Source organism: Schistosoma haematobium, chromosome ZW (genome assembly GCF_000699445.3).
Source record: "Schistosoma haematobium chromosome ZW, whole genome shotgun sequence".
NCBI lineage: Eukaryota > Metazoa > Platyhelminthes > Trematoda > Strigeidida > Schistosomatidae > Schistosoma > Schistosoma haematobium.
The window spans coordinates 80,487,913-80,632,091 of record NC_067195.1 but is presented as its reverse complement, the minus strand read 5'-3'; the positions used below and the strand labels follow the sequence as shown (position 1 = coordinate 80,632,091).

At 34.5% G+C, this 144,179-nt stretch overlaps 3 protein-coding genes across 5 annotated transcripts; 1 reads left to right on the top strand and 2 right to left on the bottom strand.

Annotated features, from left to right (window-relative positions):
- Positions 1–66,774: 66,774 nt before the first annotated feature.
- MS3_00004508 (uncharacterized protein) lies at positions 66,775–74,117 on the bottom strand. Its single transcript, XM_051212431.1, has 3 exons — positions 73,537–74,117; positions 72,580–73,497; positions 66,775–68,352 (listed from the first exon to the last, which is right to left on the bottom strand). The coding sequence occupies exons 2-3, from the start codon at positions 73,418–73,420 to the stop codon at positions 67,607–67,609; spliced, it is 1,587 nt and encodes a 528-aa protein (XP_051072615.1). The 5' UTR covers positions 73,421–73,497; positions 73,537–74,117; the 3' UTR covers positions 66,775–67,606.
- Positions 74,118–74,972: 855 nt separating this feature from the next.
- Positions 74,973–98,508, bottom strand: MS3_00004506 (uncharacterized protein; the record flags this gene model as incomplete). 2 transcript variants are annotated; one of them, XM_051212428.1, is made up of 2 exons in its annotated part: positions 74,973–78,349; positions 98,467–98,508. In XM_051212428.1, coding segments are annotated over 2 exons (561 nt in total), but the record flags the coding sequence as incomplete, so codon positions are not given. The 2 variants fall into 2 exon arrangements, with proteins under 2 accessions (XP_051072614.1, XP_012792160.2); XM_012936706.3 differs by lacking the exon at positions 98,467–98,508 and adding an exon at positions 97,525–98,175.
- A 10,491-nt stretch (positions 98,509–108,999) lies between these two features.
- Positions 109,000–129,212, top strand: FUCA1_1 (Tissue alpha-L-fucosidase; the record flags this gene model as incomplete). 2 transcript variants are annotated; one of them, XM_051212427.1, is made up of 6 exons in its annotated part: positions 109,000–109,034; positions 113,092–113,176; positions 120,209–120,611; positions 123,766–124,107; positions 126,092–126,294; positions 127,850–129,212. In XM_051212427.1, the coding sequence occupies exons 3-6, from the start codon at positions 120,228–120,230 to the stop codon at positions 128,268–128,270; spliced, it is 1,350 nt and encodes a 449-aa protein (XP_051072613.1). In that variant the 5' UTR covers positions 109,000–109,034; positions 113,092–113,176; positions 120,209–120,227. The 2 variants fall into 2 exon arrangements, with proteins under 2 accessions (XP_051072613.1, XP_012792144.2); XM_012936690.3 differs by lacking the exon at positions 109,000–109,034 and having other exon boundaries at positions 112,075–113,176; positions 127,850–128,270.
- Between the last annotated feature and the right edge of the window lie 14,967 nt (positions 129,213–144,179).

Genomic DNA, 144,179 nt, shown 5'->3' with positions numbered 1-144,179 from the left:
AGTTCATCTTAGCTTTTTATACTGGCTATAGGTTAAACCGAAATGATGAGTTTCGTCCTATTTGAGATTCCTCAGCCGAAACTAAATTTATTAAAAGTTGAATTTTGAAAATCAAGATGAAATGCAGTTGCTTTCATCAGCCACTTCTAAGACAATTAGAGTAACTGTCAAAAAATATATTACATTTTTCTAGAAATATGATTTTTTTCAATGTTTATTCAAGTATGAACGTTGGGTTGTGGAGATTGTTGAAGTTTAACTGAGATCATGAGCCGATAAATATTAGAACCGCAGTAAAAACCTGGAAGCACTGGACAGCTGTTTCGTCCTGGTTTGGCACTTTTCAGCAGTCCAAATCCACTATCCAGCTAATAGGACTCGAATCCATGGTCGTGTAATATCGGGGATTGATTGAAGTTAGACATTAACACCGTTGGATCCTGGTCTACAGTAGAAGAGTGCTCACGAGAGCCGGGAGGTCCTGGGTTCCAGTCCCGTATGCGTGACTATGCGTGTGCGCTGTCGAGGAGTCCCACACCAGAACATTGTGTAAACAATACTATTAAACAATACTTGTTCAGTATATATAGATGTTTGAGCATGAAAATAAAACCACATTTATTTTGAGGATAACTCGAACCTGATTGCTGGTGAAATAGCTTTAAACATGAGCGAGGAGACTTTTACAACCCTATGGTATATCAATTCAAATGATCAAATGACAGCTGGTATGTTTTTACTTAAACAAATAAGAATTATTTTAACGTGGCTTCGTTGAAATAAACTACTTGACAGAGAATATTTTGATTGTACAACTCAATTATTCTACTTTCGATAGAATAAACAGCTTTCGCCATTTTCTTAGTTGCAATCACCAACTAATCTTAACCAGACCACCAATGAAAAACTGAAAGAACCAAACAACTGTTTCGCCCTGATGTGGAACGTCTCTGTTCTAAGTCTCCATCTAAATGAGTATTATGTGCTAAGTTTTTATTCCCCTTTTTCATCTGATTATTTTTATGTATTTCCTATGCTTAATGGTTATTTGTTTCAGTTAATTTTTAGCTCTTCTGATATAATTTTTGGTCATTTACTGTTTTACTGGAACACTGAAAGTACGATAGACAATGGAAAATGTTTCATTTGATTTCACACTATATTGAGACCGAATGGTTCATATTTCCATCTTCATTCACTTCAAGAGTTAGGACATTCGTCAAGCAACTCCATCGATGATATGTGTTTCATTCGATTTCAACCAACACTAAAAATTGGATACTTACAAATATTATGCTGATGTAGTCAATATTTTACCTAGTCATTACACTACGTACTCTAAATCATTATGTCAAATAGTTATGCACCTAAACATTTATGCCAACTAACATTTCTGTTGAGGATTGTTTACACAAATAATAAAAAATATTGAATGTAAATAACTGAGAAACAACTGAACAGTAACCGTGTTATCCAGGACACTCGTTTCGTCCTATTTAAAACTTGTCAGCTGAATACACCTGAATCCCAGAGTTGATGTTCACTAAGCAGCTCGAACCCATTATTGTTCTCTCCAATGGTTATCACTTTATTCTTCCACTTTCCGAGTTCAGATAGCCTCTATTTTGTGCAATAATTGACTGATCAGTTACAGTCCTTAACATTAAAGAGAACATCCAAACAACTATTACAAAATGAATTCATCTGAACTATAGGTTGCATTATACTAACAAAACGAATCACACAAATAAACTCAACCGAACACACACTTACATACTTACTTACTTACTTACGCCTGTTACTCCTAATGGAGCATAGGCCGACGACCAGCATTCTCCACCCCACTCTGTCCTGGGCCTTCTTTTCTAATTCCATTCAATTCTTGTTCATTTTTCACTCGTCTGTCTCCATTTCCCGGCGTAATGTGTTCTTTAGTCTTCCTCTCCTCCTATATTTAGCCTTGAGGATCCATATGAAGGCTTGTCTTGTGATGCAGTTGGGTGATTTCTTCAATATGTGTCCTATCTACTTCCAGCGCTTCTTCCTGATTTCTTCCTCCACTGGAATCTGGTTTGTTCTCTCCCACAGTACGTTGTTGCTAATAGTGTCCGGCCAACGGATCCGAAGTATTTTGTGTAGACAACTGTTAATAAACACCTGTATATTCTGGATGATGGCTTTCGTAGTTCTTCAGGTTTCCGTCCCATACAGTAGACCTGTGTTGACATTTGTATTGAAAATCCTGACCTTAGTGTTGTTTGACAGACAGTTGTTTTGAGTTCCAGATGTCCTTCAATTGTAAATATGCTGCTCTTGCTTTGCCGATCCGCACCTTCATATTTGCATCAGATCCACCGTGTTCATCAATGATGCTGCCCAGATATGTAAAGGTTTTCACATCTTCCAAAGCCTCCCCGTCAATTGTGATTGGATTGGTGAATGCTGTGTTGTATCGGAGAACCTTGCTTTTCCCTTTGTATATTGAGACCTACTGATGCTGCTGAGGCTGCTTCTACACTGGTCGTTTTCTCCTGCATTTGTTGTTGCGATTGCGATAGAACCGAACACACACACACAAAGTAATTATTATCGAATAATGATACTCAGTATTTACACATTATTTGTTGTTCTTGTTATTATCAGGTAATATTACTGAACTGATCATTTACAAGGATCAGGGTGGCATTGAAAGTATTCAACGTTTTCGAATATCTACAACAATCTTCATCATTGACTATTTTTCCCTTTATAACTCAATGTAATATACATCCTAAATTAAATATTTCCTTCTGAAAAAAAAGATAATAATTAAATACATGGACAATAATGAACAAACAAATAAACAAGCAAACAATCAGTATTTACTTAAGCATAATTCATTGACAGTTGTAAATGTTTATTTTTTTGGTTTTTTCATCATTATTGACTGATGTATCACTGTTCCATAAATCAAAAAGACATACTCAACCATGATTAAACTTTCTCATGGATATAAATGAAAAAAAACAACAAAGAAATAGAAAAAAAAGTGATTTCTTACTTACTTACTTACGCTTGTTACTCCTCGTGGCCGCCCACCAGCACACTCCACCCAACGTTGTCCTGGGCATTCCTTTTCATCTGTTTCCAGTTGTTATTCATCCTTTTCATAGTTACTTCTCTTTCCATTCCTAATTATGGAACAAATGAATTATTGAAATACAATGGAAAAAAACGAGACTTATATTTAAAAAAGTGGTATGCATGAAGTGTGAAAACAGTTTTTTTTCAAAATCATTTGTAAATAGATTGATGATGTTAAAACATTTAGTTGTGTTGTGTTTTTTTGTTTGTTTGTTACTGTTCTAAAGCTAAACTTTTAAAAGAAAAAGGAAATGAGAAAAAATTGAAGTGTGAGAAAAATTATTCAAATAACCATGGTAATTATATGTAACCAACCAAGAGAGTTACTAATAATTCTATTTATTTATTAATTTTTATTTTTTATTTTTTTTGGGACGTACACAATATTTATAAATATTGTACGCATCAATAACTTAATCAGAGAGTTTGTTTTTTAAATGTGAAATACTGGGATTGTCATAAAATTGGTACTTTTCATAAACTTAAATAAAGCATGAATAAAATTGAATTCAGAATACAGTCATTTCGGTTTCTCTTCACAGTTATATACAAATTATGAATCAAACGAATTAGCTTGTAGATAACTAGAAAAAAACTTCGCCTAGAGCCCTTCTTGAGCTACTGCCGGTTCCAAGCCCGGTTAAAGGTGGAGGGTTGGGTATGGGGTTAGTGACCCCCTCTAGTAGAAAACGAACTCGCTAAAAGAAGTGCTAACCAGAAAAAAACAACTAAAAGGAAACTAATGGATTATTATAAATTCATTGTATTGTGGAAATAATATTATACTTACCTTACTAAGAAAAAAAAGCTAGAATATCTTTAAAAAGAACTATTATATAACAGTCTATGACCTAAAAACAAGGATTGGCAAGAAAAGGACCGCGTTCCTACAGTTGAACAACATATGGAACTTAAAACAACTGTCTGTCAATCAATATCAAAGTTATGTTCTTTCATACGAACGTCAACACAGTTCTTCTGTATGGAGCTAAAACTTGAAGAGCTACTACAATCCTCACTAAAAATGTACAAGTATTTCTAAACAATTTACTACATAAGATACTGAATATCTGTTGATCGGATACCATCATCAAGAGACTACTGTGATAGAAAACAAATCAGCTTCCAGTTGAAGAGGAAATTAGGAAAAGATGTTGGAAGTGGATAAGACACACATTTAGGAAATTATCAAACTGTATCACGATGAAGGTGTTCACTTGGAAAGGAATTGAAAAAGAGAAAGGCTAAAGAACACACTGAGTTGAGAATCGAAAGTACATAAGAAAAGGATGAAAGAATTGGCAAAGTATTGTCCAGGGCAGAGATGGATGGAGAATGCTGATGAGAGGTCTATGCTCCTCCATGAAGTTTAACAGACGTAATTAAGTAAATAAGTAAGTATAAATAAAGTATATCAAAGATAATCTAAAAATAATACTTGAGTAAAAATAATAACGATATGACAAGAAGATATTTCTCTACTTTACTACACAAATACTTCAAATCGTTATGAAATAGCTTTCAAATGAATCGCGTAATAATAGGTGGCAACAAGCTCTTTAAGCAAAGATTGATAGTAGCTAGCAGTGGAATCCAAGACGCGCGTTTCGTCCTATTTGAGACTCGTCGGCTGGACGTGCCTGCATCTCAGAGTTGATATTCACTGTGGTACGCGAACCCAGTATCGTTCATTTCAAATATCATCACGTTATCCACTTAGCTGCTGAGTTCTGATCACCACCCACAATGGGGAGATACAAATAAAACAACACTAAGTGAATTTAAAAAGATGGAAACACTTAGAAATCAATGAAGAGACTCTTCTTTATGAACGAGTTAATCAGAAGCGTTTGAGAGATTTCAATGTCACGGCGCCATCTTCAGTGCTTAATACTAACGTACGATCAGTTCACAGGGAATTTTGTACAAAACATGATAACTGAGAGGCTATAGCAAATAAAACAGCGAGAATACAATTTATGGACGAATCAATCAGGTATAAGATAACAGATATCGGATTTGGGCAGGAAAGCCTTTCATCCATTTGGCTAAGTAGATTTCTGGCATCATAGCTGTTGTGACTTTAACTTGGGTCGATTTTTACCCCGTGTCAATTGTTGCGTCCTTGGCTGAAAGATTAGAGAGCAGCGTACTTATCGATCGATTCGGTGACACGTAAAACACGTACGAACGGCCTAGAGTCCCGATTGGTTCCGCCTCCCTGTCTATCCCAGCCAGCTGAGTCCAGAACACAAGTCACAACCTCTGAGATATGAATCGTTGTATTTCAGACATACTCTATTTATATACTAACCAAACAGACCACATCGTACCATAAAAATAGAAAACAACATTTGTACAATATTTAACGAATGAAATAAATAATGGCCAATAGGAAATGTCCATTTAACGTCCAAGGACATCATTAGACTTAACATGATAATGATTGGCACATTATTCTGCATCCATAACAATAGCTGATGTCAGTTCCTGATGAAAACCCCATGTATAATTATTAACTAAGTCAAATTATGACAATTGTTGCGAACTGGATAATAAAAGCACCAGTAACACTGGCTGCAGCCAGGTGCTTTAATATATAAGGATGATTGGAGAGCGAACAGACTCCTACTTAGGCTTGTTAATGTGCATCGTGTCGTTAACCTGTTAGGTTCGTTAAGCTTGAATGCTACTACTGATTCGACTTATTCGGAACAGAACGAAGGATCAGGATTCAGAGACTCAATAGGCTATTCTGGTCCGCTGTCCCCGACTCAGCTAACTCGATCAAGAAGTCTTGGTAAGGCGTAGAAAGTGTATTCTACAGGCAAACAGCAGATTCCAAGTCAGGTCAGGTCAAGCACACAAATCAAGCGTATTTATACAAATATTTACAATCGATATTGTCATGGAAAATTTTTAAACATTAATCAATAAGTTCGTCAATTGACCGCTATTTAACATTTAATCGATATTTCATCAATTGACCTATTTGCACATTTATTCGATAAGTTCATCAATTGACCCCCATACAGATATTTAAACAGTTAATCGATAAGTTAATCGATAAGATAAAATTTAAAAATATGAGTTTGGGGGATCTATCGTCCCCAACATGTCCACAAGTAGCATTTTGCGTACTCAACAACTGGAGTGCACACAAACAATATTGAAGCTATGTGGTCGATGCTGAAAGGGTTTTTAGAACTTTATTATGGCTCCAGAAGCCGACTATTCTGTAGCCATATGGATGGTTTCCTCTACTGCATGCATTACGATTTTAGAACCTCTGAATCTCTTTCTAACCTTGACAAGTTTTTGAACCACATATAAGAAGTGTATCCACTTTATTTCCTTGGTTTTGTATAACATCTTTCTACTCTATACTGACTGTTTGCTGATTGGCTGATATTTCCGAAGATCACTTGAGATTCGTTCAAAGGTTGTCCATAAATTATAGTCTCGCCGAAATCCAATGGACCAGTGCTCCCTCGATTCTACTGCAGGCTGAAAATACACAAACCAAACATCCCACTACGTCCAACTGTAGCACTCACCGGAACTTACTTACTTACTTACGCCTGTTACTCCTCGTGAAGGAGCATAGGCCGCTCACCAGTATTCTCCATCCAACCCTGTCCTGGGCAATCATTTCCAGCTACTTTCAGTTCTTATTCATCCTTTTCATATCTGATTCTATTTCACGACGTAATGTGTTCTTTGGCCTTCCTCTTTTCCGCCTTCCTTCAGGATTCCAAGATAGGGCTTGCCTCGTGATGCAGTTTGACGATTTGCCTAATGTATGTCCTATCCATTTCCATCGTCTTTTCCTAATTTCTTCTTCAGCTGGAAGTTGGTTAGTTCTCTCCCACAGAAGGCTATTGCTGATGGTATCCGGCCAATGGATGTTGAGTATCTTGCGTAGATAGCTATTTATAAATACTTGTACTTTCTTGATTGTGGTTGTTGTAGTTCTCCAAGCTTCAGCTCCATACAGTAGAACTGCCTTGACGTTCGTATTGAAGATTCTCACTTTGATATTGGTTGAAAGTTGTTTTGAGTTCCATATGTTCTTCAATTGTAGGAATGCGGCCCTTGCTTTGCCGATCCTCGCCTTTACGTCTGCATCGGATCCTCCTTGTTCATCGATGATGCTTCCCAGGTATGTGAAGGACTCTACATCTTCCAGAGTTTCGCTATCAAGTGTGATTGGATTGCTGTTCTCCGCTTTGAATTTGAGGACCTTAGTTTTCCCCTTGTGTATGTTGAGGCCTACTGATGCAGAGACTGCTGCTACACTGGCTGTCTTTATCTGCATCTGTTCGTGTGTATGCGATAGGAGGGCTAGGTCATCTGCGAAGTCCAAATCGTCTAATTGGTTCTGAGCTGTCCATTGTATGCCGTGTTTTCCTTCAGATGTCGAGGTCTTCATAATCCAGTCGACCACCAGAAGAAAGAGGAAGGGAGAGAGTAGACAGCCTTGTCTGACTCCGGTCCTTACTTGGAATGCATCTGTCAGCTGTCCTCCATGCACTACTTTGCACTGTAGTCCGTCGTATGAGTTCCGGATAATATTGACAATCTTCTCAGGAACTCCGTAGTGTCAAAGAAGTTTCCATAATGTCCTCCTATCTACACTGTCGAATGCCTTTTCATAATCAATGAAGTTGATGTATAGTGATGAGTTCCACTCAACTGATTGTTCGACGATGATCCGTAGTGTTGCAATTTGATCTGTGCACGATCGATCTTTACGGAATCCAGCTTGTTGATCTCGAAGTTGGACGTCTACTGCATCCTTCATCCGGTTCAGCAACAATCTGTTGAAGACTTTCCCTGGTATTGACAGTAGTATTATGCCTCTGTAGTTTTCACATTTGCTCAGATCTCCTTTCTTTGGAATCTTGACGAGGTGTCCTTCTTTCCAGTCCATCAGCACTTGTTCCTCCTCCCAAATCTTTTGGAGTAGAAGGTGTAGCATGTTTGTGGTTGTTTCGATGTCTGATTTCAGTGCTTCAGCTGGTATGTTGTCGGGTCCTGCTGCTTTCCCGTTCTTGATTTGTCTGACGGCCATTCTAATTTCTTCCGTAGTTGGTGGATTGACATCTATAGGAAGATCTGTGTGTGCTGCTTCGATGTCCGGTGGACTCATTGGAGCCGGCCTATTCAGGAGTGCCTCGATGTATTCTACCCATCTGTTACGCTGTTGTTCAATTTCGGTGATTGGCTTGCCTTCTTTGTCTTTGACCGGCCTCTCTGGTTTACTGTATTTCCCTGATAGTTTCTTCGTTGTATCGTAAAGCTGTTTCATATTTCCTTCTCTAGCAGCTTTTTCTGCCGTCGTTGCTAGTTCTTCCACGTATTTCTTCTTGTCGGCTCTAATGCTCCTCTTCACTTGTTTGTTTGCTTCTATGTATTCAGCTTGTGCTTGGAATTTCTCTGCTCGTGTTCGGCTGTTGTTTATTGCTGCCTTCTTGTTCTTCCTTTCTTTGATCTTGTCCAGTGTTTCTGTAGAGATCCATTCCTTATGATGGTATTTCTTTAGGCCGAGAACCTCTTGACACGTTGAAGTTAATGCTTCCTTGATGCCTTTCCAGTTGTCCTCCATAGTAGTTTCTTCTTCTTTCAGTAGATCCTGTAAGGCATGGAACCTGTTGTTGAGAGCTATCTTGAATTCATTGAGTTTGACAGTATCTCGAAGGAAGGCTGTATTGAACCTTTGTATTGCTGTTTGTCCACTTGTCCAGTTCTTTTTTAGCTTCAGTTTCAAATTGGCTACAACTAGGTGGTGATCCGAAGCTACGTCAGCACCTCTCCTGGTTCTCACATCTTCCATTGTCCTTCGGAATTTTTTGTTGATGCAAATATGATCTATTTGGTTCTCTGTAGTGTGGTCCGGTGAGATCCATGTAGCCTTGTGTATACGCTTGTGTGGAAATATTGTGCCTCCTATGACCAATTTGTTGAATGCACACAAATTTTCAAATCTTTCTCACCGGAACGCCAACATACAATTTGTTAAGAGAAGTTTTATGAATAATGAAACATTTAGAGGATTCATCCAACCATTCCATCAAATCCCTTACACAATTCCTTGATCAGATTAAGAACATTCAATAAATGATTTCCATCACACAACATTATTTGTGTTAGATAGTTAAATCAGTAGTTAGGCTTGAAACCGTTTAGAGTATAAAAAATGAAATTGATTAAACTCACTTGGAAAAATGATGAGTTTATTACTTATGTTATATCCTGATAAAAATTATGAATGGTAACTCTTGAGAACTATTTATGGACCAATACGATAAATATATTTTTATTACACAATCGTTAAGTAGCTAAACTATGTATATTCATGTTCTACTTATTATAAGCTTTATTTTGACACACAGACTATTATTATACGATTTACCATTCTTGAGTTATGCCCAGTCTATTAATTACGGTCTCCCACATTCACAGCCACTGTCGACTAGATCTTGTACAAATAGTGTTTTCTATCTTATGGTACGATGTAGTCTGTTTGTTTTGTATAAAACTCCAGTATGTTTGAAATACATGATTCATATCGTAGAGGCTGAGATTGGTGTTCTGAACTCAACAGGCAAGGCTAGACAGTAAGAAGGACCGATAAGGACTCTAGACTGCTCGTACGTGTTTATGTGTCATTGGTTTGGTCGATAAATCAATGTCCTCTAATTGGTGGTATCATTGCGTTATATATTAATAGAACACTAGTTCACAAGTTATAACATTTTACTTCTGAACAAATTATTTATTTATAACACAAACTCTTGTGTTGACTGATAGCTGTAAACATTATTTGGAAAGATATATCCTGGATTATTATCCAGCGGAAATAAACAGTCCGTTAGACTATTTCCTTAATAAATTAGGTTAATTAACTGAATACTGGACAAAGATAGAGAGAATTTTGTAAGATGTTAAACAATATTTTGTTTACGTTCTGGTTATTCTGCATGCTACTTACCTAATAACTTATCCATGTTACCCCTCGAGGAGAACAGGTAGTCGACTAGAATTATCCAGCCAAATCTGTTATGAGATCTCCTTTACAATTGTTAACAATTATAACTACCCTTCCGATGTCTAACTCAATATGTTCTGTTATCCAACTCTTTCACTTTTACATTAAGTATTCCAAATCAGACCCTGCTTGTGTTGCATATTGATAATTTCGATAGAATGACCTATACATCTAAAGTTTCTTTCCCTTAGTCCCTATTGATTTGAAGACTGTCCCGTCCTCTCGCAAAGTAGGTTGTTGGTCATGGTATCTGCAAAACGGATATGTAGTATCATGCGTAGATAATTGTTTATGAATACTAGTAACTTTTGGATAATGGTTGTAATAGTTCTCCAAGTTTCAGCTCCATATATGAGAAGTGTCTTCACGTGTGTATTGAAAATTTTGACTTTGGTGTTGGTTGATAGTTGTTTTGAGTGTTATATGTTACTCAGCTGTAGGAATCCTGTTCTCGCTTTGCTGATTCCAGCATTCACATCTGAATCAGATTCTTCGCTTTTTTAACGATATTGTCTATGTACGTGACAGCTTTCAGGTCACCGAAATCTTCTCCATCAAGTATGATTTGGTTGGTACTCTTTTTATTGAATTTTAAGACCTTATATGTTGAGTCCTACCGATGCATAGACTTTTGCTTCACTATCTGCCTTCAACTGCACATAAAATCTGTTCGACTATGGTAGTTATGATGTGATCTGTTAAGCTAGATTGTTGGACGTATTCGTCAAGATATATTGAACTAATGTTTTTTACAGAATATAGAACGTAGGGTGCCCTGACAACAAACTTAAACCATCAAATACCAAAATATTGTGGATGCGTTGACATTCAAACTAGCGGATATGATACAGTATGATCAACACATTTGATCATCATTAAGGTATAGGCAAACATGATTCTGGTTACTGTCTAGTGATGATCAATTTTTTTTTCGACAAGTGATGTTCTATCTAATCATGTGTTATTTATATTTGTGTAGTAATACAATAGAAAAGTATATCAATAATAATGATATATATATTTAGCGGAATTTTAAAAGCTATGAATGGTTGATTTTCAAATGATAATTGTTTTCACTACACTCCTTTGAAATAATTCAATACGTGGAAGCACTGAACGGCCGTTACGTTCTAGTATCACAATTGATTGATCACTGGGTGGCGATAAATGTCATGCGTGTCTAGTCCTTATTAGTGCAGATCGAATGCTATCGATCATGTTGCAATGTGGCCACCAATCTAGGTGACTCGACACTGCGGGCACTATATATTGAGATTAGATGGTGGTTGGAGGACTAGACACGCATGACATTAACCACCAACCAGTGATCAATCAATTGTGATTACATCTCAGTCCTACAGGAGGTCAGTCGCGGCTCGGATAGCTCAGTGGTAACGTCCCTGACTGTGAAGCTGGGTAACACGAGTTCGAATCCGCCAGGGAGCACCAGTTCCCTCAAGATTACAGGTACACCTTGCTGACGATTGCCAAATAGCACGAAACCCGGGTCCAGGGCATCCTGTCGGCTTCCTCCAACCATTATCTAATACTGATTTATTTAATAACAATCTACCTAATGCTCAGTTTATTCAAAATTATCAAGTCAAACCTTGATAATGATACCTACATTTGTCATAAAGAAGTTAATAATGTGAATTAATAACTGAGAACTACTATTTGCTCAATAAAAAGAATAAAACATAATTTTTAAAGGTGAAAAAATTTATACAAATGGACTATCTCAGTACTATTAAAGTATATCTGTGATAATTTTTAACTGCGAAAATAATGAAGACAATAACAGATCGAATGTAATAATCATTATCAGTCACTGTGATTGAACTGTTGCCATGTATGTGCTTAATTGTTTTTTAGATCTACTGAAATAGGCAGACTTTATGTAGACTAATTAATTGTTTTTTAAACATCCTTACAATAAAAAGACAATGAATGATATAGTGAAGATGAAATTTAAGATTAGTCAGAAACAGTGTAAGCTGTTTAATAAATATACTCAATAGTCAATTTCTAATACCGGTATAATTTCACAGGTAAAGTGAACGACAACCGTTAGTGTGGAAATTTATTAATGACATTATTATAGAAGAGGTTATTATCAAAATGACGTCTAAACAATGATTGTGGTTTTGTCGTGAACGAGAACACAATTGGGAATATTCGAATGTATTTGAACATATAACTACAGAATACCTTAGTGAAATCTGAAAACCATATAGTAAACAATAGATTTGCATAATGTTAATCAATCGTCTCAGTTTTTATTGTTCTACCGATTCCACATCATTCATTCTTTTTCATAGATCTTCTTAACCTTACAGCCTCCAGGCATTTCACTTTCGATTGATGATACATACTACCATATATCTGTCGAGATCAGTAGCACATATCGTAGTTTCATTTCAAATAGAGTTTATGGTAAATTATTGCCAAATAATTGAAATAATATATTCTATTTAAAATTGAACTGGATAAGAACACTTTCATTTCGATACTGTAATAAGAAGACAGTGAGACCTACTGCAGCGTTGGTAGAAAAATGGCCTGTCTACATCACCTTACCATTTAGAGTTGATTCAAATAGCCTTTTATTGAAACAAAGGCTTAAATCCGTCATCAACAAAACGTATTGCGCAGCAAAGGTCATCATCAAAGAAAGAACAAGGTGCATGCTCCATCCAAAACCTAAAAGACATGAAAACGATTGTGTCACATCCCACCGTATTTACCAATTTAAATGTGTGTGTGGTCACACATACATAGGGAGGAGCAATCGTGATCTCAAAATTAGGGTATGTGAACATGTACCGAAATGGTTGCAGATACAAATAAAATCATGTGACCCACTAAGATAACAGGATAAACATTCAGCATCCTCTATTGCTAAACATATATAACCATCCTTCCTCTTTAATGTCTCACATTAATTGGCGCCCAAATACTGTGAAACTATTCGATCAAATTTAGACGAAAGTTCTTACATATTATCACATGGTTCTGATAGTCTTCGTCCTCTTATTACGCTATTGAAATTTATCAAAGGGACTAATTGCTTTAAACACACAGCGGCGAACAACAGTTAAGATGCAAGTCGACCCCAGGAAAGTACGCTATTAAAAATGGGAGGTGTGTTGGGGACGTTAGATCCCCAGAATTCACTTGGAAAAGGTCCTAATTTTGTAATTTTATTTTTGAAAATTTGAATTTCTTTATTTTTGCACCAAAACCTCTCTTTTCACCTTCATGTCATATTTCCCACTTGAGAGAATCTGAAACGCTATTGGTTCGTTGTGTCATTTAGTATGCTATTTTGTAACGCTTCCCAAGGACGGTTTTGTGTTGTATGTATATATATATTAGTTTTGATTTGTGTCTGTTGTTATCGCTTGTGCTTCTGGCTTTTGTGGAATATACTTCTCTGTTCGAACTTCGACATTTCTCTCTAGTTAGCGGATGTGAGACGAAACAGAATAGTTAGTATATTTATCATTGGTCACAAGTCATTGTTCCGTTCGCAGACTAAATGAACTCGTAATCGTTTCAAACCTAACAAGATTTTATTTTTAATCTTAAACGTTAACTATATGTAATTTCGGTACTTTTCATTCAAGATGTCGGGTGGTGTTACAATGAACCTATTCATGACAAACGGTTCCAGATAATTTAAACTTTAAAATATATTAGTCATTTTAGTTTCTACGTTTACTATGAAATGAAATATCTTGATAGTTAGTTACATTGTTTCAAATAGATGATTGTTTTAATTTGAATAGATAATAAGTATTTTAGGTTTAATCTTTTATGATAAGAATTTTTTTTTCTTTCCGTCTTTTCTTAGTATCCGGTTTTAGTCATTTGATAAATGATATAAATTTGCCAGTGAAAATAATTAAGTATTAAACATTCCATTCAATTGGTTAACCACTTTTTTTGTTTCTATATAGTAGATTAAACCATGGAAGTGTTCTTATCTACTTCCATTTTAAGTAGAATATATTATTTGACTTACTTACTTACTTACGCCTGTTACTCCTAATGGAGCATAGGCCGACGACCAGCATTCTCCATCCCACTCTGTCCTGGGCCTTCTTTTCTAATTCCATTCAATTCTTGTTCATTTTTCACTCGTCTGTCTCCATTTCCCGGCGTAATGTGTTCTTTAGTCTTCCTCTCCTCCTATATTTAGCCTTGAGGATCCATATGAAGGCTTGTCTTGTGATGCAGTTGGGTGATTTCTTCAATATGTGTCCTATCTACTTCCAGCGCTTCTTCCTGATTTCTTCCTCCACTGGAATCTGGTTTGTTCTCTCCCACAGTACGTTGTTGCTAATAGTGTCCGGCCAACGGATCCGAAGTATTTTGTGTAGACAACTGTTAATAAACACCTGTATATTCTGGATGATGGCTTTCGTAGTTCTTCAGGTTTCCGTCCCATACAGTAGACCTGTGTTGACATTTGTATTGAAAATCCTGACCTTAGTGTTGTTTGACAGACAGTTGTTTTGAGTTCCAGATGTCCTTTAATTGTAAATATGCTGCTCTTGCTTTGCCGATCCGCACCTTCATATTTGCATCAGATCCACCGTGTTCATCAATGATGCTGCCCAGATATGTAAAGGTTTTCACATCTTCCAAAGCCTCCCCGTCAATTGTGATTGGATTGGTGCATGCTGTGTTGTATCGGAGAACCTTGCTTTTCCCTTTGTATATTGAGACCTACTGCTGCTGAGGCTGCTGCTACACTGTTCGTCTTCTCCTGCATTTGCTGTTGCGTTTGGGATAGAAGGGCCAGATCATCTGCGAAGTCTAGATATTATTTGACTTTATTTGAAACGAAACTATGGTGTGTTCTACTGATCTTGACAGATATATGATAGTATGTATCTGCTAGGTTTGAAGGGATTACGAGTTCATTTAGTCTGCGAACGGAACAAAGACCTGTGATCAATGACTAATATCCTAGCTATTCTGTTGCGACTCAGACACGCTAAATAGAGAGAGAGAAGTCGAAGTTCGAACAGAGAAGTATATTCCACAAAAAGCCAGAAACACGAGAGATAACAACAGACACAAATCAAAACTTATATATACAGCACAAAACCGTCCTCGGGAATTATTACAAAACAACATATTAAAAGGCACAATGGACCAATAGCGTTCAAGATTCTCCTAAGTGGGAAATACGACATGAAGGTGAAGAGAGCGCTTTTGGTGCGAAAACAAAGACATTCAAATTTTCAAAAATAAAATTACAAAATTAGGACCTTTTTCACTCAATTAAATTATCCCTCGTCATATCAACGTTACATATAAACTTACTTGGAAGAAAAACGGAAATAATGATAATTACTTATCTGAATAATCCTTGTCTCACCTTAAAGTACACAAAAGTACACAAGAGTGTCTCAGGAAAATCATCATGACTGGAGTGACATGACATTGAGTTAATCAGACTTGTTTTTCAATTATGCATTTTCAGTTAGACATTAACACCGTTGGATGCCGGCCAGTTCAGTGGTCCACTAGGTTAAACGTTCGCGTGGGAGACTGACAGGTTCTGAGTTCGAATTCCGCGGGCGGGATCGTGAGTGAGCACTGATAAGTAATCCTATACTAGGACGAAACGGCCATCCAATGCTTCGAGGTTTTCCATGGTGGTCTAGCTTCAATTGACTCATGATTTCAATCTGTGAAAACAATAAGACTCAAAATCGGTATCTTTCACTTCAAGCACTAACAATTTATCCAATCGGCCACTTAGTTCCGTTATTCATTGACTTGTTCAGCGGGTATGATGTGACATACTATCGGTAAGGATTTATATTCTTCCGTTGCCAATATCAAGAATTCCGTTCTTAAACATGGTCAGATTTTACCATAACCTGTAAATAAGTTGTTATGTAGAGGTAATTCGCTTAGAATTCACATCTACCATTAAACATTGATTAACTGCACTCACTAGCGTTAACAAAAATAATAAAAATCCTGTTAAACTATGTCTATTCGATGGCAAATTTTCAAAAAAGTTGTCCAATCAAACAAATTCTACTATTCTATTTCATGAAGCAATGTAGAAATTTATCAATGACTGAGAATGATATCAGGAACAACTTTTTTTTTAAACTGTTACTTTTGTATACAAAATGAATATTTTTTAATAGTTAAATTCATTAGTCAATTACAGTTAGACCACCATGGAAAACCTGGAAGCACTGGACGTCTGTTTCATCCTAATATAGGACTCCTCAACAGTGCAGTTCTACGATCCCACTTGCGGGATATAAGTATTTCTTCAAGCAAATAAATGTCGTAGATTACAAATTCTAATCAAACATTTATATAAGTCAGTTTAGGGGTTGTGGAGATTGTTAAGTTTTTGATTGAGATCATGAACCGATTAATGTTAGACCACCATTGAAAACCTGGAGGCACTGGACGGCCGTTTCGTCTTATTGTGGGACTCCTCAGCTGTGCGCATCCACGATCCTGCTTGCGCGATTTGAACCCAAGGCCTTCGGTCTCACGCGCGAACGTTTAACCTACCGGACCACTGAGCCAGCATCCAATGGTGTTAATGTCTAGCCTCAATCAATCCACGAAATTGTGCGACCATCTTCCATTGTACTGAGGTATATACCTGTCTCTATCCGACACGGATTAGCTCCACTGGTCATGGCTTCGTGGAAATAACAGACAAATCTACAGTAGATAACTTCATTGACCAAATATTTAGATAATAGCCGTTTAAGTTTAAACATACCTAATATTTTGTAACCTTGGTCATTCAAATTAATTTACCTAAATTGTAACTAGTTTTCTTGTTAGAGTTTCAAGAAACTCTAGAGTTTTTTTCCTATTATAGAAATAATTACACACTACTTAATGATATAATTGTGACAAAAAAAAACACAGTAGAATATGAATAGATACCTTCATTTCTCTCCTTTATATCAATATTCAATTTACAATCAAAGCGCCGAAAGTTTCATCATTAATATATTCACTTCCATTTATTCACATGCACATTTACAGAATACTAATTCAATGAATGAGCGCAGAAAGAGAGTTTATTTTGTACATTTTCTTCTAGAAAATAAAAGTGTTAATTGCCATTATCATTATTATTATTATTATTACTAATATTACTTAAATTGATATACCTTCAATACAACATTTACATTACATAAGTATTATTAGGACTAGAAATATATGTGTGTATAAGTGTGTGTGTGTGTGTACGTGCGTACTCTGTTTTCAAGCAAAAAAGCGCACACACACAAAGAAAACTCCTTATTACTGTCTCAAAAAGATGAAGATAGAGATGGAAAGGAATAATTTATTTTAATAATTATGATAAAATTCCTTATTTATGTATATAGTGAGTTTCTTTTTATGGAATAAAATGAAGGATTCAGTCGATGTAAGCTGGACCACTGTTGAAAACCTGGAAGCACTGGACAGTCGTTTTGTCATAAGATGGTACTACTCAGAAGTGCACACTCATGATCCTAGTGAGAAGCGGTGATCAGTGAAGTCCAATCCGTGTTGAGTAGAGACAGGTATCTACCTCACACCATGGATGAATGGTTGTGCGAGATCATAGGTCAATTGAAGTTAGACACTAACACCGTTGGATCATGGCTCAGTGGTTTAGAGGTTAATCGTCCACCCACCAAACTGAAAGTTCTGGGTTGGAGTCCAATATTAGGACGACTCGGCCGTCCAGTGATTCCAGGTTTTAAATAGCGGTCTAGCTTACACTAACTCATGAGTTCAACTATTAAAATCACTACAATTTCCATAAACCTCCACTCTAATGAAATTGTAATTATCTAAAATAAAATTGAGCCGTACTTATTACGTATAGTTGATATTTTATATATTGGATTCTTTCTATAATATTTATGGAAAGTAAGAATAGTAAAATTAACGCACGAATAATTCGTTTTACAGTATTCGATCAGAACTAAGATTTAAATAGACATGACATTGATTACTACCCATTGATTAGTCAGTTGTAAATATCTGGATCCTACAAAAGGTTAACCCTTGCCAATATAATTCAGTGATAATATCTAAGACTGTAAAGCTGGATGACCAGTGTTCCAATCTTACAGGGATCATCGCTTCTCTGAAGATTTCAGGTATACTTTGTTGATGAAATTTAAGTTAATCTGGTAAGTTAGTCAACTACTTAACATAAGTGATTTTATTTCAACGCCAATGATTAACTAAAAGAGGTTTGATATACTGTTCTTAAGAAATCTGTGATAGATGTTCGAAAAGACTAAATAAAACTTGAAATATGATATTCACCATGGAAGTTAAAATCGATCAGTATTTATGTGGTGAAAATGAGACTTCACCAACTGGAGGGTCAGGCTACAGTGCTTAATACTTGTAAAGTGTCATAGCTGAAAAAAACAAACAAATAGATAATTATATAAATAAGTATCATAAATAATATAAAACAAGCAAAGATGTATGTTGGCTAGCAGTGGAATCCAGGATGTGCGTTTTGTCCTATTTAGAATTCTTCAATTCGATGTGCCTGCATCCCAGAGTTGATGTTCACTCCAGGAATCGAACCCAGTGCCGTTCTCTTCAACTCTGGGATGCATGTACATCCAATTGATGGATCTCAAATAGGACGAAATGCATGTCCTGTATTTTATTACTAATCACCATCCATCTTTGACTATAGTGCTTGTGAATTAAGGTAATATCAACGTATTCCGCATAGTATACACATATGCTAATGAGAGACTGATCAATTGCAATTCTTAACATCAATGGGAATATTTAAGCAAACAATACTAAGTGAATTTAAGACAAAATTGGCTTAAAAACTGAGCATTAGTGATGAGGTCGATTCATCTAATTATCAACCAATTTGTCATCTTTACATAATAATAGATGGTATTACTTTAAGAGAATAAACTTAACCTTTATGCTTCAGCGATAACGTTCGGACGAAATGAAAAGTCGAGATCATGTTTCAGCTCAACGTGAATTATTTTTTTCAAAATTAACTCTGTTTTTCAAATCAGTATGAAAATTATTCAAAGTAATATTAATTGTGATATTTTCTTTGGTAAAACATCGATTTTATTTCACTGTGACGTTTGTTCAGCATAATGTTTGATTTGGATTAATGTAGTGTGAACCTCATTTAATAGCATAGGTTTCTTTTTTAACGATTCTGTGTATTAAAAGGGGTTTTGTAGAGATTTTAGTAATTTCAGTAGTTGAGATCATGAGTCAATTGAAGCTAGAACACCATGGGAAACCTGAAAGCACTGGACGGTCGGTTCGTCATATTGTGTGACTCCTCAGCAGTGCGCATCCACAACTCCGGCTCAGTGGTCTAGTGATTCTGGGCCCGAATCACCAATCTAACCACTATATCTATTTAACCATTAGTGGTACAATCCAGCTATCGAAATAAAAATTAATTAATTGATTGATGCTTGAACTGAAGAACTAGTGATTGAACTAGAAATAGTGTTCAAAACACTTTATCTAGTGGGTAAGTAGATAGAAAACATAGTCTTATTGTGATGTGAATAATGAACAGATATTCATTTCATTCTGTATATCATTTTTATCACAGACTATCACTGATTGAAGGAAGATTTTCTTTCTAAATATAGGGATAACTGGACATTTTGGATTCTTTAGAATATAAACAGATAGAAGCATAATCTAGTCACTCTTGAAATTTTGTAATCGATTTTTCAAGTGATATCAGTACGAAAATAATAACAATGAAATTCCAGTCAGTAACTAGCTTATTAAATCTGCAGGTCATAGAAGCAGATATGAAAAGGATGAACAACATCTGGAAGGAGCTAGAAAGGATTGCCCAGGACAGGGTTGGATGGAGAATGCTGGTGAGCGGCCTATTCTCCTCCACGAGGAGTAACAGGAGTAAGTAAGTAAGTTATCGATTTCAGTAGATTGATATTATTACAAAAGCCAATGGTTCTAGATTTAATCTCATGTGATTTTGTGAATGAAAATTGTTGAATTATCTTGATTTAGAATAAAACTGTTATGTAATTGAGATTAATTTCAATTGATTCTATATTTAAAGGCCCATGAAATATATAACTTGGTAAAATAAACTAGTGTGGTGTATGCTATTGATTTCGACAGGTATAAGTAGTATATATCATCAATCGAAAATGAAATACCTGCTGGTAGAAAGTTGAAAAGATTGATGAAAAGTGAAACAGAAGAAAGAATGATTGATGTGAAAATGAAAGAACAATGAAGTCTGAGACAATTGATTGACATTTCACGAATGAAATATTTACTGTATGATTCTCAGATTTTACCAACATGTTCTGTAAATTTGTGTTCAAATACATTCGATTATCCCCAATTGTATTCTCATTCACTACACTAATATTATGAATAGTGTTATGTCCCGACAAGAATAATGAATGGTAACTTTTGGGATCCATTTATAGACCAATACTAAACGTATATTTCTATTGTATAATTATTATGTAACTAAACTATGCACATTCATATTTCTCTTATTATAAGCTTTATTTTTACCCATAAACTATTATTATACGTTTTACCATTCTTGAGTTATACCCAGTATATTAATTACTACCTCCCTCATTCACAGCCACATCTGGCTAATTCTTGTACAAATGTTATTTCATATTTTATTAATACGTAGTGGTCTGTTTGATTGGTATATAAACTCAGTATGTTTGAATTATAGTGATTCATATCACAGATTCATATCGCTGAGACTTGTGTTCTAGACTTAACTGGCTGGACTAGTCGAAAAGCAGGGTCAATCAATACGCTAGACTGTTCGCACGTGTTTGACGCGTCTTTGATCCAATCGATAATTCGCTGCCCTCTAATCGGCGGTTACAAGTTATAACAAATAGTGTGAACAATGTTGCATTACTCTTTCCTATAAATAGATGAGTTATTATAAGCAAAGATGGATAGTGGCTAGCAGTGGAATCCAGGACGCGCGTCTCGTCCTGTTTGGGACTCGTCAGCTGGATGTACCTGCATCTCAGAGTTGATGTTCACTCCGGGACTCGAGCTCAGTACCGTTCGCTTCAAACGCCATAGCGTTATCCACTTAGCTACTGAGTCCTGATAGTTATATTTAAGGCTGCAAATAAAGCAAACCCATACCGATATATATATATATATAGGAATAACATTTTTCATATTCACCTTTTTAATTAATCGATGTAGTTTTAATGCCCATTATGACAAATAGTACCTAAATTATACAAAATGTGACATTTATGATTAATAAATTATGATTTGGAACACCAAAAAAAAGAGAAAGGGAACCAAAAAGGACTTTTTTCGGTCAGAACATGAGAAATGAGAAATGAGAATCATCGATATGATGATAAATTTTAATCACGAGTTTATCTGTCAAATTAGTTTTGAGTCAGTTGCTATGTATCTTTTGTTTTCTTTTTCTCTACAAAAAAGAACAAAATAAAGTAAAATAACATTTATATCATTTAATATCTAATGGTTCACTAAGTATTGTCATACTTGTATCTTTTAATAAACGGAATACACCCATTAAAAATGTGTAGCCCCGAGGTTGTAGATGAAGAATTGGGCCTTTTAAAGGAGATACATATCAAAAACGGGTATCCTTCGATATTCATTGATAAGAATATCAAGCCAAAAACGTCAAAAACACAATTAATCACAGTAGAGAAGAAAACTCTATACATGAACATTGACTTCAAAGGTGATAGAGCCACATATGTCTTAAAGAGGAGAATTTCTGATTCCTTAAAAAGAAAATTCTTTGCAGCAACATTACGAATATTATTTTCCAGCCGATCATTGTTCACCAATAATCTGAAAGATAAATTATTGCATCTGACCAACTCAATGTGCATTTACCAATTTACCTGCTCATTTGGAGCTAAGTATATAGGTCATTTGATGCGTACTTTATCCAAAAGAATTCAAGAATATTGTCCGGTGTGGCTAAAAAAGGAGGCGACGGCTCAATAAGAAATTCAATAATCGAACATCTTGTGGATATGGGTCACTCAATCAAGACAGACTCTAAGTTCAGAATCATCTACAATCTAAGTAGAAGTCTTTCTAAGACAATTAGACTGCATCTTCTCTGCATTGTCGAAGCAATAGCCATACATCTGGAAAAACCAGAATTGTGTGTGCAAAAGAGACTGGTACAACCTCTTCTTCTACAATAGTTTTAATGTATTAAAATTTTTCTCTCTTTTTCATACTCCTGTTCCTTTACAGCTATCTGCTTCACTTTCCATCTTCCTTTTAAATCTTCTACCCCCAACTGGTTTATTTTGTTTCCACGATCATTCTGATTTCATTTATTCTCAATTTCAACATCTTATCATGCTGAGCCATCCTTTCCCAATGATAATTTCCCTATCTATCTTTTGATGAATACTTAAGCCAATAACAATCAAACGATTATTAAACTTTCCTCGTTTTAAATTTTTTTAAAATTTTTTTAATACCTTTACTGTCACGATGTCTAACAGAAGTTTATCATCAGTATTATTATCATCCTGTGAAATAAGTATATATATTTGCGATTGTACAGCTTTGAAAATGATTTCACCGGAAAGGGAAGAACTCTTAGCTGAACTAATCTTTCTTAATTTCACAGGTTGAAATCATGAGTCAGTTGAAGCTAGACCACCATTGAAAACCCGGAAGCACTGGACGGCCGTTTCGTCCTGGTATGGGACTCCTCAGCAGTGAGCATCCACCATCCCGCACCACGCGGGGCTCGAACCCAGGACCTACTGGCTCCGCGCCTGGGTTCGAGCCCCGCGTGGTGCGGGATGGTGGATGCTCACTGCTGAGGAGTCCCATACCAGGACGAAACGGCCGTCCAGTGCTTCCGGGTTTTCAATGGTGGTCTAGCTTCAACTGACTCATGATTTCAACCTGTGAAATTTTAAAAAACTCTCCACAAAACCCATTCTGATAATCTTTCTTATTTAATACTTGTATCTCTCCATTGTTATTTAGGACTGTAATTGATCAGTCTCATGTTGGCATATGTGTATCCTGTGCTCATTGCCTTGATATAGCAATAAGTCAAAAGCTTTTTTAAGTAGAGATGAATAGTGGTTAGCAGTTGAATGCATACACACAGCAGGATGCACATACGCCAACATTAGACTGATCAATTGAAGTCCTAAATAACAATGGGAAAATACAAGTAAAACAACACCTAGTGAATTTAAACTTCACCCCATCGCACAGACAAGTGACTATCAGGACTCAGTAGCTTAGTGAATAACGCAATGGCGTTTAAAAAGAATGGTACTGGGTTCGAGTCCTGGAGCGAACATCAACTCTGAGATGCAGGTACATCCAGCTGACAAGTCCCAAATAGGACGAAACACGCGTCCTGGATTCCATTGCTAGACAGTACCTATCTTTACTTAGTATCTAATGAGTTTAGAAAAATAAACAGAATTCAATAATTCTCAAGTGGATTAAAGCTTTAGCTGTTCGTAAATTTAAACCCCTCTTATGTGTACAAAAAACAATTTGTCGTAACCTTGAATTTACCTTGGTAATCCTTAAGTCATTCTATGGCCTAGAACAACGCGACAATTACTCATTCTTTCTATACGATGTAGAATTGTTTCTCTCTTCTTTGTTACCTTTTTTACTTGAACTTTCATTCAATTAATCTTTACTAATTTTCATATAAAATGCTCTGACATGTATATATGTGACCAGATTGTTCGAAATGTATAGAGCAAATACATCAGATTCTTCAGATCAACTCCGTCTTCTCATTGTTCCATTGAAATTTATCAAAGGGACTAATCGCTTTAAATTTAATTATGATAAAATAAAGAGGTGTTTAACTGTGATTAATCTTGAGTGATGATTTGAGAAGTTTCTAGTGAGAAGATGTGACTAGTGACCAGTTTATTCAACCAACCCATCTCATGGAAAACTGATTGTGCAATGTCACAAACTGATCATAATTAGACATATAAACTATTGGATGTCAATACAGTGTTCTATGGGTGAAACATTGTTTATGAGACCTGTAATTCCCCATTACTATCCTTGATAGTGTCGTATATTGTTAATAACTAAGTGGTTATATACGAGAATGAAACAGCTGTTCAGGACTTCTTAGTTTACAATAGTCGTCTGGCTACAATCATTTGATGATGCAAACGAAGTAATCCTTATGTCCAATTATTAAATAAGGAACTAAAGAGGATTAGTTCCTAATTACATAAAGCATATCTTATAATTTTGTCACTCTTCAGCAATAATTGATTAACTGAGGGCTCGGTTAGTTTCAAACTTATCATGTATTGATTTCGTAAAGCTAAAAAAAATTGAAATTGCCTTGACCAGACATTCTTTTGTCATATGTAGAGAAGCATCATAGAAATATGAATTAGAGATCGCTCTGAGGACCAAACACAGGAGGATTATGCATTATAACACAATGGTTCAAAAATACCACACTAGCCAAGAGATTTGAATGTTTTTATTTTGATAACTAATAATTTATAGCATACATTCTGAAAATAATTACAATCCTCATTCCAAATGATTTGGTCATGGTGGACCACAGTTGATGCGTTTTAAGCTTGAAGTAAATAATTCCGCAATTTACTATGATTTTCAATAGTTGACCATCTGAAGTCACTCTGTAATGTAACTCATTTTCAATTGAACAGATTTCCACAAAATTTCATTTTCCTAAATGTATCTGAATAGAGTATAATCCGATTTTCCAAATTGTTTGTTCCGAACACTTTTGTGACTGAAAATATCAAGAGTGTAATGAATTATAGAATATTTATTCGGTTAGCATCTGCTAGGATAGGATATAAGATACATGTTGATTATGAATTTAGCAAAGGGTTTTATCTAGTACTTGATGTTTATAAAAGTTATGTCACACATGATTGAGAAGATCACCAATATAGAATCACTAACTCCATCTGGAGCCCCTCTGGGGCAACTTCCAGACCCTAACCCGGATAAAAGAGGAGGGTTGGGCATGGGGCTAGAGACCAAATCGCTAAAAAAACCACAAAAAATAATTCAAACTATTTAAACTCTGTCCTGGCAGTTGAAAAGGTTTTATTTAAAAGAGTTATGATGCCTCATGGTGAAAGCTGAGTTCCTTCGGAAGTCACGAGGCTGATGCCCCTTCTGACAACCAGAGCAACCATTAATTTAGGTAAATGAAATGGTCGTACAATGTGAGAGACCGGGAGAGTCGTCCAAATTGATACAGTTAGAATAACTAAATTCTAGACAATCTAGAAACAACTTTTAACTTACATATTATTCACCTTCAAATACAATAGATCAGACATTTAAACCATAAAACTAACTGTTCCTTGTCTTTAAGTCTTACGGAGTTTGTTTGTTTAGTTTCAATTTTGTTACACAATAATTGACAACCAAATCTCATCTTTTCATTCATAATCCATTCATTATTTCAAAATTATACTTCACATTATTTAGACAATAAAAAAAACAAACGAAAAAGCAATCTCAAAGCATTTGATTAAACAAATAAATGAATAACTAACAAAAATGTTTCACTAAAGACTATTCAGAGAAGATTATAATCTATTCAAATAAAAACAAAGACAGATTAAACAATAGAAGTTCACTGTCATTCAGTCATTTATATGTTTATATATATGCAACTTATGACCAGGTACATATATGCATCGGTCCAAGTTGCCATACCTGATTAGCACAATAAGATGAACACCGGATTCATAAAAGTAGTTAATTCAGAGGTGGTAATATATAAAAGAAAGATTGCATATAAGTAAATAGTACAGGAAGAAAGAATTAGTTCGTAGAAAGAAAGATATGAAGCGAGTGTATACACCTACGCCATTGTGATCTATTCTGAGCCATGCCAACAAGAGTCTCCAACCATTGGTTACGATAGTCACTCGGACCTCAACCAAGTAGTCTGCATCTACCAACATGGTTTGGACTACAAGTTAGTGACCTCGAGCACTGATTCCATGTTTTGGTTAGGCTACCCCTAACCTTCTTCTAACCGTCTCCAACAATAGTCAGCATTACGCGTTGTGTTATTCGGTGTTCAGGTATATACAACACGTGGCCCAAACATCTCAGTCGATGAAAATTCATAACCTTATCAACTGATTTACCATCATTCCCTAATACCCTGCGTCTAACCTCACTATTAATTACCCGGTGATCCTAGCAGATGCGAGCAATATTTCTAACACATCTGTGACCAAATACTAGTAACTTACGAGTCTCTTCAACTCTTAGTGGCCACGTTTCGAAGCCGTATAGTATATACTGCAAATTTTTGGTTTCACCTCTTACCAATAATAAAGAAATTTATAAATTATTTATTGTATATTATGGACAGCGAAACTATAATAAGATAACGAGTTTTGAATTTTGACGCAAAATTCATTCAGGCATTTGACATTATAACTGATATCAATTCGTGATGAAAACCTTGAAATCGAATTTCTGACCCTAACTATCAACTGTGTAAATCACAATTCTAATTGCTCACATTGGTTTATAAGCTCTCATTTAGCCTTAATTTGTAGGTGGACATTCTCATGGTTACTTAAGCATCGCCCAAAAGTTGTCCATAAATTATAGTCTCACTCATAATACCATATCTATTATACAGGTTAATATGTCGAACAGAATGAAGCTACAATTATCCTTTTTTTAAAACAAACAAACTGATAAGTTAATAACTGAATTATTCTTTTAATTCTTTTTGGTTATCTGATATTGAAATAAATTGAATCGATGGATTTAGAGTAGGTTTCAATCAATAATGAGTTACAATGTACAAATCAAACAGATTAGCATAGTTACAAAATTAAATATAGTTTGCATTGATATGATCAATTTGTTATAGCTAATGTTATGCTTGTTATATTCTAACAATTAATCGATCAAGTTGAAATGTAGCATCTAGTCAGTTAGTAACTCAGCATCGTGTGTATTATATTTTGACATATGACAATTAATATAAATTGACAGAAAATCTTAGAGCTAAAGATTATGCTGATTGACAGTCATCACTCGGGATTTATTTAATCATGACATTAAATGATCCAGATATTGTTTTATGAGTTGAATAGCTTAATCGTAAAGCTTTCAGTGTATTTCTCAACTCTGTCAGTACACATCTCAGTAAGAATCGTGTTTTTAAAAAAGATAATGAAATCTTTACAATTAAACAATGAAAGCCAAAGGATAAAATATCCTAACATTTTAACAAGCCACAACTATTCCCCAATATGATCTAGGTTTAAAATCTAAAGATTTGAGCTAAAGTGTCTAAACCCTAATTGTCAGTTACCATATGTTGTGAGGGTATATATACCATTTTGAGACAGCTAATAGACACTATGAAATATGAACTTGTGTCATCCAGAATCCCAATTAGAGATATTTTTTATTCGACTGTTTACAGAACGATTTATCCTCGAAGAATTCCATTTTCACACTGATTGATTTATCAAAAATAATTAACTTTGTACTAATTAAATTCATAGAGCTATTTGAATTCTGTTAATCAAGTTACAACCTAGTCACCTAGGTTATTAATGAAAACTACACATTTAAGTGAATAAATGTCTTATAAATAGTAAAGCCTCTTAAACAACTCATAATAAACATCATTATGATTGTACACACAGTTAAATCTATTGTAGTGAATGAGAATACAAATGTAGACAAGCAAAGGGATTTGAATAAAGAATTACAGAATCTCTTAGTAAAATCTAAGAATCATACAGTAAATATTTCATTTGCAAAATAACAATCAATCGTTTCAAACTTCATTGTTCTTTCGTCTCCACACCAAACTTTCTTTGTTCTTGTTCACTTTTCATCGATCTTGTTAAACTTCTGCCACCAGGCATTTCATTTTCGATTGATGATATATACTACTTATATCTATCGAGATCAGTAGCACACACCACACTATGATCAAATTGTTCAGATAACACATTTATGAAGTTAGAAATGCTTATTTTAAGGATCTAAAAAGAAACAATTATGACGATTCATTTAAAATTCTTAAAAATAAGAAATTCTAATATGAATAGTGATTGCATCACAAGCAATTGGTAAATTCAACTTGATTGTATTTTTATATATTATTCAGAATATTAAATTCATTTGGTATTGTTTGCTTGAATCATTCCTATGATGTTTGGGACTGCGATTGATCAATCTTTCATTGGCATATGTACACACTATGCGAATTACTTAGATATTACCTTAATTCACAAGTATTACAAGCAATGATGGATAGTGGCTAGTAGTGGAATCCAGGACGTGCATTTCGTCTTATTTGGGACACATTAGCTGGATGTCTCAACATCCTACTACTCAAACTCAATACCTTTCGCTCCAAACGCCATCGTGTTAGCCACTAAATCACTAGGTTCGAATCCTGGAATGAACATCAAATCTAGGATGCAGATACATTCAACTGACGAGTCCCGAATAGAACGAAACGCACGTCCTGGGTTCTACAGCTCACCACCAACCACCTTTGCTTATAATTCAGAATAGTGTTAGATGTATGAATGTATTACAGATCTTTGTTTGTACAAAATACATACTCATTTATCAATAATTACATCATTTCGAATAGTAACATTTCCTTGCAGTATATGTAACAGAATAATTATGATAGTAACTAGGTGACGTAAAACTTTCATATTGTTGTAGTTAATTGTTTATAAAGTTTATTTAGAATATGAACGAAAACTCCATTATTGAGAAATGAATCAATAATTGTTAATATAACAATTTTTAGAAAACTGGACGACCTTATGATTGTAATCTGTTTAACCGATCGGGAAGCAGAGAACATTGATACGTGGATTATTAGGTTACATTTAGAATTCTTGTATTATACCACATGTTAATAAGTGATGTTAACCTAAATCATAACTGTTAATACTAATTTCTAACATCAGTTTCTAACTTTATTTTAATAAATGAGCCGTGACCTTAAAGCATTTTGCATGTTCCCTGTCAGCTCGATGGTATAGTACAATTTTATCACATTTTTGTTATGAAATGTTGAAAGTTATTTGATAATAACCATAATAATAATAATGATAATCATTACTATTATTATTACTGTATCAGCAATTATTACATCTTAACGAAAAATAAGGGAATGGTAACTGCTAGGATCTACTTATGGACTGATATATATATATATATATATATATATATATATATATATACATTGGATAACTATTAAGTAACCATGTTATATGTATATTCTATTATATGTATATTTTATTATGAACTCCCATTTGACCCATTGACTACTACTATATGATTTATTATTCTTAAGTTATTCCCAATATATTAGTTACAATATCTCACACTCACAGCTACTTTTGGCTTGATCTTGTATTATTGTTATTTTCTATTTTATGATATGATGTGGTCTGATTTGCTTGTATATAAATTGTGTACGTCTGAAATATATGATTCATACAGTTCTGTGTTCTGGACTCAAACAGGAGGAGCTAGGCGGAAGAACCAATCAAAACTCAGAGTTGACTTTAGGATGCTCGTACTGGTTAACGAGTCATTTGTTTGGTACAGTATCAATATCATATAAGCCGTTGTTCTAATTGGTAGAAATAATCACGCTATATAATTATTAGGGCATAAAGCACAACAATAAGAATGATAGTTTTTCATCAAACTGACAACTTTTTTTATGTTTGCGGTGTATTTTGAAAACGCTATGCTAATCATTGAAATTCATTGGACTGTTAGTTTGATCTTTATAAACATAATGTTCTTTAGTCAGACCAATTCGATTTCTTGCCAAATAAGTTTTAGAAGATCTGATATTCAGAACTGTAGTAAAATGTACCATAGTAATATTAACGAATAATCAATATTGTTTTGTAGTGGCTTTGCTTCATTAATCGATCACCTCGATAACCTTTATACTATAAATCTCAACGGTGTTTAAGATCAGAAGGTAATGAGAAGCGGTAACTACAGTGTACTAGCGGATAGCGCAGATCACAAAGCTATAAGCACATCGAGTCTATTTGAAGCGGAGAGGAGACTATGTATATACGAGCAATTACATAGACAATTTTATAGTCATGAAGCATAAAGGCAAAGCAAAGACTAATAATAGGATCTGCGTACATATATACATGGGAAGGAGGAGGAATCATCGAATGATATTTAAGCGATCAACATTTTAGCTAGAGTCTGTCATATGCTTTAGTGATCATAACGATACAATGAAATAGACAAGTTGTTACTATTCCAATTACATTATCTGTTAAATAAGTTAATAAAAGAGTTTAATAAAAATGTTAACCATAATCAAAATTAATTGTAGGATAGTTGCTATAGTTTTACCGAATAAAATGTATTTCTTAAAAGATAATTTAACACAGGACATTTTTATTGCGACAATGACATTTATTTAAAAAAGAAAAGAAAGCATGCTGATAGTATTTACCAATGTTCTAAATGTAGTAATCCTAAAATAAAAATTGGACATTTTACATCAATGCCGAATTAATCAAATAATTGTCGGGGGTTTTAAAGTTTTGAGTGATGTTACATAAACATCAAAGATAATGTAAAGTGAGTTTATGTAACAAAGGTGTAAAGAATAATATATAGTTTACTTGATGATGATGATGATGATAAAGAAAAGATGGAGAAACAACAAACTTGTGGTAACAATAGTTTGTAAATTTCAAATTATGATCACGGCAAATTTACATTAAATTATATAGTTTACAATTCAACTCACTGCTTAATCCTATATTCATTAATGAAATGACAAATAACAAACACAATAGACCACCATGGAAAACCTGGAAACACTGGACAGTCGTTTCGTCCTACTATGGAACTCCTCAGCAGTGAGCATCCACGATCCCGCACCACCCCATACCGCGAGATTACAACACAGGATCTACCAGTCTCGTGCGCGAGCGCTTAACCTCTAAACTACTGAGCCGGCCGGCATCTAAGTGTTAATTCTAACTTCAACCAATCCACGCAATTGCGCCACTGTACACCATTGTCTTCAGTGAGTTACTATCTCACAACAGACCTGGTTGAACTCCACTGGTAACGGCCTCTCACTAGAACTCCAGGAAATGCCTCTTGAAGTTAGTTACTAGTGAGCAGACGATTATTATCAGAAGGGGTTTTGTGAAGATTTTTAGAAATTCCAATCGTTAAAATTGTGATTTAATTGAAGCTAGACCACCATGAAAAACCTGGAAGCACGAGACTGATAGGTCCTGGGTTGTAATCTCGCGAGAGTAGGTGCGCGATCGTGGATGAGCACTGCTGAGGAGTCCCATAATAGGACGAAACGGCCGTCCAGTGCTTCCAGGTTTTCCATGGTGGTCTAGCTTCAATTGACTCGTGATTTCAACTATTGAAGTTTCTAAAAATCTCCAAAAAACCCCTTTTGTTAACTAACAATCTGTTTGGTATTTTAAATCGGATTATTTATTATTATATTCAAAGAAATCACTATTGATGACTATCAACTAACAAAATGCTCAGTTTCAAAGTTTCATATCGACCTACGTTAACTATCTTACATCAAAATATAGTGCATTCAATATCAATTCATTAGTTGACTAGTGATTACATTTCAACTTGTTTGAACTAATTTGACTAGTGTTAAGGATTAAACGTTGAAATAAACTACACTGTTAGATCAACACGTTCGAATTACATAACTGTTTTCTAAAGTTTCAACTGTTGATTGATTTGACCTAAAATCGATCATAGTAATAAACTGGCTTTAAATTTTCAACTTAACACTGTTTCTTAAATTTCACTTTTTAATTTCATTTATTCTTTCGGAACTATGACTTGTATGTTTCAGTCTCCCTTACAGTTGACATTTTTCACTATTTCCACTCAACTGCTTCACATGTTTACTGAATAGATAAGCAGATAATTGATTTCTTAGATTAGCTCCTAATTATGTAATTTTACCGTAATAGTATTACAGTAAAATAAAGAAAGCAGTTGGCATGTAGTGGCTGGCACCATGTCGATCCCTCACAACTCATTCTAGCTTGTGGACAAACCAATCTATCCATTATCTCCAAGCTAAATTTTAACCTTGTCTTTGTATGACTATAAACATCGATTGACGCTTGGATAAACTGAGTCGGCTCACTCGTCTTCTCCACTGCGCGTCATCCCACTCCGCTCACTTCTCTTCCCTTCCTTCGCTTCATCCCTCTGATTGTCTGTCTAGATCAATGAGTTTACAAAATACACGTATTCAAAAATCCATTCTCGTATCTGACTTATTTAATTCCGTTATTCACTAATGTGATTAAAGTTGACAAATTCATACGGGGATTTGGCGGAATGTATATTTCAATAACAATCGGTCATACAATATTACTAGAGTCAGATATTGGGTCACAGGCACTATAACAGAATCCTTTAAATTAATTAATTTTAAAAGATTAATATTTGAACAAAGAATATTCTTTTCGATAAATCCTCTTCAGGTTCTACAATTATCTCATATCCAAATGAATAATCCGAAAATAGTCCAAGTTAAAGGCAAAGTACATCGTTTAGAGTTAAAGCATGTGAATTTAGAATTATCAAACAAAATAGAATAAAATTGTTCATGTTGATATGATTCATATAGAATGTTAATTCGAATCAGCTTATATGTTAAGTGAAAATTTAAGATCCATGATCCGAATAAATATGGATCCAGATAGAGTGAGAGAAATAATAGTCCAGTTACAATTCGATCAAATGTTTAATGGAAGATTATATTCTGTAGAAGAAATAATAAGGTGGGATGATCCAGAAGTAAATAAATCATATATCAGGGAGATTAATATTGATGTTTAACCAATAGTAATAATAACAACAATGATGATAATACAAAAATTTATTAATAAAGATATCAGAGTCTAGACTAGACAAGCATGACATTGATCACCACCCAGTGATCAATCAATTGTGATATCAGAGTCAATTACATTTGACAACGAGTGGTCGTAAATACAGTAGTCAAGTCAGATTATTCAATAGCTAAGATTACTATTGATTATTTGGTCTTGAGGTTGAGCAGGGTAGGAGAAGCGGTTCAAGATATTTCTTGTGTACGCATAGCTCCGGTTTCTTCATCCGTCGATTGAAGGACTTTAAGTCTGACAAACTTTAGCTAAAAATTACTGACCCGATAAATAATTGAAAAGGATATGTTTATACTGACACTATAACCACTTTTCACTAAATGGGCCAATATCGAATTGTTTACTTTTTTTCATCAAACCTTTGCTTAGCCACACTGTGAGGTGTTCACCAGTCCTATCAACATAAACAATTTTATTCTATCTTCTTTGACATTCCTAAATTCAAATACTTTAAACGATGTATTTTGCCCTAAACCTGGGCATTCTTCGGATTATTAATTTAGATATAGAATTGTAGAACCTGAAGTGAATTTATCCAAAAGGATATTCTTCGTTCAATATATTAATGTTTTAATATAATGGGGGATCTTTCAATAATTAATTTTATTTCAATGCTTTTAATCTAAAAGTAGTTTCAATTATTACTGATCAATGGCAGTATTAAACCTCAATGGGAAGATATAAGCCAAACAATACCAAGTGAATAATAGATGATAGTTTTAAAAATAAATAATAAAAAAACGAAAGAAAAGAAAAAGAGAACACTTTTTACGTGTAAAAAATGTTGATGTTCAGATTGAGTCAAGAAAAAAACAATAATGAAAATGGAAGAGAACATAAATGTAGGTTAATTACAGTCGGGTGAAATGTAAGAAAATGTTGTGAATTTGTTACATATATTTAATTTCAAATGGGGTTTTGTGGATATTACAGTAATTGTAATAGTTTAGAGCATGAGTCAATTGAAGGTAGACCACCATGGAAAACCTGGAAACACTGGACAGTCGTTTCGTCCTACTATGGAACTCCTCAGCAGTGCGCATCCACGATCCCGCACCACCCCATACAGCGAGATTACAACACAGGATCTACCAGTCTCGTGCGCGAGCGCTTAACCTCTAAACCACTGAGCCGGCCGGCATCCAACGGTGTTCATGCCTTAATTCATAAGCTTTTATAAATCCAGAGTGAACATCAACTCGGAGATGCATGTACTTCCAGCTGACGAGTCCCAAATAGGACGGAATTCGAGTCCTGGATTCCCCTGCTAGCCATTGTACATCTTTGCTTATAAATTAAGGCCGTTTTTAATTGATTAGAAGCCATAGAATACAATGATAAATTCGACGAGACTCTAGTTTATGGACGAGTCAATCAAAAGCTTTTTAGAGATTTCAAGGTTACAGCGCCAACTTCAGTGTTTAATGCTAACGTACGATCGGTTCACAGGGAATTTTGTACGAAACGTAATAATTGAGAGTCTATAACAAATAAAACGGCGAGACTCCAATTTGTGGACGAATCAATTAGGTATAAGATAACAGATCTCGGATTTTAACGCGAAAGGTTTCCATTCATTTGGCTAAATATTTGGCCAAATCTATATAGATTTCCGGCATTATAACTGATGTCAGTTTATGATGGAAACCCTATATAGAATTCTTAACTAAGGTAAATTATGACAATTACCACGATCTGAATAATAAAAGCACCAGTAACACTGGCTGCAGTCAGGTACGATAATATATACGGATGTTTGGAGAACGAGCAGACTCCTACATAGGCTTGGTTATGTGCATTGTGTCGTTATCCACAAGTGGCATTTTGTGTACTAAACAGCCGGAGTGCACACAAACAATATTGAAGCTATGTGGTCGAGGTTGAAAGAGTTTTTGAAACTTTATTATGGCTCCAGAAGCCGACTATTCTGTAGCCATATGGATGATTTCCTCCACTGTATGCATTACGATTTTAGAACCTCTGAACCTCTTTCTAACCTTGACAAGTTTTTGAACCACGTATCCACTTTATTTCTTTGAGTTTGTATACTATATTTTACTCTACACTGTTTTCTGATTGGCCAATATTTTTCAAGGTCACTCAAGATTCGTGCTAAGGTCGTCCATAAGTTAGAGTCTCGCCCTATTACTAATTCACAATACAATACTTTTTGGTTCCAAGCACTTAGAAATCCTATTCTCATTTCGTGCTCAAATACATAGCATTACATTCGTTTACACAAATGATAATCTTTATTTCAGCTAGATCAACAGATCTATATATACAAAAATAAACAGTAATAAATCTTTCTTTGCCCTGATAACATTAACCCCTCTCTTTTTATTTATTTATTGCGTCGTTCATTATTCCAACTCTTTGTGAATCTTAAAATTACATCATTCATAACTGACTGATTTCAATTCAGATCCTTCTTTATTACCATTAATCTATTTTCTGTTACTTCATTATATAATCATCTAATGTGCTTTTTAACTCCGTGAGTTCTTATCATTGTCTCAATGTTCTGGAACCTTCCCTCCAAAAATTTATGCATTTGAAACAAAATTTTATGACCTCATTAACTCTAACGGAATCTTTGCTACATCAGGATACATATATTCATCCTTAATCACCCTCTTATGTATAAGTATGTCAATAACTGTAATAATTCGGATTTGTGAATATTTTAGGTTGTAAGCAGCTGATGAGAATCTAACGACATAAAATGAACTCATATTAATCTGCACCAATCTTTGTTCTTACTCTCTTTAAGATAATAAAAGGAACTATGTGTATGAGACATGAAAAAGGTGAATAGATTGGGAAAGATTGCCCAGAACAGGGTTGAATGGAGAATGTTGATAGGCGGTCTATTCTCTTCCACTAGGGGTAACAGGAATAAGTAAGTAAGAATAATTCACGTGATGTACTCTTTCAAATAAATAAACTATGTCATTTTTATCTGACAAATTCATCTATATATAAGTTTTAAAACTGAATTTGTATATTGGAAATTACTCCAATTTTATAACATACTAGTTGTCATGACCATACAACTGTAAATTTCTTTGTCAGTAGTAATTTCCTGTGTCCTATAGATTTACTATTACAGATTTTTTATTTCTTATTTTATATCATTTTAACTAGTCTTTAATTAGATTTTAATCTTTCTTCATCTATTTACTTTGACTTAAACTAATCTATTCCTTTATTATGAACTTATCTATTGAAAGATATGTTGCTTTCCAAATCGTACATACTGTATGTTCCGAAGTTGAACATATTTAACAATAACTTTGTAGAACAACAACAACAACACTAACATTCATTCTCATTCTCATTAATAATAGTCATAGCTATTTTATGTAAGTATTTACTCATTTACAATTTGATCATCTATATCATGAACTAACTTTTAAAATGACATTCAATGACATTCGACAATCCTACTGGAAACAAAACCATATGACTATTGTCAATGATACAAACTGATTAGATTGTCTATGTCATATGATTAGATATGAGAAGGGAAAATGAAGGATATTAATGATTATCAAATAACTAATAGAGTGGATAAATGTAAGCTTGTAGAGAAATTGTATATTTGTTGTTACTGTTATTATCGTATTGTCATTTATTTTTATTCATACAACAGTAGTCTATATGTAAAATAAATATCCCCTTACAAAAAAAATGATATTTGTATGCAGTAGAAATACATTTCTGTTCAATTTCCTAATGTAAATTATTCAGGCAGTCGTTAGTATTAAATTCTTTGAATTATTCTATGACGCTCGTTACTCCCAATGGAGTATAGGCCGCTGACCAGCATTCTCCAACCCACTCTGTCCTGGGCCATCCTTTGCAGTTCTATCCAATTGTTGTTCATTTTCTCCATGTTTGCCTCTATTTCGCGAAGTAATGTGTTCCTTGGTATTCCTCTTTTCCTTTGGTCATGAGGATTCCATGTGAAGGTTTAAGTTGTGACACAGTTGGGTGCTTTCCTCAATATGTGTCCTATCCACTTCCATCACTTCATCCTGATTTCTTACTCCACTGGGATCCGGTTTGTTCTCTCCCACAGTAGGTTATTGCTAAAAGTATCTAGCCAAATAATCCGAAGTATTTTGCGTAGACAGCCATTAACAAACAGTTATATCTTCTGGATGATGGCTTTTGTAGTTGTCCAAGTTTCCGCCCCATACAGTAGGACTGTCTTGACATTTGTATTGAAATGTAAAATAAAAATTATTCATTTTAAATAAACGGGAGTTTAAAATATTAAGATTTGTATGTATCGTAACATAACATCTTATCATATTACCCCAGTTGTATCTAAATAAGCAGAGGAAACTGTAAGTAACATTTTGTATCACTTCGTAATCAATAAACAGTTACTGTACGTGATTAGAAACAGCTCGAGTCCGTTTTATATAATTAAATAACTTCTACTCATAAAAGTTTATAATATATAACCATTTCACTGAATTTCATGTTGTCATTCTTAGTGCTGATTTCATTCTATCAATCAAGTTACAATACAGTCACTAGTGTAATCAACTCGACATCTCGTGAACTATATTGATATATATAAGTCGGTTGTATTTGGAGGGGATCTATAGGAAACTATATTTGGCTCATCTTTCGTGTTATTTAGCACTAATAGTCAGTGAGCCACATGTAAACTTGAAAAAACGAATGCGAGCGGATTAGATGTACTAACATCATAGTGTCAGTGTTCACTCAACGAAACTGTTTTACTATGAATAAAGTGATTACATCCGACCATTTATTAAGTTAGTTAACATACAGTTATTTAATATCTGATTTTCGTATACAGTGAAATACAACTTGATCTATCTTTATTAGTGAAAATAAACACTTTGAACTTTTTATTTTCATGTTGTAAAGGTTTTTGTAATTTTATTTCAACGTTTATTGATTTAAAAGTAGTTATGCTTTTTTCAGGAAATGTAGAATGTTTCGTGAATTCGATGTTTTACACCACAGAATGACTTTGGCTAGACAACTAGTGAAATCTGTGAAGCATCAAATAACTGCTTCGTCTCAGACCAAAACGAAATACCCAATCATTTGAATACTTGTTTTCATGAGTTAAGAGTTCGTGACTCATAATATTCCGACCAATAAAAAGTATGAAATATTAGTAAATGAGCATATTTGAATGATTATTCATTGAAAGAAATACTTCTTCGTTTGAGTATTACGAACTGGTTTTACGTTCGAAATCACAGAAAAACACTTACTTTATTATCAGAAGGGGTTTGTGGAGATGTTAGAAATTTCACAGATTGAAATCATGAGTCAATTGAAGCTAGACCACCATGGAAAACCTGGAAGCACTGGACAGTCGTTTCGTCCTAGTATGGGACTTTATCATTACTTTATTATCAAGAAATTTGTTGAGGACACAATGTAACAGATTGTAATTTTCGTAACCAATTGGCATAAGAATGATCCTATCGCGGGAAAACTACCAGATTACTAAGACAAAAATAGATATTGAAAGGTAATCGTGGGTTGTATTTTATTCGTTTCTTAAATCGTTGAGTGAACTATGGTATCATGATCATTGAAATCAAGACTTCTCTTGGTTACGATATACTACTTTATTACATATTCAGTAAGCCGAAATTTATATCTAAATTCTTTCTTTCTAGATTATAGACAGCAGAAAATCAGACTACCTTTTACGTTGTTTTGTGCTAATTGGACGCTCGAGAAATCACCACCCGATTCATAAACAAACGCTCATCAAACCTGTGATGCATGAAGAATATCCTTGAGATTACAAACAGATTATGAAGGTTAGTAGGAATAAGTGTGGCTCATGACCGAACAAACTTTTTTCAGTCATCACTATTCATGATAAAGGTCACAACGACGAGAAGATAGACGCAATTTAGTCTAAAAGATACATTCAAGCAACTATGAAAAGTGCTATATCGGACAGAGTAACCATCTACTCCATTCATATTCACCTGAGTAACATATCTGTCAAATGACAGGATATAAATTGAAACAACAGAAGAGACCCATTGTGTCATCGAAGTAAAACGAAGACGACGACGATTCTCCTTACTTCAGTTGTGCTACTGTATTTATAGTTAACGTTATTTACTAAAATAATAGTATATAGTAAAAAGAATGGTTTTGAATAATTAAGAAACTTAGAGTGGTGTTTTGTTATGTATTATTGACGAAAACCAGATATTGAAAGGAAGCTATGTAATAATCGGAGTAAACTGACCATAATTGAATAAACTCTCCATAATTAAGCTTTTGACTGACTTCCATGATTCCTTAAGAAGCTATCTCGTCAGAAGCCTCTTTGAAAATCATACATAAAGTCAGAAGAATTATCCCAAGAAGGATGTAAATTAAAAACTTATATACAGCAGAGTCCATTGATATCCACACGTTCGACTGTAAAATTTGGGTATAAAAGCAGCGAGTTCAGTCCCTCATTCTTTCATAGTTTTAGCCTTCCTTTTTATATTCCACAGTCCATCGTTTTTTTCAAACGATTATTTGATATTATTACAACTTAATTATTCTGCTCTTAATAGGTATCAAGCGGAGAATTATCTTCACCTTGGCACTTTTCACTAGCCAATTATCACATAACTTCTCTTCAATATCTGATTTTCGTAAACAATTCTTAACAAGACACCATTCCAAATCTTATTTAATTGCATTTTAATAAGTAGGGATATGTTTTTGATTGAATTAATGCCAAAACACGGAACAGAAAAAAACAGAGAAAGGTAGACAATTTTTAGAAGCTCGAGAGCTAGATGATTTATCAATCAGTAGACATTGGAATGGAATCAATCTATTAGCCAATGTGAAACAAGTTATAACTTGTGAGTTTACAGATTAGGTTCGAAGAAAAGACAGCTAAAATAAATGAAGAAATTAATGTTGTAGGAGATGGCACTATGTCTGGCCTACATAGGTTATTTTAGCCTCTGGACAGATTAATCTATTCATTCTTTTCAAGCCACATGTTTACACTGTCACTAATTCGCACATTAATCGTGACTGTTTTTATATGGTTATATGTGTGCTAATAACTGATCCTAATCATCATGTGTCTGTAACCTATTTTAGTTCGACCATAAATATCAATACATGCTTGGTTAAACGGAGTTGGCTCACTCTCCTTCTCCATCACGAGTCACTTCGTTTTGCTTCGCTTTCCGATCAACGACTGTACGAAATATACGAGTACTAAACTATTCACTTTCATATCCCTCTTATTATAAGCTTTATTTTGACACACAGACTATTATTATACGATTTACCATTCTTGAGTTATGCCCAGTCTATTAATTACGGTCTCCCACATTCACAGCCACTGTCGACTAGATCTTGTACAAATGGTGTTTTCTATCTTATGGTACGATGTAGTCTGTTTGGTTTGCATATAAATCCAGTATGTTTGAAATAAATGATTCATATCGTAGAGGCTGAGATTGGTGTTCTGAACTCAACAGGCAAGGCTAGACAGTAAGAAGGACCGATAAGGACTCTAGACTGCTCGTACGTGTTTGTGTGTCATTGGTTTGGTCGATAAATCACTGTCCTCTAATTGGTGATATCATTACATCATTATATTGATAGGGGCACAAAACCACAAGTTATAACAGAACTTTCAATCCATCATAGCAACACATGTCGTGTACATGTAAAACAGTGTGAATTTATAATATCGTAACGAAAAATGACGTCTAAGAAGATGATCTTTTCCTAGGTGTTTCAGTTCATTTTAATCAACTATGTATAAATACAACACATAACCAAAACATTTTCATATTCCAACTCTTTCACACAATAATAATAAATTAACAGGGAATCTAGGGAATAACATATAAGTAGTCAAAGAAAACAATAGTACATTGGTTTAAAAAATATTTGTTCACATTTTTCATATAAATGAATTAACAACACCATCCAATTCACTTGGTGATGTCAAAAAATGTTTAAACTGGAGCTTGTATTAACCAGAAATATGTGTGAAAAGTTCAGATAAAAATGATAAGAATAACATGCTTTAAACGTGAGTAATTTTTCTAAGGTTATGAAATTTACTTACCCCCCCCCCATTCTTTACCTTACCATTCACCCGTACTCTTTTTCCACCAATCAAAAGCCGGTCAATCAAACACCTATTATATGACTTATAAAAGTAGTGAGTTTTGCTCGGCAATATCAATCCTATTCAGCGTTGTTGTCAGCTTTGTCCAAATAGTGAAACTGGTATAGTTTCCAGAGAAATGTTCATTTTTTAGGATTTTCAACTGAAGCAAAACTCCTAAGATAACTGAGAACTTATGAGAATGCGACTTTCTGCCATTTGAAAAAGTGTTATACCCAGCGTCCAACAACTCAAGTGACATGATGGTTTGTTTCAAAGTAAACTGATTTAATGCTCTGGCCTAATTTTTTTCATTCATTGTATTAACAGTAGTACAGTCGCTCGATAGAGATAACTATCTAATAACTTTTCTACTCAGTGCGTATCACATATAGCATAGAAAAGATCAAGTATAACTGTCTAATTATAATTATCAATTTCTGCAATAATAACGTCTAGATGATGTATCGTTTTATTTCTCATCAGTAAGTTCCCTAAACAAACTGGCCTATTCAAGATTAAACAGTTGACTTATATCAGACAGTAAATATGAGTTATTCTACCCCAAAAACAATTGCAGTTGTATCGATTCACTGTTTGATATGATTTTTCTATTTCCATTTATCAGTTATTGACATCTCATTTCATCACTGAATTGAATGATTCATTCAGCACTGTAACGAGATTCAAACTTTATATTAAATTTGTGATTAAATGAATAACACCAAATGGGTGAATATCATACTTCATTATGGAGTACATATAATAAAATTGTATGTACGTAATTACGACTGCACAGTTTATGAAAATGCCATTTTCCATAAGAGCCACTTTCTTCATTCAAATGTCAACATTCTTTTCCTTATTTCACTGAATTCATGAACCGATCGATGATAGACAACTACTGTGAACCTGAAAGCACTGAGCGGCTGTTCTGTCTTTGGATGGTACTCTTCAGCATAAGGCATCCATGATCTTACACACGCGACTCGAACCTGGGACCTCAGGTTTTGTGTCCATTATTTAGTCATTCCTAACTTGAATGCTGTCTACCAAAAGTCTTTAAAAAAAGTAGGATTTTGCACTTCTTGTTGATCAGCTTAAGTTGTTTTAAGGCAAATTAGTAACTATGATCACCATAAAATTGTGTCTATCAAGAGTGGACTTCCCATTTTCAGACGCGTTCGTATGTAGAGGGTATTCACTATTGTGATCTTGCACTACCCAACTTTGGTATGATGCATATTGGCAAAGCAAAGGCAGCATTCCTACAATTCAACAACATATGGAACTCAAGACAACTGTCTGTCAACAAATATTAAGGTCACAATCTTCATTACGAACGTCAACACAGTCCTACTGTATGGAGCTGAAACTTCCAGAACTACTACAACCATCAACAAAAAGGTACAAGTATTTATAAACAAATGGATAAAACAAGACATTCAATGTCTATTGAAAAAAGCCTAACGTGGGAGAGAACAAACTAACTTCCAGCTGTAGAGGAAATTAGGAAAAGACGCTTGAATTGGATAGAACATACATTACGGAAATCATCAAACTGGATCATGAAGCAAGCGCTAACTTGGAATCGTGAAGAGAAACGAAAATGAGAAAGACTAAAGAACAAACTATGTCGGGAATCGGAAGAAGACATCCAAAGGATGAATAGCAACTGGAAAGGATTTTCCAGAACAGAAATGGATGGAGAATGCTGGTGGGAGGATTATACTCCTCCACTAAGTTTAACAGGCGTAAGTAAGTAAGTTTATGTCATATATGCATCAGTTAATAATTGGGCTGTTTTAAATGTCTTCTATTTTTATTTCATTTATACGTCTAGTGATTCAGTTGACACTTAAGTCATTTTCGAATTTATTCTGAGTGGGTGTGATGATTAGAAGTATTTGAATTATAGTACGAACTAAGAATCCCAGAAATAACGCAATTGAATCAAGAAGTACTAGACAAGCACGAACGAATGCACTGTATTTAGAATTTGAAATCAAGCATTTTACAAGTACAAAGGAATCAATAGTTCATTCAAACACCACAGTGGGACAATTTTAAAATTAAACATATAAGTGAAAGAACTTAATCCAGTGTGTGGATGTGATAAGTCTTGTCGATCGAACGCTATATTTATTTCCTAAGCTATTCCGATGACCCGCACGCTAGAACTACACAGCGACTTGAACGCCAGAGAGAAGACACAAATATGAGAGAAAATACTTTATCCCAAGGTTCATTTTTGTGCAGAAAATCATGGATATTTATAGATGTTGGCGTCTGTTGAATCAACATCATATTTCAGCCAATCCGTTAACGACATATTATGCTACCAACCAATAGTAGCACGCCACGTTGGAACTCTAGAACGTTCCATCATACTCTGATTGGCTAGGACCCTTCGGCTCCTTTTGGGCCTCTGGAGGCTCCGTTGAAGTTCTCCGGAAGCCGACTCAACAGGATGATTGGTGATAATTGAAATTACTACGTTTTTCAACTCAAGTATTTATTTCACAGAATCATTTTTTATAATCTTCATTTAAACCTAGTGATTATTATCAGTATTTCATTCATCAGTAAACAGTTAACCCAGTAACATAGACGTTAAGTACCACTAATTGCCTTAATTCATTATTAATTAAAGTCGGTTACTCCGAGAATTGATTTTTCCAAAAAGTTAAGCCGCCTGAACACAACGTACGATTAGAACCATCCAATGAAAATGAGGCATTATCCATGGAAATGAATTAATTTGCAATAAAAGCGGGTGGGCGTTAGTGAAACAGTGACTACATATAGCAAGAAAATAAGATCAAACAAATCATATGAATAATTTTCCCAAAAAGTAAAAAGAGTGGAAATCTATGAATTTTACTCTCCGACGCCCCGTCCCATACGAAACTTGTCAGTTAAGTGATAAGGTCTGACAACATGAACAAATGATAAATATTTAGTGTAATGTCCTACGGCCAGTTAAATATCACGTGACAAAACCGCCAATCAGAATACCGACTTCTGTGATCTTTTCCCTGTACTGAACCAGTAATGCGTTAAGCAACACGAGAAACCTAGGATCAACCCTGAGTCCTTATTAGTCTTCTGTGTATTAACTATTTGTCTAGCCCAGCCCGTTCTGCCCAGAACACTTATAACAGCTTCGCATGTATTAATTGTAAATTTCAGACATACGTGGTTTATGCACAAGCAGTCTAAACCGTATCATACCATAAAATAAGAAATGATGATTACACAAAATCGAGCCAAAAGTGGCTGTGGGCACAGGAGAGAGAAAATAGTAGATTGGGAATAAATTATGAATGATAAATCATATTATAGTAACCAATAGATGGCCTTGGGTTTCCAGAAAATTATGGAACGCTACTAAACATAGTAGCAGTATAGGTAATCACCCAATGGAAAACGCGACATGTGACTTTTGACTCTTTAGATGTTTCTGACAAAATGTCTATTGAATACTGATTGGATAAGATGTTTCTCAGAGTTTCCAGAGATATATTTCGGCCCTTTTTCGAGGAATTTTCTGAATCTCCTCAATATCCATGATATGAGAGGAATGTTTCAAAGATTACTACGTTTAAAAATGTGCAATCTATTCATGCACTCTCTTTTCAAAGCTCATGATTCATAAATATAGAGTAATACAAAGCTGAGTGCAGCTCTGTATGTTCGTCCTTTCATTAAAAAGACAATTATTTCGCCTATGCCATGAATGATGTAAGCAAGTAAATGTTGAAATTCATGATGTAAGTTAAAATTCTTGTAACTATTCAGATTTTAAAGGTTAAGTTAACAGTATACTCAAATGCCGAGCATTTCATGAATGTTTATTGTAAACTTCTACATAAGATTCTTCGTGGTCGAAAGTTTACGGATTTTTAAAATAGATCTAGCACTGTTCGCACCAAAGTCATTATATTTTATCACAATACATATCGTTTCATGACTAATTGTAGAACTATTAAGTTTAGCTAGCAGAAGAGCAATTTTAAAACTGTCTATCCCAAAAATACATTAAGTAATTCCAAATGGCATAACATAATGCTAATACATTGGTTCGTCTAAAAATTTTGAAAAATTCCATGATGTAAGTTAGAATAATAAATTCGAGTGAACAATGTTTTTCTCAGTCAGATCTTCATAAGGCTTCACCTTAATTGTTTATTCCTTTTGAAAATTTCGGTCTCATATTCTGCTTTTTTTACGTGTATAAACTATATTACTTAACAATATTCAGTAACTAACGTCAGTCTCGACCAATTGTAGACATGTAGCTAAGACTATCACATCACCATTCGGTATGATAGTTTGATCTGAATTGTTAAAAAGGATTTAACACTAATTTACGGTTATATTTACATGTATAATTAAGAAACACAAACAAATCAAGACAAGTTATTGTTAATATTTCACTCTTAACTTGATTTTCTTTTTTTTCTGAATATTATTTTAATAATTAATGTATTTTAAGCAGAGATGAGTGGTGGATAGCAGTGGAATCTAGGACTAAACGAGCGTCTTGGATTCCACTGCTAACCAACAATCGTCTCTGCTTATAATGTTTTTGACTTAAGGTAATATCAAGGCAATTCGCATAGAATGTACATATGCCAATAAGCGACTTATTATTATTATTATTATTATTATTATTATTATTATTATTATTATTATTATTATTATTATTATTATTATCAGCTTTATTCAATATTATATTTTTGGTACAATATAGAATTCTCAGCGTAAAGTATTTCAACAAGTTTCCGTTTCTATCTTCTTGGTCGGTCCTGGCGATAAATATCGAGTGATCGCCAGCTAGATGTTAGTAGTTCAGTAAATGAACATCTGAATAATGTGCATTCTTTTCGTTGTATATTGCCAGAAACCACATTGTCTGTATTGAGTTTTTTGTAACTTTGACAACGAAAGGTTGTACACTTTTCAGAAACGCAGCAGAATAGGTTATGCGATTAATAAACATAATGATATATTAAAACAAACAAAAATAGATAACTTGTTGAAATATCTAGATGGCAGGAACAGGTAGCCCAGATGCTCAAGCAGGCCGCCCTAGATAAATTGCAGTCCTAAGTATAAACGGGAAGATTCAAACAACCAATACAAAAATGAATTAATGTATTTTGTTTTCAAATAACGAAACCCATAAACACTAAACAACTGCGAAAAAATCAAAGGTTTACGATACTGACGACCCCGAGAGAAATAATCAGAATCAAAACAGTGCCATGTGGATCTTTGCGAGATATCGAAGGCACAGTAAGAGACTTTAACTTCTAACTGTTATATCTAGACGAAAAATATGTGAATGGGAAGTGCTAGGTAACTCCACCTGGAGTCCCTCCGGGGGCTTCTGCCGATCCCTAACCCGGATAAAGGAGGAGGGTTGGGCATGAGGTTAGCAACCTCAACCCGTAGAAAACTAACTCGCTAAAACAAACGCTAACCAGAGAAAATTATTCAAACCTTCTAAACTCTGCCCTGGGAGTCAGAAGGTCTTCATTTAGAAGAACTATGACGCCTCATGATGAAAGCCGAGTTCCTTCGGAAGTCACGAGGCTGATGCCCCTTCTGACAACCAGAGCAACCATTTATTTAGGTACAAGGAATGCCTGTACAATGCGGGACACCGGGAGTGTCATCCAAGTTGCTGTAGAAATGAAAAGATACAACCCAGAGGTGCTTAGGATCAGTGAAACACATTGGACGCAGGTAAGACAACAAAGACTAGCTTCAGGAGTGCTGCTGTTATACTCTGGCCATGAAAAAGAGAATGCTCCACATACACAAGGAGTTGCACTGATGCTGTCCAAACAAGCACAAAAAGCACTTTTAGGATAAAAATTTCAAGGACCCGGGATCATCAAAGCAAAGAAAGAGGGCATTACAATGAACGTCGTCCAATGTTATGCGCCTACCAAAGATGACAATGAAGACGTTAAAGACCAATTCTACGACAGGCTGCAGTTAATCGTTGAGAAATGTCCAACAAAAGACTTGACCATTTTGATGGGAAACCTAAATGTCAAGGTTGGAATGGATAACACCGGATATGAAGAGATCATGAGACGATATGTACTAGTAGAAAGGAACGAAAATGGTGAGATTTGCTAATCTATGCGCCTTCAATAAACTGCTGGTAGGCAGCACCATATTCCCACATAAACGCATTCATAAAACCACATGGACTTCACCGAATCATACCACGCAAAACCAAATCGACCATGTTTGCACCAACAAAAAGTTCAGGAGGACGATGGAAGACGTGAAAACCAAGAGAGGAGCTGATATAGCATCAGATCATCACTTGCTGGTCGACAAGATGAAATTGAAACTCAAGAAGTACTGGACAACGAGGCGGACAATATCACAAAACTTTAATACAGCTTTCCTTCGGGATACTGACAAACTCAACAAATTCAAGATAGCCCTCAGCAACATGTTCCAGGCCTTTCATGATCTACTCAGTGGAGAAGGAACTACTGTGGAGAGCAACTGGAAGGGGATCAAAGAGGCAATCACTTCAACATGTCATGAGGTCCTGGGTGATAAGAAGCACCATCACAAGGAATGGATCACTGTCGATACACTGGATAAGATTCAAGAAAGGAGGAACAAGAAGGCAGCAATCAATACCAGTCGAACAAGAGCAGAAAAAGCCAAGGCACAAGCTGAATACACAGAAGTAAACAAACAAGTGAAGAGGAGCATCAGAACCGACAAACGTAAATATGTGGAAGATTTAGCAACGACGGCGGAAAAGGCTGCAAGAGAAGGAAACATGAGACAACTGTATGACATAACAAAGAAACTCTCTGGAAATCACCGTAAACCAGAATGACCAGTGAAAATCGAAGAAGGCAAGGTAATCACCAATATTGAAGAGCAACAAAACAGGTGGGTAGAACACTTCAAAGAACTGTTGAATCGACCAGCTCCACTGAACCCACCCAACATCAAACAGCACCCACGGACCTCCCAATCGATATTGGCCCACCAACAATTGAAGAAATCAGCATGGCCATCAGACAAATCAAGAGTGGCAAAGCAGCAGGACCAGACAACATTCCAGCAGAGGCACTAAAAGCAGACGTAGCGGCAACTGCAAGGATACTCCACATTCTCTTCAGCAAGATTTGGGATGAGGAACAAGTACCAACGGACTGGAAAGAAGGACTTCTGGTCAAAACTCCAAAGAAAGGCGATCTCAGTAACTGTGATAACTACAGGGGCATCACTCTTCTCTCAATACCGGGAAAAGTCTTCAACAGAGTATTGTTAAACAGGATGAAGGACTGTGCAGACGCCCAACTTCGAGACCAACAGGCAGGATTCCGTAAGGATAGATCGTGTACAGACCAAATCGCAACTCTACGGATCATTGTGGAACAATCAATTGAATGGAATTCATCACTCTACATCAACTTCATTGACTACGAAAAGGCATTTGATAGAGTGGACAGAACAACACTATGGAAGCTCCTTCGATACTACGGCGTACCTCAGAAGATAGTCAATATCATACAGAATTGCTATGATGGATTACACTGTAAAATTGTGCATGGAGGACAATTGACAGACTCGTTCGAGGTAAAGACCGGTGTCAGACAAGGTTGCTTACTCTCACCCTTTCTCTTTCTCCTGGTGATCGACCGGATCATGAAGACGTCAACATCTGAAGGGAAGCACAGTATACAATGGACATCTAGGATGCAGTTAGACGATATAGACTTCGCAGATGATCTGGCCCTCCTATCGCAATCGCAACAACAAATGCAGGAGAAGATGACCAGTGTAGCAGCAGCCTCAGCAGCAGTAGATCTCAATATACACAAAGGGAAAAGCAAGATTCTCCGATACAACACAGCATGCACCAATCCAGTCACAATTGACGGAGAAGATTTGGAAGATGTAAAAACCGTTACATATTTGGGCAGCATCATTGATGAACATGGTGGACCCGATGCAGATGTGAAGGCGCGGATCGACAAAGCAAGAGAAGCATATTTACAACTGAAAAACATCTGGAACTCAAAACAACTGTCTATCAAACAACACAAAGGTCAGAATTTTCAATACAAATGTCAAAACAGTCCCACTGTATACTGGGGCGGAAACCTGGAGAACTACGAAAGCCATCATCCAGAAGATACAAGTGTTTATTAACAGCTGTCTACACAAAATACTTCGAACCCGTTATTCGGACATCATAAGCAACAACCTACTATGGGAGAGAACAAACCAGATTCCAGTGGAGGAAGAAATCAGGATGCAGTGCTGGAAGTGGATAGGACACACATTGAGGAAAGCACCCAACTGCGTCACAACGTAAGTCCTCACTTGGAATCCTCACGGTCAAAAGAAAAGAGGAAGACCAAAGAACAGATTACGCCGGGAAATGGAGATAGGCATGAGAAGAATGAACAAGAATTGGATGGAACTAGAAAAGAAGGCCCAGAACAGAGTGGGTTGGAGAATGTTGGTCGGCGGCCTATGCTCTATTAGGTGTAACAGGCGTATGTAAGTAAGTAAGTAAGTAAGTGCTCGGTTCTATTCATGGACTGTTGTTATATATGTATATATTCTTATTGGATAACAATTAAGTAACTATGTTATATGTATATTCATATCTCTTTTATTATAAGCTTCCGTTTGACCATTTCACTACTAATATACGATTTGCTGTAATTCAGTTATTTCCAATTTATTAGTTACAATATCTCACACTCACAGCCACTTTTGACTTGATCTTTTATAGTTGTTATTTTCTATTCTATGGTTTGATGTGCTGTGATTTGCTGGCATATAAACTGTGTATGTCTGAAATATACGATTTATATATCGGAGGTTGATATTTGTTTTCTGGATTCAAACAGGCAGAGCTAGACGGAAAAACCGATCAAGACTCAAAGTTGACTCTAGGCTGCTCGTTGCGGTTAATACGTAATTGGTCTGGTCATATAAGTCGGTGTTTCTCTTTGCGATTTAGTTACGTGTTATATTAACAGGCCATGAGGACATAACATTAAATCTCAACTATGGATGAATATAGGACCAAAAATCAAATTAATGGGGTATACAATCAAAATAAAGTAAGCAATGATAGATTAAAGGTCAACAATAATCGATCAACATCGAGATCTACAGGACAAGCTGTGAGCCATGTGTGGAGAAATTCGAAAACTTCTCTTTTACGTGAAGTTTGTGCTAATGATGTTGGTCAGAAGAACGATGAAAGCTCTAGGACAAAACCATCCAGCCCAGAGAACAAAACTCTATCCCAATCGAAATCTTATCCTCAACTTTCTTAAGTTGACAAACAGAAAGGTAAAATAGCTTCATTGTCCTATACCTGATGTCAGTTGGTGACATAAACATTATAAGTTTATAACCGTGATCCAATCCAGACAATAGTATGTTCATCGTGTTGCAATAGATATTGTAGTGAACAAGGACACGAATGGGGACAATCGAATGTATTTGAACATGAAATGACAGAATATCTCACTAAAATCTGAGAATCAAACAGTAAATCTTTAATTTACAAAATATCAATCTATTATCTCAAACCTGACTGTTCCTTTTTGTAAATATCAGTCCATTGTCTCAAGATTTCATTGTTTCTGCATTTTCATACCGATGAGTATTATATTATTATTGTAAAACGTATATATATTAGTGTAGAGCCATGATGAAAAACTAATTGAAAAGAAATTTCTTCGCTCAGTTCGTACCTTCTTTATTTACCAAATGGCAAAATGGGAATTTTCACAGTTGCTTTCTGTTGTCATTCTTTCCTTCTTGATCCTTTATTGAAATATATTCTATCCCTGACTATCACTTACTTACGCCTGTTACTCCTCGTGAAGGAGCATAGGCCGCTCACCAGCATTCTCCATCCAACACTGTCCTGGGCAATCATTTCCAGCTCCTTCCAGTTCCTATTGATCCTTTTCATATCTGCTTCTATTTCCCGACGTAATGTGTTCTTTGGCCTTCCTCTATTCCGCTTCCCTTCAGGATTCCAAGTTAGGGCTTGCCTCGTGATGTAGTTTGACGATTTGAGTAATCTATGTCCTATCCAAATCCATCGTCTTTTCCTAATTTCTTCTTCAGCTGGAAGTTGGTTTGTTCTCTCCCACAAAAGTCTGTTGCTCCTGGTATCTCTCCCCTGACTATCACTATATACTACTTATGTGGAGATAAATAATGCATACCACAGATATCTCTTGTTCTAAGAAATCAATTATTTAACGATTACATTTCTAGTTATCTGGAAATGAAACTTTCTATTTTCAACTTGCATATTTTTTTGGCACAAACACTAATTGGTATCTATGTAGTTATGTTCCATATCTTATGAATAATTGAAAATAATGATCTTGAAAAACAAATATTGTTTTTTTCTACAGAATAACATATTTCATCAGTTATTCAGGTATTTTTAATGAAAACCTATTGATTAGTATAAACATTTAACAATTCTGCATTTAGACACGAACATCCTAATTACTTAATGTAAAAAGGTTATCACAATATAAGAGTAAATAAACTAAGTTTGAATAGTAAACATGAAACATAAACCAAACTTGAAAAAAAAGTCCACCAATCTAAATTGTGTGACCTCTCTAGTGATTCATTACGCTTTGACCATTTTGATGAAGTATATAAACGTCAAAAAAGTATTTTAGTATCATTGTAATATATATATTGTGAGGACAGTTAACGGGTGAACGCAAGGAAGCTCTAAAAAGCTCAGACAGTTTTCTACCATAATTGACACTGTTTGGAATAACATTCCTCTCACTTATCTTTTGTCTTTTTATTTGCGACTTGGGAGTGCTCTAGAGTCGAGTCCTCAAGTTATACGCGGCATAGTGAGAATCGAAGCTCTAGATATAGCATATATATATATATATATATATATATATATATATATATATATATATATATTTCAGAACGAAGCAATCAGATCAAAGGTAGAAAGTCTTGCATTTCAGCGGCAATTCATTCGTCTATTTGGCTAAGCAGTATTTTGGTATTATAACTGATGTCAGTTCGGGATAAAAACCCTAATTTTGAATTGTAAACTCTAATTATAATTACTGACACTCATTAGGCCATCCAAATTAGCTGGATTCTCTCGAGGTCACCTTAACATTAGTCAGAGCTCGTCCTGAAATTATCATCCTACCCAAGTGTAAACTCGAAGGAGGATTTTCTTGCTTTCTAGAGAATTTTCACTATCAGTTATAAGTGTTGTTTAGCACCATTTTGACTTGACTTTTCATTTATTTTACCATGTAAATTATCTTAAAATGTTTGTCAATTCACTTAGTTTTTACTATTTCGTTAAGAATTTATACTAAATGTTGATAATTTTTTCAAAATAATTACTTACTTACGTTTGTTACACCTCGTGGAGGAGCATAGGCCACCCACCAGCAATCTCCATCCAACTCTGACCTGGGTAATCGTTCCCAGTAGATTAAAACCCATAGGATTTTTGTAAATTCCATTTATGCATATTGAATAACAGCATACATCAAGTCCCGAATGTTGACATTAATAGGTTATTACTTGTCGAATTCCGATTGTACATTTGATGATATATTTCATTTTATGAAATGTGTTTTTCGATTTCGTAATCACGCCATATAAATAATACCTAACAATTTTAATTGTATGACAACGGCTGTATAAAGCGTGAACCATTTTGTGTGACATGCAATACATATCAGTTGGAAAAAAGTTCCGAGTATCGCATCATTACGTAAAAATTTTACTATAAGTATCACAAAAGAACTAACTTTAATTGTGTTGTAGTAAACGAGAACTCAAGTGGGGAAGACCAACTTATCAGTTAATACGAAATTACATAATGTCTTCGTAAAATACGAAAACTATACATTAAATACTTCATTTCCATGTCATCCATCAATTTTCTCTAACAAACTTCGTCGTTCCTTCATTCCTGATGTTATTACGATTACTCTCTGTTTACGTTTCTGTTCTCTTCAATTCGATCTTCCCAACGTTTTGCTGCCAGGCATTCCACTTCTGATTGGTGTAACTTACTACTTATATCGGCAGACATAAGCGAGGGAGTGAACAGGATTAAAATATATACGTAGTGAAATGAAGAATCACTGAATCAATTATGCGACTAACAGTAAGGCTAGCAGGATGAATATATATGAGTAGGCAGTAGGCAATGTTGAGGTATATTCATGCCAGTGCAACAATAATAAAGGTATAGATAAGTTGTTATTGTACGAATGACTATTCGTTAAAAAGCTAAGAAAAGGGCTTGATCAAATTAAATATGAACAAACTCCATTGCACGTGAGCTACTAGCTACTCTTACGTATATATATATATATATATATATATATATATATATATATATACATATGACTGATGGACTTATTTAGACCTACATATATATTTATATAACAGACAAATTAAAAACTCATGTGTACTGTATGTAGTTACTCATCTATGACTGAAGATTTTCACTCACTCATTCATCGCGAATCAATAAGCATAGCTTATTAACATGAATCGGTGAGACTGATTTATGGACGACCTTTGAGCGACGCTGAAGTGACCTTGGGAGTGGACACCTACTGGTTAGGACTAAACGAGGGTTATAAAGCAGTTAGAATTCTCACTGACAGTTGATGGTTAGGGTTAAAAATTGGATTTACGGTTTTCGTCACGAACTGACATCAGCTATAATGCTAAAACTCTATTTAACCAAAACTCGTGACTCGTTACCCTATATCTGATTGGTTTGTCCATAAATTGTAGTCTCGGCGACAAGAGATCTCCGAAAAATTCTGTCCTAGGCTCCCCTTTCCGGTTGTTTCCAAGTGAAATTCATGATCTGAATATCCACTTCCGATTCCGAGAGCCATAATTTATGTAAGCTGCATCTCTTCCTTTCTTCCTTGAGGATTTCAAGTTAGGGCTTACATTGTGATGGGATTTGATTATTTTTTACGTGTGGTTTATCCACTTCCAACGTCTTCCATCAAGTTCCTTCTGATCTGTAAGTTGGTTTATTCTCAAAACATTTTCTAAAGTCATACGCTGAAAGCCATCACCATTAACTGTGGCAGCTCCCAATGTTTATAAATACCCGTATATTTTGATGAAAATCGTAGTTCCCAAAGTTTCAAGTCCCTACAACAGGAAATTCTGACTTCGGTGTTGGCTGACAGTTCGTTTAAGCTTTACATGTTCTTCAATTTGAAGAACGCTCCCCATGCGTTGGGACTTTGTGCCCTCAATTCCGCATCAGATGCTCCTTGCTCATTATTGATGTTGCCCAAGTACGTAAATGTCCCCATCTCTTCCAGGGTTCTTCCATCTAGTGTGATTTGTTTGATGCTCACCGTTTTATAATTCATGATCCTACTTTTACCCTTTTGAGTGCTGTGAAGTACTGCTACGGAAGCCTCTGCTACAGTGGTTATCGTCGTCTAAATTTGTTGTTGTGTTTGCGGTAGAAGAGCTAAGTCATTTGTAAAGTCCCAATCATCCAGATGATTCAAGAATATGACCCCTTACTCACACTGATTAATAAATCTATTGTACAGTTTGTGATTACATACAGTGATTATGTAAAATGATAATCAAGTATTTTTTCAAAATTCAGTCAATATCCTAACATCAAGAAACATTGAGAAACATTTGATGATTACCCTACCATCAAAATATAGAAATTTTTGTCCTGGAATTAGTTTGAACTTAATATAAGTTGAAATATGATTAAATATATTGACTCATTCATTCATTCATTCATTTGAATCGAATGTTGGATAAACATATTCTAATGACAATAAGAATTCATTTGAATACGAATTGAAGTAAGCATAAAGTCTGGTGTCCGAATCGGTTACTACATGTATTCGAAACTAGGATCCACCACAATTCCAACAACGCGAAGTTAGCACATCCAGACTGGTACAAGTGAAGGTTGATTAACCCCAAAACACGACAACAATCCTAGTCGAAAATACACTCATTATAGATTGATTGTTCACGCATTTTGATTATGAATTATAATAAAATCACATATGAAAAATACCCAGTCATAATAAATCACAAGCTGAATGTCATACTGTTACGTCCTTGATCTGCTTACCCAATAATATACAGAAGATAACTCGTATCGAATTAGATTAAGTCCTTGAACGATGGGGTAACTGGTTTAAACTTCAGGCTAGTATGAGTGAGCTCGAAGTGAGACTAACTGCCTTCGGTAGAGACGAAAACTATTCTATCACGTGATTGTTTGACAAGCGCGCGAGAGGGAAAACGAATCAACTGGGACACTACTCGGTTTAGTCATGACTAAGATTTATAACTCCGATTCGTGTAGTACAAAAAAATAAATAAATAAATAGATGGTTTAGAGATGCCCGTCATATTAAAAGACTAGTATTTGAACGAAGAATATTCTTTTCGACAAATTCTCTTCAGGTTCAACAATTATCTCATATCCAAATTAATAGTCCGAAAAATGACCAGGTTAAGGGCAAAGTACATCGTTTAAAGCATGTGAATTTAAGATTGTGATAAACAAAATACAATAAAATTGTTAATGTTAATATGACTCATATAGAATGTTAACTTGAATCTGTGTATATGTTAAGTGAGATTTAAGATCCATGATCAGAATAAATATGGGTCAAATAGGATGAGAGAGAAATAATAGTGCAATTGCAATTCGATCAAATAAGTAAGACGTAATACGGAGGGATGAATTCGAAGCGTGGCTAAACAAAGGTTTGATGAAGAAGGTGAACAGCTCAATATTGGCCCATTTAGTACAATCCGGTCATAGTGCCAGTATAAACCAATCTTTTTCAATTATTTATAAAGTAAGTAATTTTTTGCCTAAACTGGTCAGACTGAAAGTCCTTCAAACGGCTGAAGCAGTAGCCGTCCGGATGAAGAAACCGGAGCTATGCGTACAGACGAAATATATTCAACCACTCCTTCTCCCCTGGCCAACATCAAGGCCAATTAGTCAATCGTAATCTTAACTATTGAATGACCTAATTTGACTATGACCTTTCGTAGTCAATTGTAATTGTCCCTGTTATCTTTATTCATAAATCTTTGTATTATTATTATTATTATTATTATTATTATTATTATTATTATTATTATTATTATTATTATTATTATTATTATTGGTTAAACATCATTATTAATCTTTCCTATACATGATTCATTCACTTCGAATTCATCCCTCCGTATTACGTCTTACTTATTTGATCGAATTGCAATTGCACTATTATTTCTCTCTCATCCTATTTGACCCATATTTATTCTGATCATGGATCTTAAATCTCACTTAACATATACACAGATTCAAGTTAACATTCTATATGAGTCATATTAACATTAACAATTTTATTGTATTTTGTTTATCACAATCTTAAATTCACATGCTTTAAACGATGTACTTTGCCCTTAACCTGGTCATTTTTCGGACTATTAATTTGGATATGAGATAATTGTTGAACCTGAAGAGAATTTGTCGAAAAGAATATTCTTCGTTCAAATACTAGTCTTTAAATAAATAGATGACTAACATGACCACGACACACAAACAACCAGAAAAACACAGTTATGTCCAAAACTGGGGATTAGGGTAGAAAATAGAGTACAAAAGACTATGTTTAAGTTACAATAGCTTCAGAATTGAAAAGGGTATGGCAGTTAATCATAGATCAGACGAAAGCTTATGGTTTGTAGAATAAACTAGGGACAAAACTGAATGTTAGTGTTTAACAAGCTTTGGATTAAGTGAAATAGCGTCCCCAAAAATAGCTTTCTTTTTTTGTCAAAGCTTCTTTTTTCCTCTGTCTACATCAGTGATTAATAGTTAAAACTGTTAGGCAAGGCTCAAGAAGTGCGAAATGCACTTATGGGATAGGAATTTCATGGACCCAGGATCATCAAAGCACCATTCAAAACAAAGGAGGGACTTACAATGAATGTTATCCAATGTTCTGCATTCATCAATGATAGCAATGAAGACGATAACGATAAGTTCTGCTTGTGGCTGCTATCGATCATAGCGAAGTGTTCAGGAAACGATCTGACAATCCTGATGGGAGATCTGATCGCCAAAGTCGGAATAGACAACACCGTATATGAAGATATCATGGGACGACATGGACTGGGACAGAGAAACGAAAATGGGGAAAGATTTGCAAATCTATGTTCATTCAACAAATTGGTTATAGGAGGCACAATATTTCCACACAAACGCACAAACAAAGCTGCATGGATCTCACCGGACCACACCACAGAGAACCAGATAGATCATATCTGCATCAATAAAAAATTCCGAAGGACAATGGAAGATGTGAGAACCAGGAGAGGTGCTGACGTAGCTTCAGATCACCATCTAGTTGTGGCCAATGTAAAACTGAAGCTAAAGAAGAACTAGATAACTGGACAAACAGAACTACAAAGGTTCAATACAGCCTTCCTTCGAGATGCTAACAAAATTAACGAATTCAAGATAGCTCTCAACAACAGGTTCCATGCCTTACAGGATCTACTGAAGGAAGAAGAAACTACTATGGAGGACAACTGGAAAGGCATCAAGGAAGCATTAACTTCAACGTGTCAAGAGGTTCTCGGCCTAAAGAAATACCATCATAAGGAATGGATCTCTACAGAAACACTGGACAAGATCAAAGAAAGGAAGAACAAGAAGGTAGCAATAAACAACAGCCGAACACGAGCAGAGAAAGTCCAAGCACAAGCTGAATACATAGAAGCAAACAAGCAAGCGAAGAAAAGCATTAAAGCCGACAAACAGAAATACGTGGAAGAACTAGTAACGATAGCGGAAAAAGCTGCTAGAGAAGGAAATATGAAACAGCTTTACGATATAACGAAGAAACTAGCAGGGAACTATAGTAAACCAGAGAGACCGGTCAAAGACAAAGAAGGCAGGCCAGTGAGCCAGATTAGGGAACAGAAAAACAGATGGATTGGATACTTCGAGGAACTCTTGAATAGACCAGCTCCATTGAATTCACCGAATATCTGAGCAGCACTTACAAACCTTCCTATAGATATCACTCCACCAACAATAGAAGGAATCAGGATGGGCATCAGATAAGTCAAGCAGCAGGATCCGATAATATACCAGCTAAAGCATTAAAGTCAGAGATAGGAGTAACTGCCAACATGCTTCACGTTCTGTCCAGGAAGATTTGGGAGGAAGAACGAATGCCGATGGACTGGGAAGAAAAACACCTCATCAAGGCATCAAAGAAAGGAGATCTAAGCAAATGTGAGAATTACATAAGGATCACACTACTCTCAGTACAAGGTAAAGTATTCAACAGTGTCATTGAACAGGATGAAAGATTAAGTAGACGAGCAACCTCGAGATCAACAGGCTGGATTCCGTAAGGATAGGTCGTGTATAGATCCTATCGTGACACTACGGATCATCGTTGAAGAATCAATTGAAAAGAACTGCACATCAGCTTCTTTAATTATGAGAAATTATTTGTTAGTGGGAATAGGAGAACATTATGGAACCCTCCTCGACACTATGGAGTGAGTAGCTGAAAAGTTCGTCAACATAATACGGAATTCACACGACGGACTACTCGGCAAAGTGGTGCATGGAGGACAGCTGACAGACGCACTCCCAGTAAGGACCGGATTCAGGCAAGGCTGCTTACTCTCCCCCTCCCTCTTTCTTCTGGTGATTGACTGGATTGTGAAAACCTTGACATCTACCGGGAAGCAAGAATAAAAATGGACGGCATGCATGCAAGTAGACGATTTAGACTCCACAGTAGACTTGACCGCTCTATCCTATACACACCAACAAATGCAGGTGAAGACAACTAATGTAGCAGCATCCTCTGCATCAGTAGGCCTCAACATACACAAGAGAGAAAGCAACATCCTCAAATGCAATACAGAGAACACCAAACCAATCACACTTGATGGAGAAACTCTGGACAGTAACACCATTGGATGCCGGCTAAGTGGTCCAGTAAGTTAAGCGTTCGCGCGCGAGACTGAAGGCCCTGTGTTCGAGTCCCGCGGGCGGGACCGTGGATGCGCGCTGCTGAGGAGTCCCACAATAGGACAAAATGGTCATCTAGTGCTTCCAGGTTTTCGATGGTGGTCTAACATCAATCGGTTCATGATCTCAATCAAAAACTCTGTAATATTTGGAAACATTCACTTATCCGGTTAGCATCATAGATGAACAGGGAGGATCTGATGCGTACGTAAACGTGCGGATTCGCGAAGCAAGGAGAGCATTCCCGCAGTCAAACAACATATGGAACTTAAAATAAATGTCTGCCAACCAATATCAGAGTCACAATCTTCAACATGAACGTGAATACAGTTCTACCATATGGAGTTGAAACTTCGAGAACTACTGCAACTATCATCAAAATGGTACAAGTATTGATAAACAATTATCTACGTAAGATACTAAATGTCGTTTGACCGGATACCATCAGCAACAGCCTATTGTGGGAGAGAAGGAACCAAATTCCAGCTGAAGAGAAAATTAGGAAAAGACGCTCGAAGTGTATAAGACATATATTACGGAAATCATCATCAGACAAGCGCTAACATGGAATCGTGAAGAGAAATACTAAAGAATACACTGCGTCGGGAATCGGAAGGAGACATCCAAAGGATGAATAGCAACTGGAAACAACTGTCAAAGTATTGCACGGGACAGAGATGGATGGACAATGCTGGTGAGAAGCCTATGGTCCTCTATGGGGGGTAATACATGTAAATAAATAAATAAGCTCCTTAGATGGTGGTTGGAGGTAGTCAACAGGAAACCCTGGACCCGGGTTTCGTGCTACTTGGCACTCGTCAGCAAGGTGTACCTGTAATCTTGAGGGGACTGGTGCTCCCTGGCGGATCCGATCTCGTGTCACCCAACTTCACAGTCAGAGACGTTACCACTGAGCCATGACATTGATCACCATCCAGTGATCAATCAATTGTGAAATAAGCTCCTTATTTCTTTATTTATCTAAACGTTTCATGTAAATATATCTCATGTTTCCAGAGGCTATATTTAACATGAAAATTATTAGATATAGCAGTTTACGTGGAAAGTTGAATTCTCATCGATCTCAGAACCCAAATCACCAAGCGATTTCTTGACAAGTAATAAAATGTATTATTAAAATGTAGTGCATTAACCCCGAGTAATATAGGATATCTGTTTATTTCAAGTTCAAAGTTTTTCAGTAGTACATAGTCATGAACATGAAAAACAGGAAACTTCATTGTGTCGAAATAATGAATGATCTATGGCAAAATTATAATCTATTCCTCAAAATTATCAAACAGAATGCTTGAGAGATAAGATAATAAATATATACCAAGAGACAAATCAATAAGAACCGAAGTAAATACTTTCAGATTTTCATGTGAAACTCAAAAACGAATATCTTTTGTCGTTAAAATTATTGTATAGACACTAGCCAGTTAGAACCGAGAAAACGACATTCTGGATTTAAAGTAAAATTTCTTCTAAAAAAACATGTAATATAAGCAGCAAAACTATCTTTGTTTAGTGCTCCAAACGTTCAATGCAATTGCGAAAACTGACATCTCATCAGAGTTAAAATGATAGTGGTAAATATATCAAACGCTTAATTTCTTTCCATACAGAGAGAAAACCAACCTCTAAATCTCAACTCATAATCCGGAAACAAACCATAACGCGATGACACCACATATTATGGACAAATAAATCAAATTTGTGATAATACCTCCTGGAGTTCCGAACAAAATTTATTTATCCATTTAGCTACAGATCACTTTTATGTTGTAGCTGTTATCAGTTCGTGTAAATCGTAATCCTTATCAAGAATAATGTAAGATTCCTAAAAATCGATTTATTCCATTAAGGTTTCGAGATGACGGGTAATCTATATTCAAATGCACAAATCTATACGTCGTTCATTTTTTATTTAAATGAACAGTAACCTATGAATTCACTAATTTCGTAAATTTCGCTCTGCTATATGATATTAATGTTTCCTTCTTTTTAAACTATCCATATGAAAAATAACTGTTTTATGATTGACTAAGAACTGGATGCAAATTAGTCATGACTGTTTCATGTTCGTCCCTATTCTATATTTTTACAAATCTTGAAAGCAGCTTTCTCGATTGTCATTGGCTCGTCCTCATATTATCACTTGCTATTATTGTACACCTTTGCACTAGAAAAGTCCTAACACTATACCTATGACATCTGAAAATCGAAGATCTACGTTTTTTAGATTTACTGGTTAAGAGAAGTGGTATTCACTATAACCATCCTCTTCACGATGTACCTCAACTGCACCTCTAACCTCAATGATACCTGTAGCTGACATCTTAAAATCACCTACTTAGTAGAGACAATAACCAAGGTTGGACTGACCTGGAAGTCTCGGTCATTCAAATAAACGTCATTGCATGTTGAAAACATTTTGTGCGTTTATTTTCTCCCCGTAATTTCCATAGACAAAATCGACGACGAAAAAGCTGTGACATCAATGAAAGACGAATCTTATTCTTCTGCTCGGTTGTCAAATGACGAAATCTAGGGTCTTTCTCATAAATGATAAGCAGAAACTCGTCATCATGACTCACTGACCATCTTGATACTCCATAAAAGGCTATCAGCAGAACAAATATGCAGGATTAGCAACCATTACCAACAGGCTGTCTAGACCTATGGATAAAGAATTTATTTCGAAACAAACCCTTATGTTGGTCGTTGAGTATACCCCTTTTACAGACACATTTTATATAAGAATCATTCGAATTTTAATGACTGTCTCGTGTAATCAAATGGCAGAAAGTCGCATTCTTATAAGCTCTCAGTTATCTTAGGAGTTCTGCTTCCGTCGAAAATCCTACAAAAACGAACATTTCTCTGGAAATCATACCAGTTTCACTATTTGGAATAGACAAAGCTGACTAGGTCTGATATCGCCAAACCAAACTCACTACTTTTATAAATTATATAATAGGTGTTTGATTGACCGGCTTTTGATTGATGGAAAAGGAGTACTGGTTAATGGTAGGGGGGGACAGGGAGATTTTTAAGTAAATTTTATACCCTTAAATAAGTTCCTGTTTAAACCATGTTAGTTATTCAGTACAAAGGAAACTTGAAAGTTATATGATTATCTAAGTGACTCATCATCGGTTAAAAAAAAACACCGTATGTACAAAATCAGGACAGTTATGATACAAATCTGAATGACAGATTTAACAATCAATTCACAGTAATTATAATAAGAAAAATATATGAGAACAGCTAATGGATCAATTAGATGTCTATAGTCAAAATATAAAAATCTCATAAACCAACTATTAGATAATTTACGTAGTAAAAGTTTCACATTTCCGATCATTCTACCCTGTCTTAACAATAGTAGTCGCACGAACTCATTGTATCTGTAAATATGTGTATGCATTCACTGTTCAATTAGTATTTACTTATTTACGAACTAAATACCTATATATCGCTTGCGTCAATTTACTTCGCCAGTGTCAACGTGTCATATTGGAAAATATAATATTTACCAAGCTAGTGCAATTATGACAAAGGATAGAAATAAAACATCATCGGTTATGTTATATTTTCTTCTTTGGCTAACTATTATCATTCAATAGATAATTCAGTCATGGTCCCTTGTTTACAAAGTGGTTGGAAGTAGATGCCAGGATAACCTGGACCTAGACGTCGTGATTGTTGTTAACAAGCCGTACCTGCCATCTTGTGGGAACTGATGCTCCGTTTGGTATTGAAACACAAATAATCCAGCTTCACAGTCCAAAATATTGCCACAGAGCTATCAGGGCTGCGTCTGACCTTTTGTAGGACTGAGGCTTTTACAATTGATTGATCACAGATCAATGGCTAATATCATGTTTGTTTAGAACTTATCGCTTATCAAATTGAAGCTGATGTGCATAAGATTTAAATCACATAAGGAATACCAACTGATGACGAGTGCCAAATGGGATGAAATATAGATTCGTAGAGTTTTGCCAACCCTCCCATATCAAAATATGCTGCACGCTATTGTCCAGTCACATAGACCAGTAGCAAATTACAATTTAATCGATATAGTTCGACCAGCTCCATAGCCTAGATAAACATGACAGCGGTCACTACCCAATCAATAACAAATAGATTTTTCTAATAACCCAACATTCTTATCCTTTGTTCAATGAAATTGGTTACTGCTTTTAATCACAAAATTTCACTGATAACTGTATAGAACTTAACAAGAGTGCACTGAAAATAGCACTCCTCATTCATATAGCTATTTTTTTTTAATATAATGGGGATTTTTAAACATAATTCAATAGCTAATAGTCCCTTGTTTATTATTTCAGATCAACATGAATTATTGTTTTATATACAGTTAGTTTCCTACGGGGGAATGCAAAATTCTAACTTTGTTGGTATTATGAATTGATATGCATATTTACGACACATCATTTCTGAGGGTATTTGCAATGTCCTTGTTTGTTTCTCAAACTTCATCTTAAATAAAAATAAATGTATGATATCTCGGTTCTACGATTTCTGCGTATCACTTCTACGTTATCATTATATTACTATTTTATTTGACATTATCCTGCATGTCTGTGTGTCTTAAGTCAGTATTTATCAATCACATTTTAAAACAGCAACTGTTCATGGCTCCTTTTGGAAGCACCTGACCAGTCAAATGCAAGCACCTGGGGTGTCGACAACTAGAAGAAACATCATGTTGATTTAAACACCTATGATATGCCATAAAATAATTTTGAGTTAATTGGAGTTGCAAGGCATGAAAACATCAACACTGCATAACACGAATCCTTAGGATAGCTTTCTCGATATCAAGAGTAAGTTTAATGTCAGCAGACACTCCTTATCTGGGACTAAGGATTTTGAGAATGCGTAAGCGTTATTTCCACAGATTCTCTTCAAGTTAGCACATCTGGTTTATGTTGAGCCTATCTACATGTGTGTGGATAGTAAACATGAGTTCTATGTCGATTATGTAATCTTTAGGTGATTAATTGATATATACGTCCCATAGGTTCATCCAAAGAATGCGATTAATCGGCTAGAATACCCACCTGTTCTCGATTTGGGTAACTCTCTATAACTGGATTACCTGGTACATAATCGATATATATATATAATACTTTGACCCTTCACTTTCGAGAACGCTGACGACAGTAGTAAAAATAACCATACCCAGTAATTTCATGTCTTAATGTCATACTATCCTTGAAGAAGCTTGGATCATCCTGCTGTTGAAATTATTTCCAGTTTTAAGCGCTGAAAATTTAGTGAAATTCCTTCTTCAAATTAACAAACAACCGTTGTAATATTGATATATGTTTTGGAGTTTTTCGAATTACAAATTTGAATAGGATCCATCCCCGTGAATTTGTAATGCATCCACCTCTTAGTGTTCAACATGTGTACAAAACCTAGTGTTTTTTGTCCCACCATTTAGTGGATAAACACTGGATATAAGTACATAATTTCCACTGAGAATTTACTTCGAAGCTCTAACTTCCACTTTATTTGGCTTTTTCATCCGGTAATTTCGGATGTGCTACAGTGACGTGCTCACAAACGACATATGTAGATAGCTTTAGATAATTAATATAAAATACTCAGTGATAATCATACTCTTATATTCAGGACTGAGAAACTTTAATTTAACTTTTTCATAGGACACCATAAAGACAAGTTACCAGATTTCAGGTCTGTTGTCATGTGATCGGAAATATGTATATACATATTTTATACTACTTTGTAATATCAAGATTTATTTATAATACTCTATGACCTACATATATTGATCGTTTTATTTTGTTATAACTCTCTCTAATTGGAACAATGAGTACAGATACATCCATGTTTTTTTTCTAATTTGAAATGGTTACACACACACACACACACTGTGTACTTCAATAAGATGACTATTATTCACTGTGAATTGCATGATTTTTTAAAATTTTATTTCATTCTCTACATGAATAATACAAATATGTATGCAAGATATTGATTAAAATAACATACTGGTGATATATATATATATACCGAAACCTAGAATATTTGTAACCAAGACAACAGTGATAATAACACATTATTACTTGAATAGATAAATTTATAATGATTAAACATGTTTCACCGACTAAAACCTTAATCATTTTATTATAAAATAGATACAAATACAATTTTGTAGTTTTAGTAAAAAGAAACAACTAGCTTCATTGAATTATTCATTTTATAAAACAAAATTTTTGTAAGATATATTTTGTCACTAGTGTCATGTTCGCCATAATCGACTTTTTTCCTGATGAAGGTAAAAGTAGTCTACTGACATTTTTATCTTGGTGTCAACTTTTCCTCTGATCTCTCTTGGTCTTCCTACGTTTTATTGTTATCGAAGAAGGTTTTCCGTCTAACTTACTACATAAAGAGATTGCATGCTTTTGAGATTACTCGTCATTTACTCTTACAATTTGTCAATTCTTGCATATTACCTATTATTCTTTAATGTTCTCCATTATTTTTTCCCAGGCTTTTGAGAAAAGACTTTGCTGTATTGTGGAGAGTGCTGAAGGCAGTTAGCAAGATGTGTGGTGAATCTTTCGAGGTCATAATTAATATGGTTGTGGATAGACATCTATTGTCATGCAAACTCTCGGCAGGTGTTATTTTATCAGATACTAACCATCCCCTTCACTCTTATCTTTCTTCTTGTATATCTTCTGGTAGAACGAGACGTAATTACATTAAAATCCCTGCACGCAAGCAAGAGTATAAAAGTTCCATAATACCTTACCTAGCAAATATACTCTGTGACGAACAGGTTGCTAGAGTTAACCTAGTCAATAACCTGCATTCTTAACATGTCTTTAATCTTAAAAGTTGTACAGTTTTTCGGTTGTTTTTCTTAAACCTTTTTTTGTGTTTGTTACTGTCTTTTTTGCGTAAGTAACTTGTTGAAATACCCTGTGCTGAGAATTCTATATTGTACCAAAATATAATATTGAATAAAGCCATTAATAATAATAATAACAACAATAATAATAATAATAATAATAACAATAATAATAATAATAATAATAATTATTATTATTATTATTATTATGTTGAAGTAGAATCATTAAGCCACACTATCTTTTTGCAGCTAAAAATTCAATACGGTATTATTACTTATGATTTGGGGGTTGAGTTTCATTAAATTATCATTTATTATATCAAAAAAAAAGTGAGATAATAAATTGCCCATGTACGATTGATTTCATATTGCCTGACTATTAGGCTTTATATCGAATGAAAAGCCGTAATATGAAATACCTCAAAATTGGATACATGCTACTAACAAAAAGCAATAGATTTGTTTCATACCAGAAGTTGTCATTAGTTATCTCGAAATGACTGTAAAACTAGGAAAATCAATAGCTTACAGAGGGTTTAAACATGAATTACTCGATCATTCGGAACTACCTGGTAATTCCCTTCAACTATCTAAAACCCGATGAACCCATTCAGAAATTGATCAACAGAGCTAAATTTGTATCGGAGATTAAATAACTATAGAGTGACTAGTAAAAAAACTGAGTGATTACTTTGAAGGCTTACTTTCAAGGTTTTCAAGAATATTCACGTTCTTCAAACAACGATGATAGTTTTCGGAATGAGGAATAGTTAAAATAATAAAAGACTGACCAGTCAGAAAAATGCTTAGTTGAATAGTAGTATGTATCTTTTTTCTCTCTCAAAAAACAGGCAAATTTATGAAACACGGGGAGAATATATATATAATGATATTTTTAATGAATGAACAATTTGATTGGTTTTATTAACTCTCAATATATGAGTTTAACCCGAAAAAATGAAAAACATATTCGTTCAGAGGTTCAATTATACAACTTGAAATACTTCAAAGTTTAAAAACAAATAATTGAGTTCATCTGTTGTTTTGTTTTTAGATAATACAAACATAAAACAATAATTATAAAATTGTCTAATGAACAGAGAAAACAAATAGCATGTAGACTGATAAGTGTAAACATATCCAGAATACTCATTATAACTATGTAGTCAAAATATTTTACTTATGCACTGGCCTCAGCTGCAGGCGTTATTCGAGTCGGTTCAACAGCAGGTTCGAGTGAATTCTGAAGGTTAGAATTTGGGTTTACTTCATTGTGTTCAATTTCATCAGATGTTTTTAAATCTTGATTAGAAGATAATTGATTCTTATCTCTTCGTTTCACTGGATTTCCACGTCCTCCATTCGTCCAATTACTACGTCTTCCGAACCTGTTACCACGGTTACGACGCTGTCCAGATTCACTATCATATGTCCCTGCATTTCTGCTTTCCTTATTGTTTAGTGCGAATACCCCTGTACGTGAAGGACGATTTTCACGTCCATGTGTACGATTTTGTGTATTGCTAGTGTCGATTCGATTGTTCTCCTCGTCTATTTCTGTACTATTCACTCCACCTACGGACTCACCTGGGAAATTAAAAGTATCTTGAGATGAAACTGGTGCATGTTGTTGCTTATGTGTTGATCTATTTTCACTGTTTCTGTGGATAGATGAGCGTATGGCATATTGATCTTCCAATCCTAAACTTTTTATCACCGTATCAAGCCTTGAGCGAAAGCTAACCAAATCCTCTAACGGAATGCCGATAACATTACGATGTAGGTCTGTAACTTGAGAAATGTGAATTCGTTTTCCCCATCGAGTATCTTTTAAATTAAACAAAAACCTTCTTTCACCCGATATACTGTATAGTGATTGAACTTTTGGAATTAAATCAATTGCTCGATAACGTGTCGCAACATCGGCTGCAAAGTAAAATAGCAAAAATAGCTCAAAGATCAATTACAAGTGATTTCTAGATTTAAATTAAACCGATTACATCTATATATCGGGTATAAAAAGAACTTAAATCATTAACAAAGCAATGTGAAACGGAATTTAAATAGAGTACAGATTTAAAATTATTTCTTTGATAAAAAGCTTTCGAATCACTATTTGAATTACTGCAGCTGAGTAATATTTCTACATTCATATTAGATAAATCAAATAACCAAGTTTAGACATAAATGAATAATATATTTGTAATATCCCAATGAGTAGAAAAATCAGATTTTCGAACGTTTCGTGACTTAGTGTAAGCCACTTCTTCAGAGAATAAATAAATAACCAAATCAAAATTAATCCAAGTTTAAAAAGTACAAACGGAACAACAAGAATATTTTGTTCCGTTTGTACTTTTTAAACTTGGATTAATTTTGATTTGGTTATTTATTTATTCTCTGAAGAAGTGGCTTACACTAAGTCACGAAACGTTCGAAAATCTGATTTTTCTACTCATTGGGATATTAAAAAATTTATTATTTATTTATAATAATCTATCCAATGCTCAATTTATTCGAAATTATCAAGTCAAACCTTGGTAATGATACCTACAAGTTTAGACACGTTTTCAACATCGAAATGTCTAGCACAATGATTTCAAATAAATCTACAATTCTAATTTACTTAAGGAGGGTACTCCACTCGAAGCAAAAAATCAATAGAACAAGTCCACCTAATAACCGGTGTTTCAAAATGTAAAGTGACATAAGCAATCAAACAAAATCATCTTGTGAAATTTCAATGAAAATGACCTCCAAAACTAATTCATCAGACTTGAATAAAACATGTCCATGATCAACACTTATATTTAGAATACTCAAATAGGAAGCGTCTGTCATTGAATGGATCATAGAAAATCACTCATGATGACAGTATGAACAATTGAATTAAAATGATTAAGATCCCCCACATGTAAAAGCACCATTTATAGCCCACTTAGTCAAATAATAAATGTAAAGTAACCGAAATCATAGCCTATTACTGAACCCTGAAACATTTTACCGTATGGATTAGAAAAAAGGTGACTAAATAATTATAATTAGACCGCACACTAATAGAACAATTTAAGCATAATTTAATTGGTGATGGAAGCATTCAAAAATGGTAACCAACGCCCAATTGAACACCTCTGATTCAAGCTGCACACAAATCATATCTATGAAAATTGACTAAACCTAATACAATCCTAAGATATTTAATTTATTTCAAACAATACCTATAACGTATCATAATGTTGACAAAAGTTTACTTCTCTAATATTCATATAAATTCGTTATAAGTTCTTCATACAGAATTTTAAACCTGAAGAACTCAATAGATTTCATTGATGAAAGTCCACCCTAAATTCGATGTGCAGTTAAAGCTGAGTTTCAAATGTTAAGGAACTTAAAATTTAGTATGAGATAGATTTACTATGTTATCGAACTCTGAATTCGTAAAGCTGAGATTTAATAACCAACTAGTAAAAACGCTATTGTTAGTTAAATTTGAAGTTCTTAGTGGACATTTAGTGTAAATATTCCAACGGTATTACAAAGATAATTGGTTCGATGAGTAACATATATCAGATATAAAAGTTACTGGCAATCATTGAATGAATAAACCTAATATAGAGTGGAAGTATCGTTTCATAACTATGTAATAAATACTATAAATCATGTTACCCTGAAGCTGATTATCAATAAACGTGCAATGCATCATTATTTATTTAGTGCCAATGAACTTGAATCACATTAATCTTGTTCGAATTTCTATTTCAAAGTTCTCCATTAACGCTATTTGTTGTTGTTGTATGACCTGACATATAAAGGTATTAGTTTCAAATAAAAAATTTTTTTTATCGGATTATTTTTTCAGACTTCACTCAATAATTCGATGCATGTATTACTTTAGAAGGAAATAAACATTTTGACCTTAGAATTATTAAGTGTATGCTGTAACTTGAATTCATGCTTCTTGTACCTAGTGAGATGTTAGATTCATGAGTTAAATTAATAAATTGTATACTTCAAATTTTTGTACACTGAAGTATGGAAATGGTGGTCACATTTCGATAATTGGAATTCAAAATATTCAGTGATTCTGGGATAAAATCAAAATCAATGGCATCTGGCTTAAGAATAAATCTATTTACAATAGAGTGGTGACCAAGTAAACCTATTTGTCAGAAAGAATCGAATACAAAAATATGATTTTCTTTGAGATTAGTCCATACCCTTGTGCAACATTACCTGGTATTTTATTATCTCTAGTCTCCATATCTAAACTAAAAGAATACACTTTTCAGACTGATGTATGAGTGTTATACTGATAAGAATACATCAAATCACGATACCTCTACAGAATAATAAAGTAGAGTCCAAATCTTAAATGAAAGCATAAACTTTGTTTTCACATAAATGTATCAGCAGATTACAAAGAATGGTAAAATATTACTATTGTAATGTTTGAAAATTCACAATGATCAAACATTTAGATTATAGGCTCGTTACAAAATCATTTGGTTACATGATAAATAAAAGCTTTAACTTAAAGCCTGATTCGGAGGGCAATTGCAAATGTAGTCGATTTACAATGACTGAAAATAGTGGATAAACGATTAATGATGAACATTTTATACAGTGGACGAAAACTTAAGTCAAATTGAATTTTAAACAACCCACCACTAAAACTTTCAGTGTTCATATAAAAAAAGATCTCTATTAGTGGATTACACGTAGTGTTGAGAGATTTCAAAATCAATAATCTACTATTCTGTTTTCAATAAAAACCAACATCCAATTTGAAAAGAGATAAGTTGAAGTAAACCTATCGTACACAAAACGATTCTCATTAACACTGGATTTTGAAAAAAACCACAGTACATTGATTAGATGGTGTGATTAAGAATGAATACACTTACGCTTTGTGATTGATTGTGAGATACTCACTTATAGGTTACTAATCTAGTTCTATTATCTTGAAGGTCTGTGGTTCCACATCTAGTATGGACAGACGTTTAAAACCGTTGAAAAAAATATTCCGCTATAAATTATACAAGTTGTATGCCAACTAATGATATTATCACTCAACCTACATTTCAATAGGTCCAAGATGATTTAGTCCCTGGAAATTGATGGGGAAATCATGATTAAGCTCAACAGTGGTGAAAATACTACCATGGAGTTTTTACATCTCTGAGATACTAAACGTTAGAGGTGTAAAAATAAAAATTTAACTCATCTAGATATTCTATATAATACTAAAATTCCCATTGTATGAATAAGTACCACGCTAATACACGATATAACTCCTCCTGCAGTCCCTCCGGGGGCTACTGCCGGTCCCAAGCCCGGATAAAGGAGGAGGGTTGGGCATGGGGTTAGCGACCCCATCCCGTAGAAAACTAACTCGCTAAAAAAACGCTAACCAGAAATAATACACGATAACGTTGCTTTCAATTAGAATTTTTGGCTTTACACTAGTGACAGTAATATTTATAACCATATACGAGAAAGTAAACCGATTAAAACAGTTTGTGAGTCAATGATAAAAATGAAACACATTGAACCACTAAATATAATAAGTTACAAGTTAATAGTAAAGTGAAATATACTCATTGTGATGAGAGAAAAGTAACAACTTGGATAGATACTTCAACACACGAAGTAGGTCAAAACGTAGGAAAATAAAGTTACTAAATTAATGACCAGGTCAACGAACAGATACTGTTACAAAATCCGTCTGAACACAAACTAGGGTAGTTGGATCAAATTTTTATGGCTTCCGGTATGTGTAAGAGATGAGACCGAACCCCCACAACGACTCACATGACTGTTTTATATACACTCGATCAACCTATCTACTACATGACTACTATCGATCAGGCGTGATAATAGAACTATATATTGTCTGTGTGGCATTGAATAACTTCATGTTTCCCATTAATAAATATAAATGCTGCTCTATATTAAGGTAAAGACTCTAGATCTAACTGAAAAAATATTGTTCCCCTGTGTTATTAGATATATATAATAAAACGGTTGGACAAAAAAGAAGAATCAATAAAACGCGTGATCGATTGCTATTACTTCATAAACCTATGGGTCCCTCCCAGCTAAAATCACTATCAAATCTTAGATTCGGATTGCTAAAGGATAAATATAACTTACCAAGAAATGTTAATAGCTTGGGGATCAGACTCGTATGTAGTTCCAAGATGCCACGTGTTTCCCAGGAGTACTGACGTCGACCACTTCCATTAGTGGTACTACCGATTCCACTGCCATCCAAGGTATGCTCACCACCTGAAGAATTACTTTTACGAACTTCTAGTGGAGCTGAAATAAGCCATCGCTTATCAGGATCAGCTTGGACTGTTTGTGTTGGTTCTTCTGAACTAGTAGATGTGTGTTTTGGCAAAGGATTACGTGCCGTAACCTCCAGTGTACATCCTGTTGCTTCACACACTATTCTTATAGGTTTTAATAAACTAAGCTGGAAGGTATGAGGTTTGACACGTGAAGATACTTTCTTGATGACTTTCGTACCTTCAGATGCTCCCCCTTCAACCTGTAATGCTGTTTCACCGGATGTTTCAGTTAAACTTGCCTCTTCTCCAACTTTGGGGGAAGGTGAAAAAGTACACTCAATTTCACTATCTTCAGAGCTTTCTACTCGGTGGTCATCATCAACTATGGCACATGTCATAAGGTGTTTCAATAATGTGTTGCAAATAGAAACAGGAAGACTAACAAAGTCATTTCCCTTAAAATAGTCGCGCACAGTAACCCATGGCTGGGGTATCATCCTTGTAGTAGCTGCATTTGAGTTGTTATTAACCACAGGACCTTCTCTTATTTCTAATACATATGCTTCACGGACTGGATTCGATCGACGACTTCTGATCACTTGTCGTAACAGTGGACGATTCACTTCGTTCAAACCAAGTATATGTGGGGGTCGTCTACGGGGATTTCTGGTTGTTCGAACTGTAGGCGGTCTGACGAACATGTGTACACAATGCAAGATAAACTTTCAAAGTTGAATGTTTGTTATGATAAATATCCTTCTTTTTTTTCGCTAATGGACTAAATAAATAAATAAATAGATGAATATTATGTACCAACAATTAATGGTTTAATCACAGATTTGATAGGAATGTACAAAACAATTTTACTGTGGAATGTATACGAGTAATCCTAAGATCAGTGAGCGAGAATTTGATGCGTCGAAATCTTAGAAATGTAAGTAGAATAATTGATTCCAATTAAAAAAAAATAACATGGACGTCTTCTTATCGATCGATCAATGGTGACCTACAAATTGCGCTAGAACATTCGTTAATAATATTAACCTTGTCATAGAGAGTGATATACAGACATGTTTTGTGCTATACAAGACCATAAACTACGCATTGATGTGTTATGTGTGTATCAAATTTTTTTTTGTTTTTTCACATTGTATTACTGTAAAGCGGTAGTAACTAAATGTTACAATAATTTATTTGCATATTAAATTAATAAAGTTTGGTTTTAAAATTATATAGAAGTAGGGTAAAGATGCTTTTCTCAGTCCTAAATACTGAACATCAGTTTAAGGGAATTAGTGTGGTAATCCAATAAACCATTAGATGAAATTCAGTAATTGCTTGAGTAATTTTACAAAGAGTTATTATGATTAAATTGGTTGAAGTTAGACATTAACACCATTGGAGGTCGGCTCAGTGGTTTAATGGTTAAGCGCTCACGCACGAGACTGATAGGTCCTGGGTTCGGGTCTCGCCGGGGGCGGGGTCGTGGATGCACTCCGCTGAGGAGTCCCATACTAGGACGAAACAGCCATCCAGTGCTTGCTTGGTTTCAACTATTGAAATTATTATAATTCACAAATTGATTTGGATTTCAGATGCTGTTCAGTAAAATACCATATCAGGAAAAATAACTCGTAGATGAGAGTAATTAAGAAAAAAAAACAAATGTATACAATTTTTAGTATGGGGTTGTGGAGATTGGTGGATTTTATTGAAATTATGAACCGATCTAAGTTAGAATACCATTGAAAACCTGGAAGCATTGGGTGGCCGTTTCGTCCTAGTATGGAACTCCTCGCCTGTGCAAATCCACAATCTTTCACACTGGAAAATAATCCAGGACCTTCGATCCCGTTTGCGGGACCGTGCGTGCATACATACTAGGGCGAAAAGGCTATTCAGTGCTTCCAGGCTGTTAATGATGTTCTAACTTAAATCGATTCATGACTTAAATGAAAGCACTTGTAAAAGTTTACAACCTATCATGAAGTAAATTATTGTTGAATTGAAGTGAAACTATCACGATGGCTTGCATAGTTACTTCCCTGACATAATTCTTGGAGAAACAACAAGCAATTGCATTGAAATATGCATACATTAAGCCCAATAGACTTGGTAATTCAACAAATAAACTAGATACTGAATGGGAATTTCTCGCAGCATTGAATACGTGTTCTGAGAATTCTCCATTGTAATTTTTTATGGGATATTGAATAATGTGATTAGTACTATTAGACTGCGGTTATCTGGAACTTCTTCAATGTACACTAAGTGTTTCCTTCTCATAATTTTCAATAAGTTTTCCATTCATTGGAGCTATTCAGCAGTAAGCATTGAACCCAGGTTTCTTACCAATTGTCACTTATCATCAAGGCTTACCTCAAATACTGATGGAATTAATGCTCCTCGTGGAACTTAGACGCACATCACATAACACACTCTCATAATGACTGAGCTATTCAACCAGTGGCTGATCTCCTGTAGTACTGATTTATTTAAATTCATTGGTCACTCACTATTCAATGATCAATCACTCCATCAACAAAGTGTGTTTGCTGAAGTGCTTTTCAGCCTTTGACAACAAAGCAAAATAATGTTCATTCTCATGTAAATTATACCTTCAGTCTAAGTATTGATACAAAACACCTGAAATTTATGCTGTATCGAAAACACTTTATAGTAGATTTTATTGAAAATCAATATTAAGTGTCACTGAATCTAAACTTTAAATTCGACAGTTCTCTAAAGAATTACTTTAAAATGAATACAATTTTAGACTATTTTTCCAACCTGAAACCTCCGTTATCTACTACTACTACTATCTTGGAGATTAAAATATTCAAAATAGGTTTTAAATAAAATTCTGTTGCATAAAATTCAGTTTAACCATGTACATCACAACCAATAAGTATACTATTACATAGACATTATAAACAAAGATTGATAGTGGCTAGCAATGGAATCCAGAACGCATGTTTCGTCCTATTTAGGACTCATCAAATAGATGTACCTGTATCACAGAGTTGATGTTCACTCTAAGACTCAAACCCAACACCATTTGCTTCAAACGTCATCGCGTTATCTACTTAGTTACTGAGTTCAGATAGCGATTAACTTGTGAAATGGGGTGGAGTTTTAACTTGTTTTTGTATTGTTTGTTTGAATCTTCCGATTGATGTTTAGAACTGCAGTTGATTAATCTCTTATAACGCTTGTGACCTAAGGTGATGTCGAGGCAATCCACACAGAATGCACATAAGCCACTAAGAAACTGACCAATTTCAATCCTAACCATCAATGGGAAGATTCAACCAATCAATATAGGAATGAATTCTATATAGACAGCTATTTATCAATTCACAGATGGTGCTATCGATTTTAGTTAGCGATAAATGTTGCACAAATACTTCATACTATTTAACGAACTATTGAATATACAGTTACTGCATTATGAGCAGATACAGAGTGAATTCCCTCGAACAAGGTGACACAGAGAGATAGATTTTCAGATTAAACGATCTGTAATTTGGAATGGCGAAAATGAAAGAGTTTGAAAAAGTGAATCTATTATGTACAAAATTGATATAAAGGTACTAGATCTAGCGATAAATTCCCATTTTTAGTGTATGAAGATAAAATTTGAATTAGACCAAATGATAAGTTAATTTAGTCGATTGGCTAGTTATGGAGTTCTTTGATCACTTTAAATAACAATGAAAACACATTTTCGAATGGGTATCACTTCCCCTAAGTGTAAAGTGTTGCTTCAGGATTGTTCTACATAAACGCTATAACTTATGATACGGAGTGAATCAGTTAGATGCATCGTTCACCTTACCTATCTTGGAAGTCTCATTTTCCCAGGTAGGTTGGTGTTCGATGATAATGTTCCGTCGTGGATTCGAAACCTGTGTTGACTCTAACCAACGTCATCTGTGGCTTAGGCAAGATGTCTGTTCACCTACCAAAAGAGAAGTATACTGAACAAACATTTCTACTATTTTGATCTATGACTGTGTAATGTGACTTTTAAAAATAAATGATGTTCATCAGTGAATAATATTTGATCATAGATACCTTAAAAGCCTTACTCAAGTATGCTGAGATAATCGAATAAGGTTAGACTCATGGCATTAAGTAAAGATGAGAAATCGGTTGATGAGGTAAAAGATCTTCATCAATTCAAGTGGTTAAGATTTATGTAATGTGTGCTAAACAATCACCTCTCGCCCAACGCACGATATTTTATAGTGTAGGAGTGTGTGACTGAAAACGTACAGCAGTCAAACCAAGACGTCGTAGCAATCCATGAAACCATTAACTATTGGATTAATCTTGGTTAGTGGTTACAAACTACCTTTTAGAGGCCCTAGTGATTATTGTAATCAGTGATTGGAGACAACGAGTTATACAGCTCAAAACTAGTCACAATCATACATTCATTCCTTATCGACTGTAAGATTTGCTTATACCTTTTTTATTCCACGAATTTTATGTTGCTTATGTCTAATTAACATAAAAATTTATACATCCGTTGTCATCAGTATAAATTTCAATTGAATGAAACTACATATTTATGTGATTACTATGAGCACTACAACTACTCCTGGAAATAACAAGTAATTTATTCACTCTACACTCTTTAAATATTCACATTAAGATGAATACATGTTTAATTTCATGAATTAATAATACAAATTTCAAGGAATTTATTAATTATAGATTACTGAGGATTGGATTAACATCAATAAAATGAAAGAATAAACAATGAACAAATTCCCTTATAGATTCTATTTATTACTTCATGTTTCCAGGTGCATACACGTACACACACACACACACACACACAAACCTGCACGTTATGCATACAACAAACATATAAATACACAATCTAAATTACACACACACACACACGTATCTACACACATACATATCAATATTTGAATAACCAAAAACAAAAGTGAATCTAAATAGAATATGATGATCCATAGCAAATCAATTAAATAATGATAATCATTGAAATTAGAAAAGTTTTAAGATGAATCACTATGTATTATTGTTTCACTTTGAATTTAATCCATTAAAGGAAATAAATAATAAATTTTTCCTGTTTAAGCAATAACAGTTTTATCTCCAGCCCATGCTTCACATGAATCAGTAAAATATGTAAATAATAAAATGATTAAAGCAGTTAGAAATATACCACCAGGCCATAGAAGACCATGCATAAACATTGATGATGTATATAAACGATGTAGTATAGCTGCAGCATGATTAGAATCTAATTGTTGAATAAGAGGTAGATGATATCTATTAGGTGGTGATTTATTATTCATTGACATTAGCATAGAATGATTCAATGTTGTAGAAGATTGAGAAATCGAAGGAACAGATAATGATGGTGATGAGGAGGACGAAATGGTATTAGTGAAAGATTGTTGATCATTAGTTAAAATATTATTCGAAAATTGTGGATTATTTGTTAGTGTTGTTGTTGTAATTAATGTTGTATGGGATGGTGTTGGTGTAGCGTAACATCGAAATATATTACGTCGACTTAAATCACGTTTGAATTCTTCCACAGCTAGTTTATTATCTTCTTCACGTCGATGACATGGACTTGTTGCGCACTAACAAATGTAAAAAAGGGGAAATAATATGAGATTATGTAATGTAAAATATGCAGAGAGGTTTAAAAATAAGACATGACCCCTAAATAACTAAATCAATATACTACTGTAAAGAGGATTAATGAAAACTATTGAATTTCACAGTTTTTATGATGAATTCAACCTAGACGACGACTCTTGTTTCTCAATTATTGGAAAGTAAATTATACAATTCAAGAATCTCCACAAACTCTGCTAGTGTCTGATTTTTGAAGATGATTCCTGATGTTCTAGTGATAAACCAAAAGCTGTCTAGTTCACACATGTTGAATGTGAGGCAATTACTCATCGGTGACATCTGGATTTAGTAGTAGAATATCACAAATCGGTTGAAGTTAGATTTGTAAACCATTCGATATCGACTCAATGGTTTAAAAGTCAGAGACTTGCTGAAAGTCCGAAATTCGGTCCCCCGTGAAATCGTGAATACGCACTGGTGAGGATTTCCATACACAGTCGAAATAGCTTTCCAGTGCTACTCAGTTTTCAAAAGGTGATGGTGATCGATGATTGGATGACATCACACAGAATTGATCTAACTGAGGCGATTGTGGTCATATTTAATCTTTTATTAAATCATGTATTTCATGTCGTTTCATATTGTGTTTATTCTTTATTCTCATTCATTCTCTTAATAAAATAAATCCATTGAAATGGTTATTACAATTGCAATTTCGCTGATGCTCACTGTAGTGACCTACCTTTACCAAGAGAATGCGATTGATTTAATTGAAACAATTATTATAACCAATTGTACCAGTGATTGTTTTACTGTGCTCGTTTGTTTAACTGTGCTAAAGACAGCCATATTCCTCCCCCATTACTCTCCATTACTTTTCCGCGGATTGTGACCTCGTACGTTCGTACTCTTGCCCGCTGATTCCACTTGTACCCTTTTGGTACGATCTCGGTATCCTTTCGATACCACGAGATCGCCAACGAATAAATCTGGTTACGTTCAACCTTCGCCTTCCGATTTCTTTGGTAAGCGTTTCCCTGTAGTGGTGCTCATAGTCAACCCCGACTCGACACCACGCTACGTCACAATACCAGTTACATGATACAACCATTTTGTATACATATATATTAAAAGACTGAATATTATTTTTTGTGTAAATCTTATTAATCAGTTAAGAGACTGAAAGGATGAAAGTTCACACAAGTCAAAATGTGATAAATAGTATTCAGTTAAAATACCAATTTTTAATTTCTTGTTTAAACTTTGATCCTCAATTAAATTTTCTCAGTATTTGTTGTCTTTATAGTCTACTTTAGATGGTTAGTACATTTCTGTATTATATATAATGAAAAAACTGTGTATACAGAAAATGAATTGGGTATAGGTGTAATGTATAGTCGAAGTTAATCGAGTAGGATTTATTTGAAAGAAAAAACGTCTACTTATAAGTATACTATACATAAGTTAATGATCATGATGGAACAGTGACGGTTATTGATTGCATAATTTATAATACATTCATCAAGTAAGATCAATGATCCTTTTTGAAATATTTAATAAAATATCTGTTCAATATCTGATAATTTCGAATAGTTTTCCATTTCTTTTGTTATAACCGTGACTGCAGATTAGACGGCAGCGAATTATCGATCGGACTAAAGACGCGTAAAACACGTAAGAACGATCTAGAGTCCCGATTGGCTCTGCTTCCCTGTCTAGCCCAGTCAGTTGAGTCCAGAACACAAGTCTTAGCCTCTGCAATATGAATCATTATATTTCAAGCATACTGAGTTTACATACCAAACAAACCGACCACAACGTACCAATAAAATATGAAACAACATTTGTACAAGAATTAGCCAGATGTGGCTGTGACTGAGGGAGGTAGCGATTAACAGACAGTGAATAATTCATGAATGCCAAATCGTATAATAATAGCTTATGAGTCAAAATAAAGCTCATAATAAGAGGGGCATGAATATGAACAGTTACATAACGATTATACGATAAAAATATACTCATAATATTGGTCCATAAATGGATCTCAAAAATTACCATTCATTATTCTTATCGGGATACAACACCTTTAGTTTACCAATGTTGAATATAAGAGCATGATTTTCATTGAAGATTTTTTATTTTATTTATTCCAAGTTATCTATACATGTTATCTGTAAACACGTATTCATGGTACATCTCAACTTTCCAGACGTTAAAAAGTAAATAAAATAGAATTTAAAACTTTGAATGAAATTCTCAATGGAAATTATGTTTCAAAAGGGATTTTTTTCTGAATATTATTGATAATTTCAATAATTGAGATCATGAGTCAATTGAAGCTAAACTACTATGGAAACCCTAGAAGTACTGCACTATCATTTCGTCCTATCACATAAAACTCTTCAACAGTGCTCATCCAGAACCTCACCTCACAAGATTCAAACTCAAAACTTATCAGTCTTGCATGTAAATTACTTATTGACAAAACTGATTTCTTAAATAAACTAACCAAACAAACAAACAAACAAAATTGATCAAAAACTGCTTCACATATATATTGAACATTGAAAAATGTATAAATAGTCTCAGTGAATTCATTCAAACAAATTTTTTGTTGCTGGATATTTTGATTTAAAAACAAAAAAAATTTTTTTTTTATTTTTCAAAATATTATGTATCAATGTACACATTGATTCATTTATAAAAAAAACAAAATAATCAATCAACCAATATAAATTGATTTATTGATTCAAATGACTTCTTCTTGTATTAATAATAATAATAATAATAATAATAATAATAATAATAATAATAATAATAATAATAATGATACATTTAAATGATTTGAAACTATTGATTGTATCGATTGGTTTCTAAGAGAAAAAAAGTATATATATACAATTTATATATATATAGATTGTTAGCATATTTGTTTTGCATTTTGTAACCAACCAACCAACCAACCAACCAACCAAACAAACAAACAACAACAAAACAACTAGAACAATCATTGATAAATTTTTATGAATAATACTTTATTGCTAATGATTAGTAGTATATTTTATGAATGAAATAAGAAATAGTTCACTAAGATAGTTTTCTAGAATTTTTATTGATTTCTATTAGTTATATATGAAAATGATTAGACAAGAAATAAATATTTCAGTGGTTGATGTTCACCCTGAGACTTAGTAGCTAAGTGGATAATAAGATAGTGTTTGGAGCGAGTGGTATTAAGTTCAAGTCCTGGAGTAAATATCAAATCTAGGATACAGGTATATCCAATTGATGAGTCCAAAATAGAATGAAACTCGCGTCCTGGATTCCATTGCTATCTACTATCCATATTTGTTTATAGTTTTCAATGTGTTGTTTTATTTATGTGAAAAGTGTGTTTCCTGTTCAATAAAAACTTTCTTTCTTTGCTTGCTGTTTTGTTGATTTGATACAGTTGATAAGGATGGTATATGTTTGTGATGTAAGCTTATTGATCGAAATTGATGAACATTGTGTAAGTTGTATTATAGAGTTGATGTGTGTGCTTAATCGATTATAATAGCTTAATGAAAGTATGAATTTATTTGTTTTATGGATTCATCTCAACTGCTTACAACCTAATAACAATAGTATTATTAGTTAAGAAAAAAGACAAATATTATCTTCAATCATATAACTGATGACATTACTTTTCTACTTCTAAAGATTCTGTTCCTACATTCTTCTCGGTGTTTCCTTCTGGAATATTTATATATTTTAACAGTTGAATTCATGATTCGATCTAAACTAGACCACCATTGCAAACAATCGATGAAGAGTTGATGACTCGATCGAAGTTAGACATTAACACCATTGGATGCCGGCTCAATGGTCTAGAGGTTAGACGCTCGTGCGCGAGATCGAAAGCCCTGTGTTCGAGTCCCGCGTGCGAGATCGTAGATGTGTACAGGTGAGGATTTCCATATTAAGACATAACAGCCATCCAGTGATTCCAGGTTTTCAATTGTAATCTAGTTTGGATCGACTCATGAATTCGACTATCATAATTACTACAATCTACACAAATCCCTATTCTGAAAGTATATGTTTCACTTATAATTAGATAACCGTATGAAAATTTAGACACGTTCTGAACTATCTCGTTGTTTATATTCTTCACTGAATTCTGATTAGTCGTTGATGTTATATGTGAACCCTATGTAGATTGTCTCGATATAGCCATTTTGTCACAATTTTTATAGGATCGGATATCGACGGGATCATTGAAAACCTAAACAATATACACAATAGTGACAGTCTAGACTCAGTATCTCAGTGGATAACTTTTTGATCTTTTGAGGTAAAATATACTGTGTCTGAGTCCTGATATAAACACCAACCCTGGGATGTACAAACATCTAGCTGGTAAGTCACAATTGGGATAAGATTCTCATAGTAGATTCCACTGCTATCCACAATGAATGAATTCATATTTTTATTGTGCAACGAATTTTAGTCTACATATAGGGAAAATTATGTGAAACAACCATGTTCATTTAACAGTCTTGTGTTTTATTTTTCAGAAATTCTATTTCATTAGTACTTCAAGTACCTTGAGTACCAAATATCTTTTAAACAGTGTATTATACTTATTACATGTACAAGTCATATTGTCTTCTTTAGTCAGTGAATATACAACTGGCAATTTATTTGATCTAGATAAAACTTAGGATGTCTTAACTTAATACACTTGACTACTTACTTACTTACGCCTGTTACTCCTAATGGAGCATAGGCCGACGACCAGCATTCTCCAACCCACTCTCTCCTGGACCTTCTTTTCTAATTCCATCCAATTCTTGTTCATTTTTCTCATGTCTATTTCCATTTCCCGGCATTATGTGTTCTTCGGTCTTCCTCTTCTCCCTTGGCCTTGAGGATTCCATATGAGGGCTTGTCTTGTGACGCAGTTGAGTGCTTTCCTCAATGTGTGTCCTATCCACTTCCAGCGCTTCTTCCTGATTTCTCCCTCCGCTGGGATATACCTTGTTCTCTCCCACAGTAGGTTGTTGCTAATAGTGTCCGGCCAACGGATCTGAAGTATTTTGTGTAGACAACTGTTAATAAACACCTGTATCTTCTGGATGATGGCTTTCGTAGTTCTCTAGGTTTCTACCCCATACAGTAGAACTGTTTTGACATTTGTATTGAAAATCCTGACCTTGATGTTGTTTGTCAGATAGTTATTTTGAGTTCCAGATGTTCTTCAGTTGTAAATATGATGCTCTTGATTTGCCGACCCGCACCTTCATATCTGCATCAGATCCACCCTGTTCATAAATGACGCTGCCCAGATATGTAAAGGTTTTCACATCTTTCAAATTTTCTCCGTCAATTGTGACTGGATTGATGAATGTTGTGTTGTATCGGAGAATCTTGCTTTTCCGTTTGTGTATATTGAGACCTACTGCTGCTGAGGCTGCTACTACACTGGTCATCTTCTCCTGCATTTGTTATTGCGATTGCGATAGGAGGGCCAGATCATCTGCGAAGTCTATATCGTCTAACTGTATCCTAGATGTCCATTGTATACTGTGCTTCCCTTCAGATGTTGACGTCTTCATGATCCAGTCGATCACCAGGAGAAAGAGAAAGGGTGAGAGTAGTCAACCTTGTCTGGCACCGGTCTTTACCTCGAACGAGTCTGTCAATTGTCCTCCATGCACAATTTTACAGTGTAATCCATCATAGCAATTCTGTATGATATTGACTATCTTCTGAGGCACGCCGTAGTATCGAAGGAGCTTCCATAGTGTTGTTCTGTCCACTCTATCAAATGCCTTTTCGTAGTCAATGAAGTTGATGTAGAGTGATGAATTCCATTCAATTGATTGTTCCACAATGATCCGTAGAGTTGCGATTTGGTCTTTACAGGATCTATCCTTGACTAGCTCAACAATAAATGATCTAGCCGAACACTACTATGTATAATTCTGACATTTGAATATCCCTTGTCAATTTTCTCTCTGTAAGCCACGCAATTAGTCTGTTAAACTTATTATGTAAAAAGTATTCTGTTCTCTTGAACACATATGTACACAAAATGACTGTATTGTATGACTACCTTTCATCGACTATCATCCTATCAGGAACTGTCGTATTAATAGTGTTTTAACAGAGAAAAAATACAGATAGGGCTGGACAGATGGAATAATGCACAGAGCACACATTGTTTACTATAGATTAGAAATAGATCGGGGTAGTGTTCGAATACAGTCATTTGTATATTTTATTTGAAGTAAAGCAATAGTCAAATTTTGGATTATTGAAACTGAGTAGCATTTGTGACATGAATTAGTCAATTTCATAATTCATGTGCAAACACAATTTATAATATTAAACTATTAAACTGTGATAACGAAAACGATTGTAACGAATTTGCTGAGTTACATTAATATTTATCCATAACGAAATATCCAACTAGTTTGGTATTGGGGTAAACATAAAGCATACTGATGAACAACTATAGGATCTTGATTTGTTTTAATCAATCAGAAATTAATTAATATGGATGAGTAAATGAAAATGTAACGAAATTAAAGGACTAACGAAACATCTATTTCTTCAGAACTAATGATCGACTTTCCCAAGATAGTCATAGGTTTTAAATCGTTGGACTTTAAGGTTGGGAAAGGTGGACAGGATTACGATTCAGGACCACTTTATATGCACCGAAATTCCTAATACTAATTCTAATCCTTATTAGTGTTTAAGATTTGAACTATATTTTGCAGTTAGTTTATTGTAACTAACCAAAGATTCCGGTGACTTTTACTTATTTATTTACTTACTTACTTACGCCTGTTACTCCTCGTGAAGGAACATAGGCCGCTCACTAGCAGTCTCCATTCAACACTGTCCTGGGCAATCCTTTACAGCTCCTTCCAGTTGTTATTCATCCTTTTCATATCTGCTTCTACTTCCCGACGTAATGTGTTTTTTGGCCTTCCACTCTTCCGCTTCCCTTCAGGATTCCAAGTTAGGGCTTGTCTCGCGATGCAGTTTGATGATTTGCGTAATGTATGTCCTATCCATTTCCATCGTCTTTTCCTAATTTCTTCTTCAGCTGGAAGCTGGTTTGTTCTCTCTCAGAGAAGGCTGTTGCTGATGGTATCCAGTCAATGGATGTTGAATATCTTGCGAAGACAGCTATTTATAAATACTTTCACCTTTTTGTTGATGGTTGTAGTAGTTCTCAACGTTTCAGCTCCATACAGTAGAACTGCCTTGACGTTGGTACTGAAGATTCTCACTTTGATATTGGTTGAAAGTTGTTTTGAGTTCCATATGTTCTTCAATTGTAGGAGTGCGACCCTTGTTTTGCCAATCCTCGCCTTTACGTCTGCATCGGATCCTCCTTGTTCATCGATGATGTTTCCCAGGTATGTGAAGGATTCTACATCTTCCAGAGTTTCGCCATCAAGAGTGATTGGATTGCTGTTCTCCGCTTTGAATTTGAGGACCTTGGTTTTCCCTTTGTGTATGCTGAGGCCTACTAATACAGAGACTGCTGCTACACTGGCTGTCTTTATCTGCATCTGTTCGTGTGTATGCGATAGGAGGGCTAGGTCATCTGCGAAGTCCAAATCGTCTAATTGATTCTGAGCTGTCCATTGTATGGACTTTTGCTGGTGAACTTTTTTTATCAAGGCGGTTTTTTAAGAGAAGGGGTTGCTAATCGCATGCTCAAACCTCCTTCTTTATCCGGGCCTGAGCAATCAATCGAATGAAACTCGTCACTATACATCAACTTCCTTGATTATGAGAAAGCATTTGATAGTGTGGATAAAATATTGAGGAATCCTCCTCGAAGCTATGGACTGAGTAGCCGAAAAGATCGTCAACATCATAAGAAATTCATACGACGGAATGGACTGAAAGGTGGTGCATGGAGGATAGCTGACAACTGACCGGATTCAGACAAAGCTTTGTGCTCTCGCCTTTCTTCTTCTTTCTGATGGTTAACTGGATTATGAAGACCTCCACATCAGAAGGGAAGCACGGAATACAATGGACAGCTTGGACACAGTTGGACAGTTTGGATTTCGAAAATAACTAAGCCCTTTTATCATACACACAGCGAAAAGTGCAAGTAAAGACAGGCAGTGTAGCAGAAGCCTGTTATGCCCCGATAAGAATAATGAGTGGTAATTTCGGGATCCATTTGTGGACCAATACTATACGTGTATTTTACCGTATAATTGTTAATTAACTAAACTATTCTTATCGATTAAATGTTAAATATTTCTACGGCAGTCGATTGACTAAATCATCGATTAAATGTTTAAAAACACTTCCATGGTAATATCGATTATATACATATAATTGATATATATACGTTTGAATTTTGTTTATGGATCACTGTGTGATCGCTCGTTTCTGGCTGTTTGTAGAATATACTTCCCCATTCCAAGCTTGAACTTCTCCCTCTAGTTAGCGGGGCTGGGACGCATCAATAGCCAGCTTGCTGGTCTTTGGTCACTGAGTCTTTGTTCTCGTTCGCAGATTAAGTGAACTCGTGGTAGCTTCAAACAAAGCAAAGCTTCTGCATCAATAGGTCTCAACATGCACAAGGGTAAAACCAAGATCCACAAATACAGCACAGAGAACACCAACCCAATCACAATTGATCGAGAAACTCTGGAATAGTTGGAAACGTTCATGTATCTGGTCAGCTGCATCATCGGTGGACAAGGAGGATCGGATGCAGACGTAAAGCAAACGATTGGCAAGCCAAGGGTAACATTCCTAAAACTGAAGAACATATGGAACTCAAAACAACTGTCTGTCAACCAATATCAAACTCACAATCTTCAATACACACATCAACACAGTTCTACTGTACGGAGCAGAAACGTTGAGAACTACTACAACCATCAACAAAAAGGTGAAAGTATTGATAAACAAATGGCTACACAAGACACTCAATGTCCATTGACCGGATACCATCAACAACAGCCTATTGTAGGAGAGAACAAACCAACTTCCAGATGAAAAAGGAATTAGGAAAAGACAGTGAAGGTGGACAGGTTACACATTATGGATATCATCAAACTGCATCACGAGACAAGCTCTAACTTGGTATCGTGAAGAGAAACGGAAATGAGAAAGACTAAAGAATACAATGTGCCGGGAATCGGAAGGAGACATCCAAAGGATGAATAGAAACTAGGAAGAGCTAGAAAGGATTGCCCAAAACAGAATTCAATAGGGAATTCTGATGATCGGTCTATGCTCCTCCATGAGGGGTAACGGGCGTAAGTTAGTACCCCCAAATTCTAAGTCATAAATTCTGTACTTTATTCTAAATACGCGATACATCCTAGCTTTTGGAGAAACTAGAATAACTCAGGCAACATGTGACTATCGAGTCATTTTTAATTTTTTTTTAATAACTCTATTTTCCAAAGGAGACGGTGATTTTCAGCATATATACCTCCATTATTCATGTCTTTGTAATTCTACCTTTATACATGTGTGATTTTGTGCATATCTATGCACTTAATATTTTATCTGATTCCTGTTTCCTTGTTGGATTGACCAGATTGGAGAGGGGAAGTTATAATAATTAAGAATAATAGGTGTATTTTCCTCAAAAAATGAAATAGATAAGATGAATGATATCAGTTGACATTAACAGATAGACTAAGTGTAAATAAAACGCTTGGGATATAGCGTTTGTATTTTCAGATCAAAATTCGAATGGCAACTACTGCAGAGACGAAGTGACACCTTTCATATTCTATTTACGTTATGTTCTTGATAACTTTAGTACACAGATAGTTTCGTAATTATTTAGACAAATATCTTCCAGCTGTCATATTTTTTGTATCATGCTTATTTTCATTAATTGAGCTCTGTTTTCACAAGTATCGAGATTTAATCGACAGATGTTTTGTTAAATAAATGGTATTATCAGAAGGGGTTTGTGGAGATTTTAGAAATTTCACAGATTGAAATCATGAGTCAATTGAAGCTAGACCAGTGCTTCCAGGTTTTCCATGGTGGTCTAGCTTCAACTGACTCATGATTTCAATCTGTGAAATAAATGGTACACAGTTGCAGGACAGGAATAATTTGACCTGAACAAATTGTTTTCATCACTTTGTGCTACTAAATATTTTGTTAGTAGGCAAGTAGGAAGAATGAAATAATGAGATATATCAACGTAGAAACATCCTTGTGTATACTGTTTGAGCAATTGGTTTCAGCTCAATGGATTGATACATTTACATGTGATCATCCCATTAAAAATGATAAAAAGTATTGTTAATCATACATTTTCTGATTGGAGTTGTGGAGATTGAAATCATGAACCGATCAGTGTTAGACCACCATTGAGGACCTGTAAGCATTTGAAGACCGTTTCGTCCCAGTATGGGACTCCTTAGCAGTAGGCATCCACGATCCCGCACGTAGGACTCGAACCCAGGACCTTCGGTTTCGTGCAAACGCTTGACCTCTGGACCACTAACACGGGATCCAATGGTGTTAATGTCTAACTTTAACCAACCCACGATGTCGCTCAATCATCTCTTATACTAGAACGAAACGGCCATCCAGTTCTTCCAGGATATTCATAATGATCTAACATTGATCACTTGTTCATTTCCTTGGAAATATACATTTCGTTATGAAAAGTATGAGGGGGATGTCGTTTGTAACAATAGTAATAACTCCATGATTGAGACCCTTACACGTTGGACGAGTTCTCATAAATCGTACGCTGTTTTAAAGATCCGTTATTAGCGGAAAATGCAATTATGATAAGTTAACTATAAGGGACCTCTAGAAAAGTTAGGGGGAGTTATGTTAATCAATAATGATGAAGCAGATTCATCCGCTCTTTGTTTTCACTTGAATCCCAAGTTCGTTTCGTACTTTTTATTCCGCAAACTCATCTCTCTTGAAATATTTTTTATAACAAGTCTTTTTCATTACCTTCAATAAAAATCTTATTTCTACTACTGTATTATTCATTTCAAAAGTTTTATCTTATTATAGTGCGTTATAATGCGATAGTATTCATCAATGCATATTCGTCTAGGTTACTTACTGAATGCTAGGAGAAAATGTTGTTTGGAGTATACATGCTGAATTGTATATTAAAGTCATAAGGGTTACTTGTTCAAACTTCATAGATGGCGGTATTTCTAATATAGTTGAAACTTAAGAGAAGATAATTGTACTGCTATCACCCAGTAATTTAGTCAAAATCTTTTTCGAATACACACCTTAGGATTTTCTCACCTCCGTTAGACATAAGTAATGCAAAATGTACCATATCTATTTAGTCGGTAATATATCATTCATTACTAACAGTGTATGACTAGTAATCAGTACTACAAATGATAATAATCGACAAACTACTCTACGTTACTCTATTTTACTAATCATTTCAGCATTTGTTATGGTTTTCCCTAACGTGCAAGAGTAATGGCAATTTGAAATCATACATTAAAAAAAAATAAAACAAACGTACAGTGCTTCTTGATGGTTGAGGTAAGACAACGGAAATTCTATAGTCTACACAAACTCCCTATATGACCGATGGAGTTCAATCCATGTTGGGTGTGAAAAAGATATTCACCTCAGACAATTGATGAAGGGTTGCGCAGGATTATGGATTGATTAAAGTTAGACATTAACAACGTTGGACGGCGGCTCAGTGAACTAGAGGTTAAGTGTTCGTATGAGAGACTGAAGTTTCTGGGCTTCAAGTCATGGATGCGCACTGCTGAGTCCCTGACGTATGGTTGTGGAAGTAAAATATGATTGATAGTTGGGCGTGAACAATCAGCCACAGCCTTAATTACTTACTTATGCTGTTACTCTTACTGGAGCACAGGCCGCCAAACAACATTCTCCAACCCACTCTCTCCTGGACCTTCTTTTCTAATTCCATCCAATTCTTGTTCATTTTTCTCATGTCTATTTCCATTTCCCGGCATTATGTGTTCTTCGGTCTTCCTCTTCTCCCTTGGCCTTGAGGATTCCATATGAGGGCTTGTCTTGTGACGCAGTTGAGTGCTTTCCTCAATGTGTGTCCTATCCACTTCCAGCGCTTCTTCCTGATTTCTCCCTCCGCTGGGATATACCTTGTTCTCTCCCACAGTAGGTTGTTGCTAATAGTGTCCGGCCAACGGATCTGAAGTATTTTGTGTAGACAACTGTTAATAAACACCTGTATCTTCTGGATGATGGCTTTCGTAGTTCTCTAGGTTTCTACCCCATACAGTAGAACTGTTTTGACATTTGTATTGAAAATCCTGACCTTGATGTTGTTTGTCAGATAGTTATTTTGAGTTCCAGATGTTCTTCAGTTGTAAATATGATGCTCTTGCTTTGCCGATCGTCGTCTCCTCCTGCATTTGTTGTTGCGTGTGCGATAGAAGAACCAGATCATCTGCGCAGTCTAGATATTCCACCTGCATCCTACCTGTCCTTTGTATCCCATTCCTCCCCTCAGATGTTGACGTCTTCATGACCCAGTCGATCACCAGGCGAAAGGGTGAGAGTAAGCAACCTTGCCTGACGCCGGTCTTTACCTCAAACGAGTCCATCAGCCACAGCCTAAGAAATATTAAATATATGATCTCCCTAACTGTCATTAGTTTCTACCCCGTACTCACTGAGTGTAACCTCTTGTAACTGTTTTGAATACAGTATTATCTAGTGTTAATCTGGTTCTCTATTTTGGGTTGTGAATCCTGGTTCTGATATAACGTGATTAGTCTCATTATTATATTACTGTATTATACGAGTGAGAGTGAAAAAGTATTTTAAATATCCGTTATATCATTCCCATATTAAGACGAGACAGCCGTTCAGTGCTTCCGGGTTTCCAATGAGGGTCTAGCCTAAATCGACTCATGATTTTAATTCTGAAAATATCATACATTTCGATATTTAATTTTAAGGAATGAAATTCCATAGTAAAAGCTCATAGTATTAATATTAGTTTCATTGTTGTCAAGGCGATTGTGAATACCACCCTACTTGTTTTGAAAAGCGTAAAATAAAGTGAGTTGGTAACTCTGTTTTATCAAACAAGGTTGACAGTAGTCATAAGATAGACGAAACTAAACATTTCCTAGTGTGGAACTGTAAATCTTCACGATTTCACAAAAAGTTTTAGTCTTATGTCATACGAATACTAGTAGGTTCAAGCATTTGAATCAACAATCTTAGTCCGTGTTCAGAAGGAATTTATAAAATCATCATCCGTTCATTGAGCTGATAAGAATTAATAGGCAATCTTACCAATTCCCCAGTTCCTTTCACTTATTTATTTCTCTCTACTCATTTCTTCATTACATTCATAAACCTTATAGGATTATTCATACACCTCTTATTATATGATTTATAATGACGATTATTCCAAGTGTTGACCTACTTTGTATATTGAATTATTTATTCTAGATGTTATTATTCTTATCACTTCTACTATTGTCAGTCATTTTAAATTTAATTTACTTTTCTTACTCGTTGATTAATGTTATACATTTGTTGTATATTAAAGAGGAAGAATGTTGTATTTGTAAAATCTCAGCGAATGAATTTGAAGCAAATTCAACGTTTTGCCTGGTAATCTGGTTCAAGCTTTTTCAAGGAAAATATAATCAACCAACAAAATTATCGAATATAAATAGATACATGGTTCTCCGGTTTACTGTATACTGAATAAGTCATCCAATCAACGTTAACAATCTTTAAGTTAGGTATTTCCATTAGTATGTAAGAGACATGTGGTGTAAAACGAAACGTGTTAAGATAACAGATTGTGTGTATACGTAAGTGACTTATTCAGTATACAGTAAACCAGAGAACCATTTTGTTATATCCCAATGAAGATTAAATCACGAGTAACGTCTGAGACTTATTAATGGGCTATTATTATTTATATATTCTCACGGTATAAATATTCGGCAAATAGATTATGTATAACTATATTCCCCTTGCTATAAGCTTTATTTTGACTTATAATTTATTAATATCAGACGGGTTTTGTGGAGATTGTAGTAATTTCAATGGTTAAGATCATTAGTCAGTTGAAGCTAGATCACCACGGAAAAGGTTTTCCAACTGACTAATGATCTTAACCATTGAAATGATAATTTATTATTGTACGATTTACTGTTCTTAAGCTACGTTCAGTTTATCGACTACTGCTTCCCACTCTCACAGCCACTTTTTGGCTTTATTGTGTACAAATGTTATTTCATATTTTATGGTGAGTTGCGATCTGTTTGATTGATATATAAACCCAGTATGTCTGAAATAAATGATTCGATTGGATTCGCATGTTGGAAGCTGGTGTTGGTGTTCTAGACTCAAGTGGACGGGCTAGGCGGACATTACTTACTTACTTACTTACGCCTGTTACTCCTCGTGAAGGAACATAGGCCGCTCACTAGCAGTCTCCATTCAACACTGTCCTGGGCAATCCTTTACAGCTCCTTCCAGTTGTTATTCATCCTTTTCATATCTGCTTCTACTTCCCGACGTAATGTGTTTTTTGGCCTTCCACTCTTCCGCTTCCCTTCAGGATTCCAAGTTAGGGCTTGTCTCGCGATGCAGTTTGATGATTTGCGTAATGTATGTCCTATCCATTTCCATCGTCTTTTCCTAATTTCTTCTTCAGCTGGAAGCTGGTTTGTTCTCTCTCAGAGAAGGCTGTTGCTGATGGTATCCAGTCAATGGATGTTGAATATCTTGCGAAGACAGCTATTTATAAATACTTTCACCTTTTTGTTGATGGTTGTAGTAGTTCTCAACGTTTCAGCTCCATACAGTAGAACTGCCTTGACGTTGGTACTGAAGATTCTCACTTTGATATTGGTTGAAAGTTGTTTTGAGTTCCATATGTTCTTCAATTGTAGGAGTGCGACCCTTGTTTTGCCAATCCTCGCCTTTACGTCTGTATCTGAACCTCCTTGTCCATCGACGATGCTTCCTAGGTATGTGATGGGCTCTACGCTAGGCGGACATAGGATCAATAAATACGCTAGGCTGTTGATACCGGTCGGACGTCATTGGTTTGGCACAATGCTAAGATTGTATAAGTCGTATTTTGATTGGTGGATAAATCAGTGTTAAAAAGCCGGCATGAACTCACAACACATGTACCTACTTATATTCGATAATTTTGATGTTTGATTACATTTCCTTGAAAAGGCTTGAACCGAATTGCCAGGCGAAACGTTGAGTTTACTTCAAAATTCATTCGCTGAGATTTTATAAATACATTCTTCGTCTATAATGTTTTACATTAACTCGGCGCCCAAATATTGTGAAACTATTCAATCAAATTTAGACAAAACTTCTTATATATGCTTATAAGTAATGGTATATAATGAAAGGATAAGAATCATCCAGCTGAGAGAACAAAGTTCCATTGAAATCATCCAGCCTAAACTACAAATCTGCTCTATTATCACGGATAAGAATGTAATTGAAAATAAAACTGTTTACTTGTATGTGTGTTTAGTTTTAATTTCAATAAAGAAGAATATTGTTAGGTTTATTATATTCAATTAGTTAATAATTTCATGACTTGATACTATCAGGAAAAGCTTAACTTAAATCAACAAAATCAAATGGATTTAATTCGGAATTAAGTGAAGTTCTTTTGAAGAAAAAGAAACAAAAAGGAAGGTCACAAATTTGTTTTCATTCAAGGTCAAATCTTAATTATGTCAATATGGATTTTGTTTTGTTTTGTTTTCATTGAACATTGAATTTAATGTTTTCGTATAATAATCTAAATTCAATTATAATTATATACAGAATACTTGGATTAATTAGTGTTCATTTCAATGAATAATGGGATCTTTAGAGTTTCAATATTAAAAAAATTCTTAAGTATAGGACAGGAGAATGTTGCTATGTCACTCTCTCTCTCTCTCTCTCCCGACTATATTAACCTAAAAATAGTATTGATTATTTGAAACTAATATGAATAGATGATAATCTTTCTTTAGAAATAATGGAATAAAATTGTATATTCTTGATAGGAAATGAAGAGAATTGAAAGACAATATAGGTTATGTAACAATCTGTAATAATTAAGGTATTTGACCTATTTTACAAACTAACCAATCAATAGAACCGAAAATATGAAGTTAGTTGGGGTGAGTTCGTAATTAGTCAAGTCCATTATGAAATTTTCAAAAATCATCTTATTCGGTTATGTAAGGGACAACAGCTAAGGTCAATCAAAAGCTCTATACGTGCTAATCGAACAGTCTATTCCGATGATATTTGATAATAACAAGAAAAGTATAAATGTTTAAGAAGGAAGAAAATTAATTAAGTAATTTATAGAAAATAGTTCATCTAGATAATAGTTTACACCAAGAATTATGATGTGACATCGATTCATATAGTCATTAACTGTTGTTTTGAGCTTCATCAATATTTGAATGAATCTAGGTTAAGATAATCGATATAAATGTGATCAATAGAAATGAGAAATTGAGTGATATGAATTGAAGTTGATCACACTAAGTGTTTGACCATAGCTTCTCATTATGTTTGATATTATTTCCACTTTTACGTCTCTCATCTTATTCATTTTATTATATATCATAGTGATTTAAGGTGTGACAACTTAAATCGTGCTGAATTTCACTCTGATTTAATGTAACTGATTGGTGGAATGAGTTGTTAAAATTCAAGGAAACTTGTGTTTGGCCTAGCGCTCATCCAAAACTCATATAGAACATCCCAGTCTTGGAGTGATACAATACTTATATTATAGTCATTAGACTGTATCTCAAATGCCTAATTTTTCATATTACTGCTAAAAATGTTACTACCTTTACTATTCTGAGATTTGAACTAATAATTTCATCTTGGTGTGCTAATGAGGTATGGCAACTTGAACCAATCTACATTACGTACCAGATTATATGATGTGACTCTCTGAGTTAAATAACATATGATGAGTGAATTTTTGATAATTAAGAATATCTGAATAAATATTCCAAACATCTGACTGTTAAGTAAATGATGATACTTTATACGTTTACAATATAGTTTTACAGTTGATGAACAACATGACCTACTTAGATAGTAAATTATTTATACACATGATGGAATAAGATATGTATCTGAAAATTTATAGAGCATCTGGTTCTCAATGATTAATGTGGCATTTTTTTAGTTCATTTAGTGAGTATGTGTTGAGTCGGCTTTCGGAGAACTGTAACGGAGCCTCCAGAAGCCTAAAAGGAGCCAAAGAGTCCTAGCCAGTCACAACACGATGGAGCATTCTAGAATTCCAACGTGGCGTGCTACTATTGGTCAGTAGCATAATATATCGCTAACGGATTGGCTGAATTATGATGTTGATTTAACAAACGTTAACATCTATAAATACCCATGTTTTTCTGTACAAGAATGAACCTTGGGATAAAGTATTTTCTCTCATATTTGCGTCTTCTCTCTGGTGTTCAAGTCGCTGTGTAGTTCTAGTCTGCGGGTTACCAGAATAGCTTAGGAAAACGAATATAGCGTTCGATCGACAAGACTTATCAGTATGTTCTGCAAATAAGAACATCACTTTCACTTAAGATACCACTCTAAGCTATAACTCACACTTTATTTGTTTTTTGGTGGGTTTTTTTCATCTGACTAGTTATAATGCACTATAGTGATGAGTTCACATCAGACATGTACATATCTTTAGACAACTAAAATAAAATTCATATTAAAAATTATGTTCTTATACGTTACATTGGTGAATTGATGAATAAATGGAAAACTGTTTTAAGATACTAAATATTGAAGTTTGATTATACACTTAAAAAAAGATCATTATCTTACATAATATAACTTTTAAAAGAAAACAAACATTTCATAGGGTTAAAGAGGAAGAATGTATTTGTAAAATCTCAGCTTGGACTAGATTGCCAGGCGAAACGTTGAATTTACTTCAAATTCATTCGCTGAGAATTTACAAATACAACATTCTTCCTCTTTAATATCTCACATTAACTCGGCGACCAAATATTGTGAAACTTATTATATTCAATTATTATTATTATTTGATTGGGATCATAAACCGATTGATGTTAGACCACCGCTGAAAACCTGGTAGCATTGGACAACTGTTCCTTCCTATTGTGGGATTCCTTAGCAGTGCGCATCCACGATCCCGATCGCGGGATTCAAACCCAGGGCCTTGAGTCTCGCGCGCGAACGCTTAACCTATTGGACAATTGAGCCGGCGTCCAGTGGTGTTAGCGCAATTTCGTGGATTGGTTGATGTTAGACATCAATTGGTTCATGATATCAATCAAAAACCTAATAATCTCCACAACCCCCATACTGATATTTTTTATTGGTTTTTCTTTACAGCATTAACTGTTCTCAATGAATTTAAAAATATCAAATAATGGATAAGTTGTAGCAGTAGTGAAGGCTGTTTTTTTATATAGTTTCATCTTCAATGTTCAATCTTGACTAAAACACTTATGACAAATACTTTCCTGACGTCGAAATGATCTTAGTTAAATAACTGAAAGTTTTAAGTAAAATTCAATTTGAGTTGACCTCTAACTTCAGATTGTAATCTCTTATCATAGTAGCCTGTAAATTATAACGAATAATAAATTCATATAATGGAAATAATAATAAAAATAATAATCGAGATTATAAACTGATCAATATTAGATCACTATTGAAAATCTGTAAACACTGAACCACCATTTCATCTTAGTATGGGACTTCTTAACAATGCTCATTCATAATCCCGAACATAGAATTCTAACCAAGGACATTGGATCTTGCAAAAATACTTAACTTCTAGTGCCGGTAAGCCAGAATCCAACACTGTTAACATTTAACTTCAACCAATCTACAATATTGTTCGTTCATCCTTCACTATGTACAAGAAGTAACCAATTCACAACTGATTCGATTGAACTTCCAGATTTTTAATGATAATCTAACATTGATCAGTTTATGATCTCAATTAAAACTCAATAACTTTCACAACCCTATACTAATAATGATAGTTATTACCATTATTATTATTATTATTATTATTATTATTATTATTATTATTATTAACATAACTATACTGTCTACATATACAGTAAACATTCAATAATCAATCAATATTCAATCAACTTACTCGACTTGTTTTATATGCTGTAAATGTACTAAAATAATCATATAAATAAACTATACGTGATTCTGATGATTCAAAATCATAATATATAGTATAATTAGATGTATCAGAATGTATAAGATTAGGATCATTTATAGTATTAGTATAATCCATCATAGATCTAAATGAATTATCTATATGATCCATATTATCATTATTATTATTATTACGATTTTTGTAATTTATACGTTTATTGATTAATTCCTGATTGGATTTTTTATATGGTATAATATGTATTGGTGTAAATATTACTTTTAATTGTAAACATGGAAATGTAGAACGTTCTTTAGAACATTTATTTTCACAACGTTTATTTGTATCATCCCTACGTGAACTACTATATTTACACATACCTTCTTCAAATATTGATTCAGATAAATATGGTACAATAATTAAATGTAATAATATACATTCAATAATAAAACTAGCTGATATTAATGTAGCACATGATAAATAAACAATTTTTAAACATGAATTTGAACATAAACGACTTTTTAAACGTGTAGCAATATTATAATGATTAGGATTATGATTATTAATAGTTGCTGTGCGAATTGATGATGATGCAGATGGTGATAATGGTTTTAAATGTTCACGTTTAATTGATGCATTCATAACGATTTTCTATAGAATTTCATTCTTATTTAGATGTAAATGCAATAACAACAAAAAAAAGAAAAAAAGAGCAAAAGAAAAAGAGGAAAAAAAAGAAACGTTGATAATTCTTGTTTTTAGGTTGTTTTTTTTTTGAAAAACAATTTATTTATGATCATAGTAACTACGGGAAAAAAACAAAAAAATAAACAGTGATTACGTCATACGTATCGTTTTTTTTTATTTCAAGGGTATAATATAATAATAATAATAATAATTAGAATAACAAAAACAAACACCGAAATGATTTACATTTATGAAGATCAGAATTTCCACCGTAATAATCCGTTCATTCTTTATTTATGATCCATTTATATATATATATATATTTATTTATATAATTGTGAATTATATTTAAAATAACTTGAGTAGGATTGGTCTTAAAACTCACTTGATGAGTTGATTGAGTATTTGAATGGAATGACCTTGGGAAATCATGTCGATTGGATTATTTTGAGAAATTATTGATCTAACAATTTAAATATCTGACTATCTACGAATTGCTAACTAGACAGGCATTTAAAAAAAATAACTCAAAAGTTAAGAGGGGAGAGAGAGAGAGAGAGAGAGGAGAAAAACAGAAATTCAAGGAATAAATAAATGAAACTTATCAGAATAGGAATTTATGGATATTGTAGTAATTTTTACTAGTTGAATTTATAAGTTGATTAAAGGTAGATCACTATGGAAAATCTGGAAACACTGGATAACCGTTTTGTCCTAGTATAGGACTCCTTAACAGTGTGCATACATGATCTCGCACTCGGGACTTGAGCCAAGGACCTTCGGTCTTGCGGGCGATTCCTTAGCCTCTATACCACTAAGCCCGCCAGCATTCAACGATGTTAATGTTTAAGGAAAGGCCATGCAGTGCTTCCAGATTTTCCATGGTGATCTAGCTTTAATCGACTCATGAATTCAACTATTAAAAATAAATGAAACGTTTATTGGTCGAATCCATAACAACTTACTTACTTACGCCTGTTACTCCTCATGGAGGAGCATAGGTCGCGGATCAACACTCTTCATTCAACCCTGTCCTGGTCAATCCTATCCAGTTCTTTTCAGTTTCTATTCATCCTTTTATTACCGGCCTCTATTTCACGACGAAATGTGTTCTTTGGCCTTCCTCAATTTATCATTCTCATGACGAATTGGCTGAATTCTCTTCTATTATTACTAATGAGGATAGAATTAGTAGTAATGTTTATATTAATTTTTACAGTCTTCGCTATACTAATGACTATTTCATCCATTGAAGAATTGCTTTTTTTTTCATTCAGTGATGATCTTCACTTAGTAAATTCTTCAAACTTATGTACACTCTTCAAATGTCTTATAAATATTGCGCAAACGATTCGATCAATGCTTGAATTCTAGATAATGATTGCCTTTTAACCTTCATATTATTTTAGTTATGTCTGTTGTATATGATACTTATGTTGACAGATATAGGTAGTAAGTAACACCGATCGGAAGTGGAATGCCTGGTAACAGAAGATTGCAATGAATGGAACAGGGAGGAGAACGGAGAGCGATCGAAATAACAACAGAATTAAAAGAAATAATGGAGTGTGTAAAGAACAACTGGTGAAAAAATGTGCAAATAATGCATTTAATGTATGGTTTACATATTTTATGAAAGCACTCTGTGTATTACAAAGTAGATTGACTTTCTCCACCTGAGTTTTTCGTTCACTACATATCTACCTTATACATATATGTATGTCCACATATCTCTACATAGTACTGGTAATCCTTGTCAAACTGAATTCTTTCAGTCATCAATGTTTATTATTCAATAATACGTCCTTACTTCCTTAAGCCTGTTATTCCTCGTTGAGGAGCATAGGTTGCCCACCAGCATTCTCCATCCAACCCAGTCCTGCTCAATCTTTTCCAGCTTTTCCCAGTTTCTATTCATCTTTTTTCAAATCTGCTTCTGTCTTCCAACGTATTGTGTTCTTTGGCCTTCCTCTTTTCCGCTTCGCTTCACGATTACAAGTTAGGGCTCACTTCGTGATGGAGTTTGGTCATTTCCGTAATGTTTGTCCTACTCACTTCTATCGTCTTTTCGTGATTTCCTCTTCAGCTGGGACCTGGTTTGTTCTGTCCCAGGGAAGGCTGTTGCTGATGGTATCCGGCCAATGGATGTTGAGTATCTTGCGTAGACAAATGTTTATAAATACTTTTACCTTCTTGTTGATGGTTGTAGTAGTTCTCTATGTTTCAGCTCCGTACAGTAGAACTGCGTTGATGTTTGTATTGAAGATTCTCACTTTGATGTTGATTGACAGTTGTCTTCAGTACCATATGTTCTACAGTTGTAGGAATGCGGCCCTTGTCTTATCAATCCTCGCCTTTAAATCTGAATCAGAGCATTCTTGTTCATCGATAATGCTTCCTAGATACATGAAAGATTCCACATCTCCCAGAGATTCTTTATCAAGTGTGGTTGAGTTGGTGTTCTCCGTGTTGTATTTGAGGATCTTGGTTTTTCCTTTGTGTATGTTGAGTCCTACTGATGCAGAGGCTGCTTCTACACTAGCTGTCTTAATCTGCATTTGTTTGTGTATGGGATAGGAGGGCCAGGTCATCTACTAAGTCCAAATCTTCTAATTGATTCCAAGTTGTCCATTGTACTCCGTGCTTCCCCTCAGATGTCAAGGTCTTCATAATCCAGTCAATCACCAAAACAAAGAAGAAGGAGGATAGTATCTGTCAGCTGTCCTATTTTATAAAGAAGTCAACAATAATCAAGTATTGTTTTTGAATTCTTAATAGGGTTACATCAATTAAGACTATTTGAATAGTTTTACCAATTAAGTTTATGTTTAAGAATAGTTATTTAAAAAGAAAAAATAGATTCATCGCTAGTATTATTGTTTTATTATAACAATGATCGTTGCTGTTATTTTGAATACATCATTATTCTTTATCACGACTATATTTTAAAGTTACTGAATAATTGGCTTTTTTGATAGGAATATAAGTTCAATGTCTTTTGTTCTTGTAAAACAGCCCAGGATTGTATTGTGTCAGAAGCAAAAGATTATTAATAAATTCGAGACGAATTACTTCACAGTCGGTTATTGAGTCTGTAATATAGCCAGGAAATTATTGTGTATTTAAGTGACTTGTAAGAAAGTGAGATGTAGAAATGATCGGTTTCAATTCGTTATGTTCGTTGTTTATGCTTTACCGAGATGTTTTTACCTTACGTAATACGACGTATTATATAAAATTGTAAAGTAGAGTGTAAAACACCGTCGAAAACTGAAATCCTCTCTAACAAATATGCACTGTGTCGTATCATGATGAAAATCGATCAAAAATAGTTTAAGCCTCTCAATATATAACAGTAACCATTAAGATCAACCGGAATAAGCTTAAGATACATCCATCAAATATATACACAATCTTCATTGTCAAGCCTAGCCAAATGGTTGCGTTACGTTATTCTTCGATATCTTTTAAGTCTCAGGAAGCATATACTTTGTTTCCATCTTATAACATCACTAAAATGAAAGTAATTTCTTAATGCAAAAAGAACTAAATGCAATGACTGATTAATTCATAGTAACCAACTGACAGCAACTGATGAATAGGGATCTCAAAGAGACCATATACTGAAATGTGACTTACCTTACGAATATAACAATTATTTACTTAATTACTTACTCACGCCTGTTATTACCAATAGAGCACAGGCTGCCGACCGGCATTCTCCAACACACTCTGTTCTGGACCTTCCTTTACAGTTCTATCCAATTTTGTTCATTCTCCTCATGTCTGTTTCCATTTCTCGGTGTAATGTGTTCCTTGGTCTTACTCTTTTTCTTTGACCTTGAGGATTCCATGTGAGGGCTTAAGTTGTGATGCAGTCGGGTGCTTTCCTCAATGTGTGTCCTATCCACTTTCAGCGATTCTTCCTGATTTCTTCCTCCACTGGGATCTCGTTTGTTCTCTCCCATAGTAGGTTGTTGCTTATAATGTCCGAACAACAGGTCCGAAGTATTTTGAGTAGACAGCTGTTAATAAACACTTGTATCTTCTGGATGGTGGCTTTCATAGTTCTCCAGGTTTCAATTCCATACAGTGGAACTGTATTGACATTTGTATTGAAAATTCTGACCTTTGTGTTGTTTGACAGACAGTTGTTTTGAGTTCCAGATGTTTTTTAATTGTTGATCTGCTACAACTGGAACTTCTTAGTAAGATCTATATTACATAATGACATAATGATTATATCAAAGCAATTTGTTAGGTACATATACCAACTGTCGAAAACTGTCCAAATTCAGTCAAACTTTATTTCAACAACAACAACAGCCACAAGAACAAAAAGAAAGGGTCTAATTTATTACAAAAGTAAATTATTAAGTTAATTTATTTTTACTATTATGCTTGATTTAGTTAGCCACATTATTATTATTATTCAACATAAAGAAGCCTGAAGTACAATTTTGCAAATGTATTTTTTCATGTTTACGAATTAAATAATTTCTTCTCGTGATTTGTGTGAAAGTTATTGATTTTCAATATATATATATCCAAGTAATGATCTGTGGGATTCGATTGTGTTGTCTGTGAGGCAGTTATCCAGCGGCGAAAATGAAAGATAATAATGCATTATCTCAAACTTATTGATATGGAGACTGTCGTGTTCAGTCTTAGTAATTTAAAGATTAAGCACTCTCAGAGAGACCTAATTGTCTGGAGTTTGATCTCTGGTAGGATTGTGTGTACACATTAAAGAGGAGTTTAACACTAAGATGAAACAATTATCCATTGCTTCTAAATTTTTAACGATTCTCTACTTCTTTACCACACCTAATAACCCGCAATTCCAGTCCTAATTCCTCCCTTTTGATCCTAACAAGTAGCGGAATTCTGCCAAGGTCACTGTCGTCGCTTGAAGGTCATTCGTAAATTATGATCTCACCCAAATAACATGCAAAAACCGAAGAGTACTACAGGACGGTTTTCTTCTAGTACCGAACTTCTTACAAGTGCTCATACTTGATCTTTAGATTTCGTAGCATCGCCTTAACCGCTTTGCGCACTGAGTTGCCATACAAATAATTCATTTTTCTAATTTCAATCAGTTGACGAAATTACCATCGAACATAGAATACTGTCAGCAATGACTATCTCTCTTCTGATTTATTGAGTGACCAACTTAAATGTTTAGTAAAATATCATTCAAAGTAAGCTAGTTCTAGTTTAATTTTTAGAGTAGAACAATATAATAGTTCTTTTTGAAAGCATCCGATATTCATATATATAATCCAACCAGTGTTTGTAGTAATATCTGTGTATTGATTTTTGGGAAGTAATGACCTAAATAGCACTATTGTTATCGAAAAGGCAGGTACGGACATAAAGTAATTAATAATAAGGGGTGGACTGAATTTAATAGTTTGAACCATTTGTTTGTTTGTTTAAAAACGTGTATTTGTCACTTGACTGTAAACTATATTGGTGAAGCGTGTAGGAAAGTAAGAATGTGGTGTTATTCATACAAAACATGTATATTTTTTTTTCATAATTTAACCGTTACTAGGTATAAGTGTGTTTCACGATGGTAGTTTTTTGTTTGTACACAATAAGGGAATGAATCAGGATCTTACACTGACATAATAGAGGGCAGAGGATATGACAAAGGGTAGTATTTTTTGGACACTGTCATCAATACTATGTTAAAATGTTCCAGTGTTAAATTGTTCATTGCAGAGTCGAAACATTGTCAGAAGTAGACATTAACATCTATTTCAAGGCTTTAAGAACTCGTCAACCTCATATGGGTTATTCTAGCTCCCGGAAAGACTGATCTATTCATTCTCCTTGAGTCACATTTTGAACTTGTCAGTCATTCGTTCATTAGCCTTGACCGTTTTTATTTGAGCGTATGTGCGTACTAGTTACCCAATTCATTACGTCTTTGATTTAATTTTGTCTGGCTATAAATATTGAGTTAAACTCTGTCAAGACGAGTTGCCTCATTCGCCTGTAGTGTCAGTTACTATGTTAAGCTGACATAATTTATTCTAGCTTCTGCACAGGCCGATTTATCCATTCTTGAGTCACGTTTTGACCTTGTTAACTATCCACTTATCAAACCTAACTGTTTATATATGAGCGCATATGTGTGTACACTTCCTACACTACTCATAACATGTTTGTAACTTATTTTTGTTTGACTATAAATATTGATTAACGCTTGGTTAAATGGAGTTGACTTACCCGCCATCTCCACTGTGCGTTGTTTCGCTTCTCTCTATTCTATTCGCTGCATATACAGAATACATGTATTCAAAAGTCCATTCTCGTTATTTGACTTATTTAATCCCGTTATTGACTAACGCGATTTAAGTCGATGATTATAAACGAGGATAGGCGATAACAAACATTCATATGGTCTACTTGGAGTCAGGTCTCGGGTCACTAAAGTGGAGAGCCCGTCACCAAACATCGTCCGATCTAAAATTAAGGGCCCCAAATAGTTTGGATTATCTCGTTGTTGATATTTCGATTGAATTTTGATCAGTTTATGATGGTATGTGTGCATCCTATGTGGATTACTTCGATACAGGCATTATGGCACGAATTTATATAGAACAGATAGAATGTGACTAGCAATGAAATATAGGATGTACATGTATCCCAGGGTTGATATTCACTCGAGGATTCGAACCCAGTGTATTTTGCTTCAAAAACAAATATGTTATCCAATTGGCTAGTGAGTTCATATAGCCAACAGCAGGATGAATAAAAACATTACAAATTAGATTACAGTTCATACCCGTTACACAGGTAAATGGGTGTCTGGATTCAGTAGCTAACTGAACAACATGTTGGAATTTGTAGTGAATAACACTAAGTTGTTATAGAATTCTAGGCATAAAGTAACTGAACAGGTAGATTATTATTTAATATATAAGCCGAGTGTTTACAATGATTATTTCTGGTTAGCGTTTTTTTTAGCAAGGTTGTTTTCTACTGGATTGTGTTGCTACTTCTGTACTCAATCCTCTTTCTTTATCCGGGCTTTGGATCGGTAGTAACACTAGAAGGAATACACGCTGGGCAGCATCATTGATAAACAAGGGAGATCTGATGATGTGAAAGCAAAAATTGGCAAATTATGTGTAGCATTCCTACAATCGAAGAACATATCAAACTCAAAACAACTATTAATAAACATCAAAGTCAGAATCTTCAGTTCGAACATAAACATAGTTCTTGGAGAACTACTAAAATCATCGGAAATGTACAAGTATTTATAAACAATCGTCTACTCAAGATACTCTCCAACTGAAGAGGAAATTAGGAAACGACGCTTGTGATGAATAGGCGAATAATTTGACTGAATCATAGGACATGACCTAAATTGAAATCTTGAAGGCAAAAGGTAAAGAGGCAGACCAGAGAACATATTACTTGTGTAGTTGAATGCAAATATCAAAAGAATGAATATCACTAGGAAACAACTGGAAAGAAGAGCTCAAGACAGAGTTGGTTGGAGAATTCTATTCGGCGGCCTGTTCTAAACAAGGGTAACAGGTGTAAATAAGTAAGTAATATTTTCAATCAATGAACAATTTGACACAGTCCTTCTTCTCTTTCAATTAGTTACTTTCATAGTCTACTTCCATATTTTGAAGTTGATCTGTAACCAATGGTTGGAGATGTTGAGTGACATGGGTCAGAATCAATTACAATCATCCAGATCTACTCATTCTTTATCATCATCAGTTTATTATTTGTTTCAAAAACCCATACTTTCTTCCCGGATCAATATGCTTATGCCTAATCTTTTCTACCTCCCCTAAATGCTCTGGTACGGACGAGGGGGGAGAGTTAGCTCTCCCTCTCCAAACGCTTTCATATGGCCACTCATATACAACCTCTGCTAGGGAAGTCCTACTCACTGCCTACTCGAGGTAGGGGTGTTGTTTACGAAATTAAGAAGAGGTTAAGCGAATGTTTGGTGCTTTAACCGGGTCGGTGGACACGAAGGGTTCATCTAGGGGAGTTGGAAAACCCTGATTCCAAACCAATGGTACACATGGGCTCCAGGGTCCTGAGGGAACAGATGGTGTATGAACTAATTATTGATCACCGGCTACCATGGGACTGCATGTCCTGACGTCGCTCTATTGCCTTGTGGATCAGACCTTTAGGTCGAAGGCTCTGGGCGTGGCCCGGTCTGAGTGCCCGGGCAGTATTACAGCTCACAAACAAATCAAGTGACTTGTGTGGCCCATATGTATTCGTTGTCCCTTTGTACCAATATTTGTGCGTTCTAACAAATCAATCAATCAAAAATAAATAAATAATCTTTTCTATTACCGCTGATACTAATAATAATTCTACTATTCCAGTATCTAATTATAATTATGTATTACTGACTTACTTACGTCTGTTACCTCTCATGTAAGAGCATAGGCCGGTCACCAGGATTCTCCATCCAACTCTGTGCTAGATAACCTTTTCCAATTGTTTCCAGTTGCTACTCATCATTTTCATATCTGTTTCCAATAGTTATATATTATGTCAACTTAAATTAATGGACCTGTATACCATATTCTATATTGTATATGACTAAATGACCAAGTTTTTATATAAATCCACACCGATATTCCAATCGATAAATGAATACATTATATCAATAACTTACTGTAAACGATCATATTTTCGATAAGTAAATATTAATTAGTAAGTATCGATTTTATGGGAAAAAAAGGATCTTCAAACTGGATTTAAACTTAATTTATCTTTTTTTTGTCGTTGATAAGAGAACAATCCAAAAACAAATAATAGGAAACAGAAAAAAGACTTTTATCCCATACTATTCTACATATCTATTTATTATTTATATAGAATCTCTTAGTTCCTCTCAAGTTATGAAACCACATATTTATTGTTGCCATGGTATAGAATCATTGATAAAAAATTTTTTTTCCCTAATTAATTATTAATTAGTTGTCTTATAACAAGTTCATATTACTGAAAAATAAAAATAATTATGACAATCTCTAACCTTATAACTATTTAATTAAATGAAACTGTAAATTATATCCATATTTCTATTTATTAATCATCAAATAGCTTGGTTCTAATGATATCAGTTTTGAAGCTCATCATTTGAAATTATTCTGAAGACCTTACTTGACTCACAATTGATTGATCACTGGATGGCGATCATTGTCATGCGTGTCTAGTCCTTATTAGTGCAGATCGAATGCTATCGACCACCATCTAATCTCAATATATAGTGCCCGCAATGTTGAGTCACCTAGACTGGTGGCCACATTGAAACATGGTCGATAGCATTCAATCTGCACCAATAAGGACTAGACACGCATGACATTTATCGCCACCCAGTGATCAATCAATTGTGATTGCATCTCAGTCCTACAGGAGGTCGGTCGCGGCTCGGATAGCTCAGTGATAACGTCACTGACTGTGAAGCTGGGTGACATGAGATTGAATCCTCCAGGGAGCACCAGTTCCCCCAAGATTACATGTACACCTTGCTGACGAGTGCCAAGTAGCACAAAACCCGCGTCCAGGGTTTCCTGTCGACTACCTCCAACCACCATCTAACCTTACTTGACTATTTAAAAGAAAAAAGATTGTGGAATGATTGATCTGTTCACTCGTGATATTCATTTTTATGCCATATAGAATAGATGAAATGTGAATGGCCGTAGAATCCAGGACAGACGTTTTGTCCTAGTTGGGACTTGTCAAATGGATGTAGCTGCATCTAAGGATGAAACATGTGTCCTAGTTTTTACTACTACCTAAAGTTCGTTTATTTTATATAATCTTGTTAAACTATGATGATATAAAGGGAATCTAAACAGGATGTACAAATGCCAACTTAAACTGATCAAAATTCATAATAAAAATTATTGCAAAGTGAATTAATTCTCATTTAATGTTGAAACACTTCAAACTGACGGCTGACGATAATATTAGTGGTTTTTTCTTGTTTGGTTTTTAAGATCATTATTATATTATCTAGAAGTAATCACTTGAGGTTCCAGCGGTATGTTAAATCCAGGATTACATTGTTCAAGTATAGGACTTCAAGTCATGGACTACTGGAGTATCCTAAAAGAACAGCATCTTCTGACGTTAAGGAATAAACATCATATAGTGGAACCAGTTGCAAGGATTAGTAAAAACTATTTATTCTCCAGTCTTTCTTACTGCAAATTCAAGACTTAGTCTATAAAAATAAACAAACATATCTGTATTGGTACATTAATTTTGCGATAAACAGTTCTTTGCCTGATATTATTTAAATAAAGAACGTTATGAAATACCCGAAGAATGAAGGAGTAAAATTTCTCATATTCATGTATTCAAGTTCAAAATGTCCTACCTTAAAATAATGAATGTAAAATGTTTTCCACTTGAAATCAGAATGCAACAATAAATTTTTTAATGACTTCATCATCATACCATGGTTAAGTTAAAGTAACTAAGCATAGAGATCAACACAGGATCACATACAATGTTCAACAATCTCTTCAAATTATAGTATTTAAGTCAACTTCTTGAAATACTGTCCCTTAGTTCTTGTCATTTGATTTCTGACATATTGGGACTTTACATTTTCTTATTTCACTGCTTTGAAGCCTTCTGATGATGATTTATTTCTTACTTTGAATTCTTATTTCTTAAAAGGTTTTCAGCTTGATAATACAATGACTATTCATCATACTGGTTACAACCGATCCATTCAAAACCTGTAACGAATGAATATATGAACGCCAGTTATCTTTGATAAATTAACAAATCAAGTAAGACCATTCATGCGTTTCTTAATAGTTAACTTCACTATTGAATAAAATATCTAAGAAGTTCATTTATGTTAGATGACAAGAAGTTCCATAAAATCTCATGTCACGGACCAGTTGTTGTTATCTGTACAACGACATCGACTGTCTATAATTTGTTAGTATGAAAAGCATTTCGAAAGCCTTAAACGTTTTTTTTTGAAATTGAGACAAATTAAGTAAATCGATCAGAGTTCATGATCATCACTTGTTGTCATCGATACTAAACTATTGATCTTACATATTAAGAATAAACTAATTGATTTACTTCAAATGGTATAAATGAGAGCTTTTGAATACTTTTCAAATAACATATTTGTTTACAGTAAATCACTTGTATTCAGAATTTTTACATTCAGAGTTCCATTCACGTTGAAGAAACTTTTCATGTTGCAAGAATTAGTTTAAGTTGGGAATTGTGGGATATTTTATTTTTATTTATTGACTGAACATTGCTTTTTTTTGGTTATCATCAAAAGACAAGAAGTTCTTAGATCGAATTTCATTTAGATCAGTACTAGTGTAGTGAACAAGAACACCAGTGGGGACAATTGAATGTGCTTAACATAAAATTACAGGATTTGTTAATAAAATCTAACAATCATAAAGTAAATGCTTAATTTGCAAAATGTTCACCAACTGTCTCAAAATGACTCAGACTTCATTGTTCTTTCATTCTCATACAAATTGCATTCTGTTTCCATTCTCTACTGTTCGATCCTCTTGTCTCTCTGCTGCCAGACCTTCTGTTCACGACTAACATCATATACTACTCATATCAATATAAGTAGCACACACCACACTAGTGTTAAGTTAACAAAAACTGTTTACATCTTCATGAACCAATTAAATGAAAAAAATAATCAATGTACTGAATCTAACTTTTGAGAGTTTTTCTATCTCCGATTCATGTTAATAATATAGAAAGAAAGGAATGATCAGTAAATGAATGGACCTTAAAGTTTAGGAAACTTGTCTTCTATATAATATGTATGTTATTAGGTTGGTAAAATGTTAGATAGAAGTGATTCTTTGGGTAGATTGAGGTAAACTACTTGTCTAATCTATTTCTGTAAATGAAATCGAAATATAATCACTCTGCGCTCAATCTCGATATTATATGTTTTAAGACAGGTAGTCTTGGATCTAGCTTCCATGCTAGTTAGTACTCTTCAGTAAGCCGATAAACCTATCTATCGGCACTGTGGAGCGAAGCTGATATTACATTCTGCATATTGATAAATGTAAACACCTTGATCGTACAGAAAGTCACTTGTGCTTAAATGGCACTACTATAGACTATGAAGCTGACCACCCCAAGTTAAAATCCTACTGAAAGTATTAATTTCTTCAGAATTTCAGGCACGACTAGCTGACAATTGTCAACTAAAATTAAAGTTTGGTCCAAGGTTTACAACAGTTGCATATAATCGCTCAAATTAGACATAAACTGTATAATTTGATTGCGATAGATTCAGAGATCAACACTACACGCAAAACGTTATTTGTCAGTTAGTATAATACCATCAAAATAATCCAAGTTGATATTCGAGCATTATCTTATTTTTCAAATATTCTTCCAGTTGGAAAAATAACTGTTCATCAACTGAGAGTATTCACATTTTCATAATTATTAGTAGCTAAACACTCAACTGATTCCCCCTATTGTTATCTTAATCGGCACTTAGAAATTCACACTACTTATTTCGTTTCAACATTCATAAGTTGGAATTATGTCATTCATTATTGTTCATCAAACCATATCCATAAACATCACTAGATACACTTAATAAGAATGAGAGATCATGAATGCGCACTACTGAGGAGTCTTATACTAGGACGAAACGGCTATTTAGTGCTTCCAGGATTTCAATGGTGGTCTAATATCGATCAGCTCATCACTTCAATTAAAACTCAACGACCTCCAAAACCCTATACTGACGAATTTTTGTTTAATGTTCGTAAGTTCTATGCTCTTATGAAGCACGTCATGTCGTTCGAAGGTCATAATCATGAATACCTTTCATCATGGCTGGGCAAAGAGGCTGTGAACACGGCAACCATCTCAATATTAGCTTATTTAATGCAAGCTGATCATAATCAAGAATTTTTAATAATTCATGGGGTTGGTAAACCTCTACCCAAGTCAGTCAAACTAAAACGTTCTCTGAACGGAGCAAACAGAAACCATTCAGATTAAAGAACATGACTAACATGTTCTAAAGAAATATGTCTAATCTCTTACCTTAAGGCCACTAAATCAGTGGTAATATTAACTATGAAATAGTCTTATTTGACTAATACACGTAGGAACCTTTCCGCGTATGTATTTTCAAAAAATGAAATTTAAATATCATTGTCGGTGTTAAAATTATCATTGTTTCAACATCTCTGTTGATGCTTCGTTAACACGAATGACATGGCTCAAAATCGTTTGCAATGGCACGGGTGCATCCACTCTTTGTGTTCTCCCAAATTCTAATCTCCTAAATCCTCCTGGTCTCTTTTTATCTCTTTCCAAATTTATTTCACTGGATTATACTCTTTAAATAACATCTCCAAACCCCAATCTTTCCGATTACTGCTTATACTCTTACTACCTCTACCACTACGGGACTTGAATTAACAACTGCATCTCTGTGCTAATGTGGTATGGCAACTCGAACTGATGTACGTACGTACGAAGTTCTACGTTGTTACTGACTGGCTGACATTGTTTTCATGGATTTTATATCACAAACTAATATTAATTAGATGACCATTAGAAAACTGTAAGGATTGTACACCCGTATTACGCACAAGACCAAAGGTCTTGAATACGGTTTCGGATGCCCTTACTCAAAAGCCTAAAATTAAGACAAAACGGTTGTTCAGTGCTTCTAATTATTAAATGGTGGTCGAACTAAGTTCAATTTGTAATAGAAAATCCACGAAAATTCTATGAACTCATAAAACCCTGTACTGGTAATTTTACCACTATTGTAGTGAACGAGAACACAAGTGGAGATAATCAAATGTATTTGAACACACAATATTACAGAACATTTTAGTAAAATCTGTGATCCATATAGTAAATACTTAATTTTCAAACTGTCAATCAATTATTTCAAACTTGACTGTTCCTTCTGCAAAATGTCAATCAATTGTCTCGAACTTCATTGTTCTTTCGTTCCCATATCAATCATTCTTTGCTCTCGTCCTCTTTTCTTCCGATCTTCTTAACTATCTACCTCTAGACATTTCATTTTTGATTAACGATACATACTACTTATATCTGCCGGTATCATTAGCACATACCATACTGCTACAATAGTGAACAAGAACATCAGTAGGGACAATCGAATATATTTGACACGAAATTACAGAGTATCTCAATAAAATCTAAGAACTATATAGCAAATAGTTAATTTGCAAAATATTAATCCATCGTCTCAAACTTCATTGTTCCTTTTGCAAATATCAGTCCATTGTCTCGGATTTCATTGTTCACACATTTTCATACTAATTGCGCTCCGTTCCCGTTTTTTTCCTTATCGATCTTCTACTGAAATACATTCTATACCCAACCACCGTTATATACTACTTATACGGATATAAGTAAGCGACATCACACTATAATGTTTTGTTTATTAAAATGCTTAGTTCAAATCACAATTTATAATATATTTATTCAAAAACAGTTAACAATATTAAACTAACTTCACATCACATGTATAAAGATTTTCATGATATTCAATTCATTTCAATATGACCATTAACAAGGTTAGTATAAAATTATCCAATCTCATTCAATGATTTCTATGACAATGAGTGTATTGGCTACATCATTACTATTCTATACCATAAATATGAAATCATGTTAGTGTAATACATTACAACTTTATGATAAAACAAATTATGAACAAATTCTTTTATCATATACCATTTATATTGATTTATTATATCATCAAAATCAATTGTAATATCAATTCAAAATCAATAAATCAATCAATTATTTATGAACCGAATTGGAATTCATTAGATAAACGTCCATTACCAAATTGGTATGATGAAGCTAAAATTGGTATATTTATACATTGGGGTGTATTTTCTGTACCTAGTTATAGGTAAGTAATTCATGGAAATTATTATAAACATTCAATAATGAAAGGATTTATATATTTAGTTTAGTTTAGATCAAACTTAATGTATTTATGTTGATAATGAATTACTATTATAGAGTTGAAGATATTATAATGTGTTGTGGATGGTAATTTCATAGTTAATTCAACCAGGTCTATTGTGAGATATCAGCTCACTGAAGACAGTGGTGTATAGTGGCGCAATTTCATGGATGGGTTGAAGTTAGACATTAACAACGTTTGATGACGGCTCAATGGTCTAACGGTTAAGCCCTCGTGCGCGAGACTGATAGGTCCAAGGTACGAATCTTGCGGGGGGCTGGATTGTGGATGCGCATTGCTGAGAAGTTCCATACTAGGGCGAAAAGGCCATTTAGTGCTTCCAGGTTTTCCCTGGTGGTCTAGCTTCAATTGACTCATGATTTAAACTAGTATAATTTTTATACATTTAGAAGTAGTATGAAATTTAGTTATGCCGATAATGGTGCTGTGAAAAAAGGTAGCTATGGATAGTGTTATGTTCATATGGCCTGTTAATATATTACGTGACTAAATCGCCAATAAAAACACCAATTTGTAGGAGCAGACCAATGATGCACTAACCAGTATGAGCAGCCTAGAGTCAACTCTGAGTTCTTATTGGTTCCTCTGGCCTAGACGTTCCCGTTTGAGTCTAGAACACCAATATCAGCCTACGATATATGAATCATGTAAATCAAACATAAGCAATACATATACAAGCAAATCAGACTGTATCATACCAGAGAATAGAAAATAACATTTATATACTAGATCAAGTCGAAAGTGGCTGTGAGTGTGAGATATTGTAACTAAGAAATTAAGAATAACTTAAATACAGTAAATCGTATATTAGTAGTGAAATGGTCAAACGGAAGCTTATAATAAAAGAGATATGAATATACATATAACATAGTTACTTAATTGTTATCCAATAAGAATATATACATATATAACAACAGTCTATAAATGGATCCTAGCAGTTACCACTCATCTACTCTTTGTCCATATATAACAAATAGAACAGTTAAAAGAAATTTTTTAAAAAGTTTTTTTATATTACGTATTAATGTTATATCGGGAGAAAAAATACGAATGAGTTCTCATTATTCCACTGATAAGAAATGTCATGTGTACAGTTCCCTTTATTATCTTCGAGAAGACAAAAATAAAATTTTGGACAGTAGAATAACATGTACTAATTGTATATATAGTTAGGTTCATCTCAATCGGTTGAAGATGAATATACTAATCAGGTTGGTTGAAAGTTGTTATGAACATGTATCGACGTTGTATATCACCTTTAGACCATTGAGCCGGCATATGACAGTGCTATTTTCTAACTTCAATCGATCCACGATCGTGTGCAATTCTTCATCTATCATCTAAGGTGGATGAATGTTTTTACCCGACAAGGATTGGACTTCACTGGTCACGGCTTCTCATTAGAACTCCAGGAAACTCGTCTTGAGCACATGATTATTATCAGTATGTTTCAATAGTGGTCTAGCTTAGATTGGTTCGTGAATCCAACTGTGAAAATATTCATAAGTTCTAACTAATATATCTTCATACAAACTCTAAACGAGCGTAAAATGTTTCTGTAAATGTAATATGAACTATGTTTAACAGTAATTTTCCAATAAACAATAATTTTTAGTATAGGGGATCGTTGAGACCTTTCGACTTTATAGTTTTTGATTACGAATTGTCTTTAGTCAGGCAGCTATTGAAATGATGACGTATGACAGTGGTGTAATATCGATAACGGATTGAAGGTAGAAATGTGAACAATAGGATGGCAAGACAGAGGTTTAGACGATCGGTGCTTCTCATGATGATTGAATGTCTTTAGTTAGATTCTTAATAAGGTCTTGGATCATGTTTTGTGGAACAGGTTATATGATACTAGCTACTAACGGATGCCCGATTATTGCAACTATTTTATTCAAACTAACCTTTTTACTATGAAACATATCAATGGAAGTTATCCGTTTATTGTAATTCTAATAAGAAAAGTACCATGGACTCATTTCAGATTAAAATACTGTTTAAACTTTCTTGATTTATTTGGTAGTGTACACTTTTAAGTTAAATAATTCGTGCATAATTCAATAGTGACTAACATCGTTGAATTATAAATCAATCTAATTATGTCTTTTAGTCTTCCAAAAATATTCTATGGAAGTGAAGAATCCACACTTAGAAGATGGTGAGAATATTTCTTCAAGCTAGTTATCATTATTAAATTACTTTTCAATTAAGCTTAATGATAGGTCTTTGAATTGTAGACTTAGTGAGTGGAATTTGAAATGTATGTCATATCTGGTGTAGACTGTAAATCACAGTGAATTTCTCAGTTTTTAAATTAAAGTTTTATACATATTTTAGACAAGAAGTCACTTAACTTTAATGAATTCAAAAAACACTTAATTATTTAACTGAAGGGTTCAACCGAGCATTCAATAATGGTGCATTTATGAATATGTAGTACTGGTCACTTAACTTCGCCTGGAACCCCTCTGAGGCTACTGCCGACCTCAAGCCCGGATGAAGGAGGAGGGTTGGGCATGGGGTTAGCAACCTCATCCCGTATTTGTTTATTTGTTCGAATACATAACTATTGGTACTTATGGAGAATAAAATAACTATGCGCTATTTAATGAAAAAGTGCGATTATGAAGAGGTAGATGAAGGAAGGGGAGTATAATAAAAAGCAATAAATGAATAAAAACAAGTGAATGACAGTAACGAATTATGGAAGAAGCAGTCTACAAACAGAAAGAATCTTATCAACAACAATAACTTTCTGCTGACTTATATGACTTATATGAAGAAAATTACATCAGGATATCTACTGGCTTCTATCCTGAATCATGTCTGATAACTCCTCAGGCTATTGTGCTGCACTATCTTTAGGACCTCAACCAGATAGTCTTGAAGGACCAACAGATACCAGTTCTATAAAGTTTTCTTTCATACTATGACGGCATTTCATATACTGACCACCTCTCCTCTTTTACCAACTAGTTCTAGGGTTGAGATGTAATGTGTAATGTTCATTCGTAGCATATATCTGAGTTACCGTAGCCGATATTTCAAGATGGTGACATTAATTAGATTAACATGACTGCCAAATCTCTGGTTTACTAACACAGTTTATTTTTGTAGAAAAGATAAAACAATCATTCAATATTCATTCCTTTCATTTTGAATAATGCTTTACTTCATATCAGCTGATTATTGATTAACACAGTCATAACTTGACAATATCATTTTAATCTATAACTACTACGTCTAGGAACTTAATTATTGATTTGATTATTATTATTATTTATTGATTATTTAATCTTATAATAAATATTCTGGTGTATTTGTAATTTTATCAATCTTAATTCCATAACAATTTTAGTTTCAATAAATTCACTGGAGTGTATGAGTGTTTATAAATCACTTAAAAAGATAATTGTTTGCATGTATGTCACTTAACCAGTATACTATTAAATAATATAATAAGTTTGATGTAACTCTTTGTAACCTTATTACTATTTATATACAAAGATGGATAGTAGCTAGTAGCGGAATTCAGGACGCGCATTTCGTCCTGTTTGGGGCTCGTCAGATGGATGTATCTGTATCTCAGAGTTGATGTTCACTGTGGGATTCGAACTCAGTATCGTTCACTTTAAACGTTATCGCGTTATTCACTTAGCTACTGAGTTATGATAGTCACTCGCTTATGTAATGGGGTGAAGTTGAAATTTATTTTATATTGTTTGTTTGAACCTTCCCATTGATGTTTAGGACTACAAATAGGATGAAATGCGATTCCTGAATTCCTCTGATAGCCACTATCCATCTTCGCATATAATGCTTGTGAATTAAAGCTATATCGAGGCAATACGCACAGTACGCGCATATGCCAATAGCAGACTGATCAATTTCAGTCTTAAACATCAATGGGAAGATTCAAATAATTAATACCAAGTGAACTTATTAGTATTATTTGAATATGGGGTTTTGAAGACTATTGGATTTTGTAGTCTACATCACTGACTGATATTAATTAGAAAACTATTGCAAGTTAGAAAGTATTGGATAACTTTCTCATCTTGATATTGGGTTCTTCATCAGTAACCATCCAAAATCTCACCAGGGATCAAACACGGGAACTTTATTTCTTGCTATGAAATCCACTTGAGATGAAATCCATGACAACCGGACTTTGTTAAAAGCCCCTAACTGTTAGATGATTGGTTTAACATTTCAAACTTCAGTAATTATAGTACGACTTTTATTCATTATCATGGTTGGTCTTTAGGTGAACTTAAATGACTATGGTTTCTCAATGGAACTCTGGTAATTAGCCTTCAAGGTTGGTTGTTAGTAAGCAGATGATGAGTTATATTAATATAAAGTTATTCAGATTGTAAAATTTATAGTTTCACAATATGAACTGACTAGTTAGACAACTATTAACTTGTTCAACTTAATTATAGATAATTTATTCACTTAAATCTATTCTTCAATATGAAGTAACCGATAGAATATATAAATATAATTCAACCTTTCTGGTTTCAAATATACTGGCAAGTCATTTATTATTCAATAAATATGATAATCTAGAGTCCAACAGACATGTTACCTTGACAACTTAAAACTCTATGTTTATATCAACTTGCAGAATTATTTCAAAAAATCACAACTAAAATTATGTAGATTGGTTGAATTAGTTTTCATGTTACTTATAGTTTTTAATTCCATCCATTAGTAATGAAGGATAGTAATTGTTGATTTTCACAATTGATTGATCACTGGGTGGCGATAAATGTCATGCGTGTCTAGTCCTTATTAGTGCAGATCGAATGCTATCGATCATGTTGCAATATGGCCACCAGTCTAGGTGACTCGACACTGCAGGCACTATATATATTGAGATTAGATGGTGGTTGGAGGTAGTCGACAGGAAACCCTGGACGCGGGTTTTGTGCTACTTGGCACTCGTCAGCAAGGTGTACATGTAATCTTGAGGGAACTGGTGCTCCCTGGAGGATTCAATCTCATGCCACCCAGCTTTACAGTCAGTGACGTTATCACTGAGCTATCCGAGCCGCGACCGACCTCCTGTAGGACTGAGATGCAATCACAATTGATTGATCACTGGTTGATTTTCATGATGTTAATTGATACTAAGATGATATAAATATGTAGATTTCCATATAGCTAAATATAGTCATTTATAAATGATAACAGTTTATTTTGTTAATTGAAATGGTTTTATATTTTACATTAGGTGACCATTTCGATTCAATAATCAAGTGGGTTAAAGAGTCTGAAGAAGCAGAATTAATGAATGTTTAAAAGACTTCTAAGGAATAACAAGTATTCAAAGAATTTAACTATTAAATTTGGCAAAAGTAACGATAAAACACCTAAAGAAACCAAAGTAGTCGAAAAAACGTCTTTTCCATTCAACTTGGACTCAGAGGTGACGATATTGAGGCGGCAATAGACAGAAGATTTTAAAAAAATACTGACCAGAACGTATCGTGCAGCTAAGCTGACTGTCACGCATAAAACAATATGTTATTTACTTCAATCAAAATTCATTAAGTAACCCTTTCATGTTACCGATAACTGTTACACGTAACTGTCAAAACAGTCACATCAGTAGAACAGAATGAAGGGCCTACGTTCGATTCCAAAAAGCCCCAGGTAAATAGGATTAGAGACCTTCATCAGTACTAATGCAAAACATTACTGTGACACAGGTTGATAAACTGAGATCGTTCAAGATCATCAATAGACAACTCAGTATCACTCTTCTCAAATTCACTGGAATCATAGCCATTAAATGCCTCAAGCGGGACTTATGTATACAATATGGTGCAGTTGTAAATCTTTCTTTACCATGGTGACTTTATCGTCAGTTTTTTTACATTATTCTTAGGATTTTTCTCTCTCTTATTTTGACTATATGGCTTCTTAATTGTCTGATCTCAACTCATGTTCTTTTAATCAATACAATTTTTTGTTCAACCCCTTCATTACATAATTAAACTATTATTTTATCGCTTTGATCCCTTGTTATTATGTCTGATGATTAAGAATCTGCTATTGCATATTATATTGATTTACAATACTTTTTATATATCTTTGATTTGATTACTGCATCATGACGATACATGGCCAATTTTATTGTTAGAAATATGTAAACTTTATAATAGTTTTGATGTTATAGGTTGTAAGTAGCTGATGAGAATCTAACGAAATAAAAAATGAATTCATGTTACCCTGCTCAATTCTTCGTTCTTGCTATATTCGAGGGAATGAAGTGTAATAAATATCTTAGCAGTTATACTCCCATGAATGTACTTGGAAGATTTTGTGCCGATTATTTTAACCAGTAGTTGGTTTTCATCATTTACTTGAACCACTAGTGATGCTGGTCAAAATCAGAAAGGAGTAAATGTCTATTTTGTACCAGTATATAGTTTAGTAGCGCATACTTACTATACAACATTAGTTTGAAGTTTGAACATTATGTTCATCAGGTGAGAATTTAAACTTTAACCACGAAGTGAAAAGGCAAAGGTTCACATTTTTAATTCAGTTGAGTTTAGGTAGGAACATTAAGATCATCTAATAACATCAGTGATGCTGGATGCACCCTAGGCATGGTTAAAGACTCCACCTGTTTCATAACACAATTGGATTTTGACGATGTTAAATCATCAATTACTTTAAGCTGGAAATGTAAGACAATTCGTTCAAACCCACTGAACGCACTGCTCGAGCTAAAAAGCCTGGCTTTGAACCTTAGTGGAGTCATGGATTGACGCTGTTGGAGTAATTATTACTCGAAATAATTCACTGTACAGCAGTTTATTGTTCATAATGATTTTCTAACTAAAGTCGGTGAATGATATAAGGTCACACTGTGAGTGACATTTGATTGGTTTTCACGGTACTTTTTTCCCTTTTTCTCTCACACTACAGGACTGAATGGTTTTGGTGGATGTGGCAAGGTGACAAAACAATAATGCCTGAAATACCGGAATATATGCGTAAATATTATGAACCAGATTTTGCATATGCTAATTTTGCAAAACAATTTCATGCGGAATTTTTCGAACCTGATAAATGGGCTGATTTATTTCAGAAATCAGGAGCACGTTATGTAGTACTTACTGCGAAACACCATGAAGGTTTTTGTAATTGGCCGTCTATTAGTTCATGGCAATGGAATTCAATGGATATTGGTCCAAATCGTGATTTGGTCGGTGATTTGGCTACATCTATTCGTAAAAGAACTAAATTAAGATTTGGTGTCTATCATTCCTTATTTGAATGGTTTAATCCATTATATTTGTACGATAAAGAAAATAACTTTACAACACAAGTGAGTTGATTCATTCTTCATTTTTTTTGTTTTTCATTAAAACTTTATGTATTAAGCAAATGATTCTGAGTTTTTCTTTAGATCTAGCTAAACAATACTGGTCATTTTATGTAAAGTAATAAAATGTTAAGATGACAGAGTTCTATCAAATTCCATTACAATAAAACTACTAGTTTATATCTCATGTGTGGATATTTACAGCATTTACGCGCGAGACCTAATGTTCTGGGTTCTAATCCCACGTTGCGGATCGTGAATGCGTACTACTAAAGACCATCATACTAGGACGAAACGGCCATTCAGTGCTTCCAGATTTTCAATGGTGGTCTAATATCGATCAATTCATGATCCTAATCAAACCTTAACAATCTCCACAACCCCCATACGGATATGAGGTTATATTTGTATGTCTAATAATTGGGTAAACGTTTTTTTATATGTATTTAGTGGACTTATTCGAAATAATATATGGTAACATCGTTAACTTTTAGTTCCTACGCACTTCAAAGACAAATTTCTAATCTTGATCACGTCTGAAAAACAAATGTTCTTAAACATACATAGTTCTTCAATTATATTTTTTACTCAACAATATGCAGTTAAGATTGCGGGATTTACGTAGTGAATTTTGAGAAAACACATACAAATAGTTAATTAAAACTATTGAATTTCAATTTAATCATGTAGATATATGAACTCGCTATGGGACCTATATTTTATATGTTTGGTCGGAAGTAGCGTTTTAACTGCTTACTACTGAGATGTTTCTCATTGAGATGAAATGGCTATATATTAATCTCTAGTTTTTTTTCATCGTCACTTGATGTCGATCCAATAGCAGAACTATCTCCAACATGGACAACACGCCATAACTACTTATCTAACTAAACACTTATATGCACCCACTGATTAACTTTGGGGTAAATTCCCAAAATTCTAGTGAAAGGGGATGTTGATTTGTGAATTAAGGCATATTTTGTTACCAATACCATTGGATTATGATTGAGCTATGTATCAGATTAACCACACTGTCTGATTTCAACTCAGTGATCGGAATTAATAGTGGCTGGTACTATGTCAATCCCACATAGGTTATTCTAGCCTCTGAACAAACTAATCTATTCAGTCTTCTGAAGCTACATTTTTATCCTGTCACTTATTAGCTTATTGATTCTGTTTTTATATGGTTATATATGTGCTAATTACTGATCCTACTCATTATGTGTCTGTAACTTATTTTTGTTCGACCATAAATATCTAAACATGCTTGGTTAAACGGATTTAGCTCACTCGCCTTCTCTGTTGCGTGTCATTTTGTTTTGCTTCGCTTCCCAATTAAGGATTGTTCAAAATATAGGTATTCAAAAATCCCTTTCTCGTATTTGACTTATTTAATTGCAATAATTATATGCAAGGATTGACGATATGTATGTTCCGACAGTAATCATTTAATAACAATCATTCATATGATCCAAATGGAATTAGATATTCCACTAGAATGTAACGTCCCAGCTGAAAGACTTGAAGGTATTGGGTTCAATCTTGTGTGAGATCTTAGAAATGTACCGATTAGGATTTCCAGAATGAAATAAAATTTATAGGTTAGTATTACAGATTTTTCAATGGTATCGATTCGAGATAGAAAGTATCTCTTATCCAAACGGTATTTAATATGAATTAATCTACAAGTTTATTGAAACAAATATGTTCATGTATCGTGTACACATTTTTATTGATTAATTATTATTCTGTGTCATCTCAGTTATATAGTTATATAGTCATATTCAATGTAATTAATATTCATATTGGGTAAAATCAATAGATTTATAGAAAGCAGAATACCTTATTGATGTGCATAGATAAGAATAGATGTATAAGAAATTCAATGAAATCAACTGAAATTTATTGAAACTATTTCAATGGTTGAGATCATGAGTCAATTGAAACTAAACCACCGTAGAAAACCTGGAATCACTGGACGGCCGTTTCATCCTATTGTGGGACTCCTCAGCATTTGTTAACATTGAATTTGGAACGTATTGATTTTATCATCTCAGCAATTTTAGTTACTAAGTAGTCATGTTTTATTCTTCTATTATAATAATTTATTAGGTCAACAAATGATTTTTTAAGGTAACTTGTATATGGATAACATTTAAATACTTAACCGAAATTAATTCTCGGGTAAAACTGGGTTTAGTTGTACGCAGTCATACCAATGAGATTGAAAGTTGAACCAAATGTATCTGTGAAACAAAGTGAATTGATTAATATTTTAAAACTGTGTTTCTCTATTCATGTGCCTGTCTACCAAGTTTAGTGAGATAAGAGGTTAAAATATGCAACAGTCGACAGTATGCAAACAGATAGATAAAATTTAATTCATTCTTAATAGTTATAAAGAAATTTGAATACCTATGGTAATTGTATAGATGAATGTGTGACCCAAATGCTGAATGATTTATATCAACTGTTCACATGTAATAGGACTTTGTGGAAACTGATAACGTTGCCGAAATTCCGGACGTTTAACATTCATAAATGTTTTTTTTTTTAATTCTAAATACTTTAGACCATTGATTGATCACTGACCAGTGACGAGTGTTATATATATTATACAGTTTCATAATCTAAGGTGTTATTACAATACTATTCAGGCCGCGACTAACTTCTTATGGGTTACTATAAGGTACACTGTTTGTTCACTGAATAGTGGCTAATATCATTTTTGTCTTGTCCTTTAGTACTCATCGAATTCTACCTATCAAGTTGATATGTGGCCACTAAACTTAATAAATTGACATCGCGAGTAATATATTGAAGGGTCAGGTATTTTGAGGTAATCAGCAGTACTAGACAAATATGAACTCAGTAAGCAATCAGTTGCCAATATATCGGCCATAGAAAGGGTCACCCACCACGATGACTAGGTCAGTGGTAATTTCTTAGATTGTAAAACTGAGTGAAAAAAGTTTGAATCCACTAGGAAATATCAGTCCCAACCAAATTCCCAGTTTGCTTTATTGATATGTAACAGCTATCACGAAATCTACGTTTGGAATTTCTAATTTACTACCTTCAAACACAAGACACAAATAATTTTTAATATTTACTTCATAAATTATAACCCTGTCTATATTGTCTGAATTTATAGACATTTGTTGAACAAAAAACATTGCCAGAATTATATGATTTAGTATTACGTTATAAACCAGAAGTGATTTGGTCTGATGGTGATGCTGGTCCAGATACTTATTGGAATTCAACACAATTTCTTGCTTGGTTATATAATGAATCACCTGTAAAAGATACAGTTGTTACAAATGATCGTTGGGGTAATGGTTGCCCATGTAAACATGGAGGTTACTATTCATGTGATGATCGTTATCATCCTGGTAAATTAGTGAGACATAAATGGGAAAATTGTATGACATTAGATTGTTGTTCATGGGGATTTAGAAGAGAAATAACTTTAGATAAAATATTAACACCAGAAGTAAGTGAAAATTTTTCCTAAAATTGTTTGTTTTTTTTAATTTATTCAGTAAAATGTGACACTGGTACCAAACACTCATGAATTGAAAAAAGAATTTAATCTAGAATCTTCATGTTAAGCCTTATCTAAGTTCAAGTAATTGACAATATTTAGTGAGAGTTGTCGTGTTCCTATAAAGTTTCAGTAAGAATTTATACTCGATATCACTCGACTACATTTCGAGTAACATAGTTGTCGTCAACAAAAGACAATGAGTGCTATGCCATGTATTTAGTTAATTGTTTGTACATATTGGTAGTTAGTATTGAGAAAAAGGTGTAACATATGGTGTTATCAAGTCATGGAAACCGAAACATAGAATATTGATTAGTGCATAAATTGAAACTAACTTGCTTGAGTTGTTTTAAATCAGTCCATTGATCCTGAGACCAAGCCTTATAACTCAAATAAAAGACATTTTTATGTATTTCTATTAAAATTCAAAATAAAGCAAATAAACTGTAGTGGAATAGCTTCGAGATATTTCTTTAGGCTTCGTATAACAATCACCCTGATAAATGTTTATAAATAAATCTCAACAGTGTATGAATCCAGAAGGCAACATGAAGAGCCGATTACAGTTTATTATAGAATAGCTCAGATTATAAAGACACAATTACATAAAACGAATTTGAACAAAAAGGATAGTGAGAGCGAGCGAGTGAGCGAAGTAACACTCACCGAGTGGTTGCGTTACGTAATAAATATATAGTGTCACATTGACTATAAAATAATATTGAATGACTTGGAGAAAGATAATTATAATGATCAAAGTAATTATTTAAAAAATCAAACAGTTGCTATATTAAATGGAGCAAGAACAAAGATTGGTGCAGAATAATAAATGGATTCATTTTATTTCGTTAGGTTCTCATCAGCTGCTTACAACCTAAATTATTTGAAATTCAACATTATTACAGATATTGACATATTTATACATAAGAGTGTGATGAAGGATCAATACATGTGTATGATGATGTAGCAAGCAAAGATTCAGATAGAGTTAATGAGCTCATAAAATGTTTGATTCGAATAAATAAATAAAGTTAGAGAGGGAAAGTTCTGGAACATTGAAATAGTGATTAGAACTCATGAAAATAGATTAATGGTAATAAAGAAAATATGAATTGAAATCAATCAGTTATGTATGATGTAATTTAAACTTCAGAAAGAGTTGCAATAATGATGCAATAAATAAATAAATAGGAGCAAATGAATAGAAAGAGTGGGGGTTATTGTTACCAGGGTAAAGAAAGATTTATTACTATCTCTTTTTGTATACATAGATCTGGTTTAAAACGTTTGATTGCTAACGCTTCAGCGAATTTCAAAAGGTTGGAGTTTGATTGTTTGTTAATCACCTTGAAGGACTTCAGTATATCAACTTCATGTCCTGTATCAAGATGTCTTGCGATAGCACTGTTGAATGCGTTCAATCCATTTAACCTTAAACTTTTCGGAATATGTTCTTTGAATCGGACGTAGGCTCTCCTTTCTGTTCTACCAATGTAACTGCTTTGGCAGGTACATGTAAAAGTTTTGGTTAACTCGTGATTTTTATTGTGGGAAAACAAAACAATAGATCTACGATGAATCTAAATCAAGTTTATAGTTAGAATCATACGGAATACCGTTAAAATTAAATGTTTAGATAATTTAACGTAAGATATATACTAACAAATGATGTATTTTCCAACGGTGGGGACGGCTTTCAGCGAACTCAAGGAAGCTCTAAAAAGCTCTGAAAGAGCCAAAGAAAATTCCAGAATCTCGACGCGAAGCTTCCAGACTGGACAAACTAATAACCACTGCAACTTGGAGGGTTCAAGAGTTTGAGTGCACTAGTTGTACGCGGTGTAGCAAAAATTCAAGTTCTAAGTATAACATCAACTTTATGATTTTCTCAAATTCCCCAATTTATTCTTTCACAATTTTCAATTTCAAGCAACTTATTTCTGAAGTTATTGAGACTGTTACTTTTGGTGGAAATATTCTCATTAATGTTGGTCCAACTTCATGGGGAACAATTTTACCTATTTATGAAGAACGTTTATTACAATTAGGCGAATGGTTGTCTATAAATGGTGAAGGTATTTACGCCACTCAACCATGGAGAATTCAAAAAGAACCAAATTATGATTTTGTTTGGTAAGTATATTAATTATGTTCAACAGATTTGATGTAACAGATTGTATAATAGAATATCTTGAGTGTTTATTTATGAATTTACATAGAAGGAAATCTGATCTGGACAATTTCTCATGGGACATGATGGTCTTTCGTTTGAACTTTAAAAGTAACTTGTTGAAAGGATGTTTGGTTTAATCTATAAGGGATTTGTATTGAATAATATTTCGACTTGTTTCTTTTGTAATCAAAAGTTTCGTCGGATTGCTGTACATTTATTCCAGTTGTAGTTTTATGTTCAACATTTGTCAGAGTTAAATGTCCCGAGAAATATACTGAGTATAGAATCATAACTTTCAATAGAGAAAGAACATTGAAGAGATCACAGTTGTTAAGGTTGTAACATTATTCAAAGCATTTTATGAAAATCTTGAAAGACACATTTGGAAGACCTAATCGCTGAAGTATTTAAGTCTCTTTTAATTGAATTTAAAAGCAATTTGTTCAAATCAATGAGCTTTATTTTTTTAGTAATCTTCAGTCCCTTTTGATACTTGATTTGGAATGACAACATTAGATCTTTTCTATATTGTATTATCATTGTGGTATTTTCATCTGATAGTTACATAATCTTGTATTTAAATTGAACATTTTTCATAAATGAATGTCTTGGTATATCTGTGTATGATCAAATTATTTGAAGTATATTACACAAGTGCACCACGTTTTTCAGATCCTTTTCATCTTTACGCGGCACTTTCAGGAATTAGGAAAGACGGAACGGCTAAATAGTTTTAGCAATATAGCTGATGTCAGTTCATGATGAAAACCTGTAATCTAATATCTAACCTTGATCATCAACTATCAAACATAATTCTAATTCCTTACACAAGTTTATAGCCCACCTTTGGTCCTAGTTATTAGGTGGACACTCTAAAGGTCAGTCTAAAGTCTCTCAAAGGTCATCCATAAATTATAGTCTTACTACAATAGACAATTTGAATAATGATTATTATTCTAGCCTGAAATGATAATTCTTTATTTCACTAATTGAAATCATGAGTCAATTGAAGCTAGATCACCATGGAAAACCGTTTCACTCTGGTACTAAAATCTCCACAAAACCCCTTCTCAAAATAATCATCTGCTCACTAGTGACTAAATTCAACAGACACTCCTGCAGTTCTGATGAGAAGCAGTGACCAGTGGAGTTCAACCAGGTCTGTTGTGAGATATCAGCTCACTGATGACAATGGTGTACACTGTCTCGATTTCGTGTATTGGTTGAAGTTAGACATTAACACTGTTAGATGCTGGTCGACTCAGTGGTCTAAAGATTAGGCACTCGCGTGTGAGACTGATAGGTCCTGTTTTCGAATCTCGTGAAGTGGGGGTGCGGATCGTGGATACGCACTACTGAGGAGTTCCATACTAGGACGAAACGTGTGTCCAGTGTTTCCAGGTTTAAGATGGTGGTTTATCTTCAATTGACTCATGATTTCAACTAGTGAAATTTCTAAAAATCTCCACGATACCCATTCTGATAATTCTTTATTTGTATTACTTTTAATTTTAGGTATACTTATAAACCTGCATTGATTGATAAGAATATAAATGAATATATGAAAATGCCATCCCTATATTTATTCAATAGAATATCTTCTGTGAAACAAAATCCATCTATAGTATATGCACATTTAACAAAATGGTCAAATAAATATTGTCACAATTTAACAGAAACAATAAATGATCAATCAATACAAACAAGAACATATTGTAAAAGAGAATTACATTTGCGATCAATTAATGCTCATCCAAATTTATCTAATTTTACTTTATTAGATGGAAGTTTAACTGGTATTCGATTATCTTATAGAATCATGAATAAAACTACAATGAATGGTGTAATTATTAATTTACCTGATTTAATTATGAATAATGATAATAGAAATATATTGAAATATGCATGGACAATACGTATGATCAATGTGTTTTAATAAACTATTGACCTTGATCTATGATATGATACTAAACAAACAAACAAACAAACAAACAAGCGAACAAACGAGCAAACAAACAAACAAAAAGTGTAGACAGTTCACAAATGTTATTTTCAAATGATTTTAGTATTAGGTTAATTGTTTAAAACAATTAAAACTAACAATATTATTAGTAGTATCTCAATGAAAAGAGAAAAATAAAACTGAATTTTTAATATTGTACAACTTTGCGTAAATTGTTTTTGTTTTAGCGGTTAATATAAAATATAATTAACAGAGAATATACGAGGGTAAAGAGGGGTATTTTATGTCAATAATGATCATCATACAATCTGATTAGTGACAGATATAGTTGTGAAGTGTTCAAGATTCAATTTTCTGTGAGATTATAATTTATGAATGAACCAATCAGATTTAACATAACAGGTTTTGAATTTTAGCGCGAAATTAATTCATTCATTTAGCTTTATTTAGTTTTATCAATATAGTTGATATTAGTTCATGATGAAAACCCTATATTTGCATCCTGATCTTAACTATTAACTGTAAATAATAATCGTAATTCTTTACACTGGTTTATAACCTTCATTTAACCGTAGTATGCTGTTGAACATTGTCAGGGTCGCTTTAGCGTCACTCCAAGGTCGTCCATAAATTATAGTCTCACAGTTTTGTTTTAATTTTTTAAAGACTTGTTCATTTAGTATCATTTCTAATATGTAATTTAATTAATTTGATATGATCATAGAAACTATATAATTTATAGACTTTTTGAATTTCTTGTTTCTATGTAAATCGAATAAAAATTTAGAAATTATGCTTCTTTTTTTCTTTAAGTAACAGTTTTTCTGTTTTGTTTTGTTTTTTCTTGTATGTATTGTAAAGTTTGGCTTTTAAGGAAAAAATTCGATCAATATTTTCATTCTTTCACTGAAACCAAGCAGTCAAAAACATGATTTTCTGTAGGTTTTTATATCATAGATTAACATTATTTAAACCGGTAGTGTAAGATAGGACGCATTGTATGACAGTTTTGTATTAATATAGAGCACTTGAGTACTTTACACTCACAACCCCACTGTAGGTCGGAACAAAGACCTACTAACATTCAGGTTTGTGATTGTTACGTCCTTGATCTGTCTACCCACTAATATACAGAAGATAGCTTGTCTCAATCTAGATTAAGGCCATGATAATGTGACTGACTGGTTTAACCTTTAGGCTAGTATGCTTAAATTCGAAGTGAGACTAACTGCCTTGGGTAGAGACGAAAACTATTCTATCACGTGATTGTTTGAAAAGCGCGCGAGAGAGAAGACGAGTCAACTGGAATACTACTCGATTTAGTCCTGACTACGATTTATAACTCCGATTCCGTCAGTACAAAAAAATACATAAAGAAATAAATAGATGACTAACATGACCACAACGCACAAACAACCAGAAAAACACAGTTATATCCAAAACTGGGGATTAGGATAGCAAATAGACTATGAAAGACTACGTTTAAATTACAATAGCTTCAGAATAGAAAAGGTTATGGCAGTTAATCATAGATCAAACGAAGGCTTATGGTTTGTAGAATAAACTAAGGACGAAACTGAATGTTAGTGTTTAACAAACTTTGAATTAAGTGAAATAACGTCCGCAAAGATAGCTTTCGTTGTTTGTCAAAGCTTCTTTTTACATCTGTCCACATCAGCGATTAATAATCAAAACTGTTAGGCTAGGCTCGAGTGATATATTCTTCCAAGTTTAATTCAGTCAGGATGTGGCATAGCAGTCATTCTATGAGATTAATGACAACTGTATAAGTACAGATATTTCTGAACTCGGTTGCTGACAACTTTCCCCCAGTATTTCAGGATTAAAAGCTTAGTATTCAGATAGTTAGTAGTATTGGATTCACCAGTTGTTGAAAGTATAGTAAACAACCATAAATTCATAGATTAGATCAGTAAAACAATCAGATTTCATAGAGCGCACTCTGTCATTTAGCTAAAAGAATATTTTTTTGAAATCTAGCCAATTCGTTATTTAAAATCATCAGTGAGCTATCTTTTTACATTTAATTTAAGAGAACTCATTATTTTACGCTGCTCACTAAAACACTGGGAGTACCATCATTATACTGTTCACTACTGAGAGCACATCTACGAAGTGATATTGCGTAAATTTATTCCAATCGAAGTTATACTGTTATTATTACATGGGGAAAACTGTTTTCCAATTACTGTTAAATATAGATAGTTTTTTAAATTGTATACCTGTCTTTAAGTAGTTGCATTTTTTTATCTCTTCACCTGTTACTGATAGTTAGTCGATGATGAAATGATTGACATTTTTTAGACAAATCATCGTACATTTGTCCGTTGTACCACTGAGATATTGATTAATACAGTTACAGAAATAAGACTGTTAGAGTGATTGAGTTTCCTATAAACTTATCACAACACAGGCCTTCTGTTATGAAAGACCATTCATGAATTTATAAAACCTGACGTAAAAGTAATCTACAAGACAGTAGATGAGTTATTTTTTTTTCCAAAAAGGACTACTCAGGTTTCAGTATAATTGCAGTGAACGAACGATAAGGTGATGGGGAAAGTTAAATTATTATTTTACGCACAATTACATAGTGATTTCGTAAAATGCAAAAATCATACATTAAATACTTCATTTATACATCTTTAATCAGTCATCTCTTACAAACTTTATCATCCTTACATTCCTGTTGTTATTACATTAACTCTCTGTTTACATTCCTGTTCTGTTCAATTAGATCTTCTCAATCTTGTTTTAACAGGCGTTCCATTTCTAATTAGCGTTACATACTACTTATATTTACGGATATGAGTAACATACACCACATGATGTCAGATCACATCAACTGGCACTAAGTAAATAAAATTATTTAAATTCAAAGAATTTCGTTGATGGATTACTTGATTTAGTATCACTATGGTATACAACACAGCTATTATTATTATTATTATTATTATTATTATTATTATTATGGTTGTATCAGTTCAAGAACTTTTTGGTGTTACATTTTTTGACCCATGTAACATTCAGTTTTGGCCTGAATGTTTATTTTCATTCATTTTTAAATGACGTTTCTAATACATAAATATAACATGTTTACACAATAATTATGTAGTTGATTATAAAATAGTGTAATATTGTTTCGATGACAATATAATTGAAAACTTGATTAAATCATTATTGAAGGTATAATGAAATGTTTGGTTCAACAAATCAACTCCGACTGCAGCCCCTCTGGGGCTACCGCTGGTCCGAGGCCCGGATAAAGAAGGAGAGTTGGGCATGGGGTTAACGACCCTATCCCGTAGAAAACTAACTCTCTGATAAAACACTAACCAGTTCAGTCAGTTAATAGGTAGTTTATGAAATAACAATCCTAGTATTTAAACTAATGAACAGTTTACTTATATTTCGATAGGTTCATCAACTTTGAGAGATTTATTTATTTTATTTATTTAAACACATAAACATTGGTATAAGGAGGCATCAAGTATATATGCGCCACATATCCTGGGTTGGGATACTGCCTGAGTGCGCAAACCGAAGCAGGTAGTAATAATTGAACAGGATTTGAAGAGTTTACATAATTTAAGAGAATTAAGTAACTGAGAGGAGAATGGGCTCTTAACAGTGCAATAGCTTGGGATTTACTTGGCACCGGGCATACTATTGATATTCCTCAAGCTTTCAAAATTATTAGCGGATAATAAAATACTTCTTCGGTTTGCTGGGGCGATTGCGATTAAAAAAATACTCAAACCTGATCTATGTATTTAAAAAGAGACAGTAATAAACTTATTACTACCTTGGTAATTCAATTTTTGGTCATTAGTTTTATTTTATTATTGTTTAGTTTGTTATACTGCTCTTCCTTTACCGAATTCTTATTTTACGTACATTTAAACTACCCCTTCACTCATACATTTCCACTCCCTCAGTTCTCTTAAATTATGTAAAATCTTCAAATCTTGTTCACTTATTACGCAACCCATCCTACCAGGGTTTTTTAATTCCAGAAATCTTGTCCAAACCCTTCATTACCTCTAAAATTATCAAACAATTTATCTTATCTGTCTCTGAACTTCACTTAATTAATACATCACCTACCCCTCATGTTTTCTTATTCTAACACCAAATGACCTATGACCTGTTCTTTCACATATATATATATATATATATATATATATATATATAGTTATTATTGAAAACCTTTGTCATTCCAATTCTTTTCATTCACGTATGTCAATTGTTTCACACTATATCTTACCTCAATGTAAAATTTTAACACATATTTGGTTGTAAGCAACTGATGAGAAACCATGAAATATAATGAATTCATATTATTCTGCATCCATGTTCGTTCTAGCTTTATTTAAAGTTATTTATTGTTGATCGTAGTACATACGAAAAACAGTAATCAGTGGTTGAGAAGATTTGTAGCTCAGGTAGATGATTTTGATGGAGTTTTGTTCTATGAGCTGGATGGTTTAGTCGTGAAAGCTCCAAGACTAAACCATCCAGCTCAGAGAACAAAACTCTATCAAAAAACAGTAATCAGTATTATACTATTGAGCTTGTAAAATGAAATATTATTCCATTTTACCAATAATTTGGAGTTCTATATGTAATTCTGCCGAGAAATAATGAGATGGTTATGAATAACATCATGAATAATTCCATTGATAACACATTGAGTGACGCAATTTTAAGTCACATAAGCTGCATCAACACCTTTAAGATTACAAATGTATTGCGTTATCAACTACCGGGATGTATGAAGCCTAGATCTAGAACTTCATGCTTGACAACATAATAGATTTGTTGTGTATCCAAAATATACATTTCGTAACCAAAATGTTAACATTTTTTATTATTATCAAAGCTGACTTTTCAATATATCATTGACCATTGAAGCTAAATCACTGGCTAATTTACATTATTTCACTGAATATAAATTATATATATAAATTGATTGTGTGTTTGATAAGAATTAACTGTAACGCTTTATCCAGTATCCTAGCTTCAGTTTCTTCCCTAAAAAGTGTTTCAACGATAGTGAATTTAAAATATAAATAATGTTAAAATTTAAATGGCTGGCAGTGGAATACAGGGCGCACGTTTCGTCCTATTTGAGACTCGTCGGGTGGATATACCTGCATCTCAAAGTTGATGTTCATTCCGTGAACTCCACCTGGAGCCCCTTTGGGGTTACTGCCGGTCTAAAGCCCGGATAAAGGAGGAGGGTTGGGCATGGGGTTAGCGACCCCATCCCATAGAACACTAACTCGCTAAAAAACGCTAACCAAAAAAATAATTCAAACCATTTAAACTCTGCCCTGGGAGTTAGAAGGTCCTCATTTAGAAGAGTTATGTCGCCTTATGGTAAAAGCCGAGTTGCTTCGAAAGCCACAAGTTTGATGCAACCATTTATTTATTAATGTCGAAATTTACCTACTTACTAAACACCAGATAATTCATTTGTAATTGTTGTTTGAATATTCAGGGTGATGTTTAGGATCATTATCTACCAGTCTCTATTGAGATTACAAACATCCCATGCGGATTGTCCCAATATTCTCACTAATTCACAAACGAACGGTACTGAGTTCGAATCTCGGGGTGAACATCAACGCACGTACACCCAACTGACGAGTTTCAATCCTAGCGAGGTATAGATTGGATTAAAACATGTTCAGTGCATGATTGTGTTAGTTGCACTCCAACTGGCTAAAAAGAAGATTAGAATATTCTTGTCTAAAAATTATAAATATACTAACATTTTCCTTATTGTGATGTATACTCCCATCCAACCTTGTTTATTTGAAATATAATTACATTCCTGTACAACCGTGTTCTGATTTTGGGGACTTGTCAGATGAAGTAATATACAAGAATACGTAAGCAATAAGAGTAGCTTGGTCGTAATAAAAAAAGAGATCGTAGCACTCAAATAGGACGATGTACGTGTTCTGGATTCTACTACCAACCGCTATCCATCTCTTCTTATAAACACTAGTTAGTTATTAAATCATTTGATTTAATATTGAAAAATATTTCATATAAACATTAAGATATTTCACTAGTTGAAATCATGAGTCAATTGAAGATAAACCACCATCTTAAACCTGGAAACACTGGACACACGTTTCGTCCTAGTATGGAACTCCTCAGTAGTGCGTATCCACGATCCGCACCCCCACTTCACGAGATTCGAAAACAGGACCTATCAGTCTCACACGCGAGTGCCTAATCTTTAGACCACTGAGTCGACCAGCATCTAACAGTGTTAATGTCTAACTTCAACCAATACACGAAATCGAGACAGTGTACACCATTGTCATCAGTGAGCTGATATCTCACAACAGACCTGGTTGAACTCCACTGGTCACTGCTTCTCATCAGAACTGCAGGAGTGTCTGTTGAATTTAGTCACTAGTGAGCAGATGATTATTTTGAGAAGGGGTTTTGTGGAGATTTTAGTACCAGAGTGAAACGGTTTTCCATGGTGATCTAGCTTCAATTGACTCATGATTTCAACTAGTGAGGTTACTAAAATCTCCACAAAACTGCTTCTGATATTAATATATTTATTCATTCATGAAATTAATGTATCTAGAAACGTAAATAAAGAAAAACTGACACGTCAATATAAACTGGCCTTGTCCATTATCATTTAAATAATATAGATACTATTAAATATAAACTATAACTCCGCCTGTAGCTCTTCTAGAGTTACTGCCGGTCCCAAGCCCGGGTAAAGGAGGAGGGTTGGGCATGGGGTTAGCGTCCCCATCCCGTAGAAAACTAACTCGCTAAAAAAACGCTTACCAGAAAAAATAATTCAAACCATTTTAACTCTGCCCTGAGAGTTAGAAGGTCTTCACTTAGAAGAATTATGACGCTTCATGATGAAAGCCGAGTTCGTTCGGAAGCCACGAGGCCGATGCCCCTTCTAACAACCAGAGCAAAAATTTTTATAGGTACATGGAACGTTAGAACAATGTGGGAAACCGGGAAGACCAGTCAACTTGCAACGGAAATGAGGAGATACAACTTAGCAGTACTGGGAATCAGCGAAACCCACTGGACCCAAACTGGACAGAAAAGGCTAGCTACGGGAGAGATGCTGCTATACTCCGGTCACGAAGAGGAAAATGCTCCACACACTCAGGGAGTTGCTCTAATGCTGTCCAAAGTAGCACGAAATGCACTTGTAGGATGGGAATCCCACGGATCCAGAATCATCAAAGCATCATTCAAAACAAAGAAGGAGGGGATCTTAATGAATATTATCCAATGTTATGCACCCACCAATGGTAGCAACGACGACATTAAAGATCAATTCTACGAGCGGCTGCAGTCAATCATAGAGAAATGCTCAAGAAATGACCTCACCATTCTGATGGGAGATCTAAATGCCAAGGTCGGAATAGACAACACTGGATGTGAAGATATTATGGGACGACATGGACTGGGAGAGAGGAACGAAAATGGAGAAAGATTTGCAAATCTATGTGCATTCAACAAATTAGTCATAGGAGGCACAATATTTCCACACAAACGTATACACAAGGCTACATGGATCTCACCGGACCACACTACAGAGAACCAGATAGACCATATTTGCATAAAAAAAAAATTCCGAAGGACAATGGAAGATGTGAGAACCAGGAGAGGAGCTGACGTAGCTTCAGATCACCACCTAGTTGTAGCCAATTTAAAACTGAAGCTAAAAAAGAACTGGATAAGTGGACAAACAGCACTACAAAGGTTCAATACAGCCTTCCTTCGAGATACTGACAAACTCAATGAATTCAAGATAGCTCTCAACAACAGATTCCAAGCCTTGCAAGATCTACTGAAGGGAGAAGAAACTACCATGGAGGACAACTGGAAAGGCATCAAAGAAACATTGACTTCAACGTGTCAAGAGGTTCTGGGCCTAAAGAAACACCATCATAAGGAATGGATCTCTATAGAAACACTGGACAAGATCAAAGAAAGGAAGAACAAGAAGACAGCAATTAACAACAGCCAAACACGAGCAGAGAAAGTCCAAGCACAAGCTGAATACATAGAAGCAAACAAGCAAGTGAAGAGGAGCATTAGAGCCGACAAGAAGAAATACGTGGAAGAATTAGCAACGACGGCAGAAAAAGCTGCTAGAGAAGGAAATATGAAACAGCTCTACGATACAACGAAGAAACTATCAGGGAAATACAGTAAACCAGAGAGGCCGGTCAAAGACAAAGAAGGCAAGCCAATCACTGAAATTCAACAACAGCGAAACAGATGGGTAGAACACTTCGAGGAACTCCTGAATAGGCCGGCTCCAATGAATCCACCGAACATCGAAGTAGCACACACAAATCTTCCTATAGATGTCAACCCACCAACGACGGAAGAAATTAGAATGGCCGTCAGACAAATCAAGAACGGGAAAGCAGCAGGACCCGACAACATACCAGCTGAAGCACTGAAATCAGACGTCGAAGTAACCACAAGCATGCTTTACCCTCTATTCAAAAAGATTTGGGAGGAGGAACAAGTGCCGATGGACTGGAAAGAAGGACACCTCATCAAGATTCCAAAGAAAGGAGATCTGAGCAAATGTGAAAACTACAGAGGCATTACACTACTGTCAATACCAGGGAAAGTCTTCAACAGAGTGTTGCTGAACCGGATGAAGGATGCAGTAGATGCCCAACTTCGAGATCAACAAGCTGGATTCCGAAAGGATCGGTCGTGCACAGACCAAATTGCAACACTACGGATCATCGTCGAACAATCAGTTGAGTGGAACTCATCACTATACATCAACTTCATTGATTATGAAAAGGCATTCGACAGTGTAGATAGGAGGACATTATGGAAACTTCTTCGACACTACGGAGTTCCTGAGAAGATTGTCAATATTATCCGGAACTCATACGACGGACTACAGTGTAAAGTAGTGCATGGAGGACAGCTGACAGATGCATTCCAAGTAAGGACCGGAGTCAGACAAGGCTGTTTACTCTCTCCCTTCCTCTTTCTTCTGGTGGTCGACTGGATTATGAAGACCTCGACATCTGAAGGAAAACACGGAATACAATGGACAGCTCAGAACCAATTAGACGATCTGGACTTCGCAGATGACCTAGCCCTCCTATCACGTACACGTGAACAGATTCAGATAAAGACAGCCAATGTAGCAGCAGTCTCTGCATCAGTAGGCCTCAGTATACACAAAGGGAAAACCAAGGTCCTCAAATTCAAAGCGGAGAACAGCAATCCAATCACCCTTGATGGCGAAACTCTGGAAGATGTAGAATCCTTCACATATCTGGGAAGCATCGTCGATAGACATGGAGGTTCAGATGCAGACGTAAAGGCGAGGATTGGCAAAGCAAGGGCCGCATTCCTACAATTGAAGAACATATGGAACTCAAAACAACTTTCAACCAATATCAAAGTGAGAATCTTCAATACGAACGTCAAGGCAATTCTACTGTATGGAGCTGAAACTTGGAGAACTACAACAACCACAATCAAGAAAGTACAAGTATTTATAAATAGCTGTCTACGCAAGATACTCAACATCCATTGGCCGGATACCATCAGCAATAGCCTTCTGTGGGAGAGAACAAACCAACTTCCAGCTGAAGAGGAAATTAGGAAAAGACGATGGAAATGGATAGGACATACATTACGCAAATCGTCAAACTGCATCACGAGGCAAGCTCTAACTTGGAATCCTGAAGGGAAGCGGAAAAGAGGAAGGCCAAAGAACACATTACGTCGGATAATAGAAGCAGATATGAAAAAGGTGAATAACAACTGGAAGGAGCTGGAAAGGATTGCCCAGGACAGGGTTGGATGGAGAATGCTGGTGAGCGACCTATGCTCCTTCACGAGGAGTAACAGGTGTAAGTAAGTAAGTAAGTAAGTAAGTAAGTAAATATAAACTATAGGCTATCAATTGATACATGTCATAGTCAATTACAAATTAAATCCGGTCAAAATATCATATGACAGAATAGAAAATTAACTTTAAAATAAGTTAATGTTCGTATTAGTTAACTTAGACCATGAACGTGCTATGATGGATATGCCTTAAAACTGTTATTACTATGTTATTGATCAGAGTTTTATTATCACACGATGACTGATTTTAACTATTCTCAATGAAATATTTATTTTTCGAGGTTCAAACATATCTGTAAGGTTATTTAGAAACAGTAAGGCTAATAGCTACCACTAATCAGACGGAAAAATTCTCAATATGACAATAGTTGGAAGAAAATAGTAGAATGGTCTTCTTAAAAGTATTATACTTATACCGTAAAAGAGAAGGGTTAATAAAAGGTCAGTTACAAAAAACTGGGCATTTCATCTTGTCATGGAGCTTTCAGTTATCTGTATTAAAGTTGTTTCTGGAAATAGAAGGTCACTTTACATATGTTCATCACCAAAATTGTTATGTTTTACCGGCACTAATTAGGTACTTCTTTTGGGACCCCATATCTGGTGATACTAATTTGTCTTTCACTTAAGTTGTCCAAAATGATTTCTATTTCATTCAGAACATACCGATGCTCTTTATCCGTATAATAATACTCAAATAATTTTTTTGATTGAGATCATGATCCGATTGATTTTAGACCACCGTTGGAAACCTGGAAGCACTGGACGGCCGTTTCGTTCTATTATGGGACTCCTCAGCAGTGTACATCCACGTGGATGCGCAACGGTGGTCTAACATCAATCAGTTCATGATCTCAATCAAAAACTTAATAATCTCCAAAACCCATATACTTATATATATATTCTTTCTGTTACAGTCATTTAATTCTAGCGTTAGAAACATTCACTTCATAACTATTTTTTAACAGCTATTATTAATCATATCTTGTGAATTGAAACCAATGAACTCTTGCATCATATTCTATTTTGATGCCTATTTATCTTTGTGAGATCGTTAAAATTTAGTATGTCGATCCAATATATATTATGTTTAGTGTTCTTATACATTTGTTCTATCGATCCAAACAACATGCTTGGATACTTATTTGAAATGTTTTCATCTAACTGAATTTATCACTTCAGTTCTACAATCATTAGCAGGTAAACAGATGTCGATCTAAGAACTTTGTTTCAAAAGTCAATATACTTTAGACAGAGTAAGTGTCTAAAGCATAATAACCGGTTTACGTCCAGTTTTTAAGTCACTTTTCTGATTCGCTTATTGGATTGACATGAGATAATTTTGTCCCAACTTTTTCTTTCTTAAATTAATTTCTATTCTTTACTAATTTCTTTTGTTCTAAGCTTTTTAAAAAATCACCGCTGATTGGAAAATTCACATTGATTTCATTAGCGTATGTTTTATATTTTCATTTAAATTAATAAATTCAGTGAATAAGATTCGAATTCAGATTTGTGTAGTAAGGACAGAAGGCCTACGGCCTATGTTACTCCTTTTCTAGTATACTTCTGTGAGTCTTCTTTTGAGTGAGTCAATTGGAAGGTGCGGACAACACTGCTTCGGGTAACAGGTTCCAAGTATTGATGACTCGGTGTGAAAACCTGTATGCCACGGGTATTTTGTTCATTCTTGGCTTTTCTACTCGCCTGCTATGTCCTCTGAGATATCCCGACCTACTGGGAAGAAAAAGGGAGAATATGTTAGGTTCAAAATCACTTTTTAGTATTCTATGCGTCGAAATGAGATCTCTCCTTAGTATGCGATAAGACAGGGTAAAGAGGTTCATCTTTTCAAGCTGCTCTTTATATGGTAAATCCCAGAGTTCTGTAATCTAAATTTAGCTAAGGTAGATATTAATTGAAACTGAATAATTCAAAAGTGTTAGAAAGTTTTTGAATTCAGTATGGAAATTACCACTGCTGGTTGAAATGGTAAAGATTTTAGTTAAGGTTACATACAAAATTTTTTGGTATTGAATAAGTTTGTTGTATGTTTCATTTATTGGGTTAGTACCAAATATTAAAGTGTAAGTTTTACCAAGGATTTCATTTCAACTCATAATCTTTTACTGAATATATGTTTTTCATCTGATAATGACGGAATAAGAAGGTGAAATCAAATATTGACTCAATGTAATTTTTAGTTCATCATTACTTCTGTCTTTCTTCTTAAAATTCAATATGATGGTTGTTCTGACTAATAATTGTTTTGTTTTCCAGTGTAATATTTTATACGGTATAACATTAATTTATTCGAGTGTAATGTTTATCCAATATGCCATATTATTGTATTAAATTAACATGCACTGTACTTATCATGACACAGAGCATGAGATTTGTTGAAGTTAGCGACAAACTTTAAACGTTCTCACTCGGACGCGTAGTTTTATATATAAATGCTTATTTTTCATGTATGTAATTTTATCTTAATTAATATGTAAAATGAATGTCTATTCAATATATTGTAGTGACCTACTTATCAATAGAACGCGATTGGTGTAATGAAAACATTTATTATAATAACCAATTGTACCAGGGATTGTTTTACTGCACTTGTTTGTTTAACTGTATCAAACACATTCTTCTGTTGATTGTGACCCTGCGCGAATTCAGTTACACTCAGTAACCACACTTGTAACCTGGCACGATCTCGGTATTCTTTCGATACTACGAGATCGCGAACAAAATACATCTCGACTACAGCCATCAACTGCCTTCTGATATTTGGTCTACGGGGGATCTTATAGGTTAACTGGCACATAGTCTTCCTGTGTTGGTGATCATAGTCAACCGCGACTCGACACCACACTACAATATAATGAGTGTGTTTTCGGCCTGAGTCTTCGTCATGTTTTGGGATTAATAAATCTTTATTTGTTTCAGTTTTGGTGCATATGCTTCCAGTGGTTCCTCGTCTGTTTGTTTCTCGAAGCATGCAGAGACCTTACAGTACCCGCTTCAAACAGTCATACCAATTCAGATCGTAGGTGGGTACGTGGCATATGAAACATGAATACTGGGGATTTGCTATGCAACATCATCATCCTCTTGACAGTCCTCTGAAAAAATTGTCAGTAAACCTGAAAAACTCAGTCATGAAGCGGATAAATAAAGACATTCACTGAAAAAAGTAGGAGGCCTTTGACAACATTAGTATTTATGGAACACCCACGAACACTAGCGGGTATATGCTGATAATCAGCAGCGCCATAACATCAATGGTGTTAAAATCTCTCGGCAAAATTATGTCACCTGTCACAGGTTTCCTAGATGCAACCATGGTCCTCGAAAATTCTGCAGGGGACTAAAGCCATATCAACATGGTTAAAACGGACCGAATGTCCTCGTCAAAATTGCTAAACAGCTCGGGTCTTTTAACAAAATCAGCTGACGAATTGGTTGTGCAATATACCCCAAGGATTGTCAAACCCGTCAACAAACAGCACAGGGATCCGAAACGTAATACAACCAGTAAACAAATGAGACCCCAACCACAACGTACTCGAAAACCTGGAAAAACGACCACCAACTCTGAAAACATTGTGCAGGTATGTTGCCTGTCCAGTCACACAAGGCTTATTCAAGTGAACAAAACGAGAAAGCTCACGCGTTTTTAAATTGGCAGAATAAACTGCCTAGAAACGAACGCAACGAGCTTATAAAACAAAATGGAGGGTTCGCATAGACCAAGTAAAGCTAATAATACTCATCTGACAGGAATATCTGAAACACGGGCATCTTCTAAAGTTACGGACAACAAGCAAGCAATACCCGGCATGTCTCTGATTTATAAAGACAGAAAAACGACAATGAAGCATGAGGCAACCCTCTACTTACGATCTTGCTTGGTAGGGCATTAGGTGTACACCCAGGAGTTTACCAATCTTGATGAGAATGTACGGTGCTTAGTAAAATTGTTTATTACCTTGAGATGTCTTGTTGGAGTCAAGTATAGGAAACCCAAAGCTGATAACGAGTACGATACTCGTACGCCGGAGGAATTATCTCTCCCCATTCGTCCCAGATATACTCATATGCTGATTCTAGGAGACTTCAATCTTCCTGAAGTAAACTTCGTCACACACACGTATATCGGAAGTGGTAACTCCATTGAAGCTCGGTTCTTCAACCTTATTAAAGATATGAGATTATTCGAAAATGTGAAGCTAGTAACTTGTTGAAGAAATAATTAGGCTCCTCATATCTGAGACTGCACATTCACAGGCAGAGAAATCCTTACTGATAACCTCTGAATTCATGCTACAACAGGTAAAAGTCATTCCGTAACAGTCTACAATTTTATCAGCAAAACTGGGCTAAAATATCCTGCCAACAAGAGGGGGTTAAATTTCAAATATTTGGATTTGTCAGCTTTGCAGATAAATATGAAGGGTATGAACTCGGAAACCCACCCTGAATTTGATCCGGACGCCCATCAGGATTTCTTATTGCACGTGCTACAAAAGTAGTCTGTCACAGAAACGGTCCCCGATAATTACAAGCAATGTACAGTCATGAAGAATCACGCTCTTCGAATACTAAGACTCAAAAGTCCCTACTGGTCGAAATGCAAACGAGTTAGTGACGATAACATATATTGGCAGCTTAAACAAACAACAAACCAATGCACAGAGGCAATACGTGAAGACAGGCTTTAGTATCAGATAAATCTAATCGATAAATTTATATTCAATCCAAAAAAGCTTTTCTGTCTGACAGCCTATCTTCGCATATCCGAAACTGGATTGTCCCGATCGTTGTCATAACGGCACAGCCAACAACGACAATGACGCCATCAACCTCCTTGCTAAACAGTATTTTCAGACATTTGAACTGTATCACACTAACTTCATCTGCCACACCTTCACCTGCAACTCAGCAGGACACTTAGAAATGAACCTGAGCGCTTACTTGGTGTATAAGAAGCCGTAGAATCTGAACAAAGACACTTCTCCCGGCCGGGATGTAATACATTATTCTACACCGAAGAAAGCGGGTTTATTCTTGGCTAAGCCGAAATATGGTACCGGAAAATAGGAAGCTGGCTCACAACACACCAATTTTCAAAGGACTTCAACTCAGCCAATAGCTAACAGCCGATAGCCCTACTTTCAATGACCTCAAAAATTATGCGGTTTCTGATATGCGATGGTCTACGTGGCTACTTACTGACCATAAAATTCCCACCCAGACAGCATGATTTCAGTAAGACCTACTCCTGTATAACCAATCTTCTGGTCGCAGTAGGCAGCTAGACAACAACCCGTGCTCTCAAGATGAAGGTTAATGCCATACACTTCTCAATAACTTTTGATAGGGTCAACCATATATGTCTCATCAATGAGCTCTAAATTCTAGGCATCAATTCACTGTTGATAGATTGGTTAACTTCAAATATGAATAGTCTACTTCTTGAGATGAAAGGAAACCTCACTTTTTTCAGGCTACAGAACATCCTAATGTGGAGCCTAGGCTAATTTCCGGGACCTCTTCTTTTCTTAGTCCATATAATGAATTTCCAAAACACGAATCGTCAGATGTATTACTTTTCGACGACATGAAAGTCTGGACAGAAGTTTGTTACGATGATGATGAGCTGGCAATTCAAGAGGATCTGACTTAAATTCGATGTTAAACAGGTAACAATGGACCTACCTTTGACACTTCAGAGTGTAAAATATTCCATCTGAAACATGTTGCACAATATGAATACAACATAGGCAACTCACCTCTAGAGGCGACTGAAGTTGAGAAAGCTCTGTGAATTTTGGTACCCTATGATCTGAAGTTTTACGCTAACTGTGACGGAAGCGCCTTCCGAACATACTTTGCATTGGTAAAGTCGACATTCATTTTCCACCAATTTGGCGGTAGAAAGGTCAACTAATCTTCAAC

Coding starts and splice junctions, on each gene's coding strand:
- MS3_00004508 (XM_051212431.1), bottom strand. CDS start 73,420: ATGTTCGTCAGACCGCCTACAGTTCGAACAACCAGAAATCCCCGTAGA. Junction 68,353..72,579: donor CAAGCTATTAACATTTCTTG/GTAAGTTATATT, acceptor TTTACTTTGCAG/CCGATGTTGCGACACGTTAT.